Consider the following 144179-nt stretch of genomic DNA (forward strand, 5'->3'; position numbering starts at 1 on the left):
TGATCAAAGATTTGCTTCTATTCCGTTAAACAAGATGGGATACATCTATAACAGCATGCTGTCATATAGCAAAGCACTAAATAAGAAAAGTTGCTCTTCCCTTTGATATAGCAACATCTATAAGGTATAATTTAAAACTAACAAACTCCATATTTGGTAATACACATATGCAAGTAAGAATAATATAAGATAATATAATATACTAGCACAGCATTTTATAGGGAGAGACTACCAGCTAAGCGATAATTTGAGAAGAACATCTTGCCAAAATATAGAAACTAACATCTTAAGCATTCTTTCAAAACATTTTATAAACCTAAATTAATTTGTGTCTATGATAGTCCTCTATGTTTTTCATTTCCATCCATCTTGTATCCTATTACTAGATCCTCATATCAGGGGCCCAAATTAATTCATTTTAAACTAATATTACAGGTGGCGGGACAAGCAAGAGAAGTAGGACATGCTCAAATTTCTCCCATCATCGGTCTTATATAGAGGCTCATCTGATATGTCAGTTTGTTTATATATAGAGAACCATTTGTTTGTGAACAAAATGCAATGGAGGGGAGATGTATGAATAGACTTGTGTCACAAGCACAGAAAACTTAAAAATACAATTTGTTATGGTATGTCTGGTGTCATGTTAAAAGGAAATATATACCATATGTAACGCCACCTTAAAAGAATATCAAATGTGAAACAATGCCATGTGATTCTATAAATCACAGAAGGCCAACACTCAATAGAATTTGCCCTGTGTTTAATTGATAACAACATTCCTCTGAATACAGGACAAGGCACTTCCATGCACTTTGAAGCGAATAATAATATTTTTTAGAATTACTTACAAAACTTCACATAGGACGTAATTTATTAAGCGCTAAATGCCTCCTGTACCCTATGAACTATCGCCATTGCTCCCAGATTTCTTCCAAGGCACATGGGTTATTGTGCAAAATGGCAGCAAATGCAGAGGAGCAAACATTTCACAGGCAGAGGGGAGGAGTTGTGCACAGTAAATGCAGTCCTAATAAAGGACTGAGTAGGTGTTCTGATGGGCATCGTGTTGTGTAGCATTCCAGCAACTATATTTTCTTTTGTGGAGCAAGATTATTTTAATGAGATAGAGGCCACATTTTTATTGGGTATTCCTTTCCAAGCAGAGGATCGTGCGGACATTTCCAGTCCATATAAAGAATTCACTTTGTACCAGTTTAAAGCTGGTGGTTATATGTCTTGTCCTGTATTATTAATGGAATCCAATTTGTCCGTTCATGTTGCATTTTGGCAGAGAACCGCACCTCCATGTGCACATCTCACATATAGGTATGGCAGTCACATTGTCATAAAAAAACATTTTTCAACTTTGACACCAGCCATAAATCTATTGTACTATTTATGAAATGTAACAAATGAGAGTTGCAAACTTCTTGCTAATTACCGGGGAAAAAATATGATATAACGTATCACGTGGGAAATTGCCATGCACATGACACACAGCAGACTCCACCTTCTATTCAAAGAGGCAAGATCAACTTTAGGCTAAGTACACTCTCAAACCTTGTAACAGGACTCATTCACAATGTAACAAACCTCCATAGTTATGTCATTTATCTCTCACCATACCCTGAGGAGTGTAACAAATGCCATATGCCCAGGGGAAGGAGCGGAAACTATATTAACTGAGCTCTGCAAACTACTCATTCAGCCTATCTGCATGCTCTTGTACACCCCAACACTTCCAAAGTAGATAAGGCTACTGGTAGAGTGTCAGGAAATGGTTAGCTAGGTGTTCCAGGCTACTTTCTGATCTACTGCATGTTACCAGACTGGCTTGTTTGTAACTGTGCCTGATCTCAGCCCAGCTCTCCTGCAGTTTCATTAAGCTCTCTAGTCTGACTGACTGCCAGTGCTCCTAATAGTGTGATCTGCATTAATTCACTTTACTGACACTAACCTGCCAGATACTTCTTTGTGGAGTCTGCTCACAAACAGCCAAAGAAGTATACCTGACTTAGTTCTTCCTGTAGCTGGAAATATCACAGTTGTCTTCCCTGCATGCAGAGTACCCTTTACAGTGATTGTCTGTTTATGCCAGTGTTATGAACACGCTCCCAGTTTCCTTGACTTTGGGTGTTTACTGTATGAGGTTACACACAATTCCAGCACTCAAGTCTCTCTCTACCTATCACACAGGTTATAGACCTGTAATCACCCACAACAGTGCTCACACCCCCACACACTTCAGGTTTTCCACCACCTTTTGAATACAGACAATAGGACCCCGAGATACTGTCTCACACTGGCACACAAGGCTTCTGGCTACCCACAGGTTAGCAAGGCCCTCCCTAACAATCAAGGGTTAACTCATCACACCACCAGACTACATAACAAATGTAAATGCAAGCACACATTAGGCTTGTTAGTCAAATGTATAAACAAATCACACCGACATTCAAAGGGTTAACTTGCTCGAGCTATATTCTTCTTGACGGGCTAATGGATTCGTTAGAGTATCAAGGACGCCACTTATTAAATTTATAGATTTAATATACAAAGGTACAGGGCATTCAGATATAAAAGAAATAAATAATAATAAACAATTGACATAACATACACAAGCAAAACAGTTTACAATTAAAGGGATTACATTCAGAGTATAATTTACATGAGTTGTACAATCTGTGCCATGGGAAATTGGCTTGGAAGATGGACCGCTTATCAATGTGGATTGATATTCCCAAAAGACTGATAATTTGTTGCAACTGGTCTCAGCTTTTTAAAGACACCTTTACATCTTTCCCCACCTCCCAGGGGGTTGTGGTCTGTGACACTTTTTTCAATCACCATTTGCATGTTGCCTGATTTACTACCCTATTCTATTATGTGACCTTACTTTTCAGTGGAGCGTCACACAGACTCAATTTTATTATTAATAGATCCCATATGAATTTACCCATCTATTGATACCAAACAAGCCTAGGTACACGGTGTCAGTTTGAGCTTATACTCATTTACTCAACTTCTCTGTGTGGCAGAATTCTTATTTTGACATATGAGCTGCCATTCATCATGCTATTGAGGAATATGTGGATGATCACTACTTTTATTGATTTTACGGGTCATATTTTAAAACTGAATTATTCTTGTCTATACAAACTATAGCCAAGTCAGCACATGGTCTCTTTGAGCCAGACACAATGCTGAGCGGCCCCTAAAAGTCTATTCAAGTGTTAAAACTCCATCCTAGGCCAGCATATATTTCACCGCAGGGGCCTTTGAAGCCCCTAAAAGTCTATTCAAGTGTTAAAACTCCATCCTAGGCCAGCATATATTTCACCGCAGGGGCCTTTGAAGCTGCTACAGGTGACACTGCTATCTTCTAACACTGGGATGTGCAGAGCCACCGAATACACACAGACTCTCTGGCTTCACATTTTACACTTTAGTAGCTCAACTTATCAATGGATTCATTTGCTATCCCATATTTACACTGCAGTTATGATTTAGGCTTTATTCCCCACAATTATGTGATGGGTTAACCATTATAAATAACTGTAAGTTCTCTATGTTCACAACAGTCACTCTTTAGAAACTGCATCTGTGTGAAGGTATTTTACTCACATCAAGCAACATTGCAAGAGGATTTTGTCAATGAATCCTGCAGGCGCAGCATTAAATGATACAAACAAGCAAATTAATGGTATGGCTCAAGTAAATCAGGCCTTGCAGTCACAAGTACAGCGGTTCCATACTCGTGCAAGATTTTATACCTCCATCATCTCTTATCACAACCCTACCATATTGAAAGGGTCTAAAATATCTGATCAGTGCTCAGACTTGGGAAGAGACTTTCAAAAATGTCTTTCTTTGAGTCATAAGAACATATTGATTCCCCCTCCTGTTAGACTAGCTCTGCTAAAAGCTTTGTAATATTATAAGACTGCTGGAGGACACATAATACCTCCAAATTAATACTTTGTCAATTTTGGAGGCCTAAACTTCTTTCTGACGTTCGTGTGTTTGTGTCTAGCGGTGGTAGCTAGCATATCGATGCTGACTACTCCGACACTATTTACCCTGAATTCATGCACACTGCAGGTTCGGAAGGCGGTTCGAATGAGTTTTTTAATTAGAACCAAGCAATCAAATGAAATGACGATCGGTACTTTGGAACAACTATCATTTATTGTATTAGAATACACACTAATGCGATGTCAGGATAAAGGGTCGTTTATTGGGTGTTTGGTTTGATAATTGGCTGAAAAACCTCCAGTGTGTACCTAATCAAAGGAAAAATAGAAAGGAACTGCGCTCAACCCCAAAAATCGGCAAGAGCAGCGGTACTCAGGAATCCCTTCCTGTAAAGCAACCAATATACACACAATGTATTGCATTCAATCACCTAAAAATTACTGAATGCTTGGCATATATGTAGTTGTAATATTACATGAACAGTGCAAGGCAATATATCATGGGTTATAATGGGAACAAATGTTAAACAAGTTAAAGTAAACGGTGTAAAGTAAATGTATTGCGCTCAATACCACTTAGGAAAACAATCAAATACAAGTGGGAGTATAGTCTGGCATAAAAGAACAAACAATAAATCAACAGAAATTTAATATAAATATTGATCTCACAGATAAAAATAGTATAAATGACACCAGGGAATGGTGCATAGGGATTAATAAAACTAAAGTCCAGATAAACAAATGTCCAGATAAAATTACCACATAAAAAATAAATCCTACACCAGCAGGTTTAGATCCATTAATTGGATCATAAACTAAAAAACTACAATCCAGATATTCATAGAAATGTTTTCCACGATGGAGGTGAATACTAAAGCTAAACCAGATTAGCTGGAAGACTCACAAAAGTCCAGGTCACGGTGAGGTACCTGAATCGGGATGTGCAGATCCGGAGACCGCAATTTGGATGTTAGGCAGATAGATGGCTAGCGGTGGAGATCATACGGTGTACTAAAACTGGAAAGTACAGACGGAAAGACTGGTGAGCGTTCCAAAGTGGAACGCAAAAACCGGAAGTCTTGTGATGTCAGCGGAAGTAGGTGTCACCAACGCGTTTCATCTGCAGCGCAGATTTCTTCAGGGAATGTGAGAAGTGGGTAAAGTCATAATGGATTTCTATATATGTTGCATCTGTTGATTGAATAATTACCCAATAAAATGTAATAAAGACATCTTTCGCTAAGCCTCATTGTCTCAATAACATCTATCAAAGCACCACATCTATTATGCACTCAGATGGAATTGTACATTAACTGAGTCATGCATTGTACATATAATAATATCAGCGGTACCTGGCATAGTAGCTAAACAATTTAGTCTAGATAGAAAGTTTATGTAAACAAAAAACAAAATGGAAATGCAATTAACTAAATTGTGCATTTATACATGTAATAGGGCCAGCGATAACTAGCAAAAACCAGACTAGTGAACCCACTTAAATTGATAAATCAATTAAACAAATTATGTTTAATCTTATTACAATAAAAAGAACAATATTATAATCAAATGTCATACTGATTGTGGATATAGTGGTAGAAATAATGAAAATTTGAACATTATTAAAGGTTCTCATTACAAGTTTAAAACAAGCTGTGAGAGAAAATGGGAGAAATATGAGCCAAGTTCTTTAATTAAAGGGGGTACTCAATATTAATGTAGATATTAATGTAGATATAGAACTAATCACTGGGTGACCCAGATGGCCTAGAGTCAAATGTATCGAGATATTAAGATCTACAGACAGTAAAATCTACAATAGGACTAAGTGTTAGTATATCTAGGAGTGGAGTTGTCCTCAATATGAATAATTGTGATGAATAACGTTACCTAAACTAAACAAAAATGTGTATGGTACATTACATCATGGTATATAAGAGGTGACGCACCCTGCCACTAATTGTCCCCATATTGGGATTAATCTACTACATGTGTGCTACTGTACCAGATGTTCTAGGGAGGTCACCCATCCCGGTACTAGACCAGCTCCACTCTGCTTGGCTTCCAAGGTCGGTGGGGATTGGGCATTTTTGGGCTGCTTTTTGCTATTAAATCGCATTGTGCTTTGGAACCACACAATTGGAAATGGACAATCGTCATTGGATAGCGACTAGACAAACATAACAACTGGCCCAGCAAACATAGTTTAGGGTGCAATACAATTTTTTCTGCCCATGGACCCATTTAGTACAAAACAACTGTCATTAATTCACATTAATATACAAAGATTGATACATAATTGCGTAGACTGAACAAATACACAGGAATATATTTTTCTTTACTTATATACATACACGAAATACACAATATTCTACACTATTAAAGTAATTTCATTGTTTACAAATAAGCATTGTCTAAGCGATTTGTGTTTCCAAAGCACAATATGATTTATTTAGCAGATGTAAGTTAGCAGTTCAATACATAATTATAATACAGTACAGCCAATACCAAATAAATACATACATACCGCCGCGCCCTTCGCTGCGCAAAACTGCGCTCCGCTGGTACCAGCTTACAGTACTTCACTCCAGAATACTGTGGTCAGAGATGACTGAAGCCAGTGCCAGCACAGCTATATTATATACACTCAGTGTTATAGAGAGGACAATGCAGATGACATGGCTTGTTTGTATAGGTCCAGGTTTCAGGAGGGTCCAGTGTAAACAGGTCATAGGCTAGTTCCAAGGGTGAGGGTCAACATTCCAGATGATTCTCCCACCCAGAAACCAGTTTAAGCTAGTCTATTAACAATTCACAGTCAGTAACAGTTTAAACATTTATTCCCAAACATCGCTAACTAGAGTATGCAACGTGCAATCTCTTCGGCGAATGAACCGGACAACTGCTGATGAATAGGGGATAAAAATGATACTAAACATGATGTTTCCTGTAACCTGAACCTTAAATATCACTAAAGTGCACCTATAACCTTAAAATATGTATATCTATAAACTAAATACCATCTGCTCATAAAACATTGTGGAATGGAACCATTATTATATGAAATATATAAATAACTAAATATGAGAGTGCGAGTGTGTACGTGCGTATTTTACCGCGTGATCGCACCACGCCACGTGTTACGTGGCATACTGATCGGAATTGCACAGTAAAATATTAACCAATATACTTTTGTTCATCCAATTATACAACTTCGACAGTTCCACCCTTTGATAGTATAATAAACTATCACCTTAAATATTTTACATGCAGGATCTCAGTACGTTTCATTGCTCTGTAATGTAAGTCCCCCTTGGTGCATGACCACGCTGTCTGTAGATCTAAACAGGTTATCATAAGACAGAGTCTTGGGGCTAGATCTACTAAGCTGCGGGTTTGAAAAAGTGGGGATGTTGCCTATAGCAACCAATCAGATTCTAGCTGTCATTTTGTAGAGTGTACTAAATAAATGAAAGCTAGAATCTGATTGGTTGCTATAGGCAGCATCCCCATTTTTTCAAACCTGCAGCTTAGTAAATCTAGCCCTTAATCCTCAAAACAATTTTTACTTTTACTATTGACCGTATACCTCTGGAGCTTGGAGATAACCTTTTTGTACGCCCTTCAAGGGTACAATGAAACATGTAATACATTAGTTGGATGGGTACAGAGCACAATAGAACATGTATCAGTAATATAGAATATTCTACTACAGTTCTTTATGTCTAACAGGTTCATCCGTCCAACACATGTCTTTAAGCTCAGAATACATTTAAACACTTCATGTTCACCAATAACATCATAAACCTGAGTTACAATTTACATCCCAACAATATTAACATTTCCTTTCTTCAACACTTGTGGGGCGGGCTATTGTCTGTGCATTCTTCCCAGTCTCCCAATACTCAAGTTTCTTTGTACGTGAAACAGTGATCGGCTTGCCGAATATTGGGAGACTCAAGACTAAGGGACCTAGCTGTCTTAACTTTCCACTAGTGACCTCCCACCCCATAATTCGGGTACCTCAGGAATATTTAGTGGAAAAAGAACTAGTCCTACTCGATATAATCACTGAGGCACGTGAGAGCACATCCAGCACTTTGTTTGGTCTAAAACCTTACCCACCCAAGAATGATAATCATTCTCAAGGATGCCTGCTCATCGCTGGATGTACCTCTCTTCAACTATGAGGTCAATGTACTTACGGACGTAATACTCATCAGACAATAGCCCCTCGCACTTTCTCCAAGCTCCAAGGTTTCTAAATTTTCCTTTACCCCTGAATTGAATAGAGTAATTGGCTGTACTGATTGTGCTACCAACTTCTCCTTCATCCCCAGCTTCTCAATATCACTACCTGAAACAGCCTCTGTCACCTGTCCCCAATTGAAAGAATTGACTGTCCTGAAAAGAGAATGAGATGAGAGAAACACAGAAAAACTACCACTTAATGCTGGACAACTGTTTTAGTCTTTGGCTCAGGTGTTGCTAACTGCATTCAGGGCCTCCCAGGACAGATTCATGAGTGTAATTGGTAAGCTTCTCTGGGTGTTGACTCCTCTGCAGTGAATGGAATGGGTACTAGTGTCTCTCCGCTACCCTTAAGGATGCGATGCTGGTAGCCTACACTTGGTACCTGTCTGCCAATTAACCTAAGCCTAGGAAATTAATGTTCCACAACTTACTCTCCTGGTCCAACGTCCTGACAGTTAGTGTAACTTTTCAGGAGACAGTGTTTTGAACGTTCTTGGTTGCTGTCTCACTATTTACCTTTCCTCTCAAGGTCTAGACTAGTCTCTCAGTTACAAACTCATCACAAGAAAAGTCAAAACACTTCAAAAGTCAACAGGTTAGGAGGCAGCTCAGGAGTGATCTTGATAGTGGGGAGGACTAGTGGCCAAAGCTACCAGCCACTTCAATCAAGTTTCAACCCTCATTCTATTCAATTCGTTCTAACTAGTACCGTTACTTTCTGTTCACACTGGTTTGTGGCTAATCAAAAGTATGTAATTTTTTACCACTACTCATAAATTATACATTTATTATTTAATAAAATGAATACCCCTATCACCTATTATAACTCTAGGGCTATCACATTGAATAACAAAAGCTTTGAGTATGACACAGTAATATATTAGACACATTTCAATACCTTTACCCAGATATATTTCATTGGTACACCAGTTCATACTTGAGGATCCTGCAAGGTGGTAATTGGATGACGTGGATTTGTTTTACCTGGAGAAAACCCATCTGTAGGAGGGATATGGGATGGCTCTATTGGTATCATCTTCCTGACATTCTCTCAATCAAGACAGGACGTTGCCTTCCTACTAGCTTGAGAAGAAATGTCTGGTGCACCCCAATATACTCTTACCAGGTTGCACATATCTTCTGTACCCATCTGAGCCAGACCATGTGCTGCCTCCGCTAGGTCTGGAAGATACACTCTGGGAGCTACTGGTCTACCTTGTCCATCTCTCCAGGGTCCGCAGACTCCTAACCACATCTCTTCACCTTCCAGACAGTTTATTCTTCAGGTAACACAAATCTTCATATATTAACTAATATGTGTATGCGTGCATGTGTGTTCACATTTTAAAACAATACAACGAAAAACAAAACAAAACATAGATTTGTCAGCTGTCACATAAAACCTTGCTGTCTATTTGACAGCTATGTTCGCCCTGGTGTGACAGCCATGTATAGTCGTGTGTGTAAGTGTGGATTTTACTAGCAGCTACTTCAGTTGGTAACTGTGTCACTGTATCAAGTCCTCTATGTAATGTCCTACTCATGTGCTGGTATTGCTATAAAAATATTTTTTTTTTCAGTCACCTCAACTTTGCCCCCTAGACTAGAAAAATGCTGAAGACCAATGTATATCAATCGATTTTCCCTCTGCTAACTCACATGCCATTTTCAGTACCCTACGTTCAGCTACTTGGCTAAGTGAGAAGGGCAAAGGGGTCTATCTCTATAACACTTTCTTCAAATATAACAGTATCCAGTACATGTCTGTCTAACAGTGAAAAAATATAAAACATGAAAAATTTACATTTTCTAGGTTTTCACATTATGTCAGGTCTTGTGGCACAAATCCTACTTCAAAGTTCTACATCGAGATGCATATCTGTATAGCTACCCTCTAGCCTATCCATCCACCCTTTGTGCATAAATATAAAGGCACACTTTGCACAGGAGATTAAAAAAAAAAAAAAGCAGATATGCAATCTATAAAACATAAATCATATTCCCACAACAAAAACCTTCTTGCTTAAAATCAGCAGCTTCTATACACATAAAACCAAACCCCTAGCTGCTTCTGTGACTTCTGTCAATCTAGTGTTTGTATCCATGAGTCCGTCTGATGTCACAAATGTCTTAGCCCCATGAATGAGACTGTTTCTATGTCTTTTTGTATCTCTATACAAGAGAAGAGAGAGATACTAACAGGGATGAAAAGCATTAAAAATAGGAGAGCAACAAATAATAAGACTACAAGGTTTTGAATACAAGAATTTGAAAACAAACAGAAAGGCAGAAAAGGAGATTTTAAAGTAAACATGACAGCTGGATTGGACACCATGGGAAAATGTCTGTATTTTATTCCACTAATCCCCTTAGCTATTCGCTAAACTATGACCCCTCCCCATACTTAACCAGGGGGTCTTACGTCAACCGTGCAATCCAGTGTCGTCCGTCATTAGCTCATATGAAACTCGGTATCATCATAACTATATACCTTTGTGATGGACTTCCTGACTTATAATAGAGAAGGGAAAAATTAACTCTTTGTGACTTATACTTAATATCTCACAGGTGTTTCTATCTGAAATACATAAGCGACATTTTGCAGCAAAGTATGTACATACTTAATTTTTGAATAATGACTCTCAGCCAAACAAATTATCATGAGCCACTGCAGCCTAAAACAAAGAGTGTTCCAATGATCCATTGTTAATTTGTCTTTCAAGAGTAATTTTTTCACTTCTCTATCCCCCCCCTTAATCACTAAGTCTATATTTCTTTTGTTTACCCTTATCTGTGAGAAGAAATTACAAAATAGTTATCTTTAAACAACAAATGACACAAACATTTTCATTCCTTACCATCGACCAGCGATCAGGAAAGCAAACATAAGACAACATAAAACAAACAAGCACTAACAACAAAATATACTTTTAAATCAGTCTCTTTCTAAAACTGCACATTAATACTTACCACAGTTTAACATTTACCACGCCTGGTTGTAGGACTACAGGTATAGCCTGACTTCTTGAGTTGGCTATAGTTCTCCCTCAAAGTATTTGTTGCTATGAGGTGTGCAGTCAACTGTTGGGAAACCTCTGAGACTTGTGTGCGCCTTCTCTGTGAGTGTCTATGTGATTCCCCCTTAGGTGGCCCAAGTCTCTTTGCTTCCGCTCTTGTCATTGTACAGTCCCTTGCTTGGTGTCCTGTTTTATGGCATCTAAAACACTTCCTCAACTCATGTTGTTTCTTTTCCTCAAACCAGGTGTTATTATACTGTGGTTGTGTGTGCAGTCCCTCTAGTGCTGGGACACTTATCATCATTACCCATTCACTTAGTGTCTCTTTTTGTTTTTCTTATTTATTCTTCTATTGTGTCCTATAGCTGACTCCCTGAGAGCATTTACAGTGATTCCTTTCCAGTGTGGTAATGAAGTTTGCATCCTGCTTTTCATATTTTCCCTGAGGCCATCCATTAAGACTAAAACAGCAACCTCTCTGTAGTGTACATTATCTTTTATGTCTGGCACCCCAGTGTATTTGGCCATCGCTATCAGAGCCCTGGAAAAATAGTCTACTTCATTTTCACTATCCTGTTGTTTGATAGTGAAAATTTTGCTCCAGTCCACTACCACAGGAAAGTATAAGGCCAACTGAGAAATTATGCGGTTAATATTTTCATGGTTATCACCCTCTGTTGAGGATCTATCCTCCTCCAACATACAAGCCTTAATAAACTTTTGTATATCAGTATTGAGAGGAAGGCAGGTCTTCAACACTACTCGCCAATCGTTATTAGTTGGCTCGTACACATTACCATAATATCTAATAAACTTCTGACACTTGGCCAAATCTTTTCTAGGATCAGGGAAATCAGACATGATTGAAAACATTTCAGACCTAGTCCATGGATCATGCTTTGCTACACCATCTCTGTCCGCCTTCCCATTGGGAACTGTTGTTGTGCGGACAGGATGCAGACCTACCAAATCACTATATTCTGAACTAGTTGCTGGAATTGCTGTTGCAGTATAATGGATGTCTCCCCCTTTGTTAACCTTTTCATTATTCTCACTACTTTCAGCCGCTGCCCCTGCTGGTGGGACCTACGAGCCCCCAAATTATTAAAGAAATTTCATCGTTTTCCAATAAGCATTGTCTAAGCCAGGGTTGTCCAACGCCTGCAAATGTGGCCCAGAAGGAGTTTTGGTTGTGGCAAGGGGGCAGCGCTGTTAATGGGAAAAAAAAATCCTGCAAAAAAAAAAAAAAAGGAAAAGAAACTACTTACCTTGCGGTCACGCGGTTACGTCAGCTGGTACTCCGGCTCCCTCCCTTGTCTCCTCCTCCGTGCGGTGCTCGCAGTGAATGTCGGGCATGATGTCATCACGCCCAACATACATTGCGGAGCGCAGCACAGAGGAGACACCCGCGCGAGAAGAACAATCAGCAGCACAGAATTGGAGAAAAGAAGAGAAGAGGACAGGAGAACAAGCCGATTAAAAGGTAAGTTAAGGGGGATTTTTTGTATTATTTCAAGGGACAGTGACCAGTGAATAAAAGTCACCTGGTCCTGGAGCATCATGGACCTTATCTCCCTGCTACATACTTCTACTTGTTTTACTAATGGGGCATTATATATTATTCTCTTTGGCCCATTATAAGTTGTTATCCCTTAACTAACATAGTGGTGTAATTATCAAAACAGGTCACAATTTGGGGTCACAGTGGTGTATATGTCAGGTACCGCAGGCCTGGTCGGGGCACCCTGATATACAATGACTGGCTTAAATGCACTTTATTGATATTGCATCAAAACAATACAAAAAGTGATTATAGTATAATAATTAGAGAGGATTTTTTGAACAGGGCGATTGAAAGGTAAGTATAGGGGGATTTGAAAAAAAAGTGATATATATATATATATATATATATATCACTTTTTTTCTCATATATATATGTAAACTATGTTTTCTATGGTTTTTTGGATGATCAGCTATCGTTATTGTATCTTATGTTGGGCCCAAACCAACTCGTCGTCTTCCAATGTGGCCCAGGGAAGCTAAAAGGTTGGACACCCCTGGTCTAAGCGATTTGTGTTTCCAAAGCACAAGATGATTTATTTAGCAGATGCAAGTTAGCAGTTCAATACATAATTATAATACAGTACAGCCGATACCAAATAAATACATACATACTGCCGCGCCCTTCGCTGCGCAAAGCTGTCTGTGCGTGCGTATTTTACCGTGTGATCGCACGATGCCACGTGTTGCGTGGCATACTGATCGCAATCGCACGCTAAAACAATATTAACCAATATACTTTTGTTCATTAAATTATATGACTTCGACAACACATACAAATCAACAAGTACAATTGTCTCACATTTACAGGGATAGAAATACTTGCATGCAGACACATAATTGCACACATGCTCATTAACAACAATAGTCAAAATAAGTCTAGACAAAAGCTTTCCTAATAAACAACTTTTGGTATCCCTTGGTTATTGTTGAAGTATCTTTCTGTATTCAGAAAACAATCTTCGTCCTCGCAGAACAGGACTACAGAATCTAACTATAGCACATTACAATTTATTTCCCTACTTAATTTGCTTTTTAAACAAAAAAAAATAAAAAATGACTATTATTATATCTTGACATAGATATATAAACAAGTAAACAACTATAAAGATAGAAATGCACTGATTTACATACTAACATATGCACATGCTTTCAGGACAGCATGCATTTGTGCAGACATGGAGTTATATATACAGACACAAATTTGCATGCATACAGATATGCAATTATAAATAGTTATGAAAGCATTTATACATCTGTGCACATTGACAGAGATTCCTTCTTGCACCTACACTACAGCTTATATCATCATACCCTAATATTAAATAAATACCAGCACTTACCTTGATAATTACACCAGCACAGCATCTATTCATTATAACAGCCCTGTACCCAGGGCCGGATTAACCCGAGGTCTAACTGGGCTATAGCCCAGGGGCCTCGGGCATCCAGGGGGCCCTTCAAAGTCCGCAGCAGCATTATTGATCGGTCCGGCGATCAATGCTGCTGAGCACTGTCAGTCCAGTCCTCCGTCCCCGGCGCTCAGTACTCTGCTTACTGAGGAGATCTCGCGAGTGAACTCTCGCGAGATCTCCTCAGTAAGGAGCTTACAGCGCCCCGGGGACGGAGGACTGGACTGACAGGTAAGCGCTTGGGGGGGCCCTCACGGGGTACGGGGGCGGCTCACAATGGGGGCCTCACGGGGGAATGGAGGCGCCCTTAGCCCAGGGGCCTCCATTCCCTTAATCCGGCCCTGCCTGTACCCTGTGACATTTCCTCTAAGCATATAGCACCATGTGTCCCCAGTATTGCTCCACTGATTATGCCAGCCTTCCTAGCATTTTCCCATTGATTATACCATCATGTGCCCCTCAATATTGCAGCACTGGTTACTCTAGTGCTGTGGCCCTGATTATTACCCTCATTAAGACTCATTCCTGGAAATGCAAAAGTTCAGTTCAAATGATCTTTTGTGACAACACACAACTACTTTTGTAAAACTACATTGTTTGATTTTACAAGGGTGAAAGCCTGATCGGGTCTATCCAAACTTATATTAACCTGCCAAATGCAGAGTCACAGCATACTGCTTCTCCCTGTAGGTGTCATCACTTATTCTCAGTATATAAACATCAAAGTGACCGGCAGCAACCCAACAAACCTCTGGACATCTGCCACTGTGCTGTTCATACACTGCTTGACAAAGCAGTGACCGGCAGTGGTGCAGTATACCTCCATCTGTTAGGCTGTTCAAATGCTGCTTGTGCAATGTGTAAACAAAATGAAGACCAGCAGCGGCTCTGTATACCTCCATCCATTACTGTGCTCGTCATACATTGGTTGTGCAGATGGCGTGTAAACAAAGTGGTGACCAGTAACAGACAAGCATATGTTCCACCATCAGTTACTGTGCTCTTCATAGTCTGCTTGTAGAAACAGTGCATAAGCAACACAGTGACCACCAGAGGCCAAGCATACAGGTAATGGATAGCAAAATATAAACACCTGGTTAAATGAGGGACACCAAGCATATTGAAAGGTAGGGCTTCTATACAGGCATGATTCATGAGTTACTTAATCCGCAGCTTTGCTGCCTGTCTCTTAAGCATGCAATAGTGGTTGAGTAGGGGTCTAAGCTGTGAGAGATGGGCTTGGGAATGCACATGCTAGGGGCAGTAACTATCAATATACCTGTAATTATCAACTGCCTGGGGTCAGGTACTAGCACAGTGCATGTATCCATGAACATATATCCCCACCAACAGTTACCTTATGTATCATGTACCCTAGACCTCTTACCTTGTGAGCTTGTTTGGAAAGCGCCATCTTTACCTGCTCTTTCATGCCACTGTATGTCATCTGTTTGTATTTTGATACCCTTAAAGTACATTGATGCGTAAAATGTTGGCGCTTTATAAATAAAAGATAATGGGGAACACCAAACTTAATGCAACACAGGTCACTATGCACAAACATTATATGAATAGTGCAGAGACAGCAGCTGGAAGAACAGGAGGTGCACGGGAGAGACCTATTATGTTAGTTATATTTACTATGCAGAACTATCGATTCCCAGCAATTTGAAGGCATTTTCTTCAAACAGCAATTTTATTAAAGACAAAATCTCGATCAACAGTTTTATGCTCTTTGGAACAATGATCGGTCATCGTGATATTGGTCCAATCAGTTGTTCAATAATCTGCTGAAAACGCAGTAGTGTGTACCTAGCCTAAGCCTATGAAATCATGGACATATTCGCAATGAAGACAGATACTGACACCATTGTTGACAGTAACCTGCATTAGTGCTGTCTCCAAGGAAGTACATACTGCTGCATTTCCTATAGCGGCTATAGGAGGCACTGAACACTAAAACATCTTAACAATACCTTGCAACAAGGTGCTTAGCAAATGTAAATACAATGCCAAATATCAGAAAGGGTACAGAGACATCTTCATAATTTACGACTTACATTTTACAAATATCATTTTTAAAGTACAAGATCATTTTAAAAACAAAAATGTAAATAACTGTATATTTTTCTGTAACTTTTCCTCACTTTACTCAGAAATACGAGTCATACTCCATGTTTTGTGAAAAAAGTTGATCCAAACTATACCGTTTTAAAAGTGAATAAAACAAAATAATTTGAATTAATGATTGAGAAAAGACAGAGAACCTGGATTAGAATAAAAGCTCACACTGCATCTATATATAAATCCCCTCGCAAAATACTGTGCTTTTCTCATACATGTGAAAACGAAAGTGCAGCTAGCGTGTCTCTCCCAAGATGGCGCTGCAGCGCCTCCAATGTAAACCGGTAGAAACACGTAAGGAAAAAGCGTCCCTCAATTTGAAGTCTGTGCTTGTTGTTGCTATGGCGCGATGACGTAGATGTTGTGAGCCGCACGTGGTGCTGTAGGCGCAGACAGCTGGAAATGGAGGCGGCTGGAGAGCTGAGATGGTGAGACAGGGAGCTTGGTGAATGTCAGACATAGTGGCATAGGGTAATCTGTGAGAGTGGCCATTAAGACATGGTTGTCAACTGTCTCTAATTTCTAGGGACAGTCCCAAGTTTTAAAGATGTGTCCCTGGGCATGAACCTGTTGTTTTTGTTTTGTTTTTTGTAAATATAGACCAATGTTCAAACTGTTCCTTTTATTCTGTATATTAGATTCATTTCTCACTATGTATTCTTTTGGATTTATGTGCTAAATCTCAATGTGGATTATTAAAAACTGCAGATTTCACAAATGTAAAAGTGACATTATAACAAAGTTCAATAAAGGTGTAGTTATAGGAATTGCTTTGTTGCTTCAGTTCAGCAGCAAAGTGTCACAGGAATTTATCTTAAAATGTTAACTGTAATCTAGATCAATGTTTCTTAAACCTGCTCCTCAGGACCCCTAACAGTACATGTTTTCCATGTCGCCTTGCGTTGGCACAGGTGTAGTCATTACTGAGAGGCACATTGTAACAGATCCACAGGTGATAGAATTATTTCTCTTGTTACTTGGGAAAACATCCTGAGGCATGGCCGGATTAAGGGGGGGGCACGTGCCCCGGGCCCCCCTCTCTCCGAGGGCCCCCCGCCACCTGCAATACCCTCTCTGCTTACAGCTCACCCCCACCGCCCACATAACCCCCTCTGCTAACAGCAGCCGCGGTGCTGCTGACACAGAGTGGGCGCATGCGTCAGTGTGGACCCCACCGACCGCCGCATCTGACAGCTGTCAGTTGCGGCATTTGCTGTCAGACAGTAACTGTCAGCAGGCTGTCAGATGGTTGATACGGCGGCTGGCGGGGTCCACTCTGACGCATGCGCCCTCTCTGTGCATTTTACTATTAGAGATCCTCTGCTGCCGACTGGGTATTATTTAAAGAGTGTGTGGCATTACCATCGGAATCTTGACTTTTAATTACATTGTTACTACAAAATAATCCAATCCAGTTTGTCAGGCTTCAGGTAAGTAGTGTCCTATGCTTACCTGAAGCAACTTATACCTCCATACAAAATAATGTTATAAACTATTCACATTCCTCCTGTATAGCTGTATAGCTATGTACTGTTTGTATGAGACCGCAGTATGCACAGATGCCAACATATAGAGTGGGTAATTTTTTGGCTGGCTGCTATATACTGAAAGTAAATTAACATAATATTGGAAAGTTGTCTAGTGCTGGAGTTTAAAATCTGACTTATGCCTAGTCACACATGCACTATAAAATTAATAGCATGCAGATATGCAGTATGGATCTAAGCTGAATTGTATGCAGAGCCGCTGTATAGATCTAAGCTAAATAGTAGCAGACCTGCAGTATGAATCTAAGCTGAATAGTAGCTGACATGCAGTATGGACCTGAACTGAATAGTAGCTGACATCAGTATGGACCTGGACTGAATAGTAGCAGACATGCTGTATGGATCGATTTCTACAGTGTTCTATTTTTGTTACTTTTTTGCATAAAACATGTGGGGGTTTAATCGCTAGAACGGAAGACTCTAGGAGGTACATTTCCTAAACTACGGGTTTGAAAAAGTGGAGATGTTGCCTATAGCAACCAATCAGAAACTAGCTGTCATTTTGTAAAATGTACTAAGTAAATATACCCCTAGGATGGAAACTTACTAAAGAGCATTTTTGTTGCAGTATGCAACATACAGTATATTAACAAGCGGTTTGAGGGTAAAAATTCAAGCCACATGCGTGGTGTGGCTGTTTGCAAACACCTAAACCAAATGCAGTGTAAGAGAAACTGCCAGAAAAAAGGACAAATTTTTTAGGCACAGTTTTGATAAATGAAACAGCTCAAACAGCATGTTGTTTGAGCTACAGTATCTGACTTTTCAGAACAGAGAGGAGACATCACTTATTAATTATTGGGCGATAAATACTTATTAAGGAGGCAAAATTAATTTTCTACTTTTAGTAAGGGCAATACTTTATGATGGGGGCAACAATATATTTATATATATATGTATATATATATATATATATATATATATATACATACACACACATACATAGGTATATATATATATATATATATATATATATTTAAACATTTGGCAGGCTTTGATAATTACTGTAAAAATGATTAATAAAATAGAGGGTCCTGCATGATAGAGATATATATATATATATATATATATATATATATATATATATATATATATATATATATATATATATATATGTGTGTGTGTGTATGTAGTGGATGCAGAGGGGACCATAGTGTGTGGATGCAGGGGCACAGAGTGTGTGGAGATGAAGGAGGGCACAGAGTGTGGAGATGAAGGAGGGCACAGAGTGAGTTAGCTGTAAATTATTCTTTGACAGAAATATAATAGAAAAAAAAATATTAAAATATTATTTTCACTTGGATTCATGTGTATTATTTTTGGAAACAACTTACTAAGTATTTCTGTCCTGACCTAAATACTTATTACGTTATTTTGACCCAACTACTTATAAAACGGGACTGCTCGGTAATTATTTTGGAGGGGTGCCTTGAAAAAATTATGGAGACTCTTAAGGGTGCCGCAAACTGCAAAAGTTTGGGAACCACTGCCTTAATTTTAGATCTTAGGGGCCCCCCTGTCTTAAGTGCCCCGGGCCCCCCAAAGCCTTAATCCAGCTCTGTCCTGAGGACTGGATTTGAGAAGCACTGTGTTAGAGTATGGAGCAAGCGTGTTGTATGTGCCAGTTGTAATTGTTTATGGATAAGTTGTGTTTGTCAGTTCCATCCTTTTTTCCAATATAAAGGGGAAAGAAATCCCACGTTGGGCCACACCAAACTTAAATTGCACACAGCACAGCTGCAAAAGGAGGGTGGTTATTGCTATTCCCCACTGTAATAGACCTGGAACAAACACTAATAGCAGTGCTGGAGTGTGATATAGAAGTAGGTGTCAAAAAAATAAAAATGATATATAATGTATTAAAACAATTGTTAACCTCTATCAAAAAAGCCAAGGCAGAATACATACAACGGTCAAACCAGAAATGTAGTAAAATACATTTTATTAGTTCATCATAATTATATCAATCTATGCAATACACAAGAATCACATGTGGTACCAGCCAATAAATATAAAAATATTAAATAACTCGGTAAACAAAAATTGTATCACTGTAAGTTGGTCAGTAGAGATCGTCTTATATATTTATTAAACGGATGGGACCCTCAGAATACTGGGTAGTAAGAGATCAATGTCAATTGATATAAGGGAGCTCTCTCCTACTTCCACTTGTCTCTTATGAATTGAATAGTTCTCCAAATGGAATGACCAGCAAATATAGGAATAAACGTTACCTGGATTAGCAAGCCTGCATATGTACAGATGAGGTAAATACAGGGGAATGAATCAATGGACATTTACCACCACTCTGGTGTTTTCATCTCCTCGTGGTTCTCTGGCTGTAGCTGTACTCTGTGGTATGTTCCGCACTGAGTTAATATAAAATATAAAATAAAAAAAGGGTGACTCGTTTCGTCTCTTGAAATGAGACTATCAAAAAAGCCAAGGCATTCACTTTGGCTTTGAGAAAGAGTCTAACATTCGTTTTAATACATAACTTTTATTTTTTTGACACCTACTTTTATATCGCACTCCAGCGCTGCTATTTGTGTTTGTTTCCACAACTTTTTTGCAAACAATTTTCATATGTTGAGCAGTGCTCTAATCAATTTAATGAATAGCATTTTGTTTTCATCCTTTCACCTAGATTGAAAAGGGTCCCCCTTGTCCTGTGAGGTGCCACTGAACATCGACTTGATGGCCAGCTATTACACTACAGAAAATCTCTGCTCAGTTTTCAAAATAAGTAGAGATTTTAGTAAAAAATCTGATGCGATGTCTCTGTGCACTGCTCCGGAGACACATCCCGTCACCTGACCACCAGTCTTGGCAGATGTGGGCAATATCCTCCAACATTTTCCATTATTATTGCAAAGTATTACAGTGCCCCCTCCCAGCTGCTTCTTAATGGCACCCGGCTGGCAACATTTTCTGGGGAGAGCACTGTGATCACTGATTAGTTGCTGTGGCACACATTTTTAAACTAAATGCAATGGCTGTAAATGACTTTGTTGCAGGTAGAGATTTCCGTAGACTGATCTCTCATATGCATCACAGTCAATAAGTCCAGCTCATCAACGGTGCTTGGTAGACTTTGTTTTATTGTTGTTTTATATCTGACAATTTAGTGTATTTCTTATTGTAGTGAAAAATATAATTGTTTTCTTCATTTGTCCTTTAAGTAAAACTTTATAATGGGCATTAATTGTTTTGAAAATATTTTAGGTTACAGCTAGATACCATCTTACGTCTTAAGAGATGCTGTTTTTTGTTGTTTTTATTATTGAAGTGCATAAATTGTCAGTTTACAATGATTGAGTACAATATGAGACACAAGTAAATGTAAATAGCAGTACAATTCAAAAACTAGAGTTGCATATATTCAAGTGAAAGCAGTGTACCTTATATGTAATCTTTATATAAAAAGTTATTAGCAAAGGCTAGGTAACCTGAGACATTGCATGAATCGTAAATAAATGTATTTGTATTCCTGGTAATCAAAGCTATAAAAACCAGAGCTGAAATCATCATCAGCTATTTATATTGCGCCACTAACTCCTCAGTGTTGTACAGAGAACTCGCATCAGTCCCTGTCTGTACTATGCAACTTTGACTGCTGCTCTGACATTCTAGTGTTGATTTTGAGATAATAGTGAAGGTTTCAGGTGAAGGGCTATCTAGGATACAGTCCCTGTAATTAAACATCAGCAACAGCTATTTATATAGCGCCACTAATTCTGCAGCGCTGTACAGAGAACTAAAATCAGTCCCTGCCCCATTGGAGCTTACAGTCTAAATTCCCTAACATACATATGCAGACAGAGATTGACTAAGGTCAATTTAGTAGCAGCCAGTTAACTTACTAGTATGTTTTTGGAGTGTAGGAAGCCCACACAAACACGGGGAGAACATACAAAGTCTACACAGATAATGCCATGGTCAGAAATCAAACTCGTGACCCCTGTGCTAACCACTCATCCACCGTGCTGCCCAGAAACGATGTCTCAAACCATTCAGAAGAGACAGTGTGACATGGCATAGGGAGACCAACACGTTTGGCGGGGATTATAAAAATACATGAGTAGGTCTTGTATGTATAGGCGAGTATTCTACCATGCAGTGTGTCAAAAGCAGCTCCAGACCTTTTCCTTTGTGAAGGTGGGAAATATATGAATGAAGCTTTTGCCACATTTTTTTTTTAAAAAAAAATAATTTGTATGTATTTATTTTTGAAACAAGTCTATTCTGAAAACATGTTGAAGTTTTTCTCTAAACAAATAAAGAGGGGGAACATTCTGTATCCACATTTGGGGATTCTTTGTCTTGCAGCTACCAAAATAACAAATAAATAAATAAATAAAGAGACTTTTTTGCTGCCTTTCAACAAGATATGAAAATTATGTGTGAGCACTTGTAACCTAGAATTAATTGCATCTAATAAAGTATAAAATCTGAAGGCTAATGCTCTAAAGAGTAGCAAGGAGTTTGCCTAATGATTAGTAGAGTAGTGTACTAGGGTATATGTTGTTCTTTCAGGAGTGTAAGTTGCGGTAGGCTGCATGTCCTGGGATTTTGACGGGAAAACCATTTATAGGCCCTAACAGTCCGGTGGACGGAACTGACCAGGCTCATTATTGGTATAGACCCAGTCCTAATCTCTAACTTGATATTTATCGATAGATGTGAATGCCTTGTAGCCATGCCACATGGCTGACGATGTAAGAGCTCAAGACAGAGTAGGTATAAAAATGGTCCATCTTGGATACCCACCCCTCAGAAGTCAAAGGACACTAGAAATCAAGTAAATGATTATGTAGGTTGGGCTGATCTCCTAAATAAAGAATGAAATACAAACATAATTAGAATAGTGAGAGCTAACTAGATATAGTACACATAGGAATAATAGAAGACTCCAATATAGATTGTAATGAAATTATTGAATGAGAACTGAGCCAATAACAGAGAAGGATAATACTGAGAGACAAAATACAAGTAGAAGGGAAAGTGAGAAACAGAGTGATGACAACATGTGATATTTATAGTAATAAAGAAAAACTATATAGAGAATAGAAACAAGAAAACAACAAACATTAGAAAATTAGGAGAAATGTAGATAAATGAAAAGTAACAACTTAAATATATAATAAACAAAAATGTTTCAATTAAATTCTCAATTCTCCCAGTGATTTATATCAAGAAAGGGCATGTTTAAAATGACAAAATATTAAATATAACAGATTTCCAGATGTAATAACATCTGAAATGCACTATAACTTGAAGTGATTTATCTTTATTGATAGTAAAAGAGGGTAATAACTAATTGGAAAACCTGAAAAGGCAGGTTTGTAACATGAATGAGTGTATTTCATTGCAATACCTGCCAGACTTATGAGTTCTGAATTATATGTATTATAGCTGTGCATATTTATTTTCCTGTAACCTCAGTAACATTGCAATTTGACCTTTGTTTTCAGTAGCCCAGCATATCCGTGGTACGCATGAAAATTGATTCTAACATAAAAACACATACTACTTCTATTCTTTTGAGCTCTTCCAACTTCCAGAAAGTTAAATAGTGTGTAACTTTTGCTTTGGGGTACTCGTCTTTTAAAAGCAGCATTTTCATTTGTCAGAACAGTAGATATTATTGAAGTTGTCTGTCCTTTTGAAGCAGAAGATCTCAGTTTGGACTGTGATCTCTTATGGGACAATTACTGTAGTAGGATTTGTGCTCTCACAGTATTTATGCTGTGGGCGACATAAGTGATGTATACATACACATGCTTGATGCTTGCACTATTGGCAAACAATGAAGCAGAAAATTGTCTTGGGAGACTGAGAGGGAAGCCCTGCATTAGAGCTTATCATATAAAATTACACCGTACTGTCTTGTATTTGGAATTCCCACTGATATGCTTTCCCAGTAAAATACCACAGCTTAAATTGATACACGTGTCACTGACCATCTTTATAGTAAAAACAAGTTGTGTTCACTAATAGACCTTTCACACAGAGGCATGGACCCAGGAATAACCCAGGCCGTGTGTCTGTGTGAATGGGGTGACCCTGGTGGCGCCCAGGGTTTTTTTACGGGTTGAAGCGTCATAGCTGCTCTCTGAAAGGTGTTCTTGGGCAATTTGACCCGGGTTCAGTTAAAAGCAGCTCATTGAGGGGTCTGAACATGAAATGCAGACTCAGATCCAGTGTGAATGGTGGTAATGCAGCATATACCCAGGGTCAAAGTGCAGTGTGGTTGCAACAGTGTTCATTATCCTGTGTCTGACCCGGGATTTTGGTATGAAAGGGGTATTAGATATCCACTCATTCTTTCTCAGTGTGGTTTCCATATGAATGTTTACTATAATCACATGTGTTTGAGTTGTTCATATCAACCTCAAATGTATTTTCTTTTCTCCACAGGGATATTGAACCTTACAATGGCAGAAACAATTTTTTCACCCGAGAATCTTATGATAAATATTGCCTGGGTCCATCACTTGCTGAACTCTTACTACTCTCCAACAAGTACAGTCATTTTTCTTTTATTATGCTAAAGTTTTTAATTTAAGCCAAATAGTCAATTTGATATATTTGCTCTGATTTATTTAGAAATGTAATAAATACCCAATATATTGTTTCACATGTCTGTGCAGTTGCAATGGCTGTCTCACTTCCCCAATTTGCACATGCACACCTTAATCTAAAATAATGGTGTGTATACACATGCCACTTTCTGGGGTCAATGACCATGAAGAGTTTTATATTCTACATGTTCTCTAGCTGAACCCCTTCTTTGAGTCCCAGGGGGCTCTAGGAAAGGGGACCAGCACTGCTGCTCTTATACCCATGTGAGGAATCTATTTGAAGCAGTTCAAATAGTGTCCATCCTCTCTCACTCACTCATCCTGCAGAGTTCATGTGAGCCTTGCACGGAGATGCTGTGAGGATCTTCCGTCTCCTTTTCCTAGCACTTAGGAAAAGCTGCTCAGACACTGCTGGGCCCACTGATATACTACACCACTATGGGCAATATTTCACTCTTATTAACTTTAAACATTTAAAACATTTTTAACTACTTTCTAGATGGGTGCACCGTAACAAACGTTACATTTATATTTAACACAAGACGCCCTTGCATCAGACTTTAAATTAAAATAGTCCCACATCATGTGTGCAGATGGAACAGTGGTCCCTGCCACCTCGTGAAAATGCATAATTTCATCGGTAACATTCATTTGGGCCTCGGTGACATAACCGCTTCCTAGTGAATTGATAGGCTGCCTTCTGATGGCTTTTGAGTTAATCCATAAAATGACTGCCTCCAGTGAGTGTAGGTGACTGACGCACTTTAAGACAAGCTTGGTTTGATTACATTTTTTTTACAATTACAGTACACCCAAAGTCCTAGTCATAAGTTATTGCTTAGTTAGTGACATAAATATGGTAGCAATTTTATGGAAATTTGCCAATGCAAGTATAAATGTAAGCAATGTTCTCTGTGCTGAATAACTTATGATCACAAGTTTTGCTGAACAGTTACTGAAAAATAAAACTGAAACTGAGCTCTGCTTATAAAAAGGATGTGTTTAAAGCTGGCCGCGCACACACATCACAGGTCGTTTCAGGCAATCGACTGAGTGTGTGGCCCCAAATCAACTGCGATTGCCAACAGGATCATTATTGGGCATGGCGGAAAACGTGTTCAGGAGGATGATGCTATTGACCTGTGTATATGTTTATCTCCCATTTGCACGAACAGTCTGCAATAAGGCCAGAAGTGATAAAGCTACTGTTCAAACCAAGAACAAACAATCTCATGTACTTTGGGCTGCCTACATGTGTGGTTAGATTGATTCTGTCGCTTGACTTGGGTTACTGGCAGGATCAGCTTGTGTGTCGGCATCAAACGTTTAATATTAGTTTATTGTGACATATGTCCTGTAAAATATGTTCTTTGGCCCTTAAGGGTAGAAGGTATAATGTATGTATAGCTACTGAGATGTCATGTCTAGCTTGCAAGAGGGAGAACTTTTTTTTTTTTTCTTTTATTTTGCCACTTGGATTTTGATGTGTGATATGTACCATGATGTTACACAAACATGATGATTGAGTAAAGAAAAAGTCACTTGAATATATACATTACATATAGTTCTTCAAAGTTATGATTTTTGCTGCGTTGAAACAAATGTCACAATCATATTTTTACAGACATAGAGGGCCTAATTTATCTTCAAATGCAATGTGAGCGCTGCGTGAGTTTAAATCCCCCCCCCCCAAAAAAAAAATTGCACGTAAACTTGTACGCACGTACGTCTATATTCAAATATAAGCGGATCTTCCTTTTGCATCTGGGTATAAGTGTGCTCTGGCTATACATTATTTGCCATATGTAGACAGACAGAACACAATGCAGGCAACACACATGCATATGTGCAATATAAAGTCCCATCAGAATGCATGCATAATAAAAAGATTTTTATAAAAGAAATTACCAACTCTTAATACTATAATCATTAAAAAAAAACAACAACAATTTTTTACATTATATACATAAAAATCAGGATTTTCTCTTCCTTGCATACACATGTTCTGTGCTATCTAGTGGCATACTTACGTGTCAGTCAGCACTGTAGCTGGTGCAAATGATACAGTGAATAAACAGATTCATACAAAACGACCAGAGCTTGAATAGGACACATTGGCATTGGCACGCCCTTACTGTTAATTGCCTACGTTCACATGCCCCTTCCCTTGAATTGCATGCAATTGTGTTTATAGGTGTAAAGTCCGTTTCTAAACATGCGCAGAGCAAAGGGACATGAGCGCGAAGATAAATCGTGCTCAGAGTGCCTTGTTGTACGTGAAAAGGCACCTATATGTCGTCCTAGCCCATAGATGGGTGCACGGCTGCACCTTGCTTTTGTGAACTGCCCCTTAGAAAATGGGGATGTGTTTACTTTGCAGGAGTGCAGGACTTGATGATGCATTTGGAAAGAATAATAAAGTAATTTCAAGTCCTGTATACTACTACTTTAAGACCACAACATTTATTAATTTAGACTTTTTGACCCCCCCCCCGCCCCTCTTAAATTATTGTTTCTTAGAATCCTATTTATATCTTAAATGAATCGTGCACTGACAATACATTAAAGCTGGGTACACACTACACTGTTTTCATCCAATAATCGGCTCAAACAGCCGACATACGACCGCTAGTTCAAAAGTCGGGTCAGTGTGTGCAGTGACACGATGGTCGCCTCATTTGGTTGGTCGTACCGTTTAATATTTTCGTTCCAATCTCGTTTCCGCTGTGTAGTGTGTATAAACTTCCGACCTATCCACAACAGTGAGTATGAAATTACAGTCATTGCTCACGACAACATGGCTGTAAAAAGTCGCTAAAGGGACGTCCGCTCTTCCCTTTATCCGTTTATCGCATGTAAAATTGCTCGGCATAAAAAGTTGGTCGAAATTTCTGTAGTGTGTACCCAGCTTTAGTACTGTCTTTATTACGCAGCACTTTTGTGTTTAAATGTCTTAATTACATAAGTTTTTGGGTCATTCCATGTCGGTTCAACCAGTGTTGTCCACCACCCATCTCAGATTTCTACGAAATTTTTTTAGTTAAGAGATGATGTCAAAACAACTATTTCTGCCAAATATCTCGACTGTCAAATAAACTTTATCCAGTTTATTTGAAGTATCGTGGGTGTTTATTAAGGAATGGCCAAAAAATTTGGACCCCTAAGGTAACTCTTCCTCCCAAATCCAAACCAAATTACTTTATCTGCCTCATGTTTTCCGTTACAGCAAAAACGCATGTTTTTCGTATAGAATTAAAAAACGCTAGGTTCAATTGACATTAGGGATCACATTTTTGGGGGGGGTTTAAAAAAAGGTATAAATTACTACCACAAAAAAAATCAGCAGGTTACTCTCTCATAGTGGAGAAAAAAAATAATGAAGTTGATGTTTGATTACTGTTGTACCGCATACATAATTTACATATTGTTTAAAAACCATACCAAAAAAGTGAACTAAACTGTGGCAATAGGATAAAACTCCCATACAGGAAATTAAACAAACAGAAACTGATGGGAAGGGGATTCCCTTTAGAGAGACCAAAACTGTAACTTTCCAGAGAAAGAGAGAGGGAGACACAGAAAGAGTCAATCATGGCAGCTGCTCATTTATTAGGACTGCCATATTACTATCTACTCAAAAACCATTGGATTACATAGCTGGGACCACTTTACAGATGAAGAAAAATAACTTTATTCTGAGAACTGAAGTTTCAAATGCAGAACCAATGATCCTGAAACCTCAGTCTGCTACCATCATGAAAAGCTTCTGCTGCTAAGATATGAAGAATTTCAGAAAACATGCTGTAATCCTTTCTTGTCTCACAAAAAAGGAGCCAGAAATAGCTTAAAAGTTATGTCACTGAAGTGGACCAAAGAACATGGTGACTGTCAGCTTGTATATTTAAGGCAAGATGATTCTGACACTTCAAACTGTGTGAGTCTGTGCGTTATTAGCGATACCCATGACCATGTAGCTTTAACTGTGCATGCCTTCATTACGGTAGTTATGAAACACTTCGCGAAACTATTGTTAAAATTGGAGTATGTTTTCTACTTTAATGATGGTGCTAGTGCATAATACAAGAACTGCAAAAACTTTTTTAACTTATGCTTGCATAAGGATGACTTCAGCATTCAAGCAGAATGAATTTTTTTGCCACATCTCATGGGGAAGAGTCCATTTGATGGCATCAGCGTCGGCGGGTAGCCTGTCTAATGACCAATAGGCCCGGCCTAGTTGAAGCTCCGCCCCCTCCACTGTCAGGGAGGAGCTTACAGAGAAGACGTCACTTGCGATGGCGGCAGCGATACTTCAGTAACAAACGCTACCGCGCAGGTGCAGAGAGACGGCTCTCTGCACCTACGCGGTAGTGTTTTTCACTTTCAGCAGGGTAGTTCACCTTGCCGCGGCCGCCCAGAGGAGCAGGATGCCGGAGTTTTCCACAGACAGAGGAGACAGGTAAATGAGTGCCCGCTCCCAAGCCAGCCAGCCTTTTTTTTTTTTTTTTTTTGTATGGGAAGTAAGTAATTGAGCTCCTATGCAGCATCCATCCCTCACACTCTCACCCATGGGGGAGGCTGTGAATCTGCACTGTGTCCCCCAAGCAGAATTTGCTGTTGGGAGAGTTTTATTTTTGGTGAACAGATGCAAATCTGATTTATAGAAATGACATTAAAGTCCATAGCCCCTCCAATACACCCCAGATAATGCACTGAGCAGTTTCTCTCCTTTACTGTGTCCTGGTAACATTTAAAGCAAAGCTGTTATTTACTTAAAACTTTTCAATTTGCCATCTAAATGTTAATACCATTGAATGTTAATGACATGTATCAGGTATTTGTTGTAATGCTCATTCTCTTTAGATTTGACATTTTCTTCCATTAGTGTAACTCACTGTAGAGGAATCAAAGCTAATATATGACTATTTGCTGTGGTTTATGTCCACTATTTGTGTCAAGATTAAGTTCTAGCAGCTTTAGCACTCTATTGCTAAAATATTAATATTATTGTCCATCTTACTTACATATAACATCTTGGCACCTGCAAACACCTCGTGTGGAGAACTAAAAACAACTCTTTTTTTACCCCTTAAGGGTGTACACTCACTAGAGCCAAATGATAATCAGGCATGTCACGAAGTATCTAGATCTTCCTTTCTGATCCTGATATGAACCATCCGATTCCACTCGTCCGTTTATAAAAATGAAAAGAAAGAGCAATGCTCCATAGTGTAAAATCCTCAGACACTTTATTATAAACACATAAAAAACGAGGCCGTCATAAACAAATAACTCCTCACATATAATCTTCCTTAAAACAAGCTCCTACAGCGAGGATGGGTGGCCTCTTACCCCTTTCCGGAAATCAGTGAGCGTGATGTTATATCACTCAGCATGGAGTGTCCCGGGCGAAACCCCTGCGATAGCTGACTTCCAGAGTAGTAGAGTCTTCACACCATACGGATCCCCGTTGGAGCGTCTGACGTCACTCACTGCCGACGCGTTTCGATTCAGAAATCTTTATCCAGGCATAGAATCGAAACGCGTCGGCAGTGAGTGACGTCAGACGCTCCAACGGGGATCCGTATGGTGTGAAGACTCTACTCCTCTGGAAGTCAGCTATCGCAGGGGTTTCGCCCGGGACACTCCATGCTGAGTGATATAACATCACGCTCACTGATTTCCGGAAAGGGGTAAGAGGCCACCCATCCTCGCTGTAGGAGCTTGTTTTAAGGAAGATTACATGTGAGGAGTTATTTGTTTATGACGGCCTCGTTTTTATGTGTTTATTATAAAGTGTCTGAGGATTTTACACTATGGAGCATTGCTCTTTCTTTTCATTTTTAGAAACGGACGAGTGGAATTGGATGGTTCATATCAGGATCAGAAAGGAAGATCTAGATACTTCGTGACATGCCTGATTATCATTTGGCTCTAGTGAGTGTACACCCTTAAGGGGTAAAAAAAGAGTTGTTTTTAGTTCTCCACACGAGGTGTTTGCATTTTATTATCTGATCACAAGGGCATACAAGGAAAAACGATGTCTGTTGTGTTTTTTCTGCTGTAAAAATCATTTGTTCTAGTAAGTGTATACCCTTAAGGGGTTTTAGGAATACTTCTTTTTCACGAGGTGTCTTTATTATTATATCTACACACGGGCTTAAAAGGATAGTGCTATTCCTTTAAAAATTACATGGCAAAAACAGGTTGCACTATGTTTGTTTTATATTTGTTTTACATATCCCTTTGATGAGTGAATACAGAGAAGCACACTGAATAAAGAGGAGTGGATACACCAAGGATATGAAAATTACCAAAAACTGAAAATATATGGACATTGAATTCCATTTATAACAGTATCTGGATTGTTTACCAATAGCGCCATTTCTGTTCACAATTTTGTTTAGATTCTATGTTGTATAAGCATGTTGAGGGGACTGTGCACTGTGATTTGAAAGGCTGCAATTGGATAGATTGCGCGGAGTATCTGACTATTTTATTGTATCTTGGCACCTGCGCCTGGGATTTATTCTATTAACCAAATAGAATGCAAGACAATAAATATTTCAAATAGTGGAGGAAAGGATCCACAAGTCTTTATACTGTGCCTTATAAGCTCAATACATGATGGGCAATAATAACATATGAGGCGAGGGTTGGAGGTAACAAAATGATGCACTTATCATAAGTAACAGTCTTGGTGCATTAGGAGACTACAGGAGCTGGTACTGGAGTTTCTTCCAAACCACAAGTGTTTTGTTAATGGGTCCCATGCAGTTCCCTACCAGTTGTCCTTCATTGCCTGACCACACCCCCTTTACTGACCACACCCACTTTTACAGTTGGCCACACCCCAATGGAGTGGGCCTCTATCCCTGCATTCCCCCGGTGGGCCCTTCATGCCCCAGTCCGACACTGGATGGCATTGAAGGGACAGTTAAACATCTAGCCACACGCACCAGTCTGCAAGCAGTGGAAACCCATCACATCTTGTACCTTTGGGCCTGGGCAAATAAAAATGTACCCGTTTTTTTTACGTGTCACAAAACGAAATACAAGACTGCAAAACCAAGCTGCATAGCCGTCTAGGAACAGCAAACAATGTGGCAGGGACACGTTCTCATCACAGATTTCAGACTATTCGTAATGATGAGCTAGACATATATCGATTGTCATCAGACAACATAAAGACAGGAGGAACAAAGTTAGTGTCACAATGACCGCAGTCACAAAAAATGTGGACAAAAGTGATCTGCAACCTGGAACATACATAGCAGCAGTGTATTATAACATCTGGTACATTGGGTATATCATTCAATGTAATGAGGAGGAACAAGATGTGCTGATACACTTCATGAAACCAATCAACAAATGTGCTGTCCTGGACTTCAAGAGATAAGTGTTTTGTTCCGTTACACAGAGGACGTGAATAAAAGGAAGTGCCTACTGTCCAAGGAAGTACTGGAAAGCAGTATACACTTTCTGCTGACACTTTAAGGAAAATTAGACCGTTACAAGTTCCAAACAAGGGGAAAATAATGAGATTGTTGACTCAACTTCAGTTAAGGACTTAAGTTATGTTAAAGTTTTTAAATTTCATGGCTTCTTGTGTTAATTATGTATGCTGTACAACAGTAATCGAACATCGACGTCATTATTTTTTATTCTCCACTATGAAACAGAGCACCCTGCTGTTTTTTTGTGTGGTAGTAATGTATAACTTTTTTAAACATCCCCCGGAAAATGGGATCCCTAATGTCAATTGAACCTAGCATTTTTAATTATATTCAAAAAACGAGCATTTTTGCCATAACGCAAAACATGAGGCAGATAAAGTAATTTGGTTTGGATTCGGGAGGAAGAGTTACCTTAGGGGTCCAAATTTTTTGTCGATTCCTTAATAAACACCCGTGATACTTCAAATAAACTGGATAAAGAAGCCGCAATTAGTAAATTATTTAATAAATTGAAAAATCAATATTTAATCAACTAATTGTCAGACAGTCGAGATATTTGGCAGAAATAGTTCTTTAGACCTCCTCTCAACTAAAAAAAATGTTTTTTTGGGTGATCTGATGTGGAATGACCTTATTTGTTGTTATGCCTACCCACATTGAAAGCAGTTGAATGGTTCATAAATTGTCCCATTGAAAGTATAAGATGACTACTGATTGCTGGCAGCCTCTGAGACCTGTAAACCTAACAGGGAGAAAGAGATTCTGTGGCCATCTTGTAAGACGTCCCTTATATGCACCTTTTTTGCTCCCCTTGAATCTCATTTACCGTATATACTCGAGTATAAGTCGACCCGAATATAAGCCGAGGCACCTAATTTTACTACATAAAACTGGGAAAACTTATTGACTCGAGTATAAGCCTAGGGTGGAAAAGAACGCTAAATTAAAAACCTAAATGAAAATGATAGGTTCAATCTATGAAATCATTTCTAGCTAGAGGACAAGGAACATTCATAAATGATTATGAAATCATTGGGTACAAACTAACTTAAATAAAGAGAGAGAGAGAGAGAGAGAGACTGACTTTCAATGCATACTGTGCATATGATAGCAATATCTAGTGTCTCCAAACCTATGTAGCCGAACTGCATTATCTGCTTACCTGTCAGCCGCCGGGAGGGAACATCAGTATAGTGAGCTGCCGCTGCTGAGATCAGGACAGATGAATGGAGAAGGCAGTGTCCCAAAAGATGCCGCTATGCCGTTATTCCTGACTACAGGTGGAAGCGGACGTAGGGTGAGATTTTTTGTTACCTACCCGGCAGTGGAACGCATATGCGTTCCAACAACAGGAAGTTCGGCATTTGGAACGCAAGTTTGCGTTCCAAATGCCGAACTTCCTGTTGTTGGAACGCATATGCAGAAGTTGACAGCCAGGGACCGGACACCAGGTAAGTTCACCCGTGTATAAGCCGAGTGCCCTTTTTCAGCATACAAAAGTATGCTGAAAAACTCGGCTTATACACGAGTATATACGGTAATTATATTGTCCCTCAAAAAGGACTCCTTTTTTGTGTATGGGTACAATATGAGGCGTAGTAGTTGGTGTATTTTGTGTAAAAATGGGTGCAAACATTACAATTACATATGTGCTTAGGGGTAGTATTTTTACATCTTTGGAAATGTCCTTTTGTTCCATCATTGTTGTTATTTCCTAAAACTGTTCTATAACTGGAAGTCATTTGGATTCAGTTCATCTGTGCTGCTGTACCTCTGAGTCAGCATCTTTTTTTTCTCCACGATAATTTGATGCACCAGCTTCTGCCTCCATGACAGACATCCTCTCTTATCTGGAAGGACAGCTGTGAAGTGTCTTGTACTAAATGCTGCTGATGTCCTATCATCTGTTTATGGCTCAAGTGACTTCACGTTTTGCTTCCGTGTGCTGAAATAGGAAACCATAGTATATTTTTGATAAGCTGTATGTCATTGTAGAAACCATTCTATCCATTGCAATGGTTTCTATGTTTAATGTTTAGTTAAAATGTTACTAATGGCCTTTTTTGTGACATAGAATAGATATCGGTCATCGGCAGCACAGGCTCTTACAAAGAAAATACATTTTAGGCCATTCCAAGCAACTGAGAACCCTCTTCTCTCCAGGTTAAACATAAATCTAGATGTGTGACTGCACAAATACTGTAAACACTAGTCAGTGATGAAGAATCCTCTTACATTGTTACATATTAGCTGGCTCTTTTTCAAGCCAGAAGTTGAATCATCATAGCATTGGCAATCAATATTTTAATGCAGAACACATCAACTCATGAAAATCTGCAAGTTGCTAGGGCACTAAAACATCGCTGTAATACCCAGAAGTGTACGAGTTTCTGATGGGACTTTGCAGTGAATTGAGTTCTACCTATACTTTTTACATAGAGCGTAAGAAGAATAAATACTAAATGTTTTGGACATTCTGTTTTGATCCTAATGACATACCATTGAAATAAATGAACCTACTCTATCTAATATATATATATATCTACCCGATCTATCTCTACACTCTATCCGTCTCTTGATGGGCTACCAGTTTGACTGTGTGATTGAGAGAGGTTATCAGCACGGTGGCTTAGTGGTTAGCACTTCTGCCTCACAGCGCTGAGGTCATGAGTTCAATTCCCGACCATGGCCTTATCTGTGTAGAGTTTGTATTTTCTCCCTGTGTTTGTGTGGGTTTCCTCTGGGTGCTCCGGTTTCCTCCCACACTCCAAAAACATAGTAGGTTAATTGGCTGCTATCAAAATTGACCCCAGTCTCTCTCTCCATCTGTGTGTGTGTGTGTGTGTGTGTGTGTGTGTGTGTGTTAGGGAATTTAGACTGTAAGCTCCAATAGGGCAGGGACTGATGTGAATGAGTTCTCTATACATCACTGTAGAATCAGTGGTGCTATATAAATAAATGGTGATGATGATCTCTGTATCTCATGCTGATTACACATAGACTATTCTGAAGAATAAGAATGCATAAGTCAGTGGTATGCAACTGACTGATCTCAATTCGGTAGCATGCGTTATTTAACTGTTTGTTTTATACTGTTTCTGGTGATGAGCACAGTGCCTTCACAAATCATATGTAATAAGTTAGTCTGTAATATTTTTACAAGCCATTGATAGGTTCTCAAAGGTAATGTGTGTCCCTCTTGTGGGCTCTCTAAAATAACATTGTATTTACCATCAGTGATCTAGATCGACTCCAAGGTCCAGCTCACTATTAATGTTTATCTGCATTTCCCTTCCAGACCAGCTGCTGAAGAACCTACAAAGCTAGAGTCAAAGGCTCCTAGTCCTCAGCCTCCGCCTCCTGTCATTTCAGCCGCAAAGAGCATACCTTTTCCAGAACCTCGTGTCCCATACCCTCGTTGTTCCTCCCTCACAGCTCTGGAGCAGGATACCTATGTGAAACTGGTGATCAAATTCCTGAACAGTAAGAACACCAGTATGGACAACCTACAAATGAAGGAGTACAATCACTACCAGGTACTGCTACTCTGATCAGCCTGCAGAAACCACTTAAATCACTTAATGCCAAATCCAATGCAGGTTCTATTTGTAAATAAGATAACAATTAATTTGGTACTGTGAGCATACCAAGAACTAGGGCCAGAATATTCCAATGTATGTATCGGACATGGCAGACATACCTTTTGTTGAGCCATGTGTGATTTTTTTTTTTTTTTTTTAACTATTTATTTACTTACTGGAATATTAATATGTGGAGATCTTTGTTTTTAGTCTCAAGTTTTACCCTGACAATTGTCAAATTTGCCTAGTGCTTTTTTGGGTTGGGCAACAGAGACACAATCCGGCATTTAAGAAAAACGTTGCCTGCTAAACATATGCAGACAGCATTGAGAAAAAAATGTATTAATTGTCCTGTGCAACATTTATGCACAACGTTGCTTTGTGTGTGCTTGGGGTGTTGTCTTGGCTACATTCACAGTTCAAAATTTGTAGACAAGAATAATCTCGCCTCTGTGCTAAAGAAAAACAGCCTGAGACCTGAACTCCTAGCCTACCTAAAATATAGATTTTTTTTTTTTATTCTGTCATATTTTTTTGGAACCTATTCTCCTTATTGCAATACATGTATTTTTTTTCCATATAAATGATCTTGCTTTTTCCCACTTTATTTAGTTTTTGAAATCAAAGTTGAACAGTGAACATGCAGATTTCCAAAAATTTCTCCACAATGCAGCACGTAGCTGTGCTGAGGATTACAATGTGCTGTGTGCTGAGGCTGCACTGTACATCCAGGTTAGTATCCTATATGTGATCCACTGAATAGTCATAAATACGCAGGGGACAACATGTGATTATAACATAAAATGGAAATTTGCCCTAGTGAACAATTACTTTTGCCCCCATTGTAGTATTTGCCCCCATTGTAGTATGACGAGTGTCTAACTGCTTAAGAGCTGATCTGTTTGTTACCAGTGCACTGCACAAGCTTCCTTCCTTTATCTAAACCTTTCCTATACTGTAGAAGGGTGAAAAATTATTATAAAACGCTATGTAACAGGCTGCGTTTGAAAGTAATACAGACCATGATCAGAATAATAATGGCTAATGGGTAATATATAGGGGCTTACATTAGTATTTTACCTCCACTTTTGTTGTCATTGTGCTACCATATTGATCTCTTGTATTAGTGCTTTATCGCCTTTCCTCAATAAAGAAGACCTGCCACAATGTCACAAATTGTATTGCTTTGTTTTATGGTGTCTGATGCACTATTTAGTTCACAAAGCAAAAATTCTCTGTTTGCCCAGGAAAGCACAAAAGTCAGCACAATTTTTTAGTGCTATGCTTTCTTCAGGCTCTTCTTCATCCAGACCATTTACTTTAGGCTTGGCACTGGTGTTTTGTCTTTTGTTTTTTTTTTCATCCGGACCACATCGAAGAGGAACTGTGAGAGTGAACCTACTTCAGCCTGATGGCTCGGAAGGTAAAGGTCACCTGCACCGGTTTCCTCTATTCCTCACAGCTCTTCTGCTCCAATGTCTGAAGGAATCGGGCTTGGGGGAGAGCATAGCGCATAAACGGAGTTCCAAATTCAAAGCTTTTATCTGGGCGAACAGGGTAACTGGTTGTTTTTATTTTTGTGGCTTTTTTCTAACTAATTGGCGCACAAGGCCTTAAATTACATTTTCAAAAAAATAGCGCATAATAATTGTATGAGGAGGTGGAATGGCAGAACTTAGGAATTTATCACATTTTGCTTTATAGAAGAGACATAGGAACATGGCTTACACAAACACCAGCTGTTATGCATTTCATGCCCTAGGGTGCTTATTCCTATCAAATTAAGTGTATGAGGGACTGTCACGGCCAGCACTCGCCTGAGCCTACGTGACGTGTGTGTGACAAAGGGGTAATCAAAAACAACCACCTGGTTTGTCTAAAATGATTAAATTCACCCCATCTATGCTACATCCTAGGTTTGACTTACCATTTATGCCACACCAAGGTTTTTTGCTAAGAGCTGACTTTTTTTTTTTTTTTTCCCAGGAAGCCTTCGGTTCTGCCTTAAAACTAATCTGTCACAATTGACTTTAATCAGAGTTACCATAACCCACAATGTTCTCTCCTGTTTCAACTATCTAACGTTTGATCAAACTGTCGCGTGAATTTGTAAGAACAGAGACCTGAACTTATTAAATGTAATTTAATATGGAAAATAAATCCACAATGCTTAAGATCAAACAAATAACAAATGACCTACAAATATATATTGCAATGTAAAATAAAAAGTATAAAACACAGAATTGATACAATTCGTATGATCAAGTTTCTGTTGCTGAGAGAAGCAGAAAATTGGACACTCTTCAATATCGGATTGATTCCCCAAAAGTGAACAATTCCTTAGAGTAACACTAAAGTTTTTAAAACTGTTCCAGGGCCCACAGCCCCCTTCCTGTGATGTAAGAACTAGTCTGTATAAATGCAAATTAGGGTTCTGTGACTCTCGATGAAAACACCTTTCCATTCAGGATTTTTTTATCCTGTCCTAACTTCTCACCAGAATGGCTTGCAGATATGATTTTACCTCCACACAACAGGTCATACATTTCTCTTCACCTGCATACCACACATGTCTCCTGTAAGTATGATATTAGAGAAAATATAATAGGACATTTTTAATTTGTCATTAACATATAACCCAGCTGCCTGTCTCAGCAGTTGAAATGTTTGAGACATCCCAGGTGTGTGTTGCATATCACTGTTCTGAAGAGATTTCCAAAGGCTTCAGCTTTTGCGACCCGCCATAAATTGAATTGACGCTGGTGATCTGTAACCATTGGTCTGGGCTCACTTATCTACAAGCACTATCTGGGGGAGAACAGAGGAGTTTAACATAATCAAAGGGACACATTAATTCAGATGAAGTTTTAGCCCTTGGCTGTCCACAGTTGTTCTGAGCCATATCAAGCTATTACTAGAAATTAATTCACACACACATATTTTATTTGCAGTTTTATGTGCCTAGAATTTAGCTTGCACATGAAAGGGGCAGTGGGCATTTCATATTTAAAAGCCAGGTGAAATAATGCGACTCGAACAATAAATAATTTGTTATAAACACTACAGATTAACTGAATTGAAGTTCATGTGTCAATTCACAATATAGTGAACCTCTCTACAGATAAATTGTAATACATTTACAGGATATAAATTATGAGATATACAGGATGAGTGCATGGCCGTGGTATGCTGTGCAGGTGGTGCACTTCCAAATTCGTTTACTGGTATAGCTGGGTATGCCATGCATAGATTCCTTTCTCTGCCCTGCTTCTCTTGTGACCAGTATTGCCAAAACTATTGTTTTTTTACATTTCAATACCTCCATCCACCTCCACTGGAAACTATATCTTAGAGCTTTCTTTCATTTCTTATTTTCCCCTGTATACCTGCAGAAATGTAGGTTTCTCCTACCCAGTTTTTGAGCCACAGACTGAATTATAGTTGGGGGTGTTTTGGGCTCTAAGTACATGGCCCACAGTTGCCCCAAGACTTGAACACCGCCCACTGGGACTAGGGAATTTGTAATCGGTCACTGCATAAACTCCACAGTGCCCCAATGACATTATGATGTAAAGGGTAGCTAATTGTACAGGATATTGTCCAGGTACTGTAACGCTTTTATCCCTTTTTTGCATCTTTTAGGAAATGCTAAAGGCTTGCCAGGCGTGTGTGAAAGATTACCCTGAACTTTACACTGTCCATGAGATCACAAGTATTTCAGGAGGGAAGTTTATTCCTGATTTGTCCTTAAAGCTGGAGAAGTGTCTTCTTAAACTGGTAATAAACTTAACTTAATAACTTACCTTGCTGATCTGTACACATCATTACAGTAGAATTTCTGTCTCGGTACATATAAGTTAAATAAAAAAAATAGTTTTACCTTCAGGGGTCATAGACAGGTTGGGAAGAGTGAATTATTCATTTGGACTGAGAACTCCTTTTAAAAGAAATCCTCATATGTGGTCCTTGTTGATTTAATGTATTTTTATATGACAGATTATGCTTTATGTCTCATTATACTGTTTTTTTGTTTGTTCATTTATGGGTGTGGTCCCCTTTTTATATAATGTTCATCTCATATCACCCTCAACCCACCACCACGCCAATATTTTGTGTCGCTCCTGAATATTATATTAGTGAAAGTATCCCCTGAAATCCCTGCACTGTGTAAAATTTTGCTCACACCTGAACTGAGTTACCAGGGAGCAGTTCTTGCCAGTTATTTAGACCCCCATCCAAGGTGTGACCAAAGCAATTCTTCCAATCAGATGAAGGATTACTTATTACTTACTATATTTCTTCGAAATTACACAAAAATGCACATCGCCATCGGTTATTGTCAGCAGAATGGTGGCAGAAAGCTTTCTATGGATGCTGTTATGAGTGCTTTCTACACCCAGGGTGCAACACAACGTTTATCTCCTTATGCCTGCCCATTGCAAACAGTGTAATGTAAGTTTCTATCATCATCATCCTTTATTTATATAGCGCTACTAATTCTGCAGCGCTGTACAGAGAACTTGCATCAGTCCCTGCCCAATGGGGCTTATAGTCTAAATTCCCTAAAACATACATACATACATACATACATACATACATACATACAGACACACACACACACACCTGGAGGAAACCCACGCAAACACGGGGAGAACATACAAACTCTTCACAAGTTTCTATCCTTGGATATGCCTTACGAACGCCTAATATGCACCTATATCACTCTGAATTACACAAAGACTTTGCCTGTTAAGTCCATCTTTATTCATTTCGTTTTTGGCAGGGGAAAGGGAGGAAAGACTGAGCTCACAAATTGCTAATCAAAGAGTAGAGACACAAGGGCAGTGCATACAAACCAAAGTGGAACACCAGAGCAGGGATGGATGAAAGTAGAGCTATATAGGTTCTCTCCTCTGTTCACCTACCACAAACAGAACAGAGGAGAGATGAATTTTGTACACTTGTTTGTTTCAAAGTACAGGGGATGCATTACTTGTGGTAGCTTTTCAAAACTCTGGATTCATATTTTTATTGATTTTTTTTTTTTTTTTATTTTTTTTTTTTTTTTTTTATAGCCCATATAAGAGAAACATTTTTTCCATGCATTAGAGTCACTACATGATTGCAACTGTAGAAGCACCAAATATAACTGCTTACATGAGCCTGTGCATGGAGGAAACTTTTCCAGACATAGTAAATGTGACCTTGCTGATGTATTGATATTTTTAGGGGTATGCTCTAATGTATCTTCAACATTTCTTTTTCCCAGGGATCAGTTAAGTTTGTGAAGATCACATTTCCAACTGATGATCTTTCTCTTCCAACTTCGTATAAGAAGGTATCCCGCATGATGCCTCCAGTAAAAAAGGCTGCCCGTGTACATGCAGTAAGTTTGTGTCTGGTTCTTCTCTTTTTAGGAGTTGTTGAAAATAATCCAGTAAATTAATAAAACTGCTTTCTACTCCGAAACACTTAGCCAGATTCTGTGGGCTCCTTCACAGGAAATCGAAGTGATACAATATTTACACTTCTCTGTTCTATCCTAAAACTTGCTGTGATTTCCTGCATCTTGTTCTAGACACAGGAAATCTAACAGCAAGTCTAATTAAACCTTCCTGTGCCTTCAGGTGCTGGACCCTCACACATCAAAAGGTCTATTTAACATGAGATTTATATGGGTCCTTTCTTCAGACAGTTGCAGAATACACATTCCCAAAGAAAAGTTACAAAACCCCAAACAAGTAATTTCCCTACCAAAATACACAAAAGACTTCCTCAACAAAGGCTTATTGCATCAGGTATATACCTCCAGAAATAATGCATTTCCTCTAGCAAAGTTAAAATAAAAAACAAATTTCTTCCCCTGGTCTCAGAAATAATGATATTTCCTTTATCAAAATACACACAATATCAAAATTAAGCGCATTTGCAATTATATAAATAAGGGCCCTGTGCCATTACCCTTTAAATTTCCTTTGTTTGGGGTTTTGCGTACTGACCGTGCCTTCTGGCGCCTCTTGACCACCAGACACAAATGTACACCTGGTAAGAATAGTCACTGGAACGGCTTGCTTCTGGGTGTTGTATGTATTTCTTTCAGTCCCTCTTTGCTGTTTACTCTGGCTGGCTTTGATATAGGCTGTGGTGCTTTGCTCTCTTGGACCTCCAGGGGGCAGCACTTAAACAATGTTCATTTAGTACTTCCTGTGCTACCAGAAGGGGCTCCAGCACTGCTGCCTTCTGGTGCTGATGTTGAGAATCTGGTTGCAACTGCCTGGAGGATACCTTTAGTTCCCTTCTGACACATTTGCTCTTGCATGGTTCAGGCGAACCTTGCACAGAACTACTGTAGGGCTCCTGAGCGCTTCCTTCTCCCACTTCCATCACTCAAAAGTTTTGAAACTAGCAGAACCACCACTTAGACCAGATTTTTAGACCTATATATTTTTTTAAATTGTTATAACTTTTTCTAAATACATTTTTCTATTTTTAAAGCACACTTATTACATTATGTACAGGGCACACTGCCCCAACAATATGAATTACAATCATTCAATGCCCATAACATATAGGTAGGGGTACATCTGGCCACAGGTTGTAAAAGTAATCAAGCCAAGGTGAAGATGGCCTTCGCACATTACCACCAAATTATTACCACTTAATTCCTGATCATGATATAACCTTAGTGGGTATAATGTGTATAGCCTTTCTCTAACTTACCTGCAGCAGTTTTATTCTCACCCTCAGTGTCACTCCTGTTTCTCTGAGCAAAGCATTGCAATTCAGAAGTAGTAGGCAGGGTGCAAGTCAAAGTTCACCCTAAGACTAGGCAGTATATGTAATAGGCTTATTAGTGAATGTGCATTTGCTTACTAATCTTTTTGTATGTTTTTTCTTGTCAGAGTGTTAGCTCAGATCCAAACATTTCTAACCTGGCCTCAAAGTACTGCCCACAGGTTGTGCTTACTACCCAAGCCTTGTTTACTCTACTTAACAACCATGGACCAGACTACAGTGAACAATGGGAGATTCCTGTACGCGTGGAGACAAATAATGGCAGTGGTAAGGCTGTGAGCATTGAGCATTTGTCCTATAGATAAACAAATTTTAAATATAGAGATGAATTTACTTAATTAACAGATGTCTAGTTAATGCACATATCATTCCCCAATATTGTTTACATAAAAAAGCTGATCAGCTGCAGTGCATCTGAATACATATATAGATAGAAGTCTTGTGCAATTTCCTTCTCTACCTGAATGTTGCACTGACATATATGTCCTGTGTACACCTAATGCAGCCAACACCATGTTTTGTCTGTAGCACATCCAAACAGGGGAACAAGCATGACACAAGAAAGTACATGTGGTCACAGTTAACACACAAGCTCACATTGTCTAGTAACCATTTTACACCTCTACAAAAATTGGGGTTATAGTTAAATATTAACACTTTCGGTACTATGGCATAGCCTCTATCTGTTGTTACTATTCCTCTCAACAGTAAAAGGATTATTCCACAACATTCATCTTCTTCATCAGTTCATCATGATGCTCAGAGTTCTGGCTTGTTCAGTGCATCCGCATTCCTAGCCCCAGTTGGAGAATGTTGCCTTTCAGTAATGTGCTTGTCTTGTTAGGCCTTAAAAGTTAATACTTAATGTCAATGTGTTTAGTACTTGGGATCACTTTCAGTTTGTGACACCTATTATACAGCCTTGCTCACCTTTTAATAGTTGATGTAACTAAATTGCTTCTTACACTTGACACTAACATCTGCTGCACTTTCACTGTTCTGGTGACTAGGACTTCATCGGCGAACAAGGGGGTTTTGTATTCCCCTGAGTGCACTGAGACGCCCTTAATGTCTAGGGACAGTCGGATTTTCGCAGCCAGGGTCTGGTGCCATTGATGTCAAAGGTTTCTGAAAGAACACCATTCACCGAAACCCCTGGCCAAGGGTACTGAATAAAGAGCTTGTATCCCCTGCAGGAAGTTTCCCCCAAACCAGAACTGATACAGAGTATCCAGCATAAAAGGCCACCTAATTCTATCAAATGCTTTTTCTGTTTAGGGAATAAGCAAAAATGTTGGGGATTTTAGAGAGTTCATGATGGGGATGAGGCTGCCCATCCTCCTAGTATTGTCATAGGCCTGTACAAAGTCTACCTGGTGAGCGTGTACTAGATCAGGCTTTCCGCTAGGATCTTCACAGAGATTTTGAAATCTGTGTTCAGCTAAAAGGTCCTCCGTTGATTCAGCTTTCGGTGGGAGCTGTGATCAATATTATAAAGTTTACTATAAAATGTAAGGAATTTGCAGTAATTTGTTTTGAATATTTAATTAAATTTCCACTAGTGGACTTAACGTACAGCATGTTACTATGAAACAATTTTGTTCTCGGTCTAGAAGCCAAAATTCAGCTTTATACCCCTTTTTGTAATAGGACTGGTTCAGCCATTTGAAGGGAGTCTTCAGCTTTAGCCAACAGTAGCAAATTTAGTTTCCCTTTTGTCTGTAACCAACTTGTCATAATCTTTAACTCGCCCAGAAATTTTGTGTAACCTATCTAGAATTTTTATTTGTTCCTAGATCTCATGGGGTTTTAAATTTATTGTTTTCTTGTCATAATCAGAGGCTCTGATTAGATTACCTCGAATAACTGCTTTATGGGCACCACAGTGTAGCATGGGAGTGATTGTTGGGGTGGAGTTATTACAAATAGTTTGTGTAAATTTGCATCCGTAATTGAGGGTTAAGGATAATTTTGTCATTACAATGCCAGAGGCTGTAGCTGGGCCATATATTGACCATGTACTGGGAAATATGGAGATGTTCTGGCTGGAATAGTACTAAGAAAAATCACGTCTGTTCTAGTGTGATCGTGTTTGCAATGGGGCGAAAAAGGGGTACCCCTTTACATTGGGATCTTTCGCCCTCCAGGCATCAGAGAAAATGCTGGTTGAGAAGGAGCGGCTGAGCTTGTAGAATTTTTAGCAACAACTTTCTGAGAACTGAAGGTATTGGAGGAGGCTTGGGCCTTTCCAGATATCTATCTAGTGTGGCATTGAAGTCACTGACCATGATCACACTGCCTTTTCTATATAGCGACAGAATCTTCTCTAATTTGTAGAAGAAACAGGCTTGGTCAGTGTTTGGAGCATACACATTTAATAGAGTATAAGTGGATATCATTCAGTTCTACCAAAATAAAGTAACGTACCACTGGGTCATGAGTAATACTAAAGGCTTTGAAAGTTGGAACACTAGAAAACAAAATAGCTACCCCTTTCTTTTTACTGTTGGTGTCACAATCGTGGAAGGAAGATTTCTTGATCCGATCTCCGGATGGTGAAACCCCGCAAAGTGAGTTTCTTGGTGAATTTCTCATTTTTTCAGTAAACAAAACACGGTACAAAGATTTTATAGACAGTTCAGATCTTTTACATTAAATGTAATAGTTTAATATACATATGTATATGAGACTAAAGTTTGGCTGGAAATGACGAAGTATTTGTGCCAAGGCCCCTTGGAGGTTGCCTCATGGGTGCGAAACAGGCTGGCTTGGAGAAGGGAAAGACTGGGCCGTTAAAGGTTCTGGGGACTACTTTACAGGAGGGCAAGAAATGGGGTTTGCGAAATTTACAGCATGTTAAGGACATAAGGGACAGGAGAACTATATGAGTAGCCCGAAGGCTCGGACCCAGGGAGGGATGTGGCAGGAACATCTAGGTTGTCAGAGTCTGGTCTAAAGACCAGAAGGGTGTGTAGTTTCTTTTCCATGTATGAAGGTTGTGTTTTTAAGACATGGGAGTCTGGTTTGCGTCAAACCATCTTTTTGTGTGTAAATGTGAAGATCGGAGGAGTAAGGAGGAGCATTAGTGTGGTGGGGAGTGGGGGTTGGGTATGGTACAGTCAGTGTATTTACCAATGCAAACCACTAAATAACAGTAGGTGAATACAGGAGGAACTACTAGATTGCAAAATTATGGACTACCATAGTTCAGATAACTGAGCAGGAACTTGGACAAAGGGTTCTTGAAATTCTCAATGTGTTCAGAGAAATTGCCTGGACTCAGGCTTCTGCCTTGAAAACGGGGCAGTGCAACTAAACCAGTAGGGTAACCAGGACTAAGTTAGTAAGGACATACAAGTCTTTAACATTGAGGCTTGAGGAGATTCAAGTGTTTAAGGGTGATTGCCACACTCGCTTAGGGGCTCTGCGAGTCTGGCAATCAGATACTTGCCACCCTCTGTAAGAGGATTGTTAGACATGGTTGGAGGTTCTCTGGGTGTTCAGCTTCTTGTGCGTGAGAAGGGCCACATATGGAGATCGAAGTGCAATACATTGCCCTTGGATTGGACTAGACTGGACGGGAGAAGGGAAAGCCCCACATGCGTTTCATTTTTTTTTTTTACATGGAATTTGTGCTATTTCCCTCATTTCTCTGTATTTGAATAGGGTTTTCTTGGAACATTAGTAGCTTTGAACCTTCAGAAGTGTCCTCAGCGTGCGTCCTTGCTTCTTTAAGGATCTTCTCTTTCACCTTGTAATAATGTTGGCACGGGATCACTTGCTTTCAGTGGTTAGGCTCTTGTGGCCACGGTCGGAGGTCACATCAACTGTAACTGTTGGTACAAGCAGCCTGAAAGGCAAAGTAGGTAGTCCTTCAATTGATGGCCCTCAATTTTCTCTGGGATGTTGCGGATTGTAAGGTGTTTACTCTGCCACAGTTTTTGTCGGCGGCTTGTTTGTCAGCTAGCTGCTGAGGATCATTCCGCACTTAAACAAATTCCTGTTCTGTACTGTTGTAATTTTTATTGTCGAGTACTGTTTACAATATTGGTGGCTTCTGTAGAGAGGCCAGACATTGCCTTGACAATCTGCTTCATGTTTTTCCACTTCCAATAAAGCCGCAATGTCCGCTTTAGTATTTGAGTTGTGGGGTTTTCCATCTCTGATTCTGCATAAGACGAAGAGTGTCAGAGGGTCAGACTGGCCGAGTTTTTTTGTGGATGGATATGTTGACCCAAAGGAAGTAACTTTTACTAGGGTCTGTGAGTTAGATTTTATGCTTTTAGGTATTGTTACAAATTATAGAGAGAGTGACATTATAGGAACAATTAATGCTTCAAGAAGAGATGGTCCCCACACCGGACAGAAGAAAAAAAAAATTTTGCATCATATTTAAGAAGTCTCAGAGTTGCTGTTTAAATGACTAGTACAGAGCTTGTTTCCTAGCTATAATAGAGATTGAGAAATGGCTGGTCACTGCAGAATGACAGGTTGTGGTGCAATATCTGAAACGTCTGCTAGATGTCAATAGAGAGTTAGAAGAAACAGCCTAGAAAACATAGGACAGTCGTCTAAGTCAGGTATCCAATAAAATTTGTTCAAGGAGAACAGATATGCTCAGTTCTGATGTTTCAAAATTAACAGGTAGAGATCTTAAGTTTGAGGGACTCCATGTGTCTAAAAGCAGCTTCCTCCCAGTAAACTCCCCAAAACCTAGGACATTGAGGTTTGGTTCATTTAGACAGTCCTTTTGTGGGTGCTTCGTTGGCCGGGGCCAGACACACAGACCGAGAACTTCGGCCTCTGGAGGACAATCGTATAGAGGTAGGCTGGGACGGTCTCCCTCCCCTCCTCGTGGCTGCGGGAGTGGGTGGACTTCTGCTACTGTTCAGAGATAAGTGGGCAGCGTCCTCTGAAGACTGTTGGATTCGGGGGATCGTGACAAGAGGATGTATGATAGACCGATCAGGGCCGACTTCTCATTGGTTCTTTGCAGCCAGCTTACCCCGCTACCTTCGAAAGAAAGAGGCGATGCTTACATGTGTTGCCTGACTTCTTTCTGCCAGAATCATCCGCCAGGTTCCGGAACACCAAAAAGACAGGGGTTCTACTCCAATCTCTTTTTGGTCCCAAAGCCCGACGGCTCGTTCTGTCCTGTTCTAAATCTAAAGCAGTTAAACCGGCACCTACGGGTGGTCAGGTTTCAAATGGAATCCCTCAGGTCAGTCATCACTGGACTGGAACCAGATTAATTCATGACGTCTGTAGACATCAAGGATGCCTCCCTTCACATACCTATCTGGAAGGCTCATCAGGCCCTTTTCAGATTCACAGTAGGACTGTCTCACTACCAATTCAGAGCTCTCCAATTTGGTCTTTTGACAGCACCAGGAGTGTTGTACAAACATAATGGCAGCCTGTCTTCTTTCCAAAGGAGTGCAAATAGTGCCCTATCTGGACAATCTGCTCATAAAAGCCTCCTCAGCTCTCCTGCTGAATCAGCACCTGGTCCTCACGATCAGAACCTTGGAGACGAACGGATGGCTCATAAATCAAGAAAAGTCACAATTGATTTAGTGCCAGAAAATGACCTTTCTGGGACCAATCGTGGACACAAACAAACAAAAGGTTTTCCTTTCGGAGACCAAATCTCAATCCCCGAGGAACCTGACGGTTCGGGTTATGTCCTGCTGCAGACCGTCGATCCACTTGTGCATGCGCCTATTAGGAAAGATAGACTTTCGAGACCATTTCTTATGGTCTGCTGCACTCGTGCTGCTTCCAATGGGACCTCTTGAAGTGGTCAGGATCCCATATGAGATTAGAGGGACAACTGATAGAATTGTCACCAGAGGCAAAGGCTTCCCTCAGATGGTGGATAGTCTAGGACTATATGACAGTGGGAAGGTCCTTTACCCCATGGTCTTGGATTAATTAGTAATTGGTGCTTAATATGCTTCAAGGGCCTCCTTTTGAACCATTGCGCACTGCAGAATTAAGGTTCTTCACTATGAAAGTGGTATTTGTACTAGCTATTGCAGCAGCTCGTAGAGTTCTGAATTGGGTGCTCTCATGTCGTGAACCATACCTTATCTTCAACGATGATAGGGTGGTTCCCAGAACAGTTCATGCTTTCTTACCAAAGGTGGTGTCCAGCTGTCATGTGAACCAAGAAATAGTGGTTTCCGGTATTTAAGGGTGGCCCACAGTCTTCAGGGACAGGTTCCATAGAGTTTCTGGATGTGGTCAGGGCTCTAATAATTTGTCAGGAGGACATCAATGATTCGCCTCAAGGATTCTTTCTTTGTTTTGTTTGACTCCTCTAAACGAGGATGGCTGGCCTCTAAGCAATCGATTGCTAGGTGGCTTACTTCTACTGTTAAGCAGGCTTATGTCAGTGCTAACAGACATGTGCCAGATCGTATTGTAGTCCATTCTACCCGTTCAGTGGGGGCGTCCTGGGCCGCATGAAATGGGGCCTCAGCTGACCAGTTGTGCAGAGCAGCCACGTGTTCGTCGATCCACACTTTTTACCAAATTTTATCAATTCAATGTGTTTGCCACAGCATACGCTGCTTTTGGCAGTAGTGCTCTACGTGCCGAGCTGTCAGAGCTGTACCTCTCTTAAGGTGACTGCTTCGGAACATCCCCATGGTAGCAGTGTCCCACAGATAGGATTTTTATTCTTACGATAAATCTGTTTCTCTAATTCCATGTGGGGGACATTGCGTTCCCACTCTGCTGCGCTTCTGCTTTGTGGTCTCTGATTGGTTGACTCCCCTTCCTTGGAGCTTTATACTTGGCCTGGAGAGGCTACAGGGGGTTGCAGTGGGGAGGGGTTTGTCAGCTATGATGCATTAATAAAGTTAACCTGTTAAGTGCTAGCTCCACCTCCACACTCACAACCCCATGGTAGCAGTGTCCCCGAAATGGAATCGGAGAAACGGATTTATCGTAAGTATAAAAATCTCTTACCTTAAAGCTAGGTCACACAGTTCAGGCTTTCTGTACATGAGGAGTGATGGACATATCTGTGGGGCAAGAATATGGCTGTATTCCATGTACATATGCTATACATAATAGTAAAACTTATCTGTAAAACATCCAGACAAAGAACATGTCACAGGGCAAAAAAAATTGCACAGGGTCACAGTGCTATGTAAGCTTTAACACTTTTGATACTGTGGAATAATCTTTTAACACAGCATACTGTCTTATTGTTCTCTGAAATACCATCCACTGAAACTGAAGGTTGTGTTGTATGTCCTTGCTCTTTGGGTGAAGAAGACATTGTCTTTTTTTTTTTTTTTTTTTAGTGGATCAAACCTGGCCCGTTAATCTATAGTATACATGGTAATTGCAAATTGTTCAAACCTCTTCTATCCTTCCTAAAAGTTTTCATCCTTTAGGTCAGTGGTTCCTATTATTTATGTGTTTTGACACCATTGTTATTATATTATAATAAATATAGCTAGTATCAGGGATTGCATATATGTACTATGTATGTTTTAGACCAAACAGAATTAGAACAAATTTGTGTCTTTTGCAGTTGAACTATAGTTCATATATAATCTCCATTACACACATTCAACATATTTTAGATTTTTCATATTAGTCATGAATTCCTGTGACACATACAACCTGTTCTTGGGAATCAATGTCCTTGGTGGTAGAGGAATGGCTACAAGTATGTTTTTTAAATATACCCTGAAGGCTGAAACATAAAGAAAACTCACCCTGAAATGGTTATTAGTAATAATGGTTATTATAGTAATAATGTTTATTATAGCCAAGGTTCCTTGGACCCACCTCACAAGGTGTGAGATAACTTAACTTGTCCCATAATAAAACACTCAATGAGGGACATTTATTAAACTGCCCAAAAAAAATGTTTTAATGATTGTACATTATTTACGGAAGTTGTATATAGGACAATTTTTATATATGTTCTTCTGTTCTTATTTTCTTCACTCTAATTATACCACTGTTCTCTCTACTAATTTTCACCAGACAGCAGGTCTTCAAAAATTGTTTATTTGGATTCACCCCTTCCAAAGAAGTTGATAAACACACGAGAGAAAAACCAAATGTTTCATGAGGTTCTCTTGGACCAGTTCCTGGTGAAGAATTCTTTCATCCTTCTAAAATATTTGTCTCTTGACAAAGATGATAAAATGCACCTTGTGAGTATATTTTCTACAACATATATTGGAGAACTTCTATTGAAACAATATTTATAACCTGTACTGATATTTGATAAAGGTACACTCAAGTTTGAGAGATGTTTTGCAAAGATAAGAATGATTGTGTTAGTCTTTTAATAACAGGCACCACCCAAGTATGTCACATGACTGATTTGTGAGTGAGGTATAGGGATGGGAGTACACACATAATTGCAAAAGCTGTTTTTCAGAATTGTTCATGTGACACCACCGATACACACCTAAATATAAGGATCGCCTCATACAAGCAACTTGTTTTCATAAGTTATTACTCTCGAGAAGTAAACTTGTTGACATAAATACACCACATGGGGGCACTGTTCTTGTGTTTTTTCTGCAACTGCTATATAATTTGGAAGTTCTTACTTATTTTAATGCACATGTTATAGAACTGTTGTATAAACACAAAATACAGTTTTTAAATTTCATTTATTGAAGGAAAAACATTATACAACACCTATTTCACCCATTTGAAAAATTGCCCCAATAAACTTAATAGCTGGTTGTGCCATCTTTAGCAGCAACAGCTGCAACCAAACAACTCCTGTCGGGGATAACAGACTCTATCAGCTCCCTTTATATCTTATATTCAAACAGTTAAACAATATCGCCTCTATTTTGTCAGGTAGCTGCTCCTGACCACCTTTACCAGTCACGAAGCGCACTGCTCACTCTTGACTTGGAAGTGTTTACTGTATGGGGTTACACATGATTCCAGCACTTAGTCTTTCTCTCGCCTATCACACAGATTACAGATTTGCCGAATCGTCCCCAAACAGCACTCACAAGACCATGCCTACTTTGGTTCCACCACCAGCTATTGAATAAGGGCCATAGGACCCCAATCTCTTGTCCCACACTTCCATAATATGCGCCTTGTTACAAACAGCTTAGCAAGCATTAATCAGCAATCAAAGGGTTAACACTTAACACCTCCAATTTTGACCAACATTGGAGGGTTTTCAGGCATGAACTGCCCGTTTAAGGTCCTGAAACAGCATCTTAATTGGATTCAAGTCTAGACTTGGCCACTCACAAACCTTCATTTTGTGTCTTTTGAGCCATTCAGAGGTGGACTTGCTTTTGTGTTTGGGATCGTTGTCTTGTTAACCCAGTTGCGCTTGAGCTTCACATCACGGGCTAATGACTGGACATTGTTCTTCAGAATTTTGTAGTAGAGAGCAGAATGCATGATTCCGTTAAGTATGACAAGTTGCCTGAAGCAGCAAAACATCCCCACTCCATCAGTCTACCGCTACCATGCTTGACTATTAGTGTGATGAACTTCTTGTGGAATCCTGCTCATTTTATAATCATTTAATTATATAGCGCCAGAAAATTCTGTAGCACTTTACAATTGGGAACAAACACCGTAATATAAAAATACTGGATAATACAGATAGACATAGAAGTAAGATGGCCCTGTCTGCAAGCTTACAATCTGTGGAATGTAACGGCAGCCATATCTTCCAAAATGTCCACAGAACATTAGCTCAAAAGGCATGGGTGCCTTTTTTTGCCTTTTGGTTACTCTTGTTTAGCAGTGGTTTTCGCCTTGCAACTCTCCCATCGATACCATTTTTGCCCAGTCTGAATCTTATGGTGGAAATGTGAACGCTGACATTAACTGAAGTGAGCGACGCCTGCAGTTTCTAAGATGTTTGTGTGGGTTTTTTTGTGACTTCCTGGATAAGTTGTTGATGCGCTCTTGTTGGAATTTTGGTAGGCCAGTCAGGCCTGTGAAAATTCACCACTGTTCCAAGTGTTCTTCGTTTGGAGATAATCGCTCACTGTGGTTTGCTGGAGTCCCAGAGCCTTAGAAATGGCTCAATAGCTCTTTCCAGAATGATATATTTCAATAACTTTCTTTCTCATCTCTTCTGGAATTTCTTTTGATTGTGGCATACTGTGCTGCTTGTTGAGACCTTTTAGCCAACTACACATTGCTGGGAAGGTTCTATTTGAGTGATGTTTAGATTCAACAGGGCTGGCAGTAATCAACTCTGATTTGTGTCTAGTCTAATTGATCCCAATTATCAATTTTATTTGGTTGAATGGGTAACTAAGAGGGCAATTACTGTTTAATACAGGGCCAATTGGTGTTGGATACATTTTTTTTTAATTTCCTTCTGTATATGAAATGACTATTTTCCCTTGTCTACTTGTCTTGCCCTAAGGGTCTCGCTAGGGCTACTTCCTCACTGGAACATCCCATTAGCTCCCCCACAGGAAAACAGGCAAGCGCCACATTCCTAAACCAATATAGGCCTTTGTTTGTTTTTTGGTTTTTTGATCTCTCTTCCAAGGAGGATGGGAGTTAGTTCACGAGTCTGATCAGAAGGGCACCTGTAGTGTAGTGGATGCCTCCTGTATACAGTGTGAATGGCTTAGTCCTGACTATTGACAGATTATAGGCTTGACCTCTTTCTAGAGTACAAAAGAAACACTGTCTTCTCAACTTGACAATTTCCGGGAAAAACTTTTTTTACCCTAACTATCTAAAGATTGTATTAATTGTGTATTTCTCCCAGAGTAGCTCCTAGCCCACCTCTCTAGAACCACTACTATATCGGGGAGCAGCCTCACTAAAGTCCGTACTTGTACAAAGTGTAATTTTCTCCTTGCATCTGCACATACAGCAGCAGGCATTTTGTTTAGGCTTATCAGGTCACTGGACTGGGTATCCATGGCCTTCAGATAAGGACGAAACAATTGGTCACTGCTCTCTCTGAGATTAGCCTTATCTATGTGGAGTTTGTATGTTCTCCCCGTGTTTGCGTGGGTTTCCTCCAGGTGCTCTGGTTTCCTCCAGCACTCCAAAAACATACTAGTAGAAATGGATAAAGGCAGTTTGGTTGCTGTCTGTATCAGACCCCCTCTCCACTAGTAGTAAAATAGAAAACAATTCAGCCGGTACAGACTGTAGAATATAAATAGAAATGGACAAAGGCAGTTTGGTGTCAGTCTGTATCAGACCCCCCCCCCTCCACTTGTAGTTAAATTGCAAAAAAACAAACAGCCTGCATAGGTTGTACAATATAAAATGAAATTGACAAAGGTAGTTTGGTGGCTGTCAGCCCCCCCCCCCCCCCCCCCTCCCCCTGTAGTTAAATATAAAAAATTCAGCCGGTATAGACTGTACAATATAAATAGAAATGGACAAAGGCAGTTTGGTGTCAGTCTGTGTATGACACCCTACCATTATCGTGAAATTGACAAAACAGCAGCCTTTCAAGACTGTACGTGATCTAGAAATGCCCCAAGTCCCTTTCCTATTTGGGGTAGATTGCACCCTACACTTATACTTTTTTTTTTTTTTGGGTGTGTTTTTTTCCCTGATTTAAAAAGACTATGTACTTTTTACATAGGCTTTACCAGATGACGTACAGGGAAGACTACCATAAGGACTGGTGCCAGCACCTGCTTGCTGATCCTGCTCATATGTGGACTGCTTTGAATCCATTTTAATGAGCCCAAATCACTTGTAGTGCAACATATTAAATAGATAGTGCTGCTACATGAGACTTTCTGCAGCCAGAAAAATTGTGGTTTCACACTGGGGAATATGGGACACCCCAAAGCACTTGTAGGGCAAAATATTCAATAGATAATGCTGCTAGATAATACTTTCTGCAGCCAGAAAATAGTTTATGCAGTAAGGAATGACACCCCAAACTGTTGGTAATGTTTGCAAAAAATGCCTCCTCTGCTATAACAATTGCTAGAATAATTGCAAGAATAATGTATAGAATAATTGCGCTCTCCCTGCTCTAATGCTACCTGCGACCTAACCCTGCTCTCTCCCTCTGTCAAATTGCGATGGATTGCTGTGGAGGCGGGTATTTATGGATTTCAAATAGCGTGAGATCCGATGACGTCACAATGACGTTTTGCCTCGATTTTCGAATCCGAATTGGCGTCGGAGCTCGGCTCGGTACGCGGATAGGTGAAGTTCGGGCCGGTTCGGATCTCTGGGAACCGAGCCCGCCCATCTCTACGCTCTTAGTAACTACCGTACTAATTCATAATTAGGGAAGGGTAGGTAAAGTGCTAAATCTTTGCTGGCCACTCTGAGGGCAGCTCTGGGGTCAGTCTTCTACACTACTACTATGCTTATATATTATATCCCACTAACTGTGTGATAGTGTGACTGGAAGGATATGTAATATGTCACTTTGAAGCCAACATGTGCTGCTTTGTTACATAGTCCTAAATGAATTGTTGCATTTTATTTAACGCTTCTGTTCTAAAAATCAAAAACCTGGCAAAACCAAATATTATTTTAGAAACAACAGCACAAACCAATGTATGCATATCTTAACAAAACTGATTAATTAACATTATATTTAGGTGCACTGAGCCACAACATCAAATCGGCAATTTAGTTTTTATATTTGAAGGGCAAGTTAGACAGTGGAAGCAAGCTACTGATTGGTTTATGTAGTTTAGAGCAAATTTTCCACATAATTACATTCTTAATAAATTCGGTCTAATAACCAAAGTAGTGTAATACAGAGGTATACATGATATAAAAAAAAAAAAAAGAATGGATCTTGTAAATAAGGATTTTACTAAATTGCATTAATATTTTGGGAAGTCTAAATTATTTTTTAAGGTTATGAATATTTGAATTTTAACTGTATTGTTATTGCCATTTGTATAATAAATAATTTGTGTGTGATATTTCATTTTATTATTTTATTCAAACTACATTTGTATGTTCTACCTGCAACATAACTATCTACTACTTATTGTATAGAATTTCACATGCTTTAACAAATGAATTTACATATGATTACTACAATGTATGATTTGCAAGTATATTTCTCATTTCAATTTACAAAGTTATTTTTCATTTAAATAAAATGGTAATGTTTGTTTTGCCAACTCGCTTATTGAGTGCTAATGCAAATAGTGTTACATCTGCCTTTGTTTTAAAGTAATTTATGTGTTTATTTTGCCTTCATGAGCTTAGGCAAATTTTAAAGCAGCCATAAAAAACTTTCTTATGAATAATTGTAGACAGATAATACATTTTTGTGCTATTTCTTTCTTTGGCATCTTGCATTCTTGATCCATATTACAAGTATTTACTCACAATCAACATGCCCTTGTCCTGTACATTGATAGTCAGTGATGTTTGGTGTAGGTAAATACTTGAGATTTACTTTGTTTTTGATAGGTCTCTGCCTCACAGATGTCCATTTTTCTGGTACTCCTGTACTTGGGAGAATGTTATGTAATAAAGCCCTATTTAGTTGCTAATATCTAACCAGATTAATAATCACCCTCAATATTTTGTAGTTTTTTGTCATCTTTGACTTTTTTTACTTTCAGACTGAAAATGAGGTTGCGAATAGGAGAGTGATCAGTGACAGCAATGAAGTGGATTTTGACAATGATGTGACGGAACTGGAAACATTTGGATCCATTGAAAGTAATACAAAATCATTTTCTGCAGAATCTGATTCCAAGTCTCCAGAGCCCGTGTCCCATTCCCTTAAAACTTTCTTGCAAGACAAACTGATGATGGAGAAACAGATTAACAACAGAAACCCAGCTGAGTTAGGTAATAGAGGATCATCTATGCTAAAATCTTTGTGTAATGTCCAGTCTCTATGTTCCAATACAGATGATGCTTCTTATTTTAAAGGTTTTGATTCTGATGAAATAAATAAGAAAAAGGAAGAGAACATTGGAGAGACGTCGAATCTGAGCTCTGATACAGAGATTGAGATGGAAACAAGCTCCAAATCAATGACTAACCAAGACACCACCACTGAGAATGACTCGGGTGATGAAAGACTTGTGATTGATATTGATTGTAAAAAGAGCAAGTACTGCAATGAGATGATCAACCCTGCAGTGGCCAGTGCTCCCATTCCCTCACAGCAGCTGCCCAGAAAATCTACCAGGAAGATTTCCAAAGATGCTGATCCAGTGGGACAGATTCTGAAAATGCAAAAACAACTTCTGAAACCCGCAACAAAGAAGGTGGAACAGACTAGCGTAACAAACCCAGAGAGAAATGAACAGCCATCACCAAACACAACCTATATCCAGCAAACTACACCCTTGGTGTCTAATACATTCCAGGATACACAGAGGGTTGATAACAAAAAATGTAAGTGCCACTACCTAATTGCTTGCTTACTTTCCTTTCACAGTCTTTCAATTTACCACTTCATTGACACTATATTAGCAGACAGGCCTTTCTTACTTTGATTTTTTGACTTTTGTTGTCATTCAAATGCTTGTTTACTTTCATACCTGCTTTTTTTTTAATTATCCTCCAGGAGGTAGCAGAGAAAGATTGGGTGACCACTGCAATGGGGGGCATGACATGTAGATTGACGTAATTTGGCGCAAAGCTGCGAATGCTCCAGCACGTCATAGGGGACTGGGGCAAAGTTAGACAATTCACAGCAATTTGCATCACTGAGGCAGGCCCAGTGTCCCGCTCCCATTTCACTAGGAAGTGTCCAGGACAGGGGAAGGTGGCCTGCTCTCCTGGGAGTTTGGGAGAACTACCCAAAATTCGGGAGTCTCCTGGACATTCTGGGACAGTAGGCAAGTATTACTAAAAATAATGCTGAATGTAGATCAGTACTCTCACTTTCACTATTTTCTTTAGCCTTGCTGCGTAGTGATCTCCTGGCCTTCATAGAGGATGAAACTGCTTACACAGTGGCGCCTAATGAGAACTGTACGTATAAACTCTTCAGTCTGGATGACGTTCTCCTGCTAATTAAGAGCACTATTCAAACAGCAAGAACCCGCTCATTGAAAAAAATATCCAAAAAGGTTGGTTGTCTATTCATAAGTGTTCTAATATTGTTGTTTAAATATGATCTGCTGCACTCGTAGAACAATGCTTTTGATTATACTGCACATACCTGCAGACCTGCTTCCAACACATTTATTATCTCCTGTTCTTTTATGTGTTTTTATTAATTTTCTTCAGAGAGATGTTTGGTAAAGTATTTTTTAATACTATATATTGTTTTTTTTAATCCTCATATATAGGAATATTGCAAAACTCTTGTGTTAACACTCTTGTTTTCACTAAAGAGCAGGGGAGTATGGAATGTACATATTTTAATTGGTTGGGAAACATTTTATATTCCTGTTTTTTTTGTGATTTTATTTTTTGTTATGATTTTAAGGTCTCAAAATGCACAGTACATAGACAAGATTAATCTGGTCACAAATCCCAAATATTAAAATTCTTTACACACTGTAAGACATGAGCGAAGTAAACACTAAAACAGGATTATATGGCCTGAGCTAGCAACTTGATATATATGGTGTCATTATTTAAAAAGTTTATACTGGAGTTAGGGCAATAAGAAGAGAAGAGAAAGAGGGAAGGGAAAAAGGAAAGAGAGGGAGGAAATAGGGAATCCGCTTGAATAGAAAGTCAACATATTCCACAGATTGCAGCTCTCTAAGAAGCCAGTGAAAAATTTAAAATTGGTAAAATAAAAGAGCAACTTTTTTTTTACATTAAACACATAAATATGCTTGCAATGTGTACTGTGCGTTTTTATAGTCTCTTACTTGCATACACATGTTCTGTGCTAGCCAGTGGCAAGCATATATATATAACTTGTAAATCAACAACTATCCCGTGTCAGTCATCACTATCAGTCGGCATTTACACCTGCCCTGCAGTTGGTGCATATGATATATCTGACAATAACCATACTTGCAAGAAACCAAGGACTTAAACCTGCCACATTTGCATCGAAACACCCTTGCTGTACGTGGGCTATGTTAGTCCGCTACTTACCTCCCTCCCTCCGCCTGTAAAGTCATAGGCAGTCATTAGTTTAATATGCTTTCGCATCATGAACTGCATGCAAATGCGTTTATTGATGTAAGGTCTGTTTGTGAGCATGCACAAAGCTATTTAACGCAAGATACGCTACGCAAATGGATGTACGGTCAAACATGAATCAGGCCACTTGGGTGATGTAAGCCGAGGACTTGGCAGGCTACTCGGGGGAACGGAGTCTGAACCACAGTTATTCATTCATTTCACTTTAGTTAGTTAACTGTTGTTATCTTATCCTGTCAGTTCTCTTGTAGAACCTGTTGAAAGATAGGACAGCAAAGCACAACAGCATAGAGTTTGTGGAGCTTTAACAGCTCAATTTGAAAGTCTTTATTGACCAAGAAGGATCTATGTGCTATACAAGGATAAATAGAACAGGAACTCGTTTCAGGATCCATACTTGTCTCAGGCAGAGTGGATTCTGCAGGGAATTTAGAATACTGCTGAAGTCTATGGATGAGAAAGCAACTACAACAGAGGCTCATAAATCCGTTTATGGAGATTGCAGTAAGAAGGGTAGCATTTTCCAGTACATCAAGTTGTGAATGTACTTATGTGTAAGGAATGGACACAGGTGGATAATTGTCAGTCTGATTGAAAGAGATTAGAATGTATGTATCCAAGGATTCCCTGAGTTATCCCATGAATAGAATGATGGAGAGTTGTTTTAAGCTTCATTGTTCATCTGGAAGCACTTTGAAATCAGGCATGATCATGACCTCCATGGCCAGGGCTTAGATTTTGGGGAGAGACATTTTATACAGATGTTCAAGAGAAAGTGAGCTGACAATACATGTTGAAAAGCATTGACAGGCAGGATTTTTATGTGAATCATCTTTTGACATGATTTATTTTTCAGCAAGGTCGATGGTATCGGCAGCACTGGCTAGGCGAGGCTTCTGTTTGCACCCTTGAGCAGCAATTGCTCAGTCAAAAAACTATATAACCAATCTTCCATTTGAAGGCTCCCTTCTCTTTGGGGACAAATTGGACAGTAAATCTAACAGCTTGCCATAATATCTTGGGTCAGTATATCTCTATTCTTCTTATTCTCATCAGCACTTCAAATAAGTGAGACGTTATTTGCCGGGGAGACAATACACCAGCCAGAATATTCCTGCTACACTAAAACAGACCTTTTGGACATTGACTTGTGGAGGACAAATCTCAGTACTCCACAATGACTATGGCCAGAATCAGTCCCCATAGCACCAGTAGTAGGCAGAATAACACAATATGAAGAAACATGGACCCACCCTACCTCAGAAAATGGGTGTTGGACATTGTAAGGAATGGGTACAAGACCATTTCATCAGCATCCCATTCACATTTCTACAGTCAGTGGTGACTTGAAGGATATATCTATTGCTGGGGTTTGGTTGGATTGGGGACACAAGTGGAAGTGGGGCTTATGAATTAACCCCTGGCTGATTTTGTTTTTGTTTCTTTTAAACTATTTGTGCTATGGATTATGAAAATCACTTTGCCATTACTGTGACTCGCAGCCCAACTAAAGTTGGTCAGTTAAGTCCCAGCCAGATCTCCAAACTGACATCAGAAGTCTTGGATGTCTTGCCCATTGCAACCTCTGAATGTAAGTATGCCTGAGGCTGACACGCAAGGGAACCTGGCGGTTGTGTACTGGGCAGTGCTTAGCCGTGCTAAAGGCACAGACCATTCCTTAACAGGCTTATGCAGATGAGCAAACCAACCCATTATTGAAGGTCAAGAGTCTTAGGTAGCATGGGAAAATAATTTGCTCATAGCATCCCAGTAGCTGACCATCTAGGGGTTAGTGAAACCAGAACCCATTTATTGTGCAGCTTTTACTGGCCAGGCCTGTCCCAGGAAGTGCTTAAATGCCGTACCATTTGAGGTGTGAAGCACCTAATAAAGCCCCATTAATGTCTAGGTCTATCATCGGGAAGCCTTTCAGACAAGTAGTCATGGATATTGTAGGTTGTCTTCCAAAACAGAGCTACTCCAGAAAGCGTTTGACTCTAACAATAGTTGATTATGCAACGCGGTACACAGAAGCAATTTTCTCTGACATCCGCTGTCACAGAACATATAGCCTGGGCTCTAATAGACATTTTCATCTGGTTATGGTTCCTGCAAAAGGTTGACCGTAACCAAGGAATTCAGTTCCAGGGTGAGCTAATGCAAGAAATGTGGGAAAACCTAGGTCTTACTCCAATTTATGCAACATCGTACCACCCCCAGGCAAACAGATTTTTCCCTATTTGAGTTGCTATATGGTTGTAGGCTACTGGAAAGGTACATTCCAAGAGCACCACTTGAGTAAGTAGCCAAATTGCGCTACAGACTCAAGAGACTCATGACCCTCACCAGAGCTAACTTGGAGGTAGAGAAAGCTCACCAGCGACAGCAGTATGACAGGCATATGAGACCCTTCAAATTAGCCATAGAATAACGGGTTATGGTGGTGCTACCCACCTGGAAGTATAAATTGCAAGCCACGTGAGCTGGCCCGTTCAAAGTAATACAGAAACATGGGGAGGTGGATTATGTTATGGGTTTAGCCTCTGTTGTCAACAGCTTAAAATCATGTCACCCGCTCGATAAGAGTTTTTGCTATATGCTGTCCTCCTGCGGACGACCCCAAAACTGATAATATCCTTGATTTGATGGCGAAGAAAAACGTAAGGATGGCGGCTATACAGTTGGGGAATCGCTTGCAGCTGCAACAGATGAGAAGTGTTGGAGACTCAGCGACTCCAATTTGCTGCAAAGCCAGGTTGTACTCATTTAGTCTCTCATCATGTCATTAACTGAGATGCACGGCCAGTTCGGCACTCCGTATATTGGGTACCCCAGGAAATTCTCACCATGATACGGGCAGAGCTAAATGATATTCTAGCCATGGACGTCATTGTCCCATCCCACAGCCTCTGGATTTCCGGGGTAGTCTTGGTGCCCAAAGGACGGTTCCACACAATTTTGTATAGACTACAGGCTATTGAATGAGGCAGCAGTGACTGAAGTACATTACATGCCTAGAATACATGAGGTCTTGGACAGGTTGGTAGCTGCTCACTATGTGACCACTTTAGATCTTAACAAAGGGGACTGGCAAATTCTCCTTACAAAAGAGGCGCAGGATTCATCATGCCGTTTGGGCAATTTAAATTCAAAGTAGTGCTCTTCAAAATGAAGAATGCCCCAGCCACCCTCCAACGGGCAGTGGATGACCGGCTGGATAGGATTGGGAGGATCATTTTAGTAAATGTCGCTCAGGTGCTTAGTTGCATTAAAGATGCTAGTCTGACCATAAGACCTGATCAATGCCTAGTGGTAATGACTGACATACAGTACCTGGATCAAAGGTTGGGTGGAGACAAGGTGTGGCCAGAGCCGGACAAGGTAGACTTCATTTTGTCCTGGCTTCGAACCAGAAACAGGAGCAAGTTTTTCTCGATACTGTGGTGTAATATCGCAAGTTTCTGCCCCACTAAAGTACCATGAACATGAACGAGGGGGCATGATGGGAGACAAGAAGAGAGGTGCGTGGAGGAGAGGAAGAGATACAGGGGTGTAGAAACAGGAGAGTGTGGAGAGAAAAAAATGAGCAACTAGTAGTAAATCTCATTAGAATGAACAAATTAAGTAATAATTAAATGCAGGCAAAAACAAATGAGCACTATATGAAGTATGTAGATAGGCAGAGAAGAAAGAGTAGATTAAAACAAATATTGAAAGATGTCGGATACAGGTTAGTCCGGGGGTAAATGACCACAGGAGTCTAAAGGTACATGTGAGTCAGGAGGGTAGGTGTCTACAGGAGAAAGGAGTATGGCTGATTCCAGGGGACCAAGTGAAACAAGCTGGGAGAAGACAGGTGAGTTCAGGAGGCCAAGGTATGGGGACCCAACCCCCCTCCATGCAAGGACCTCTGTAGAACTTTGAGTTGGACCCGGGGTCGTTTACCAGACCAAATGAAGTTAGAGACGTGGAACATAAGGGGGGACACGGATGGTAGGGTCTGGAAAAAGTAAAGCAACCAGGGGAGGATATTCATCTTTGCAGTGTTAATAGAGCTGATCCATGAAATATAAAGACGCAGCCTTGTGGCAAGGTCTAGTTTTATTTGGGCAAGGATGCAAGGGAATTTTTCTTGGAAAAGATGATGGTAGTGTTTAGTAATAAAAACTCCAAGGTATTTGATTTTTTTTTTGGGAGGTGCCAATGGAATGGGAATAAGCGCTCAAATAGCGACTTGTCTGGTGATGAAATGTAAAAGTCCAGTACCTCTGTCTCAGCCAAGAAAGAGGTAGGAAGACAGATGGGTGGCCAAAAGACATCAGGACGTCATCTGCGTAGAGCGCAATCTTGTGGGTGGAGTGGGCCACTTGAATACTCGCTATAGCCAGGTTGGCTCAGATCCTGGCAGAACGTCGTCAGATGCTGTTCAAGCACATTGGTGAACTTTTTGTAATATTGTGGAATGAATCCCTCAGGGCCTGGCGCAGACGGCGCCTTTAAGGCTTTGATGGCCGTGAGAACCGCATGTAGGACGATATTGAGGTAGATCGCTGGAGCAGTAATCTTAGGAAGAGAAGTGGATATGAGAGAGTCCTCCATAGTGGGTGCTAAGCAGTCTACATGGAGGTGGGGAGGGGGGGGGGGGTACGGGTAGGTTATAACGAGAGGAATAACAATCCTGGAACTCGCAGACTATTGCCGAGGGATCATAGGTGACGGCACATGAGGGGATTGCCAGATTTTTTCAATATGGCTCAAGGCCATTTTATTGTATGCGTGTTATTCTTAAATGTGGGTTGTTAGTGACGTAGAGGGTAGCAGAACACTATCGCAGCCATCTTACTCCCTAGGACCAAACAACATGACGACCAGCCTTTAACAAGGAACAATACCAGGCCTCTGGGCGAGACACGCGTGGGTTAAATGGCTAGTATATGCCTGTATAATTACATTATGCTTATCATGTTTCACCAAGTGTCATTGTTTCACCAGTAACAAACTTGGTGCCAACCTCTCCACAGGGAATTAACCACCTAGGGAATAGGTCTTATCTTATCACTTGTCGACCTATCATAGCCTTCCTGCCACCACTTGTTCACACTCATTTAACCCCACCACTATAGGAATATTGAGGGGGGTATAACTTGTAATTGGGGAATGTAAAGGGTGCTTGTTACTTGATGCCCAGAAACTGTGCTTCTGTCCCAGGTATAATCTGTGACTGAGAATTTATAGGATTCCATTTTCTTTGTGACTCTGCATATCTGCCAAAAGCAGAAAGGCATTGTGCTGGTCCTACCTTGCAGTAGAGGAGTTGTTATAAGGCTGAGCGGCCTGGATCCTTAAAGATTCAACGGAAGACCCACCAATGCTGTTCTTAGTTCGGTGGGGATATTGGCATCCATGTGGAGAACTGTATATCTGCATAACCTGTTCTATCGGTTCTAAAATAGAGTTGTGTTTTGGTTGCAACAGTCTGCATAGTTGAATTCCACAAACATACTAGGGCTCGCTGCCCTCACAATCCTAAACCAACAAGACTGTTGTAGTCTTCAGACATCGCTAGAGATGTACCAGAAGCAGAACCATGATGATGGAAGTACCAAAAATCATGTCTTGGGCAGAGAAAAATGTGAAATAACTCTCAGCATTGCATGTAGCAGGCAAACAGAACATAATAACTGATTACCCCACAGTAATACGCATACATCCAGGGGGGTGCACTCTGCATCTGGAAGGAAAATTCGGGCTTCCTTAATTGGACATTATAACAACAAGCAAAAGTACCAAGCAAAAAAGGTACCCAGTTTCTTCTATCTCAAAACATTCCACCTCCTACCCTCCTTATGCATTCATTGCTCGCATTCTACAAAAAAAAATCAGAAAAGAGAAGGCAGAAGTGATTGGAAACCATAGTCGGCATGACCAAAACGCAAAAATTGCAATGTCCCCTGAGAGCATCTCACAGGCTAACAAGGGCCTCAGCCTTTTTGGCCACATCTTCTGCACCAGAACAGCTACCTTTAATGGCATGGAAATTGAGAGTGCGCACTGCTCAGTCATAAGGGAGTCGTAGAAAGTCATCATCCCAGTTTTACAAGCAAGAAAGAAGAACACTTTAATAATCCATAACAAAATTTAGAAGATTGTATCTGCAGCAAATGATGTGACTATATTCAATCCAGCTGCAGCAACTGTTACACAGATCCTTGAATTCTTTCAGCATGGTTTCAGCAAAGTTCTTGCCTTATCTACACTCAAGTACAAGTTTCCACATTAAGTGTCTGCATTTGTTGAATTTGGTAAGGGCAATTTCCATATGTTTATCTAGGACATAAGGATTTAGATGCACAGAATGTCTGTGTTTCCTACAGGGCCTCAAAAAGGATGTGCCCCTTCTAAACAGAACATTTCCAGATGGATCAGAGAAGTAATTGTACAGGCATACTAGAGGAATGGGAGTAATATCACCAAGATACTGAGAAACCCACTCAACATGGACAGTAGCAACATCTTGGGCAACAAGGGCTCAGGCTTCAGCCACAGAGGTTTGCAAAACAGCTGGATGAGCATCTATCCATTCTTTCACCAATCATCTTCTGGATGTCCTATCCTCTGACTTTGTTTGGTAAACATGTACTCAACACAGCACGGTGGCTAAGTGGTTAGCACTTCTGCCTCACAGCGCTGGGGTGATGAGTTCAATTCCCGACAATGGCCTTATCTGTGTGGAGTTTGTATCTTCTCCCTGTGTTTGCGTGGGTTTCCTCCGGGTGCTCCGGTTTCCTCCCACACTCCAAAAACATACTAGTAGGTTTATTGGCTGCTATCAAAATTGACCCTAGTCTCTCTGTCTCTCTGTCTGTATGTTAGGGAATTTAGAATGTAAGCTTCAATGGGGCAGGGACCGATGTGAATGAGTTCTCTGTACAGCGCTGCGGAATCAGTGGCGCTATATAAATAAATGATGATGATGATGATTAACACAGCTCCTGAATAAATTCATGATTATGTAACATATGTGGCTGGTTTGTTTTTTTTGTGGCCCTCCCTACTGTATTGTTTGGGTACATCTCATTGTAATGGTGCCATGGAGGATGGAAGAGGAAAAATGTAAATTATGGTTACCTTTCATTTGTGTTCCTCAAAGATAATCCTCTTTTCCTCCAAAGATAATCACTCAAAAAAGCAGGAGAAGTGGAGCTGCCTTTTATACGGTCTACTTAACCTGGAAAGCGAACCCCTACCCATTATAAGGGCTGCCATTACCTATTTTGAGAAAATTTAATTTGCAGGAACCATAATTTGAGTTTATATAGCTGATATCTCTGGCTGTCAATGATTTTTAGGAAGAATCCGCCTCATAAAGAGACCACCAGTGCACATAAGCACTTTCTCAGTGTCTAGGGCCATTATTGAAGAGGAATATTTGGAGCTATTAAATGAATGAAGTTGATTGCTCTGCTGAACCCGCCTAGGCCAGGAGCAGAAGACTGCTTCACTGCACGACTGACCAGCAGTCCTTTCCTCTGCGATATAAGTCAAGAAATGAATATCATCGGGAGACAATTTGGGAATATTAAGGTTGAAAGATGTGTGTCTGTGTAGGGTTGCTTGGCAGGATTTCTATAAAGTTTAGTGCCAAAATCTTCAGATATTTTTTTGGGGTCATATCAATTGTCCCTGTTTATCTCTTATACCTGTTTATACATTATGCATGCACTTATGTGTAAGCTTACTTGCTGTAATTGGACAGGTTGCACCAGAAGATGGTATACCACAACGTTATGAAATTATAGTTCAATAATAGTCTAATATTGGTCCAAATAAATACCTTATTTCAAGTATGTGAATCTAATTTCTAGCTGCACCTTCCTGAAGAACGAAATGTCAACACCACACAGGATAAATTGCATATAAGCTTAGTCAAGGAGGAGGGCGCTTTTCAGATGTTTCTTCTAGTGGCAATCCTTCCTCTTTGACTGACTAAGCTTATTTGTTAAAAGTTTATTATTCTCGTAAAAGTTCTGTTGGAGCCACTTAAGTAACTTAGCAGCTTTTTTGGACGGGATCGAATTGTGCTCCCCTTTAGCAATCAAAATCTCAACTGTAGGTGAGAAGACAAAGTGGCAGTGAATCGTCAAGCCCCCCCAAGATAACTATTTTGGGGAAAAGTTAGTGAGATCAATTAAAATTGCCAAATGATCTTTCAAAGCAAATGGGATAAAGTCAACAATCGATACACTTGTAGCCAAAGAACAGGAATAAATAGAAAATCTTTTTGAGAGTATATGCGAAAAATAATTTATAATGTCACATCTACTGGCACTCCTTGCTCCTGGTTTGTTTGTTTTTTTTAAATAAGAGGAAAAGCCTGTCGGACCTGTGTTTTAAGTGTTTTCTCTGTTTGGTACAATGTTGATAGTAGCTTTCTCACTACAGGTACCTTATACATGAGGACCTGTGTATCCTGTGTTTAGTCACTTATTTATCTTCCCATTTTAGCAGATACCTTGTTTTCTGCTCACCAAGGTGGATTACCAGACTTGTTATGGTGTGGAGTCACTAACAGAGAGTGAGAGCTGCCGCTTGTGGACTGAATCTCTTCTTCACTCTAACTGTCTACAGTATGTTGGTGAGTAAAGTCTTCCATCACCATAAACCATTCATTGCCATAGAGTGCCTGTAACTTGTTCTTCATATCATTGGTTAGTTAGGAATATGTATGTGTATATTTACATATGCTGTGACCAGTCTCCCTATCATTTTATATTTAATACTATGAGCATAAAATGTTGGGGTACTATAGTGAATGAGTAATATATAGTCCTTTTTATTCAACAGTGTACATGATATTCCTAATGCTAATTCTCTGAGCACTTCTTAGTTGAGAACAGAACATGTACTGTGGTTTTTATGTCTGGGTCTCTTTGGGTTGCAGTTGCAAATGTGAAGGTTGTCTCACATTGCATCTATTTAGGCAAAATTAGCAGCCTGTTCTATGTCATGTGAACCAAATGCTTGTATGTCATGCAACTTATCCAGCATTTCTCCATTGATGAGTGTAGGAGCAAGCTGACCCACGGCAGATAACTGAAATAGCTAGGAATGCATAGAAGATTAATGTTGTGTGGTAATCCAGTAGAATGCTATAGAAAGGATCAAGGCAAGAGTTAAGAGAAACACAATATCGGGTATAATAAAGGGAACTTGCAGCATGGTGCATACGTGATGGACTTATTTGCAGTATTAGAGGAAATTGCTGTTATGTGTCTGGACAGTGTATTGAGTGACACATGTTTGTTTAGCATGCATGCTGCCCTGCAGTGCAAATATTCCCTGCAAGGTTTGGGAAAAATGGGATTGGTGAAGGACATGCCTAAATATCCTGGTTTACTTACAATGTGCATAAGAAATGTGTGAACAAAGCAGTCTGAGTCAGTGTAGAGTGCACTCATCCTGTATGATTACTACATTTCCTCTTTGGAAAGAAATGAATGTTTTGTTTTTGCAGTTGCTATGACAAAGACACTCCTTGTCACAAAAAAACTCTGTGGCTTTTTTACATTTGGGTGTTCTATTACTGGTAACATTTGCTGCATGTTTAATACACTTAGCAATTACAAGATGAAGTACCTAATGAGATGAGGAGAAAATGTGTAATCTCCAGGGAAGTGAATTTGTTTGAAAGATAATAAAGTATGATACATGTTCAGAAACAACTGCCATGCAAGATTTAAATGTAGCTGCTAAAAAATGTAAAAGCAGATATGGTGAAAGGTTAAGATTCTGCTTGAACCAGTGCTGTTACCCATACAAGTGACTGTGAAAGGGCCTGTCCCACATATACTGTAACAGAACCCTTGTGACGTGGCATCATGACTTGTCAGGGTTTAGACGTGCATAAATAGCTAGGTAGAGCGGTCTTGTAGGTTTGTAGGCAGCCCTGTGCTTTGTCATCATACTTCTGGCAGAAGTACGGTTCCTTCCTTCCAGCACTGGCGCTGACTCAAGCAGGCGGCAGTTTGCAGCTGTGTAGGATATACCCCTGGTATCCACAGCTGTGCCGTAACTGTTTATCTTCTGAAACAGAAAATAGTGGAAAGCAGAACGCATATACAGTAGCTCAGCTAATGTCACCTCAGTGAACTTTACTCATTTGAACTGTGTGATTTTTGCTAGCCTCTGAATGTAGCTGTCACTACGGAAGCCATCGTGCCATGTGTCACCTCCTGTCATACAGCAGATCCATTGCCCTTCCGACCACAAAATATGACCGCAATGTGTGCGATACTGCCTTATACAGATGAATATCTTGGTAATACAGAACTGCATCCATTAACGTCACTATGTACTACATCTGTATGTATACACGTTTTGTTCTCTACCTGCTTTTCTTTATCTAAAACCATTTTTTGAGAATGGGACTTAACATGCACGGTTTCTCTGGTACATAGTTCTGATTATGTTTGTAATCATTGGCATTAAAGTACATCTGTAGGGAACATGAGCTGATTACAGGATGAAATGATCATTTTGATTTTTTTTGCAGTTATTATTTTTATTTATTTCAAATCAGTTTTTGATAATAGTTGTGATTATACTAATGCTGTTGACATTTTCATGAGTTTGTTTTACTGCCCCGATTTTTGAATGTCTTTTTTCTTTATGTATTTAAGGATTGAAGTCGTCTTTGCCACAATATTATTGTGTTTCTTGCACAATATTATTGTCGTCATTGTTTCTAAAACGTTATCTGCATCTGTTTTGCTGATAATCACTGAACCTTTGTAATGAATGTAACACTTTCACCAAATATTAGTAAGTGATCGTTCTAAATGCAGAATCTAAAATTCTAGTTTGTATGTGTGATATTTTATTAATAAGAACGATATTATATATATTATATATGTTAGATCTAAAATTCTGACCCAAGTCTGCCTGTGGTGTCAAGTATATCTGGAAGCGCTTCAATCAGCTGGAGAGAATTGACACAGACCAAGTTCTGTATACAAGGAATATTCTCTAGTTTATTGATACAAAGATACAGGTTTTTATAGGCTACTGAATAAATGAATCCTACGTCATATGCATACAATAGTTTATACCACTAGTTTATGAGAAGCGCTACTGATTAACTTTCTCACGTATTCTTGAGGTGTTTACTTTTCTCCCCCTTCTAAGGACAGATGAGCCTATTATTTCTTATCTCAAGGGGACTTGGAGATATGCTATGTGCAACACCAAGGATACAGTTCCCATACTACCAGCTGGATATGAAGCTCATTATTGTTTTCATAACTGGTTACCTTCTTCAGGTGTTCCCTATTAGTTCAACTTCAAGGCCATAGGCTCACATATTGCAAAACTGCAAGTTAACAGAAAAATGAATAATCTCTTCTAGCAAATAATATTTCTATACAAGTTACAATAAAATGGCTGAACAAAGGCCTTATGAGGCCTTAACAAAAAATCATATTTAACATTTCCCATCTTTTATTCAATTTTCGACCCTTTCTCCTCCTACCTACCTAATCCTATCTATAGAACCACATTCTTAATAAGCAGGTACTTATACACATGTAGGAGGCCACATGCATAGAGTTGGTCCCCTTAGGAATCTGTCAACTCATCCCCCACTAATAAGCCTGTGATCCTCCCTGTCCTAACTTGATTTATGAGGAGATGCATTTTGGCAAATGTCCATGTCTAGAAAAGATGGTTTCTTAGAAGATGGTTTCTTAAAAGATGGTTTCTTAGTAGGTAGTTAATGAGTCTATAGTAGTTCTGCAGGCCTTGCATGTCCTTTGTTCAATCTTTAGTAGTTTCTTGTTGCAAACTCTGCAGTTCTTTGGCTTTGCTAGTCCAAATAATTCATGACACTCATAGTCTGGTCAGGTTTCAGAAGTAATTTCTGTGATCATCAGAGGTTCGGGATTTTCAGTGGTTCCCTTTTTGGAGAGACAACAATCAAGTGTCAGTAACTTCTTAATCAGCCATATATTTAGTTTCATTATCACCTATACGATCAACAGGATTGCAAAACCATTTGCTACTAATGCCAATATTTCCAATATCCAACATGAATCATTACTGACAACTTTACCAATGAGGTTATGCATCTGCACAAAGACATTTTCAGAGTTTACTCTACTATGAGTGCAAATTGTTGAGCACTCCTTCCCATATGTTTCTCACAGTGGCATAGGCAATATGTCACTTAACTGTCTGTTTCATACTGGGTTAGGGAGGCCTTAATCCCTACTTCAGTCACAATTATTCTGGCAAGACATATCAATACAATGAGACAGTCATTTCTATTTATCAGAACAAGACTCCCCTGATTTGAAGACTTTGCAGTGTTATGCGTGAATCCAGGTGTCTCTTTCCTGTACTTTCACTGCCATGGGAGTCGTCAACAGGACTTGATAAGGACCCTTGTATCTGGGTTCAAGACTTCTCCTGATGTGCTTTCTCACGACCACCCAGCCCCCCAGGGTGCAGTTTATGGGTACCTGTATCAAAATTAAGGTTTGCAATGGAGGAGAATATTTGACCATGTATTTCAGTTAGTTGTTTCTATAATAAGGCAACATAATTCAACAAATCACTATATACATGGTGTAGTTGCTATGGAAAATAACAGCCTGTTCTGTTTGCTGTGCCAAACAATATCTCATATGGTGTTAAACCTGTGTCTTTCCTAGCAGTATTTTTTACTGAGTGCAGGTAAACATGAGATCCATGGCAGACCTGTTTCAGCCATTATTTTCTGCATTTTCAATTTCAGTGTACCATTAAGGCGCTCCATACATCCTGAACTTTGGGATCTGTAGGGGGTGTGATAGTTTCTGGAATCCTTGCCCCGTAAAGTGTATCCCTCTGTCACTTACAATGACCTCTGGTACACCATATCATCAGATTACCTCATTCGCAATTTTCTTGGCTAATGCTTTAGCATTTGCTTTTCTATACAGCCATGTCTCCAGCCAGTGACTAAAGAAGTTGACACAGACAAGCACATTCTCAAAGCCCGAGCATTTGGGAAGTTATAAAGTCTATCTGTATCCTCTTATAGGGATATTATGTCTGGGGTGTGCTTTTCCATAGGACAGACTTACTCGGGTTACTTTGTGCACAGACTAGGCATTCTGCCACTAACGACTGTGCTGCTTGGGCGAACCCTGGTACTATCCATAAGCTGCTAGTGAGTACAACCATAGCATCTTTTCCCAGATGCACTTTCTCGTGTGCTATATTGGCCATAATGGGATAAACTACCTTTGGCAGACACAAACGCTGACCTTTACACCACTCCTTGCACTTCTAGTGCTCCATGTATTGCCCAAGTCTTTTTCTTATTTTCTGTTGCTTGTCTTTCCATAAGTTGGAGTGTGCTCTGGTCAAACAGGGGTCAGGGGGTCACCATGTAAATAGACTCCCCTTGGGGTACTGGGGCTATGGCGGCTTCTCGTGCGGCCTGGTCTATTTCACTTAGCTTCGGGGGTAGTATCTCTGTGTGTGTCTTCATCTTCATCACTGTTTGGAGGACAGCTGGAATGCAGTGAACAGTGCCCTGGTATGTTCATCATATTGACTGGTTTGCTTGCTGAACCCATAAGGTCCCTACTTTTCCATACAGGGCCATAATCATGCGCAATTACAAATGCATAACTTGAATCAGTGTAAATATTTACTCTTTGTCCTTTTGCATATATGCATGCAAGTGTCAGGGCCTTTAGTTCAGCTTCTTTTGCTGATGTGACTCGGTAGAGTCTGTTGAATCACTATTTCTGTGTGTGTGGTTACAGCACACCCTGTATAAGGGACAGGATTTATGTAATAGTGTGAACCATCTACAAAAAGAGTGATGTCTGCATCTGGTAATGGTTTATCTTTAATGTGAGATAAAACCAGAGATTCTTGTTTCATTAGTTCTATGCAATCATGTTCAGAAAAATTTTGTTTGCATTTTTTTTTTCCTTTCTTTCTGTTCAAGCTGGAATGGAATTCCCCCAAATCCCTAGGGTAACCCCAATATATACAGGTACTTCTCCCATCTTTTGAAACTTGCTGCAATAAGGCAGCAGGATTCAACATTGTGCACTGCTTAAGTGTAACGTTACTGGGAGTAAGCAGTGCTACTTCATTAGGATAGGCTTCAGTAAGGAGCATGTGGAATCCAAGGAAAAGGTTCTTGGTTTCTGAGTTCCACAAAGTTTACACTCATTAGATGGAGTGTACAGTACAACGGTTAAGACAGATGTGGTAACTTTAATTCTTCTGGAAGAGAAACACTTAGCTTAAATAACCTGTTAATAAGCCACATCATCAGTTCTATTAGTGTATATAATAATGTGTTGGGCCACAATACTCACAAACACATTCCTGCATTGGGTGTAAACCCCTGTAGTCATGGGTTGCTCTTTTCTTTATTTGGTTGGGTTAAACTTTCATATTAGAATTTTCTAATTATGTATAATGATCTATACATTACTATGGGCCTGAGTCTGGTTCTTCCAAACTTGGCTTTCCTTTCTAGTCTAGTACACATCTACAGCGCACAGCAAAGGAAAATAACGTGCAATCTATATTCCTCCTGCTAATATCAATGAACTCCCCTCTCTGGTCTCCCTTGGACCTTTAAAAAACTTAAAATACAGTTTACTCAGATTCCCCTTGTCTGAAGGTCTTAACATATATCTGTGAACATGAGAGGCTCTGGGGCCTCTTGTGCTTCCTTTTTTTTTTTTTTTTTGTCTTCTAATAAAAAGGAATGGGAGGAAGAAAATACACAGTGCGCTCGGCAAGTGTTATATGTCACTCATTTCACAATAGGAGGGAATGTCCTTTGTGCTGTATATCTTCATACTTAGTAAATCTGGCCGGTAACAAATGTTTTGCTTGTGCTTGGTTTCTGTCACAACGTACGATACCGTTAAGGTAACTGGGTGTCCTAGCACAATATCTATACTCTTTTCAAGCACTAAAGCAGAGTAGTATGCAAGTGACCTTAGCTTGCGACCATGTATTTGTGTCAGTACTCCTTGTACATGTGCACTGACTTCATAACAAAATAATGTGAAAGGCTTGTCATAATCTGGCAAAGCCAGTGCTGGCGCTGAAGTTATTTCAGCTTAAAATTGGTTAAACATTTGGTTCTGCTCAGAGGAGAGTATAAATGGCTTGTAATGATCCAGAAGTGCTAATGCAGGAGCACATACAATTGCTCTTAAAGTCTTAAATCTTTTTCATTTCTGTAAAAATATAGAATTCCCATCAATGCATTACCATACCCACAATAAAAAGAATTATTTACAGTATATGACAATTATAGCACAGTAAATAAGGGCAGTAAATGTCTTTACAAACACTGATTTACTCAAAACTGTAATGAGGATACAAATAAAAACCTTTTGCTTTCTGCACATACAGAAAAACCACCTAGTTCATGCATTTGCTATGCGAATAGCACATAAACTCTAATATCTCTTTCCAAAACAAGGTAATCATTACTCAGAAGAGTTTACGTTATTTAAATCCTTCATTAGTTTATACTTATGTTTGTTGTGGTGCAAAGATGGTGCATTGGAAGTTAAATCAATGCAATCTGGATTGACTAATGGGTCTTTGCAGCTGGAGACCTGTTAATAAAAAAAACTTTTGCATAGAGATTAACATTTATTTACTAGGAATTACTGTAACTGTAACATGCGTGTATACTGTTATCAGGTAACCAGTGAACAGCTGCTAAAAGCTTAACTGTGACGCTATGCGTTCCATGCCTTGATTTCCTCAAAGGGGCAGTCCTTAATTTCACAAATAGAGAATGTCAAAGTGACGAGACCTGGGCGAGTGTTCAAAGCCACTCCTTTCTTATCATCTCTTAGTACAGCCCTTTTAAATGACACTAATTAAATTTCCGGGTTTAGAAACATTCAATCTGGAATCTTGGTTCCAAGTATTCAACCATTTTAAAAGCAGCACTGTCTCATAAATCAGAGTACTCTCGTTAGACACAATACATTGTGTCTGTAAATCATTCAACATTTTCTCAACAAAATCTCTCTCCCGTGACCAAATATTCACACATATTTCTAGATTCTGTGATTTTCGTGTTCAAAGTAAAAATATATTCACTTAAGTCTCGCTCACAGACGACATTTTATCTCGTAACATTTCTTTAAAGGCATAACAAACCCTCCTGATTTCTGAGAACATTCATCAGCGCCATTTTAACACAGATAAAAACAGATTTTAATGTCTGCATGTAAGCTCACTCCCACAATTCTCAACTTCATTAAAGAGAAAGCTATTTTTCTCAACTTCTTTTGTATCTCTTTAAATGCTTATCAATTAAGCAATGAATGTACAACTTTTTCAACCTTGAAACATGTCTCTTAAAAAAAAACAAAAAACGGACAAGACAGACAAACATTATGATTTAAACTAAATCACACATCTCCCTTACACAGCACTAAGACAGAGAACAAACAGCGTGAATTATCACGGATCTCCATCACACGCAGTAAGACGGAGACAAAACTCACATACAGAGAAAGAAAACTTAACTGACATCTTCCAGCCTACTGCTGTGGAACTACAAGTCCCAGCATTACACTAAATACAAGTTAGCTTCAACATGTTATCATCAATCAGCACTCCGGACACATTTTTTCAATTTTACATACATTTATAATATACAACCTACTTGATTCATTATTCAGCTTCCGATGCATTTAGCATATCCACATATATTTCGACTTTTCAGATCTCTTAACTTTCCTGTGCCACCTCAAACAATCTCTTGGGGTTTGATCTCAATACCCCTTTGTTCTTGTCACATTACCACTTGCAACACCTTTGTTTCTCCATCCACACATATCTTTGGCTATCCCCGCTTTCTTGAAAAATTCCCTGCAGACCTTCTACTCCCCCATTTCCTTAAGTCTTTGTGCATCATATCTATGAGGGAGCTGCTGTCATTTGTTTACTATCTATATTACTCGTATTGACAGTATTCTGTTGAGTCCAAATCGGGACTCTTATCTAGTTTCTGTGGGTTGTCCTTGCACTGGACGTCCCATTCTGTGGACTCCTTGTACTGGATGTCCGTGCTAAATAGCTTCTTTGACAGTATCTGGGACGAAGGTCTTTTGGAAATCTCTCTTACACAATTTGGGCAGATTACAGAATCTCCCTTCTTTGATATACCTTTGGGGATGGTGTCTAAAATGTTCACTCAATGTTCAAAACAATAACTCTCTAAATCCCTCTATTCCATTACATGCTTCTTTGATCAATGTCTTATGTGACTTTTATGCTTTATACATCATACATAGGTACAAACACATGCACTCAAAATTCAATCATCTTTCAAAAATCTAATCAACAATACAATTACAGTAAACAAATTGGGTTAATACTGTATTATATTAATCAGATGATACTTGAGACTCACAAATTCGCGTGTCAGGTGCCTCAGACAGACATGAGGTGACCCAGACTAGGAAGACCAACGAGTAGAAATCTACTGACCGCGGATGTTGGGGTTCAATGTGCTGGGAAACCTCCGTTGTCTGTCTTGTAGCCTGCTGGACAGCGAATCTCTGTGGCGACCTCCAAGTTGTTAGATCTAAAATTCTGACCCAAGTCTGCCTGTGGTGTCAAGTATATCTGGAAGCGCTTCAATCAGCTGGAGAGAATTGACACAGACCAAGTTCTGTATACAAGGAATATTCTCTAGTTTATTGATACAAAGATACAGGTTTTTATAGGCTACTGAATAAATGAATCCTACGTCATATGCATACAATAGTTTATACCACTAGTTTATGAGAAGCGCTACTGATTAACTTTCTCACGTATTCTTGAGGTGTTTACTTTTCTCCCCCTTCTAAGGACAGATGAGCCTATTATTTCTTATCTCAAGGGGACTTGGAGATATGCTATGTGCAACACCAAGGATACAGTTCCCATACTACCAGCTGGATATGAAGCTCATTATTGTTTTCATAACTGGTTACCTTCTTCAGGTGTTCCCTATTAGTTCAACTTCAAGGCCATAGGCTCACATATTGCAAAACTGCAAGTTAACAGAAAAATGAATAATCTCTTCTAGCAAATAATATTTCTATACAAGTTACAATAAAATGGCTGAACAAAGGCCTTATGAGGCCTTAACAAAAAATCATATTTAACATATATATATATATATATATATATATATATATATATATATATATATATATATATATATTTTTTTTCAGTTTGAAATGTATCTCCATAAAAATTACTGTCCTATAATTTACTTCTAGGGAGGGGTGAAGTGTTAGTTTGCGCTTAGATTAGATTGAAAACTTCTGTCCAAAACGTTTGAATCATTGGGCATTTCCAAAAAAACATGCCATTTAATGTAGACTAACAAATTTAATTCACCAGTTCTGTATTCAACCAACAGAGCTTTGCTTAAAATGACTGCATGTAGCAGGCCCAAAGGCTCCACCTAGGAAGAGTGGCCATCTTAGGAAAAGTGTTTCCTTGGTGGTAATTGAGCATTAAATGTACAGTTTATTGTTTTTACAAAAAATGTACTGGGTAGACTCTTTTTAAATTTTTCTTTTCTCATCATGAAGGTCACGTTGATGCCTTAACATCTAAGTTCTTTATGCTAGAAGAAGTTACTGCTGAAAAGTTGAAGGAAAAAATCAGTATTTTCAAGTAAGTATCATTACACTGGTTATTAACGCATTCTATTGTCATGTGACACAGCCCAGCCTCGGTATCTTGTAGAGAAAGTTTTATTACAGGGAAATGACAATTAGTAAATTATAGTAAATCTTCAGTTTCATATAAATGTCATTGGCAAAAATATTTCATTGCTGTTGTAATGTATGATTTTATACATTTTTATTGTTTGTTGATCTCATTTGAAGTGAAGGACTTTTTTTTTTTTTTTTTTTTTGCACCAATATCGGATGAAGTTATAGATATCCATGCACTAGATCAAGTAATAATAAATCCAGTGCAGTCAGCAGTTACATTTATTATAAATATGCTAGCGCTATATAAATTAATGATAGATTCGTATCACTAGAGATCACATTGAGTACCTAAAATACCTGATAATTAATCATGATAACTAATGCATATGGAGAAGTCGCCAAGACTTCAAAAACCAGAAAGGATAATAGGTAAATTGCTGCTGCTCTGTGATTTAATACATATAGACATGATCACCAATGATCTCCTACAGTAACTGAGGAGATTATTTTATATTTTGCAATAAATGCAAATATGTTAATTATCACTTGTCAACTATTATATAGTTGCTTTTTTCATCAATGCAGTGTTTTTCTACTATAATTATATCATCATTGTCTATTTGTAAGACCGCAAAGAAAACAGCGCTGTACAGTTAGTACAAATCTTACATATTCAATCGCACATAAAAGTAGACAGGGTAGTATTTGGTGGGGTATGATAGGCTATAATGAAGCGGGTGGGTTTTGAGAGCGTATGACCACATTCTGTCCTGACCTTCAATCTTTCGAGTGTGGTAGGGAGTTCCATAAGTGGGCAACAGCACGGGAGAAGTTTTATTGGTGGGAGTTAGAGGTTCTTACCAGTGAGAAGGAAAGAGGAAAGGCGTAGTTCAGAGGCAGATTGCAGAAGACGAGCGAGTGCATCTCGTGATGAAGTCATACATGTATGAAGAGGAGGAGGTAGTGAGGGCTTTGAATGTTAGAAGCCTGAATTGAATTCTGGATTAAGTCGGGAGCCAGTGTAGGGATTTGCCGAGTGGTGCAGCAGATGTGGATGGTGAAAGAGGAAATTAGGATGGATTGTTGAGTGGAAAGATAGGTGAGCGGAAGGCCAGGTAGTAGGGGATTGCAGATGTGAAGGCGTGAGATAATGACAGAATGAAAAAATGTTTTCTGAATGCCATGCATGAGAAAGCAGCATATTCTGGCAATGTTTCATATGAAAAGACAACAACACAACAGAATGGATTTGCGGAGTATATTACATTCATCTCCCACATCCAATCTTCCTTACAATTTTGAAATATGTGAGTGTTGGGTGTTTTTTTTTCAGTAATGACCATTGGTGGTCTGTGTAATTATCTATATGTGCATCTTTTTGCAGCCAGAAAGGGATTGCCTGTGTTAAAACGTTGTCATTTTCAATATTGTTAGTGTAGTCCTGTGACATACGTTGGATGATGATGATTTAATTTATATAGCGCTTTTCTCCCAATAGGACTCGTAGCACTTTACATTTGCAGATTAAAAAACCATGATACAAAATAAACATTTGAAGGATTAACAAAGTAAAGAAAAGAGAGCTAAGTATTTGTTTTAGAAAATAAGGGACTTTAATGAAATACTTGAGTAAACCGGCAAATGTAGTCTATATTTGAAGATTTCTACAGTCAAAGCTAAAAGCTCAAGTCCCAAATTCAGTATGGGAGGTTGTATAATTGTCCTTTATCTGCAGATTGAAGTGAGCGTGTGTGTATATAGAGTAAAGACAACTGACACTACATTGCCTGATGTCTGACAATATTTTCACATAGGCACTAAGTAAGTGAGCTCTGAGTGCATTGGACAGGGAATTACATAACTGATTGTAATACCAGACATTCACGCTTCTTTACATTGTGACAGAGATGGAGTTCAGTAAGGTAGTGTAATGGAAGTGTAGTAATAAATAATATGCAATAATGGCAACAAATACAACTATTGATAATACAATTTAATTGGTAAATGTAATTTAAAGGCACTGTAAGCTTTAAAACAACATTTCTCATATCTAGTACATGGTTATGTATATACTAGACATCATTTGTTGTGCAGGCTGAGATCAGACTCTTCAGTTGGATTGCTACCTCTATTTCTGCTCTGTCATATTTACTGTACTTTCCAGACTGGGCTGAGCCCTCAAAGGTGTAATACACACACAATGGTGCTATAGGAATATCACTTCTCAATATGTTTGACATGAGAGCTCTGGGAGATAATAAAGGGGTTATTGCAAAGAAAAGCAATGGCATCTCTAATGGTGAGCCCTGGGAGCAGACTTACTAGCACCATCGCACAAATGAAACTTCTCTAGAAGAAACTGTTATGTATCCATCCGTTAATATATACTTTAGACACATAAAAAGGGAAGATAAAAATGAGTGGGCTTAAGACCCTTTTAAATAGCATTATAAATGTAATATACCCATGTTATCTTGGAGAGTGCACGTTATTATGTTCTATCACTTGCCATGTTCATCTGTGAATGTTGTCTTGTTTTAATTCCTCATGCTTTTAGTTGGTCTTTATGAACAAATTATGCTGTTTGTGTGGGCCCTGTCCAAAATATGATGGTGTTTACTCCAGCATAATAACAAATGGGCAGGTGTGACGTCATGGGCTGACCCTTACATAGTAGGATAGTGTGTGCAGTCTGTTTTTTAAAAAATCTGATCGGTTCTGTCTTTCAGGTCTCTCAATTGTATTTTAGACATTCACATGAGATTTAATTTCCTATTCCAACGTACTTCTATAAATCCTTGAAACATGCTTTGGCTTAATGTTACCATTTTCTCTTTCACTGACCATCATCATCATCATCATCATCATTTATTTATATAGCGCCACTAATTCCGCAGCGCTGTACAGAGAACTCATTCACATCAGTCCCTGCCCCATTGGAGCTTACAGTCTAAATTCCCTAATATATACACACACTCACACAAAGACAGACAGAGAGGGAGACAGACAGAGACTAGGGTCAATTTTTTTTTTTTTTATTGCAGCCAATTAACCTACCAGTATGTTTTTGGAGTGTGGGAGGAAACCGGAGCACCCGGAGGAAACCCACGCAAACACAGGGAGAACATACAAACTCCACACAGATAAGGCCATGGTCGGGAATCGAACTTATGACCCCAGTGCTGTGAGGCAGACGTGCTAACCACTAGGCCACTGTGCTGCCACATGGGGACCATGGGGTATAACAGGTGGACCTAGAGCTAGGACACTTCAATAGTTTAAAACTATTGTGTAGCACCTTCCCTATATATAGCCCCTTTCATGTGGAGCGAAGTTCAGTTCAATTTTAGTGTCTTTGGAGTAGGGTGTCTTTTAAATAGGGCTCCTGCTCTATGTTTTTAGATGTTTTTTTATTTTCATGTTTTATAAAAGGCTAAACTCAAGGATGCTTTCCAGGATGTGCATAGGCTGTTGACTGTCTGCACTCGAGGTCCTTGGGTTGAGGTGTGCAGCTCGTGTACTTCCCTCACCTCTGCCATCGTGCAACCCTCTGTCCTTTGAGCACAGCGAGAATAGTGTTCTGCACGCTTCGCTAGCCTCCCCTTTTGCAAAACATGCAGTTTTTCTTAGTAAGAGAACGACTCGTAAGGGGAGGGTAGGCTCAGACAGATCTCCATCACGGAGAGCACAGCTGAGCAAGAGACAGAACAGTAAGTATGCAGAAGGAACAGGAAGCGCTGTCGGGACCTACCCTGTGTGTTTTAAAAAAGACAGGCTTCCTCAGCAAAGGTGCAGCTGTTCAGAACTTCTCATTTCTTACTCTCCTGCTGGTTCCCCATCTGTTTGATTTGAAACAAAATAGGCTTTAACACTGTTTGTTTACTTTTCTCTCACTGTCTATAGGTATACTTGTTTCAGAATGTATATATCTAGTTAAGTGACCTGTTTAAAAAAAAATCTGAATGTTTCTGTGTTTTTATTATTTTACCACTATTGACAGAGAAAGGGACTTCCTAGACTATGGGGTCTGCAGGGAAAGTCTGCAACATTATGCTTGTGCCAATGTTTGTGGACAGTCTGACCCAGATGCTGTGTGTGCGAGTGCAGCATGTGAGACGGAGTTCCGTGTTCAACGTTCTGCTGCCCTGGAGGAGCCAGTTTTGGTTAGGTCACTAGCAACTTTCCTAGCCAAACTCACTCTTTACCTCAGACCAAATAGGTAGGAGAGTCTTTTCCTTCACAAAATGCACAAATTCCACCTTCACAGCCTGTACCGACCACTAGTGTGGTTTTCCAGGCAGAGGCTGCTCTGGTGTTATCATTAGCCAAGTCTGCACAAGGCTTCTTCTTCATTGCGCCCCCATAGGAGGCATAGAGGTAAAAGTCATATTCCTAAAGCTGTTTTACCTATTCTCTCTGATTGAGATCTTTCTTCATATGAAAGAGAGTTGCTCCTTGAGTCTGAGGGGGAAGACACTTATAGTCTAGAGGATATCTCTAGTCTAGTCTTTCTGACTCTTCTCTTTTTACCTCCTCAGTTTTCTGAAATGATTTCTGAGCCTTGGTAGAAAACTGATTAAACTTCCCTGGCATCTGGATTTTATTTTTTTATTTTTTCTAAACTCCTTTACCACCTACCATTGGAAGAGTCTGTTAAATGGGAGAACTCTCCAACAATATATTCTCCTATTACTTTCTTATCTAAAGCCACTGCTTTACTGATGTGGGCAAAAAAATTGTTTTTATTCAATCTGCATATGTTGCAGCAGAAAGTTTACCCTGACCAATTATGTCTACGAGCCTGGGTAAACAAGGCTGTTCTGAAGTGGGCAGAGCAGTTTGCTACCAGTCTTCATCAAAATAGACCCCAAGCTGATATGTTAGTATTGGCTGAACATATTCAGGATTTTTTAGTCCAGCTTCTTTGGATGTGACTTATGAGGCATCCAAACTCTATGGACTTATAATTGCGACCAGGCGTTCTTTGTTGGGATCCCGGCGGGCGGATGCAGAATCCAAACAAACTCTTGACTTGTTACCATGTGAAGGTATTGCTTTGTTGTGCTGGCGTAGCCAGAGATGGTTCCCGTGGCGTCTCGCCTGAATTTCAAGGTTCCTCTGTTCTATGCATGGTACAGGCACTACAGGGCGGGGTACATGGATGCCATGACGACTCCGTGGAGGTTTCACTTGGTGTATCTGTTTCCACCGATCCAAATGCTTCTGCGGGTATTAAAGAAACTAAAAAGGGTGTCACAGTGCTTAGGCTGAACATTTGTGCCTGGCAGCTACGTGGTCGTCTGTCCACACCTTTCTTAATTTTTACAGGTTACAGGGCTTTGCATCTCAAGATGCTTTCTATGGGCACAAGCTCTTGCGTAGCTGTTTGAGCGCAATCCCAGTTTTGGGATGTCCCCATGGTCACATTGTTCTCCAATTGCAGGAAAGAGAAAATAGGATTATTTGTTTACCTCAAAATCCAGTTCTCTGAGTCCATTGTAGAACACTCCCTTAGCTCTGTTTGATTCTATGGGGCATATTCAAGTAGGTTCCGTGATCGTGGTAACGCACGGAGTGCGTATTACCAAAGGTAATATGGTAGCGCAACAATGCAGAAAATCATTGTTATTGCGGTGCCACAGATTACCATCGCTCCCCATTTCATACCGCAATCCCAGGACCTAATTGAATATGCCCCTATATATTTCATTGAGGCTTTTCTTTTGTTGTTCCTAGTTAGTCCCTCCTTCTCTGTTGGGCTTTAGTATAAAACTGAAGTTAGCACCGGTTGTAAGGGGATATATATAAGGGGGAGATGCTGCACACTGTTAACTATTAAAGTGCTCTAGCTCCAGGTCCACCTGCTACACCACGTGGTCACAGTATCCCCCCCCCCCCCACTTCCCCCCAACAATGGACTCAGAGAAACGGATCTTCTGGAGAGTCAAAAAAAAATCTATTTTTGCTAAAGTACACTAATTTTACTTGACAGTATGGTGCATGATTGCATGGTCAATTGCATAGCCTAGTTTTATGTTTGGACAGTTTACAAGACATGTCATAGTAATTTGACATGTTTTATTGCTTTTTCAATGAATATATAGCCTGTATAAAGATATATTACATTTTGTTTTCTAAACATTGATTTAGGCGTATGCACTCAGGTGATGCCACTCAAGACTTTATTCATGAATAAATGAATTTCATTTCAAGTAAAAGACAGTAACAAATATAAAAAATGCTCAAAGTAGCCACTGCTATATGTGTAATGATGTCCTGTTTTCTATCTGTATAGGCCTGCTAACTGCCTGAATACACTTCATCATATCCTGAAGTGGGTAACTGGGTGAGTCTGAAATGTAAATGTTCGTTTTTTTTTGTTTTTTTTCTTTATTATTATATATCATACAAATATAACATCATTCCAGTATCTCCCAGGACCAGAGGCCCCAGGGTATTTTGGCGGTGTCACCAATATATTTAACTTGGAATACACTTTGTCCTAAGTTTCACCCTTTGTGATTCATTGTCAAGGAGGCAGCACTACAGTTTCAAAGCAGAGAAGACATTTCCTGGAAATTTAGAAATCAATGTTTATCAAGTCGTGGATTTCATTACAGCCTCACTGACATTACATACTTGCTGAGCACTTTCTTATTGATTTTTGTCTACAGAGCCATTTTGCAAATTGCTTTATAATGGAAGCCATCAACGTTAGCAAGATAACAAGGGAATGTGTACTTTGCAGACGGATACATATATCCATGCAAACAAGACAGGTGACTGTCATACAGGTTGGCAGAGAATGGTGACTCATACAGGAAGTTTGTCACCATGAATATATTCACAATTTGTTTTTTGATACATTCCTGTAGTAGCGAAATCTAACACTATATTTTACAAGAGAAGGATACATGGTGAGAAGGTGTGGTGTTACTTGTACTGCTTGCAAATGTATTCAGTACTCTCATAAGTAACTTTTGCATATTATAAAAAGTCTACGTCTTGTATATTAACCACCCTTCAGTGTTTGTTTGGGATCCCTCCCTTGAGAACACCAACCATACCTGATTTCATCCACCAACATGTTATTAGACAGGCTGTCCCAATCATTTTCACACTCATGTGTGAAACATGTGACAGAGCTCAAATGTTTTGACGCCTGCCCACCAACATTTTTATTTTGAAGACAAAAGCTGTATAAAACGTTATAATATATATTTTAAGAATTTTCAGGGACTGTATGGGAGCTCTTCTGCATGGCAATCCATGCATACACAGGAAATTTGGAGGATTGTACCAGAAATTTACAGAAGGGTTCCCATTATTTTGAAACACTCTTTGGAGCTGTACAATTTGGATGAAATTTATTGGTCTTTAGCTGCCTGCACACTAAAAAATATATTGGTGGTTAGATAAATAGTCTATTTAACAATCAAATTGCTATTGGCGTGAAGGGGTCTGATGAATTATATACCCCTGAAAAATTATAGAAAAATGTTTTCGTCCTCCAATCCTTGTTCATGGCAGAATTGTGGCCACATTGGAATTTTTCTGCCCATCTGATGGACTTACCTATGCGTTATCCCGTTCTGGAATAGTGTACATTCTATTATCAACTCATTATCTGAAGTACCAATTCCTAAAGAGCCTTGGACATATGTGCTCTCCCGCAAGATGTGACTAATCATACTAATAAACTGGTTTCTCACATTCTTACAGCTGCTCAAACTCAAATAGAAAACTGGGAAGAAACGGGAACCTCCCTGCTTCTCTGTGTTAAAGAACTTTCGCATTTAGCATGCATGGAAAGCATTACATACTATCTACATGACAAGCATCCATAACCCAATGCTCTGTGGGCCCCATAGTACTTTAGAGATCTGGTCGAGGTCCAGCTTGGGTAGCAATACCTCCTTGAATCTCAAATATGTAAACCACATAGGGATTATGCTTGTTGTGGTCTCTTGTTCCTCTTTGAGATCAACTGGGATTTCTCTTTCATCCATCTGGGGGACACTCCTTAACCATGGGGTTGAGTCGGGGGGAGGAGGCTGGCACCCAAAGAGTTATCTTTTTTTAGCTGACAGCATATCACCCCTGCCAATTCCCACATACCTCAGTTTGATTACAAAAGCCATTAGGAAGATAGGCCAATCAACCAAGACAACACCACTCAACAGAGGGGGGAGTGGAGACAAAACAACGAAAAGACGAGGGGGATCGGAGTGTCCCCCAGATGGACTCAGAGAAAAAGATTTATCGTAAGTATAAATCCCGTTTTCTCTTTCATCCATCTGGGGGACACTCCTTAACCATGGGGACTTACAAAATCAATCCCTCTGAAGGGTGGGACCGCTCTGATCTCCTTGCACGCAGAACACTACGGCCAAAGGCGGCGTCCCCAGACGCAAATATATTAAATTGGTAGAATTTCGTAAAGGTATGGACCGAGGACCAGCTGGCTGCTCTGCACAGCTGGTCCGCCGTGGCTCCATTACGAGCCGCCCAAGACGCCCCAACCGACCGGGTAGAATGGGCAACAATACGTTTCGGCACAGGGAGATTAATACTTTGGACATAAGCCTCCCTGATAGTCAGGGTAAGCCATCTGGCAATAGTTTGCTTAGATGCTGGCCATCCCCGTTTGGAAAAGTCAAACAACACAATTAGAGACTCTGTCTTACGTATCTTTGCAGATCTCTTAACATATATACGTAATGCCCTCACTACGTCCAAATATTTATTTGTCTTTGTTCTTCTGTTTGGTTCTTGTCCAGCAACCACCAGCTGAGGACCTACCTCTTTTACTGGTACCTCGAGCACGGGAATGCTCCTCTGGGATGGGACCCTGCCCAGGGTAAGGTCGCAAAAGATGTCACCATCTTTCCCAGCAGCTTCAAAGACCTGGCTACTGACAGCCTCTTGTCTGACAGGATCCTGCCTGTCCACTCCATCTAGGACCTCAACTTGTCCTGTGGAGACAACCTTCTGCTGCGTACCAAGTCCCTCACTAGTCTCAAGAAACTCATTCTTAGACCAGGGATTCTCTGTGACCCTTTCAGACTCTAGAAGTTCGGTCATAGACTGATCAACTCGTCTAGCCTTAGCACCCTGAATGGGTGTGACTAAAACCTTTTCCCTTATTGGAAATTCTAAGCCTGTATAGCTTCGTCTGAACGAAGCAAATCGACAGCCCTGAGCTCTTTCTGATTTGACAGAAGTAGGCGAGGTAATTTTTTCCAAAACCTGAGGTGAGCTGGTCCCATGAATTCTATCACGATATGGTAGTCATGCCGCTGGTCTATCCGCCAGCTTGGCGGAAGAAGCTCTCCGCGCCACAGGGGCAAAGGATGACCTTCCCCTACGGGACTGTCTCCTGGATTCCACGGCCCCTGGATCGGTAGTCTGGCCTCTGCCAGACCCGCCCCCGTAAGGAGGCTGTCTGAAAGAACTAAACCTAGGCCTAGCCCTAGGTCTTGGAGTATTTACAGGCAAGGACGTCTTCTTGCCCCCTGAAGCCTGTAAAATCCAAGAGTCTAATTCTGGACCAAATAACATCCCACCCGTATACGGGATGGATTCTAATGATCGTTTAGACTCTGAATCCGCATTCCAAGCCCTTAACCATAACGCCCTTCTAGCTACTACAGCTGTAGCTGAAATAGACGAAGCTATGGAGGCCGAATTATGGGCCGCTTCATATACATAGCCTGCTGCCTCCCTTAGCTGCATGGCCAGAGGCAGTAAATCTGAATCCTGCAAGGCAGACTCTAACTGCCCTGCCCAGACTTCCATGGCCCTAGCTACCCAGGTAGGGGACAATGCTGGCCTGAGGCTTATACCGGCGGCCGAGAAGATCGACTTAAGCAGGGATTCTAATTTCTTGTCAGTCGCGTCCTGTAAGGTCGCTGACCCGGGTACAGGTAGTGTAGTCTGACGAACCAATCTCGCCACAGGTGTATCTACCTTTGCCACCTGTTCCCAACGGGTCATATCCTCCTCCTGAAGGGGATACAATACACCAAACTTCCTTGGCATAGAGAACCTTTTATCTGGATATTTCCAAGAGGCCTCTACAATATCCCTCAACTCAACTGAGGGAGGGAACCTGACCACCTGCTTAGAAGCCTTCTTAAAGAGGGAGCGGTCCAAAGACTTCGTCTCCTCTACTTCAGCAAACCCCAGGGTCTGACGAACTGCTCTTACCAGATCGTCCATACCCTGGTGCCTAGAGTTTCCTTCTGACTCTATAATGGACACATCTGAATCGTCCAACAATTCCCCCTCCTCCTCTGAGGAATTCTCAGAGTCTGACACTGACCACAGCGCTTTAGCTGTTTGTATACGTCTTTTAACACTACGCTTGTGTCTGGGGTTCTCCAGTAGATGGGTAAGCCGGTCCAGGCTTTTAGCCATCGCTGACCAACCCACCTCTCCCATCTGGGAAACCCCCGGGAGGGCTGGGGAGGGAAATACACCGACACCTGGGGAAAATGACTCATCTGTCATTCCTACTGTTATACCCTGAGAAACCACAGATGTAGCTGGGATCTCAACTGGTTTAGATAACAGATTTACAAGGGTATTAACTCCCTGTGTTAAGGCAGCCGCCCACTCAGGAGGATCTACCGGTATGGTGGAGGTGTCTATAGGCTGTTTCACAGGAGCCACAGTGCAGGCTGCACAGAGCCCCCCCTGATCCAGCTGTTCACTTGTTAGTTTAACATTACATTTTGAACAGACATTATGTTTGGTACGTGTTGTTTTGCTTTTATCTGCCATCACAAGATAAGAAAAACTAAATCACGTTTCAAAATTCACAAACACTTCTCCAATTTATCAGAAAATACAGATTAGGTTATATTAACTTAACATATAGTATTTCTGATTTAAATAAGACAGGCTTGGAGAACTTTATAGTTTTCTCATAAACAACAGTTCTCTCAACACATCATTGTCTTATAATATACATGTCTACACATGCACACACATACACACAGAAGAAAATAAAAGTGATACTCAGCGGGGAAGATATGTGTCAACAGTGCACTTCTCTTCAAATGACTGCTGCAACTGTCCTCCTTTTGAAGCTTGGCGCCAAAAAGGGATCTTCCACGTGCTCACTCAGTGGGGGAGGGGAAGAGGTGTTTCTCAACACATTCCCCTACCACTGGAATCTCCTTCTGTGTCTCTGCTAACAGTGATTTCCCCAATCTACTTAGGTGAAATCCTGTTGCTTTATCTTTCTCACATTTTGCTACCACACCGCAAAATACAGGTACATATTTATCTATGAACCAGTCAAAAGATAGTATTTCTGTTCCTTTTCCTCTATATAGAGAGTATAAGGTATAATTTTTTTAGTCAAGCTGAAAGGCTGCAGCAGGTTTTTCAGTAATGACTGCAATTAGCACAGAACACCTGGGCCCATTTAGAATTACATTTGGAACAGACAATATGTTTGGCACGCCCAAACACTTCCACAACCTTTATCAGAAAATACAGACTAGGTTATTTAACATATAGTATTTCTGATTAAATAAGACAGGTTTGGAGAACTTTATAGTTTTCCTTAAACACAGTTCTCTCAACACCTCATAGTCTTCTAATACACATGCATATACAGAAGAAACAAAGTGATACTTAGCGTGGAAGATATGTGTCAACAGTGCACTTCTCTTCAAATGACTGCTACAACTGTCCTCCTTTTGAAGCTTGGCGCCAAAAAAGGGATCTTCCACGTGCTCACTCAGCAGGGGGAGGGGAAGCGGTGTTCCTCAAACACATTCCCCTTCCACTGGCTCTCCTTCTGTGTTGTTTACCTTAACAGCGTTTTGCCCTTTCTCTTATATTAGGGGAAAACGTGTTAGAATGTGTTCCCCGCTAGCGCTACTCAAAGCGCGCCATCCTCAAGAATTCACTGCCATCCCCATGGGAGGAGGAACTTGGTATACTCCAGCTGGCTTCCGGGGAACCTCAGCAGTAAAGGCGCTCTCTGCCTAATGGCAGCGCCCGTCCTGCATCAGTGGGGAGAGTCTCTTGCCGACTGCTTCCCGCTGTGAGAAGCGCTTCTTACCTCTCTGTCAGCGGGGCCGCCCCCCGACAGGCGCTTCTCCCACGAGTCAGCTCCGTTTGCACGGAGCCTCTCGCCACTGTCAAAAGAAAAAAATTGCAAAAGAAAAGGAAAAAACCTATAACCAGTGAACCCTGTTCACTGTCTCTCTTGGAGCTCTTCAGGTGCAACCTTCTTCCAAGGGCACCCGATTCAAACTGAGGTATGTGGGAATTGGCAGGGGTGATATGCTGTCAGCTAAAAAAAGATAACTCTTTGGGTGCCAGACTCCTCCCCCCGACTCAACCCCATGGTTATGGAGTGTCCCCCAGATGGACTCGGAGAAAAAGATTTATCGTAAGTATAAATCCCGTTTTACACTTTCCTGCTGTGTAACTTCTCTGTAATAATTTGTTATTAGAATCATTTATATAATTTTGCTTTGAAATGTACCTGTCACTACTCACCCACCCCCCCCCCCACCCCAATTCCCCCTCCCTCTCAGCTGTACATACTTGAGGAAACAATACAATTTGCTGTTGTGACATGTTTGATGTCATTTTGAATGCAAACGTTTCTTCCATAAACACAAACTTTAAAAAAAAAAAAAAGAGGTCCTATTAGTTTTCAGAGCATATTTTTTGTTACATTGTCTTTGTTTAAAAAAAAAAAAACTTGGATTGTTTTTATGCCTACATAGTGTAGAACTGCATTTTTGCTGTTGGTTTGACTGTGCCAGGTAAATAATTATTGGGCCAACATGCAGAAGAGGTATAAAAGAAAAGTCCATGAAACTATTAGGGGCTCAATTTAATTTTCAAGAATAAACTGCAAATATGGCTCGGTTTTTTGAACAATTCAGATGTGATTTTTCTTTTGCTTGCTTTTCCACCAGGATCATTTTATAATTCTCCATTATTTATTTCTTTGTACAGTCGCTTACTTATGATAAGATGTAGCTTTAGTTGTGGGCCCCAGTGGTGCTCTAAGAAGTGTTTTGAACCCAGTTACCTGTGAATCAGATTATTAATGTGCGTTGCTTTTTTTCGCTCAGCCTACAGGATGGTTCTTATCTCCTGAGCCATATGTCTGGGGACTCCTCAGTCTGCCTCTATAAAAGTGTCACAGAGAACAAAAGAGGGACCTATAACCTGCATGATGCCCACATTAATCCTCCTAAGAGACCCTCCTTTGTCTCTGTACCCTGGGTGCCTTTGAATCCCAATCTACTGTTGAACTATCACATCAAGCATGGCCGCCCACCTTGCACTTTCCCACCTGCACCGGAAAAGAACATTGGGAGGACTAGGGTAAGTATAAGTAATACTGAACTGTGAGCATGATATATTCACTGCAGAAGCACAATACAGTGCACCAAGCATAAGATTATTCAATTTGTGGATTACTGTAAATTGTTGAGTACATTCCTGACACTGGGGGCAGACATTATCCACAGGCTCATGTGTAGGAGGTGTAGTTTCCTATGTCTGTTCTCTTGGGAAAGCTAGATGTGCCTGGCACTTAAACGGAATGTTAAGGAGAAGAATTTCAAATGTAAGATTTTGTTTCATGTTTATGAATAATGCATAGATTTTTATTCAACTTAATTCTATGAAATTTGTTTTATGCAAAGTGTGGTCTGAGTTAAAACAAACACATTTACATGTTGTGGTGCATTGAGAGAAGGGTGCTGCCATGCCATAACATGATTTCTTCATCGCATTATATTTCACGCGTGCAGATATATTCTGATATTGGCATATTTATTTAGTAATGTATCTGTATTTAATATTTTGGGATACATTTAGCAACTTTTCTTTTTCCTTATTTTGTTTTAAAGTCTCCTTTATTAATATGCTTTTACAAAGTTAGACAAAAATAGAAAAGAAAATCAGGGCATACAGCAGGCAATGGAACAAAATGATATTACAGGACAAGTGCATGAGTACATTCCAAGAAAAAATCATAACAAACATCTTAGAAAGCATTGTTTTATACTATGTGGTGCCAGACCATAATAAAAATATTAAATCAATAGTAAACAATTAAACTGTGCCTATATGTTAGTGTCTGCTTAGTTGGGCTATATATAAATATCTGCCTTCTGCATAGTTAGCAGTGATTAAGGTTTTAAGTCCATAGAAATCCAAGCCGTAAGAAAGATTACAGGTACACTGATTGAAACTGTAGTAACCCTTGAATGTGTATATATAAATGCAGCTTCCACTATGTGGAATTGCCAATCTACACCAAAATATACAGAAAGAAGATAAAGAAGGAAACGCAGACGATTTATTCACCAAACATTGATTTTGCCAGGACACAATGCATATAAAAATCACGTTCTCAAGGTTAATTTATTATAAACTTATTAAACAATACTTAAATTATTAGGTGTCATGTGCAAGCTAATTTCTAGCAACATAAAACTGCAAATGTGTTTTGTGAATTAATTCCTAGTACTAGCTTGATGCAGGTGCTTGATGCATCTTGATGCAGGTGCTTGATGCATCTCAGAGGAGATGTGTACAGCCAGGGGTTAAAACCTTAAACTGAATCTGAATCAATGTGTCCCTTTGATTATGTTAAACTCCTCTGTTATCCCCCAGATGGTGCTTGGAGGTAAGTGAGCCCAGTCCCATGGTTATAGATGCCTGCCCCCGGGGCCAATTCAATTTATGGCAGGTGTTGCAAAGGTTGATGCCTTTTGAAAATGTATTTTCTCTTTCATCCAGTCTGGGGGACACTGCTTACCATTACCTACCAGTTGGCACCTAGCTAGTTAACTTTAGCATTGCTGACAGACCACCTCCCCTCTACAATCCCCCTGCCTCTTCCTCTTCTGTTTTTTCTAGGTGCCCAAGGAGTTGGGTAGGTTTTTATTAACAGCTAATTGTTTCATTTTATTTTGACTTTTTATTAACTTTAATTTATTAACTTTTATTTTTAAGCAATAGTTAGGTTTTAGGGCAGAGCTGGGAGTGTGTTCTATTATAGAGAGCACACTCCCAGAAAGGATGCAGCAATGACCAGGCTCTGTCAGAGGGAGCAGACTGGTCTCAATGGCAGAGCATAAGCGGTCAGATCGCAGAGTGACAAGCGGTCTCCCGGACCGCTGTCACTCTCGGAGGCTCCCCCGATAACCTGCGCTGCCACTGCAGAAATAGAGCGCCGGTTATCGGAATACCTTGCCGGCGGCCATGCTGACGTCATCGGTCCGCGGAGGAACAGAAGGAAGGAGGAGAAATCGGGGGCCATACTAAGATCCCCCCTCAGAAAAAAAGCAGGGGGCATCGGGGTATCTAACGCTGCAGGAGACCTCTTTTTTTAAAGGGTCTCCATAACTCTGCCAAGAGGATAAGTTCCTTTTTTTTAAAAAAAAAAAAAAAGACAGACAAGAATGCCGGAAGAGGGGGAACTAGTACAGAGAGCTCCCCTGCTCTTCAGCACAAGTGGTACAGTCCGGTCTTCTGGCGCCAGAGACGCCTGGGAAGGAATTTATCTTGGAGGGAGCAGGCACCAGGACACTGCTGTTGGACTTCTCTCCTGTGTGGCCCTTTTGGCTAAGTACCAAAACATTTCTTTAACCATTTACAAGCAAACTGTATTTTGTGGTTTAAAGAGGGAGGCTAGTAAGGGTTATATCGTGGTTCTCTTACTTGCACAAATATCACACTGTCTGTTACACACGTACAAGTACAACTTTTATTACAGATTAGTTGATTACTTGTTGCTTGCTCTATCTCTCTCAATCTCTTTATCTAGTGTGTTTGGTGTGCCTTCCTTTGTAAAATGTCAGATAAAGGAAAAGGCCCTATGGCTAAATATTTTACATGTTCTAGATGTAAGGTTAAATTACCATGTGGGCAGAAGGACCCGTTGGCGCTCTGCTCTGACTGCGAAAGAGGGGCCCCCTCTGCGCAAACCCAACCCATTCCAGCCCCACTGACGGAGGAACCGGCCTGGGTGGCTTCCCTGACACAGTCTGTTTCCTCTTTAGCACAGATTATCTCTCAATCTACTCAGTTACTGACAAGTGTGGCAGCCTCTGCGGTGTCTAATAATGCTGTTACACCCTTGGGGCTTCCTGCTGCCACAGTTTCTACTGGAACGGCTAAAGCAGGACCTTCTTCTTTGCTTACGGACCAGCCCCCTGTTCCCACAGAACCTGCATGGTCCTCAGCATTTATAAAGGGTTTGGACAGACTTAACCAGTTACTTGAATCCACAGACTTGCCCCCTGCTAAAAGAAAGCGGCTTAGATCCGCTAATCCTTTTATGGTCCTTTCAGATTCTGAGGGTTTTTCAGAGGAGGAAGGGGAAACAAATTTTGATCCTGACCAGGTTTAACCTTTGGAATAGGAAGAAAACACTAAATATCAGTTTATTGATGATTTGGTTTTAGCAGTGAGACAGGCGTTGGACCTCCCAGAAATGGAGGATCCTAGTTCTAGAGACAGAAGTCTTTTTAAGAAGGCCAAAAGGAAGGTTATCCGGTTTCCCCCTTCTGTAGAACTCAGAGATATTGCAGAGGGAGCCTGGAAACAGCCTGATAAAAGGTTCTGTTCCAAGGAGATTCTCTTCCCTGTATCCATTGCAGGAGGAGGACGTGGCTCGCTGGGAGGGAATCCCTAAAGTAGATACTCCAGTAGCCCGTTTGGCCCGACACACTCTCCTACCAGTCCCGGGCTCAGCAACTCTGCAAGATGCCACTGACCGCAGAGTGGAATCTCAGTTAAAATCTATTTTTGTAGCAGCGGGTTCTTGCTTTAGACCCACATTTGTTTCAGCTTGGGTTGCTAAAGCCATGGAAGCATGGACAGAACAACTGGCAGAGGCCTAACAGGACTCAGAATTACTTCTGCTAGCTTTACATTTGAAAGAAGCATCGGGGTACCTTTTATGAGGCGGCTCAGAGCACAGCGTCTGTGTCCTCTATTCAAGCTGCGTCAATTTCAGCAAGAAGAATGTTATGGCTGAAATCCTGGGAAGGGGATTCAGAATCTAAAAAATCCATTGAAACCATTCCCTTTTCAGCAGCAGGTTTGTTCGGCCCGGAATTAGATACTATGATTTCCCAGACAACGGGGGGCAAAAGCACTTCTTTGCCGGTACACTCAAGTAGGGGCCGGGCCCCACGGTTTAGCTCCTTTCGTCAGCCCTTTCGGGGGACCTCCTTGCCTAGGGGACAGTCATTTAGAGGTAGACAACCAAATGCTCGAGGCTCCTCTGTCAGAGGCAGGTCCTCGTTTGCAGCTAGGCGCCAGGCCTCCAAAACTCAGGAGAAGCCTGCGTCCTGACTGCCACTCTATTCTCCAGGAGATGGCGCTGTCTCTCTTTCAGGAACAGTGGGCAGCGTCATCCCAAGACCCTTGGATTCGGGGAATTATATCAAGGGGGGTACATGATAGACCTGCTGGGTCCGGTACCACATCATTTCTTTGTAACCCCGCTACCCCGAGATCCACAAAGAAGACGGGCAATACAGGCCTGTGTAGCCTCTCTTCTTTCGCAAAGAGTCATTTGCAGGGTCCCAGACAACCAGAAAGGAAAGGGATTTTATTCAAATCTTTTTCTGGTCAAGAAACTGGACGGGTCCTTTCGACCCATTTTAAACCTAAAGAACCTCAATGTGCACTTACGAGTGGATAAATTTCGGATGGAGTCCCTGAAGTCGGTAATAAACGGCTTAGAGAAAGATCAGTTTATGGCTTCCATAGACATAAAGGACGCATACCTCCACGTTCCCATTTGGAGCGATCATCAGTTTCTCCTAAGATTCACAGTGGGGGCCTCCCACTATCAGTTTCGGGCTCTTCCCTTTGGCCTCTCCACAGCTCCAAGGGTCTTCATGAAGATCATGTCGGTGATGGCAGCGTGTCTTCACTTAAAGGGATTTCAGGTCGTGCCCTATTTAGACGATCTGCTCATCAAATCCTCCTCAGAGATTTGCCTACATCAGCACTTATCCCTCACCATAGCGGTTCTCGAGAGCCATGGGTGGCTGATACACTTAAAGACATCCCAGGTGATTCCGTGCCAACGCATGGTCTTCCTAGGGCTAATCGTGGACACCAGTCAGCAGACGGTGTTCCTGCCTGCGGAGAAGATCAGTTCAATTCCGAGTATAACATCTCGGGTCTTGTCCTCTCCCAGTCCCTCAATTCATTTGTGCATGCGGCTGCTTGGAAAGATGGTGGCCTCCTTCGAGACGATCCCCTTCGGTCGGGCTCATTCTCGATGCTTCCAGTGGGATCTGTTGACAAAATGGTCAGGATCCCACCTACGTTTGGATCTCCAGAGGATCTCACGGTCTCCGGGGGCGAGAGAATCACTTCAGCGGTGACTGAATCAGGATCACATGTCGGTGGGCAGGTCTTTTGCTCCATGGTCATGGATCATAGCCACAACAGACGCCAGCCTGAGAGGTTGGGGGGGCGGTAGTCCTGCATCTCCGGCTCCAGGGGCTTTGGTCAGTTCAGGAATCAGCCTTATCAATCAACAAGTTGGAAATTAAGGCAATTCTTTTAGCTCTTCGGGGCCCAAACTCTCCTTCAGGGCCACCCGGTCAGAGTTCAGTCCGACAATGCCACGGCTGTGGCATATGTCAACAGACACGGAGGAACCAGGAGTGTAGCTGCAATGCGAGTTGCAGCTCAGATTTTTCTTTGGTCAGAACAGTATGTTCCAGCAATCTCTGCAGTGTTTATTCCAGGAATAAAGAATTGGGAGGCCGATTACCTCAGTCGCAATGCGATGATGCAAGGGGAGTGGTCCCTCCATCCGGAAGTATTTCAGTCTCTAGTTCAGAGGTGGGGTCTTCCGGATATAGATCTCATGGCCTCCAGACACAACAAAAAGGTTCACAGGTTTTGCGCAAGGGCAAGAGACCCCGTAGCGGTGGATGTAATGACCATGTCATGGGATTTCAGGTTGGGATATCCGTTTCCCCCGATTCCCATGCCTCCTCAAGTACTCAGACGAGTGAGGCAAGGCGGTCTGCCGGTAATTTTAATAGCCCCCTCATGGCCACGTCGAGTGTGGTACGCGAACATAATCTCCATGGTGGTAGGATAAGGATATCTCTTCCGTCGCGAGACGACCTTCTTCTACAAGGTCCCTTTCGTCACAGTAACTTACCTCAGCTCAGTTTAATGGCATGGCTGTTGAAGCCAGGCTCTGGAAGGCTAGGGGTTTCTCCCCCAGTGTAGTAAACACTATGCTGCGAGCTCGAAAACCGGTTTCGGCTCGCATCTATCATCGTATTTGGCGAGCCTATATCAGATGGTGCGAAAATAAGTCCTGTCACACCCAGGGCCGGATTAAGGGAATGGAGGCCCCTGGGCTAAGGGCGCCTCCATTCCCCCGTGAGGCCCCCAATGTGAGCCACCCGCCGCCCCCCCCCCCCCCCCAAGCGCTTACCTGTCAGTTCAGTCCTCCGTCCCCGGCCCGCTGTAAGCTGCTTACTGAGGAGATCTCGCGAGAGTTCACTCGCGAGATCTCCTCAGTAAACAGATTACTGAGCGCCGGGAACGGAGGACTGAACGGACTGTGCTCAGCAGCATTGATCGGGCTGGGGGCGCCCCCTGCCCCCGGACCGATCAATAATGCTGCTGAAAACTTTGAAGGGCCCCCTGGATGCCTGAGGCCCCTGGGCTATAGCCCAGTTAGACCTCGGGTTAATCCGGCCCTGGTCACACCTCTTCTTTTCGTGTCCCTCGCTTATTGGCTTTTCTTCAGGATGGGCTGGAAGCAGGGCTCCGTTTAGGTTCATTAAGAGTTCAGGTATCAGCGCTTTGTTTTCTTTCAACTGAAGTTAACGGATTTGCCAGACGTCAAGACTTTTCTTCAGGGAGACTTACATATTCAGCCTCCCTACGTTCCGCCTACAGCACCATGGGATCTTAACCTGGTACTGGATATGCTTAAAGGGCCTCCTTTTGAGCCATTACTTGCGGCAGATTTTAGGTGTCTGACCTGGAAGGTCGTCTTTCTTTTAGCGATTGGATCTGCACGTAGGGTTTTAGAATTGGGAGCTCTGTCTTGCCGGGAACCGTATCTGGTTTTTCTCTCGGACAAAGCGGTATTAAGAACTCTCCCTTCTTTTGTTCCAAAAGTAGTTTCGGCTTTACATTTGAACCAGGAAATTGTGGTTCCGGTCTTGTCATTGACTTCTCATTCTGATCTACAGTCTATGGAAAAGTTAGACGTGGTTAGGGCTCTCCGTATTTATGTCAAAAGAACTTCTCAGGTTAGACGTACAGATTCTCTGTTTGTCCTTTATGATTCTAACAAAAGAGGCTGGCCAGCCTCAAAACAGTCCATTGCAAGATGGATTACGGCAACCATTAAGCAGGCTTACATAAGGGCTAACCGTCCTGTGCCAGAGAGACTTACGGCCCATTCCACCAGATCGGTAGGGGCGTCGTGGGCAGCGAGAAATGGGGCTTCTGCGGACCAGCTTTGCAGGGCAGCCACCTGGTCTTTTGTCCAGACCTTTACCAAATTCTATCAGTTTAATGTATTCACATCTGCGGATGCAACTTTTGCTCGTAGTGCTCTACGAGCGGGGCTTTCAGAGCGGTCCCACCCTTAGGGGGCTGCTTTAGAACGTCCCCATGGTAAGCAGTGTCCCCCAGACTGGATGCAAGAGAAATGAGGATTTTTGTACTTGCGTTAACTCCGTTTCGCTGATTCCATCTGGTGGACACTGCGATTCCTCCCTTCTGCTTTTCCTCTGTGTGCTCTTGGTTGATTGGCCTTTTCTCCTTGGGGCTTTTTAATTAACTGAAGAGGAAGAGGCAGGGGGATTGTAGAGGGGAGGGGTCTGTCAGCAGTGCTAAAGTTAACTAGCTAGGTGCCAACTCCCGTGCTCCCCTCCACAACCCATGGTAAGCCGTGTCCCCCAGACGGAATCAGAGAAACGGATTTAACGTAAGTACAAAAATCCTCTTTTTAAGGATAGTGATATACAACACACATCTGGGATGTCTCAGACACTTCGACTGCTGATCCAGGCAGCTGTGTTAAAAGTTAATGACAAGTTAGGACACAAGAAAATATCATATAATATTTTCTTCAATATCATACTTACAGGAGGCATGTGTGGTATGCAGATGAAGGGAAAACTTGTGACCTGTTGTGTGGAGGTAAAATCGCATTGGTAAGCCATTCTTGTGAGAAGTTAGGACAGGAAAAATAAAAACCTGATTAGAAAAGGTATTTTCAACAGTAGTCGTGAAACCCTAATTTGCATTTACACAGACCTTCTAGTTCTGATATCAGAGGAAGTGGTTTGTGTGCCCTGCAGCAGTTTTAAAAACTGTAGTGTTACTATAAGGAATTGTTCACTTTTGTGGAGTCAATCTGATCTTGAAGAGTGTCCCATTTTCTGCTTCTCTGAGCAAAAGAAACTTGATTATACGTGAGTTTTATCAATTCAGTGTCTATTCTTTTTTATTTTACAAGAAACCATTGCATTATACCTTTTATATGTGATTTCCATATTAAATTGTACTTAAGTTCAGATCTCTGTTCTTATGAATTCACGCAACAGTTTTGTCAAAACGCTACATAGTTGAAACGGGAGAATATTGTGTGTTATAGTAACTGATTAAAGTCAGTTGTAATAGATTTGTTTTAAGGGAGAAGTAAAGGCTTCCTGAATAAAAGTGTCAGTTCTTCAGAAAAAAAAAACGTGGTGGTGGCATAATTGGAAAGGCAAAGCTAGTGTGTGGCATAGATAGGGAAGGATTTAATCATTTTAGACAGACCAGGTGGTGGTGGTTGATTTAACCCTTTTTCACACACGCACGTCACACAGGCTCAGGTGAGTGCTGGAGTTGACATTAGGCATACCCATAAATCTGGCCATCCAGTAACTGCTGATGAATTGTGCTTGGCCCCCATGGAATCCAGTCAATGAACCCAAGCTCAGTACCCACAGGTGTGGGCAAATTGTAAAGTTATCCTGTAACCGGGGGTAAGCAGCAGTGCCAAATGTTATCCCATTTTATATATTCTACAATGGAATTATGATATACAGTATAATTAATATAATATAATTGTAATAATGTAATATATAAAATTATACTCTAGCACAGTTCTGATCATAGTAGTATGCATCATTTTAAATGTGTTAAGCTTTTGGATTTGCTGTGAATTGGCCACAGTGGATGTTATAGGGATCAGTGATCTTTGACCACTGCAGTTTTGGGTAGTTTGTAAGTGGATTATTTATGTTAAGTATACTGCAGCCAAAAGCTCAGTTATGAATCTGTTATTGCACAGATTTGGAGTTAGATCTCCCCCTAACAGAGATCATCTTGCTGCTGGTACGGTGACCAAGCTATCACTAAAAATCTCTGTATTAATTAGAGGTACACAGGTAGGTTAGGCAGGACATTTCTTCTTTGTATCTCAATGATGTAGGGTAAGTATATCACTGGCACCTTAAATATGGTGACAAAAATAGATAATTGGCAAAAGTTTAAACGTAGAGCAGAAAGGGCCCATTAGTGTATTTGTAGGTTCCCCTCCATATCCCACGTTTCTCATAGAAAGAATTGAATGACTCCTATTTACTGGAACATCCGGATGGCTGTGAAATTCAAGACTTTTTGTAGTTATGAAAAAGCAATACAGGGAATACCCCCTACCTGCTTTCTGCACCCTTTGATCTCATTTAAATAATGCCATCCAACAAAGTCTTCATTTTGCACGTGGGTACGTAAGTAAGACACCTTAATGTGCCTAGCCTCTACTCAGCAACAAATGCCATCAATCTGCCCCGCTAAATCCATTGGACGGTACATCATTTTGCACATGTACACACGCTGCCATCTTGACCCACAATCTGTGAGCTTCCTTGTAACAACATATGCTTTTACACAAACTGGCATGTGGCATCACAAAATTGCATTTGCATTGCTGTTGCCCATATGCAATCCCACTCCTATCATGAGATGAGTTGAGAACCTGATCTCTGTTAGCCCTAGAATGATGCAGCCTGAGACAGGTTTTTCATCTCTTACCCTGCATGCCTCTCCTTCCCCAGTATCTATATACCCCTGAACAGCCATCATTGCTTTCCTAATGACAGCAGTAGGAAACTCGTGGTGACACGCATCACTGTGTTGCTTCCTCCTACAACCACTGTGTGATCGCAAGACTGGAGGTGATACCTGGAAGGGACTATACTCGTCAGTCACTGTTTGGTAGCAGATACAAGCAATGCCACTTTCCTCAGTTATGAAGGTCCTGAGGGAGGTAGTGTGACAAAGCCAAAGAGGTTACTAGAGCACTGATGCCACTGTAGCCAACTGTGTATATAGAGCTACTATTTAGAAATTATCTATAAATCCAGTTTGCAAACCGAAAATGTGTGCTTGTTACATGTGGGTATGGAAGGATTAATCAAAACAAAACCCCTGGTCTGTTAAAAATGCTAAAATCCCCCAAATTATATCTCACACTCAGTATTACCCAAACTCTGGGTGTAATAAGATTTATTCCAATAGCTGTCACTTGGGAATTTCTCATTTACTCCCTGACTTAGCTGAAACTGCAGCAAAACCCAATTTTACTCCAAACAATTATCTGCCTTATGTGTAGCTTTTATATTAACAAAAAAAAACAAAATACAAGCCCATCTAATGCATGAATTCATTAAGACAGAACGTTTATAAATGGAGTTTAATATGACAAACAAAAGAACAGTGCTTATTGAATAAAAAGGATGATCGCAAATACAAGCACAGAAATATAAATGCAAAACAGTTTTCTTAAAATAAAACCTGAATTAAAACAGAAATCGAAAACTACTCTCGGGTACTTCTCAGGTAATCTAGAAGGTGGTCATATGTCCCCAGAACTGACAACTTATAATGTCATTCCAGCACATTTTCTTTTCAACCCAAACCTGCTGTTCTTAGGACATCACACAGGAGGTGTGCTGGTATACTAATCTGTAGTTTTGCCCTTTTGTTCAAAACACTTCTAGTAGTAAGTTCTATACATATTGTAATGTTAATATTTTATGTATACTGCCTATAGATAATTGGTCTGTCCTTGGAGGGTCCACAGCTAGTCCTTTTGTAGTCAAAACATCATTGACATGCTGATGTCCTATGAGTAAATAATCCAAGCTAGGTCACCAAATCCAGGCCTCTAACATAGCATCGGCAGCAGCTATTTATATAGCGCCACTAATTCCACAACGCTGTACAGAGAACACGCACACATCCCTGCCCCATTGGAGCTTACAGTCTAAATTTCCCCACACACACGAGGGTCAATTTGATAGCAGCCAATTAACCTACTAAAATGTTTTTGGAAACCGGAGGAAACCCACGCAAACATGGGGAGAACATACAAACTCCTCACAGATAAGGCCATGGTCGTAAATTGAACTCATGATCCCAGTGCTGTGAGGCAGAAGTGCTATATATAAAATGGTTACTTAGTGATGTCACATGTTATAAAAAACAACTCCTATCCTTGTTGGGGGGATTTTGAGCACATTAATATGTTGTTTTATTAATTAGGCCACAGTCTCTTCTGCCATTTTAGGTTGTTGTACACACACTTAATTCTGATAATTCTTTGTACAAAATGCCCCCCAAAATGTGTTTGCCCACATACCTCTAGTTAGTGCCCTTCTTATTCATAAATTCATTATATATTGTTTAGATTGCTACTACTTCCAATGTTTCAACTCCATATTGGCTACATTGATTAAAATGCTAAATGTGTTGAAAATACACAGTTCCATAAAATGTGTCCGTTTCTTATGCAGTTATAGCAATGATTTTTAGGTAACGGGAAAATATAATTACATCTAAATGAAACTGCACAAAAACTAGGTAACCAAATACTTCTGATTTAAGTTTTTATGAACTTCACTAAAATTATTAAATCCTAAAGCTATGTTTATTTTTTAATGAAAGCCCCTACATGGTGGCTTCAGTTTAGAAGATACAGATACTATTAGATCGGTGTACTGGCTGGCACATATAAGCTTCCTCTGGTCGCCAGTGGAAACCTGGCAGAAGGAGAATGTACAGACTTTAAGACTTTTGATATTGAGCTATCTGTGGCACTTGGTCTTGTTCAATGCTGACCTCAGCGCAGCTGATAAAGTTACTATGACCGTTAAGGGCGATTGTTCCTGTTTGGCCTACAGCAGGTCAAGCTCACTGGTTTTTGTTTGCTTGTTTTTTGTTTGATTTTTAATCTGAAGGAAAATCATCATCATCATCATCATTTATTTATATAGCGCCACTAATTCCGCAGCGCTGTACAGAGAACCCATTCACATCAGTCCCTGACCCACTGGAGCTTACAGTCTAAATTCCCTAATATAGACACACACTCACAGAGAGAGACAGACAGAGAGAGAGACTAGTGTCAATTTTGATAGCAGCCAATTAACCTACCTGTATGTTTTTGGAGTGTGGGAGGAAACCGGAGCACCCGGAGGAAACCCACGCAAACACGGGGAGAACATACAAACTCCACACAGATAAGGCCATGGTCGGGAATCGAACTCATGACCCCAGTGCTGTGAGGCAGAAGTGCTAACCACTAGGAAATTGCAGGTACCTATTGCCAGTATTAAAGTACAAGCAGATATCAAGAAACGTTTCCATTTGAATATGGGTATAAGTATGCTTTCCGGTATTTGCTGTATGCAGACAGATTGAGCACACTGCAGAAAACGCAAAATGCATATGTGTCCTATTAGAATGCATGGAAAAAAATATTAAATACATTAGCGCCTATTAATATTATAATAATAAAAAATTAAATATTTTAAATTTTTTTTTGTTAGTGTCTACTGTTCATAAAATGCATTTTTACTGTTGCTCTTACTGGCATACACATGTTCTGGCATGCATACGCATCCGTCGCCACTATCATTCGGCGCTTATACCTTCCCTGTGTTTGGTACAAGTGACACAGCTAAAAACACATACTTAAGAGATTGCCAGATCTTGAAACGTATGTGTTGTTTGAATTCGAGCTTGAATTGCATGCACTTGTTTGTGTTCACTGGCTTAGTTTGTTTCTGAGCAAGCACAGAATTTTTTGCAAAATATGGCACGTAACAGGACTTGCTTCTGGAGGTGAATTTAAGAACCGTTATGTGAATTGATGCACGGTTAAATGTTTTGATCAAAATATGAACTAGTACCTCATGTTTTCATTTTACTAGATACACACAGATATGCATTGTTAAGGATAAGTTCTGACTGTCTCTTTTTTTTGTTTTGTATACATATATGGGCATTTATATTTCCACGTAGCTGGTACCACATACAATATGGGATATACCGAGCGCGGGCTTGTTTTTTCTTTCAGTGGCTCCCATGCTTGGCAATTGCTGGTTGGTAAAGTCAGCTGGGAGTTGTAGTTTAACAAAGTATCCAAAGTGCATACTTCTGATTTTATAAGGTCTCTTATACTTTTATATATCTTTTATATTTGTTTTGTATGTAGAAAGGGCATTACTACTGTGGTATCTTTGTTCTCAACAAGTCACGTCAGTTTTCTTTTTCTGAAGTTTGCTACATTTTGATCATATGTGCAGCCTAAATCTATACAATGCTGAGTACACCCCTGTGAGCCAATAATTATTGTGAAATTTTCAGTTCATGATTCCTGACAAATCAAATCTTGGAACAGTTTTGCTTAAACCATGCAATCATCATCCTCATCGTTTATATAGTGCCAACATATTCCGCAGCGCTTTACAAGTGGGGACAAAAAATATAGTAAACTAATAAACAAACTGGGTAAAACAGACAGAGGTGAGAAGGCCTCAAGCTTACAATCTATGCAATGAATTAACTCTTCCAAGTGCCTCATTTCTGCCTGCTGTGTAACATTTTCTACATAATGTCTTCATATGTATTTCATTAACCTTTCCTTAATAGGTTTCCACTTCCATTGTACTTGTCACTGTGTTTTTCTTTTACAAGACTGGCAGGGAAGTCTTTTTTGTTGTCCTCATGCTGTGATTGGTTTAGTTGTTGCTAGGATAAGCTGAAGGCTCTCTCCCTGGTCTGAGGAGGGAGTTGCACTCATGTGGAGAATGGAGTTTGATGTCATTCTTGGATCACAAGCAACAGGCAGCCTGATTATTGCTACAGTTAACATAACTGCTGAACTCTGCCAATTTACAAACAGTCCATAGTGTACTAGCAAATGTGTGCTGGATCCTCTAATGTGAACTCGTTTTGCCACAAGGGACATGTTACAACCTCTGATATGTGAATTTAGGTTGCGGTCACATTTTTTGAGATTACACAAGAGGAGAAAAAAAATACTTTTTTTTTTTTAAAGACTCTGATTTTTATATTTGGATTCACTTCTTTATATAGTCTAAATCGTGACCTTTATTCTGGGAGTATCCCTCTTCAGTTGCTGCATGTAAAACAAATAAAAAACTGTATGCTCTTCTCTCTGACAGCCAGCTATATTGTGCAGTGTTCCTTTCCTGAATTTTGTCGTCTTACACTTGTCTTCAACTTTTTGTTTGTTGCAGAGCCAAAAGTGCATTGTACCGTAGCATTACTGTTTGTGAAATGTAGAAATGAGTGCAATAGATCTCCTGAAGTCCCTTGCATTTCCTCTGTGTAATATGGAATCTACTCTGCACTCTAGATGGTGGTCATCTGCCACATCCTTTACATACATCCTCACATTGTGAAATAAGTATTGATTAGTAGGTGTTTATACCTATTGCTACTCAAATTTCAACTCCTCCTTCATGACTATATTATGTATTGACTTAAAACTTTTCCTGTGATCTCATTAGGACAGTGCAGAGTTAGAACTGTATCACAGGAACAGAACAAGATCATTTCGGAGGATGGACGCTCAGTGTATGGAGGCTATTGTGTGCTCTAGTCATTGTTTGTAGTGGCTCTCTAGTAACCACATTATACAAGTATTTTCACAGCTCCTCATTAAATTACTCTTATTCACAGTATAAAGGACCAAGCAGATGATTATTCAGCGGGACATTGTTTTCTTTTTACACCATAACCTTACAGGAGTCTTCAGGTTTGCAGCATGTCAGTGGTTTTGTGTGAGAAACTAACAGACTGGATGTAGTGTGTTTTACCAGGCATAATATTTGATATAAGTTGTGATCATGAGGGAAAATTGTCCCAAAACACATCAGACTTCCTGCCAGTAATCTTATTGAAGGTCAATGTGGGCAGTACAAAAGCAGAAATAAAAGGGCAAATATATTCCACTCTACTGCATAGCAAATGTAGATACAACATGAAATACCTCAAGTTCTGTGAAGATGTTTTTTTTTTTTTTACATAAATAGGTTTGAATTATATTAGTAGTTCTTTTTATATGAAGGCAAGTTGTATTTAGATCTAGTAGTCTTTTAATGTGTTTTGTATTTTCTAGCACTCTTAGGGTAACACAATAAGGTCACACATTGTATGGGAGGTTTGTGCTGTATTTCTGGGTGTGTATGCCTTTGGCATGAATAAGCCGCTGTTGTGAGTACAAGTTTATGCATATATAAGTAGTCAGCCAATGTCTCGGAACAGTTTTCCAACTTTAAATGTTGTGAACTGATAAATATTTCTTTGTGAAAATCAAAGCAAAATATTAGTTCGCTCAGCCCAGTGGTATTACAGCTTTTTATACCAACAAAGTTACAACATAAGAATATAACAAAGAAATAAACATATGTGCAGTACGTAAATATACTTCTGAAGGTGTGTGCTAAATTCCAGTTACTCGGTAGTAGCTAATAGTAACTCCTGTTTTTGCAAATATTTAATGTATTTTTTTAAACATACATGATGGCATTGTGTGGTATAAATTCAATCATTATAGAAAAGTAGATATATTTTCAGTGCGTCTCTTGTTTTTATGCACCTAAATATTTGTTTAATAACATGAAGCAAATAGAGTGAACGTTGTAACTTATTTGTCAGTCTGGAGCTGTGCATGTTAAATTATTAAAAGTTAATACATGGTTACTATGGGTTTGCAAACCAGACTGCTGCTGTTTAAGTACCCTTATAGATATAAATACAGTGGTACACTCGCACAATGCATTGTGTTTCAGTCCATGTACAATTACTGGGGGGGGGGAGAGAGAGCCTTGACAAATTATTTTTCTATTAACTTTTTCACTGCCAGCAGAGCACGTACTTCTGGCTGTGCACTCTTACCTGTGCATTCAAAATTATTTTGCAGGATGCAGTTGAGGCTTGGTATATAAAACTCTGCAGATTATATCTGATACATACGCCGATCAGCCACAACATTAAAATCACCTGCCTAATATTGTGTGGGTCGCATTCATGCTGCCAAAACGGCTCTGACCCGTCAAGGCATAAACTCCACAAGACCTCTTAAGGTGTCCTGTGGTATCGCGCACTAAGATGTTAGCATCAGATCTTTTAAGTCTTCTAAGTTGTGTAGTGTGGTGGGGCCTTTATGGCTCAGACTTTTTTTGCCAGCACATCTCACAGATGCTCGATCGGATTGAGATCTGAGAAATTTGGTGGCCAAGTCAACACCTTGAACTCTGTCATGTTCCTCAAAAAATTCCTGAATATATTTTGCGGTGTGGCAGGGCATATCATCCTGCTAAAAAAGGCCACTGCCATCGGAATATCGTTGCCATGGAGGAGTGTACTTGGTCTGCTACAATCATCATCATCATCATTTATTTATACAGCGCCAGCAAATTCCGTAGCGCTTTACAATTGGGAACAAACATTAATAAGACAATACTGGGTAATACATACAAACAGAGAGGTAAGAGAACCCTGCTCGAAAGCTTACGATTTAGGTAGGTGGTATGTATCAAAGTAACATCCACCTGAATGCCAGACCCAAGGTTTGCCAGCAGAACATTGACCAAAGCATCATATTGCCTCCGCCGGCTTGCTTTCTTTCATTAGAGCATCCTGGTGCCATCTCTTACCCAGGTGAACAATGTACATGCACCCGGCAGTCCACATGATGTAAAAGTAAATGTGATTTATCAGACCAGGTCACCTTCCATTGCTCCATGGTCTAGTTCTGTCGCTCACGTGCCATTGTAGGCACTTTCAAGCCTTGGACAGGGGTCAGCATGAGCACTCTGCTGCGTAGCTACAGATTAGTCAAACTGTTATGCACCGTGTGTTCTGATACCTTTCTATCATAGCCGGCATTAACTCTTTAAACAATCTGTGTTACAGTAGCTCTTCTGTGGGATTGGACCAGATGGGCTAGCCTTCGCTCCCCACGTGCATTAATGAGCCTTAATTGCCCATGATCCTGTCGCCATTTCACCGGTTGTCTTTCCTTGGACCACTTTTGGGAGGTACTAACCACTGCATACAGGAAAAACCACACAAGACCTGCTGTTTTGGAGATGCTCTAACACCGGTTGTCATCACAATTTGGCCCTTGTCAAAGTCGCTAAGGTCTTACACTTGCACATTTTATCCTGCTTCCAACACAACAATTTCAGGAACTGACTGTTCACTTGCTGCCTAATATATCCCACCCCTTGATAGGTGCCACTGTAACAAGATAATCAATGTTCCTCATTTCACTTGTCAGTGGTTTTAATGCTGTAGTTGATCGGTGTATAATCTAAGGTATTTTAGTAGAGGGTCTGTATCAGTTTGTGTCTGAACCCATTTAGTTTAATCTATTTTCAATTAACTTATGTTTGCTATATTATGTTATATAATTTGAATATTTATATAGTATTATAATTTATCTCGTATAACAAATTATTATGTTATATGTTAGCACTTTATTATATATAATAATATCCATGAAGGTACATTTAGTCAGCCTGAGAATCTGGGAAATTCCCTCATCACACACTCTCCTGTTCTCAGTCTTTGATGTAACTAGAATTTAAAGTGGAGAAAGCATTTGCTTGGCTAAACATTCACTCTTTGTGGAAATAAACTGACAAGTAGTGAGCAAGGGCTGGGATGGTGCGAGAGCAAAGCTCTTGGCTCCCCATGTCTGTATTAGGTTATGGGAAAGGTGTGGAGTTTTACTCAGGTGGGCACTGATGCAAGTCTCTGCCTGTTTCTGGAGGATAAAACAACCTTTCCCTGACACACCTGAGTTAGTAGGAGCAGAAGCTCCTGTGTATATGTAGAAAGTTATATTTCTTCACTCATAAGACAAACCTTCCTGTACACTTTCTATATCGTGATGACCTGCCTTCTGTGGTTGCTGCTACCTTGATATTTTATTTGTGATGGATTGTAAGGCACAAGCAGAAATTTATGTGTGCGCTTGGAGAACCAAATATGTGAATTGTTTTGTTTGATGTAGTGTTAATGTTTATAGTAGTAGGAGTTTATTCAGTTGCTCAAAGTGAAAGTTGCCCTATTTTAAAATGTTTATCGTCTAAGATAAAGGTATACTTTTACATATGAAGAAATTGACTAGAAATCTCGCTCCCTGGCTGACTTCCTCCACTTTAAATTCATACCTCTTCTTTCTCCTCTCCCTCGCTAAACAATCCTTCTTTAAGTCCCTCATTTCTTCTCAGTCCTCCAATCCCCGCCGCCTCTTTGCCACCTTCAGCTCCCTCCTCTTCCCCCCCCCCTCCGTCCCGCCTTCCATCTCCGCTTCTGACTTCGACACTTTCTTCTCTTCCAAAATTGAGCCCATCAGACTGAACATCTCCTCCTCCCCTTCTCGCACCACCCTCATCGCTTCACCTCACCCCATCAACCAACTCTGGTGCTCCTTCAGCCCTACAACCGGTGAAGAAGTTCACTCCCTTATTCTTTCCTCTCCACCCTCTACCTGCCCTCTCGATCCCATCCCCTCCCACCTCCTTCGCTCTCTCCAACGGCCTGCTCTTACCTAGCACACCTTTTCAACCTATCACTCTCCTCTGGTGTAGTACCCTCCTCTTTTAAACATGCTCTTATCTCTCCTATCCTCAAAAAACCCAATCTTGACCCCCACCTCTCTTGCTAATTATCGCCCTATCTCTCTTCTCCCCTATGCGTCCAAATTACTTGAGCGGATTGTCTGCAGCCGCCTAACCAGGCACCTCGCGGACAATTCCCTCCTTGACCCTCTCCAATCTGGCTACTGCCCCCTCCATTCTACCGAAACTGCCCTGGCCAAGGCTACTTATGATCTCCTATCAGCCAAATCCAAGGGTCACTTCTCCGTACTCAACCCCTTTTGACCTCTCTGCAGCCTTTGACACCGTGAACCACCCCCTCCTGCTGCAAACTCTTCTCTGTCTCTGCCTCTCTGGTTCTGTCCATGCCTGGTTCGCCTCATACCTCGCTAATCGCTCCTTCTCTGTATCCACGTCTGGTTCTTCCTCCTCCCCCTACCCTCTCCCCGTAGGAGTCCCGCAGGGCTCTGTTCTTGGCCCTCTACTCTTTTCGCTCTACACTTCCTCCCTTGGTGCTCTCATCTCCTCCTTCAGTCTTCAGTATCAACTTTATGCTGACGACATTCAACTCTATGTCTCCTCTCCTGATCTTTCCTCCACCCTCCTCGCTCGGGTATCCGACTTCCTCTCCGCCATCTCCTCCTGGATGTCTGAGCGCTTTCTCAAAATCAATATCTCTAAAGCTGAACTCATTGTCTTTCCTCCCCCCAGACTCCCATCCCACCATGACCTCTCTATTGTCGCCAATAACACCACCATCTCCTCTGTCACCCAACTTCGCTGCCTGGGTGTCACCCTCGACTCCTCTCTCTCTTTTACCCCCCACATTCATTCCCTTGCCCAAGCCTGTCGCTTCCAACTACGCAACATCGCCCGCATCCGTCCCTTTCTCTCTCAGGATGCTGCCAAGACTATCATCCATGCACTCATCATCTCCCGCCTGGATTACTGCAACCTCCTCCTCTCTGGCCTCCCCCACTCACATCTCTCCCCCACTCCCGTCTCTCCCCCCTCCGCTCTATACTCAATGCGGCCGCAATACTCATCTTCCTCTCACGCCGCTCCTCCTCTGCCTCCCCTCTCTGCCTTGCCTTACACTGGCTCCCCTTCCCCTACAGAATCCTTTTCAAACTCCCCACCACCACTTACAAGGCTCTCTCCAACTCTACTGCCCCTTATATCTCTAACCTCCTCTGCCAATGACCGCCGCCTCTCCTCCACTCTTATCACCTCTTCCCACTCCAGAATCCAAGACTTTTCCTGTGCAGCCCCCCTTAACTGGAACGTCCTCCCTCATTCCATCCGTCTCTCTCCTACTCTGTGCTCCTTCAAACGTGCACTCAAAACTCGCCTCTTACTCAAAGCCTACCAACCATCTACTTAACCCCCATCTTCTCCCTTTAGCTCGTCCTCCCTTCTCTCCTCTTGTGCCTGGTCTGTTTACCCTCCCTTAGGATGTAAGCTTTGTATGAGCAGGGCCCTCTTCCCTCCTGTCTCCTTACCCGTTCTTCCGCTCCGTCTTTACTGCAAATGACTGGCCGGAGTTTCTGAAGTATTGGTACTTTTTGTTCATTGTTCTGTATGGTTTCACCCTGTATAGTCTACTGTTAGTACTGTGTGCGGCGCTGCGGATACCTTGTGGCGCCTAACAAATAAATGATGATGATAATAATAATAATTTTTTTTTACATATTTGTAAATAACGGTGGACGCTTTGCTCGATACAGACATGGAGAAAACTAAACCTATCCAATGTGACATGACTTCTGTAATAGTAATGCATAATCTATTAATGGGCATTACAATTAGCTGCTTATAAATGGGCAGTGCTGTTACTACTGGCAATTTACTTGGCACAATTGCTGCTAGAATACTGTATTATACTGCATTAGTAATTTGTGGCTTAGTAATGCAGTAAAAATATTGCTCTTTATTGTTACGGTTACAAATTATTGGGCTTTCCTGTTACTGGTATTACTATTGCTTGTGTCTTATTTGCTGCACATTAATACTACTGCTATATTATTGGGTAAGACTGGTTTATTACACTCCACTACTATCACTAGGCTTATTGCTGGTGATTACTGCTACATGTGGCATATTGTACATTACTACTACAGACGGCATATTTGGACTTAAGTTCACATAAATACTGTAGGTTGCATATTATAGGGCGTCACTTTTACTATGGTACATATCAGTAGGCATTGGTTCCATTGGTGACTTATTGATGGATATTAGAGTAAGCATTACAGCTCTTACATTTTCCATACTGCCACTTCTAAATTTCAATTTCGACCACTGTACTGAATAGACTTCTCGAAGTGACCGCACCAGTTGGATGCTAAGGCTGGAGTCACTAGCAACTGTGGAGTCTCTATAGTGGTGCTTACTGGAGATGGTGGCTATACCGTGGTACTGCTTTGTATTTGCAAATACATATTATATACATGTGTGTATGTATGTATGTATGTGTGTATGTATGTATGTATATATATATATATATATATATATATATATATATATATATATATATATATATATATATATATATATATAATGTGTGTGTGTGTGTTTGGATGGGGAGATATATATCCATAACCTCTCTATTGTCGTCGACAACACCACCATCTCCTCTGTCACCCAACTCTGCTGTCTGGGTGTCACACTCGACTCCTCTCCCTCTTTTGCCCCCCATATTCACTCCCTTGCCCAAGCCTGTCGCTTCCAACTACGCAACATCGCCCGCATCCGTCCCTTTCTCTCTCAGGATGCTGCCAAGACTATCATCCATGCACTCATCATCTCCCGCCTGGATTACTGCAACCTCCTCCTCTCTGGCCTCCCCCACTCACATCTCTCCCCCCTCCGCTCTGTACGCAATGCGGCCGCAAGACTCATCTTCCTCTCACGCCGTTCCTCCTCTGCCTCCCCTCTCTGCCTTGCCTTACACTGGCTCCCCTTCCCCTACAGAATCTCTTTCAAACTCCCCACCACCACTTACAAGTTTCTCTCCAACTCTACTACCCCTTATATCTCTCTAACCTCCTCTGCCAATGACCGCCGCCTGTGCAATTTATTGCTATCATGTCTATTGTGACTCCGTTCACTATGTGATTTTATGTGTTTACCACGTTTATCCCTGTTGTCAATTGTTGCATGGGTCTGGCTAGACCACGTTCTTCTGTTGTGTACCATTAAACACCTGTTTACAATCCACTGTTCTAGCGCTGAGGTACTTTCCACAATCCCCTCTCTGCCTTGCCTTACACTGGCTTCTCTTCCCCTACAGCATCCTTTTCAAACTCCTCACCGCCACTTACAAGGCTCTCTCCCACTCTACAGCCCCCTACATCTCTAACCTCCTCTCCATTCACACTCCTGCCCGCTGCCTGCACTCAGCCAATGATTGACGCCTCTCCTCCACTCTTATCACCTCTTCCCACTTCAGAATCCAAGACTTTTCCAGTGCTGCCCCCCTTCACTGGAATGACCTCCCTCGTTCTATCCGCCTCTCTCCTACTCTGTGCTCTTTCAAGCGTGCATTGAAAACCCACCTCTTCCTTAAAGCCTACCAACCATCCGCATAACCCCTTCATCTCCTCCACTTGCTCTCTCCCTTGCCTCATGGCTCCCCTTGTGCCTGTTCTGTTTTCCCTCCCTTAGGATGTAAGCTCACTTGAGCAGGGCCCTCTTCCCTCCTGTCTCCTCACCTGTTCTTCTGCTCCGTGTTTATTGCTTTAACCTGCCTGGAGTTCCTGAAGTACTGGGATTTCTGTTTATTGTTTTGTACTCTTTCACCCTGTATAGTGTACTGTTTGTATGGTGTACGGCGCTGCGGAAATCTTGTGGCGCTTAACAAATAAAGGATGATGATAATATATATATATGATCTGACATTGTAATAAAAATAAGCCATTCCAGGAGTGTTTTTATTTTTATAAATGGCAGCCAGCAGTGGTATGTATTGGTATATATGTGTGTGTTTATGTATAAAATATATATAATCTATATATTGTACTTATTTTTACAGGTAAATCATCCAATAAAAGCCCCTTCCCATGAAAAGTCCACAGATTTGCAAGCTACGAATGTGACCACAAAGTTGCCAGGGAAGAAGAAAGGGAGGAACCGATTATTGAGGTTGAAAAAAAAACAGAAAATGTGGAAAGCACAAGCTGCTTTGCAGAGGAAGACATGAATCTGTTAAAGAAGGAAATGCAGTGTGTAAATGCAGATGGTGGGTTCTCACTTTTAGTCTATGCCAGCCCTTATCTAAGCTGAGGCTATAGAGATGTAAACTAGATATTAGATGGTAGCTTCTCTCACTGTCCTGTCTCCCACACATTAAGTTAGGAGTGTGTAATGGCTTTCATCAGATTCTCACTATCTTTTTACAGGAACAAAAGTTTGCACTGGCCAAGTAGGACTTCATGCAAGAAGGAAACTGACTATGATCCTGGAAGAACAGGTTCACCTCACAAACAGGAAAGGACACTGGAGGTCATTGATCAGTTTGTCATTCCCCGCAGGTTTCTGGTGATTGCTGGTGCTGTCTCCACACAGAAGTCAGAAAACCACAGTCGATTGTCATTTTCAAATTAATATAAAAATAAAATGTATTGCTGTTGCTCAAATAATAAAGTCAAATACAATTAGAGTGGAAATGGAAATGACAGGACAGAGCATGAACATTGTGAGCCTTCTAATATTTAATAATAGTTCACAATTATGATACATATACTGTTTAAATACATGCCTTATATTAATAATAGTGATCAAGCAGGAGTCTGCCTAACATATTTCTCCTACATCTACATTCACCATGCTATTTGCTTTCAGTGAGATGGTGTATTTTTATATTGTATTTTTTTTTGTTCTATAGCCAAGTTTTATATATATATTATAAATGCAGGTGCTTTATGCATTAATGGTGGATTAGGAAACTGCTTCTCCCACCCTGCAAAATACATTGAGTAATTGACACTTTATAATCAACAATGGTTGTAGCACCCAATTAACATCCCATCCCATCCCATACTTCCTTTCAACAGTTTTAAATATATGCATGGGTAGAAAGCAAGGGACAATCACTCTATATGAATGGAAATTCTGGTAATATTAGACGAGAAAAGTTACACTCGTGAAATACATTAAAAAATAGACTATTCATTCTATATGTGGTAGCAATGTTTCCAGACCTCTAGCGTCTCAAGGATTTAAAAAAAAAAAAAAAAAAGACCCTAGTGGTCTCGAGTTGTCGCTACTACATATGGAATAATATATATAATATTGTAATGTATTACAATCCTAGATGCAGGAGCACTCCTTGTAATATTTGAAAATTAGGGTGTGTGGACAATCCCCCCTTGAATTTGTGTGTGTATTATCGGCTATTTATATAGCGCCACTAATTCCGCAGCGCTGTACAGAGATCTCGCTTTACATATTCTGTGCCTCCTAGTGCAATACTTATGTGTACTGCAAATAAGAGCATCAACAGCTGTCTCGGCTCCAAGTATTCAGGCACATTGGTTGGTTAAATGAATGGAAGGGAGAAAAAAAACAAACTAATGGTTCGATACGGTTTTCTCACATCATTCGTGCACAAACCACTCATAAAGTGTCTTTTATACCAGAAAACTTTCTTTCACAGAAATGTATCAATATAACCATAATGCTTCACCATGAAAAATATCTTCAAGTGAAAAGTAAGATCCAGCTAATCAATCCAGTATTATAACAAATCAACCGCGAGACACAGATAAATGTATCTATGTAACGGCATTCATATAATAAAGTGTATATCTTCTTTTTTTTTTTTTTATCGGTTCCTTTATATTCAATTTTTTCTGGTGTATTCCAAATCACTCATTATAAGCCACAAAAATATATAATACGAACATAGTGTAATACCTTTAAAAACATTCATTAAACAAACAGAAATAGTGCATGTACATCAAAGCATATGGAAACAAAAACTGATAGAATGTCCTTCTGATATCTTGTGAAGCGATGCGAGAAAATTTATCACATATTTTTCAACATCAAAATAGGATAGGAGAATAGGGCACCAGAGGTAACACCAAAGCATTTGTTAAAAGGTTTAGACTTCCTCAGGCAGCTGGAGGTGGGCACAGGGTATTTTTTGGCCTTTATTATTTTATTCTTTGACTTTTCTGTGTACAATTATAGGAACAGCCTTCATAATCCCCTATAGCAGTGTTGGCTAACCTGTGACACTCCAGGTGTTGTGAAACTACAAGTCCCAGCATGCTTTGCCAATATATAGCAGCTTATTGCTGGAAGGGTTTGCTGGCTTGTAATTTCACAACACCTGGAGTGTCACAGGTTAGCCAACACTGACCTACAACATAATAGAGGGGTCATTCTACATCAGGTCATCCCCCCAATAAAAAGGAAATGTACACCACCTATCTCAGATTTTTATAGTTTTGTTTATAAGAGGATGTCCAGGGTACCATTTCTACCAAATATCTCGACTGTCTGGCCATTAGTTTCCGAAATATTGATTTTTCAATTAATTAAACTATTTACTAATTGCGGTGTATTTATTCCAGTTTATTTTACGTATCACAGGTATTTATTAGGGAATCACCATGAAATTTGGACCCCCCAAGGTAACTTTTCTTCCCATATCCAAACAAAATGACTGTATCTGCCTTATATTTTGAGTTACAGCAAAGATGCAAGCTTTTGGAGCGGAATTAAAAATGCTAGGTTAAATCAACATTGGATGCTCCAATTTTTTTTTAGGTGCTTAACAAAGGTATACATTACTAGCACAAAAATATCAGCATGGTACTCTGTTTCATAGTGGAGTAAAAAAATAATAATAATTAAGTTGACGTTTGGTTACTGTTATGCCACATACATCATTTACACAAGAAACCATGCTCTGTTACAAACCATATCAAAAAAGTGAACAAAGCTGAGGCAATGGGGTAACTAACCCTCCTATACAGGAACTGAAACTTAACAGTAACTGATGGGAAGTGGATTTCCTTTAAAAACTGAAACTTTCCAGAGAGAGGGAGACAGACAGACAGTCAATCATGGTAGCTGCTCTTCCAAAGTGCACATTTGGTAGTCTTTTAAATACTGACTGCCATATTACTATCTACTTAATAAACACTGGATTACATTACTGGGACCACTTTACAAATGAAGAAAAAGAACTTTAGATTCTGAGCTGAAGTTTCAAATGCAACCAGTGATTCTGGAACCTCAGTCTGCTACCATCATGAAAAGGTACTGCTGTTATCTATGAACAATTTCAGAAAACAAGCTTTTTCTGGCTCGTTTTTTGTGAGACAAAGGATTACTGCATAAGAGTTGTGTCACTGAAGTGGGCCAATGAACAGGGTGTAACTTTAACTGTAACTTAACTTTTTAGTCAAGACTTTTTAGTAGAAGTCGTTGAATCCCTGATGTTTAACTGAACTTGCAGGAATAGATGATCTGAATGAGTATAAGTATTGCAAAGCTTGGATGTACACCAGTGAAATTACATGGGATAAAGAGAAGACATTGGGAGGCATATGTTTAAGGAAAGAGCAAGTACAGCCATTCAAGAGAAGCTTACTCGATAATTGTCTCTTCCAAACACATCATTAGAATTGCCCCAGAAAGTAAGCAAATTTTCAGGTTGTGATGATTTACAGAGTCTGATATATGAATTAATAAAAGCAAAAGTGTGAAGAGGCGCCACGACAAGAAGTAATAAAAATATTAACTGGCACCAAACAGCTGGACAATTAAGCAGACTGCAAAAGAATTTAATGTCACAGAAAACATGGTAAAATAATCAAGAAAAGGCTATCTTCTCCAGTTGTGGACCCTCCAATTTTACCGCTATATAGGATCAACATGGTTCCATTTTTCAACCAGGTATCCTTCAAGGATGCATTGGACAAGATGTTAGAGACAGTGTACCTTACCTCAGGACAAGGTTTGTTCTTCCCAGGAGCTTATTTTCCCACTTCTAACTGCCCCACGCACTGTCATCGGGTACTGACTGAGGGTGGCTGGCACAATGGCTTTGACCCTGGAAGAATTGCCATATGTACAATTTCACATGCACTTCTGCGTTTAGGGAATGTGTCTGTCAGGCATCTAAGGAGGAGTACTATTTATCTGTCTCAGCTGCTACTTGCCTGTCAGGGGTGGTAGATGCATCTCACATCTGATAGTGGAGAAACCCTTCTCAGTGACAGTCTCCTGTTTTGGGGGGTGGTTTTTTTACTTTACCGCATGCTAGGTATGTTGCCTGGCCATGAGCTTCCATCAAGGATTGGGCAGTCAAGGTTCAGACAGACAAAACCACATAATGTTTTATCTGAACCACCAGGGGGGTGCTCACATTACCCAGGTCATGAGGGAAACATCTTGCTTCCAGTAGTGGATTTAGTCATTTGTACCTACAATATGAGCAACCTATATGCTAGGGGTGGATCGCTAGACTCCCTTGGGACCTTATGACAATCTGGCAGCCTCTAGTAGAAAATACCTATTTGGCATTGCAGCTAAATCACAAACTTTCTCCTCTATTATGCCAGGACTGGCACAGATGGTTCTTGTCTGTAGATTGGTCGATCTTTTAATTAGCCACCACCACTTTAGCTTGGACCTTCATTCTTGGGGTCTCTTCTTTTGATAGGGCCTAACAGAACTTTCTTTAAAAGAATTAGTGCCTTGCTGACCCCCAAAAGTCAGACCATGCTGTGGGCACAGAAGCTGCCAGTCCCTATCATCATGGGGTTTGGGAATTATACCTGGCATGGTGCAAGAAACTGAGGTTCATTTCACACCTCTTGTTTGATTTCCCCCTGTTGGACCCAACTGACGTCTCAAGGTGCGCATGTCGCTGCCTTCTTTTTTTTTTCTTTTTTTCTTTTTTTTTTCTTCAGTGCCAGCTTGTGCTGCTTCCATATGTTGGTGTATTTAAAATAAATGGGCCAGGTCTGGTCACCCTTTCATTCTCATTTATTTAAGCATGGCCTAAAACTGGTTCTGAAGGGCCTGCAGGGTGCTCTATTTTGGGGCCCTTTTATTCCAATGTGATTTTCACATCAACTAGGAGCTGTCCCCTCGTAAACAGCGCTTTGCAGGTTGGAAGTGGTAAATGCATCTCTCTCTACAGTTTTGTTGTTTGGCACATTCTATTTATCCTTTACAAGGGAAATAGGAAGCGATGTTGTGCCTCCTCCCAGTCTCCTGCTGGATCAGAACAACAATCCATCAGGTCTTTTCTGTAGTGCTGGGGACTGAGACTGGGACTGGTTCTCCCTGAGATGATTGTACACTTGACCAGTAGGATTTTGAGTAGTAAGTTATGAGACGTTTGCATACCAAGCCATCATGCAGACTGTTTAAAAATTTTGGACATGCCGCCTCTGTGAATGCCACCATTTGTAGGAAGGTCCTCCAGTTTGCACTTCATTCTTAGGCAATCCTCCCCTCCGAGGAAGGATGGCTTGAGACATCTCACTGTTTCTGTCCTACTGCTGAATTAGAAAAGGGTACTGTCATAGTTACCGTTAAATCACCTTTTCTTAGGCTATAGACAAACTCAACCAAGAATGCATGCTCTCTATTCTACTCTGCTCTTTTTCTTGTCTACGTATTAGGCTAGTAATACTGAGGATGAACAGAGGCACAGTGAAATTATGAGGAAGAGAATGAGACTGTCCAATTTTTTCCCGGTGCCCTTCCTCCTAGGATGAAAAGAACCCACTATCTGCATTCCTCTACATGCTTTGAGAAGGGAATTTAACAGCAAGCACAAAAGTCTTATTTTTATATTGTTGGGGTTTTTTTTGTAACTGGCAAGAATAGGGTGAAAAAAAAAATATCTTCTACCATTTATTTATTTTTTTGCCATTATTCAATGAAAAACAGGGGCATCCCTTTTCATTATTTTTTTCCCTTAGTTACAATACTGCACTTGATCTAATAGTATTTTAGTTGGTGGAGATACCATCATGTGGCACAGAGACACACTAATTAGCTTTGCTACCTTGCATCGCTGGAGCCATTATTTATACTCCTGGGCACTAGCTGGGTGGAGTTTGCATGTTTTAACAGCCACCCAACATTGTATGAAGAAGTGCTCAGGGATTTCCTCTTCTCATATGTTGCTGACAGTTCAGGTGCATTAATAGTGATGCACAATCTCTATCACCATTAATCAGGAATCTGTTTACTGAACAGTCCTTTTATGTTTAGGAGCAAATAAATAAAAAACAGCTTCTAGCATTGTAGAATTGTTATTACATTTTGTAAATATAACACAAATGGTTCTGTCCAGTCCTGCTGATGGTTTATGTGTACACATGTATATAGTTGTTTGTGTGTCTCTTACTATATGTTGTCCATTATGTGGGTTAACCTCTTAGAAAGTTCCAGATGTGGCATGAAAAAATAAAAATACTGCCTATACTACTGATAAACTAATGCATGACAAAATCAAACTATCATACCGAAAATGTCGCAGCAGATTTTTCCGCTGGGGGTAATTAGCCAAGTAAAATGCTGGCCAGAGCTCAAAGAGCTGCCTCTTTTATTCACTCCGTCAAAGACAATAAGAGTAATAAACTTCATGAAGCTGAAAGCATCACCTCAGCCTTTTGCTCATACTGCTCCAAACTGTATAATTTGCTGGAAGATGTAGGCCCTGTTGATGATGTCACCAAACAGCTGACCATTAGCACATACTTGCCTAAGGTCAAATTTCCAAGACTTTTATTACAAGACAGCCTTCCTAGAGAAACCGTTCACCCTTATGGAACCGGAGGATGCAATCTCCTCTACCCCACAGATAAAAATTTGGTGTCTGATCGCTTCATGATTAGTTATTATATTAAAAAATAAACTTGCTCACACTATTAATAGAGGCATGTAACAATTCGGTCTTGGACCAAGATTCTTTCTCGAACCAGTCACTAGAGGCGCATATCACCGCTATCCTCAAGGAGGGCAAAGACCCTGCTCTTTGCCTCCTTTACCGCCTTCTCTCCCTCTGTAATATCAATGTAAATTTGTTCGCAAAATTGTTGGCACACAGGCTCAAACTCTTTTTACCGAAACTTGTGCACAGCAAACAGGTGGGATTCATGCCAGTTCATGGAGCTTGAGACAACACAAAGGCCTTTGACGATGTTGATTGTGGTTTTCTTGCTCTGATCCTGGTTCATTTGAGAATGGGTCTAACCTGCTCCTAAAAGATTTGATTTTATATATATATATATATATATTTTCCCTTCTGCTAAAATTAAGATAAGCGGTTCCCTTTTCGCACCATTTAGCATTAAGAATAGTACCGGGAACGGATGCCAACTCCCAGCTCATTTTTGTCCAATACGGAAGCTCTTGTACTGGCAATTAGCATAAGCCCTGAAATAACGGAAATCAGAACAATCAGACATATTGCAATATAACCCTTCTCCTTCCCAGCACCCCCCCCCCCCTTCCCTGTTTTTCCCACCACTAGTTCTGTTTCCATGTTTTGTTTTGCACTCTTTCACTAGTTCATTGTTATGAATAATAACTCCATGAGCTTTACATAGTAGGGTTTCTACAATTACATATTTTCATTGCCTCCTTGGCTTCTGCATTTTGTGCTGTACCTGAATACAGTCTTTTTTTTTTTTTTTTTGCTATGACCAACTGTAATGTTCTGTTTCGAAAATCAATACAGAATGGTTAAATAAAAAAATATTGTTGCCTCTCTGGCTAATTTCTACCAGACACAACTGCTGTGCCTGGGGCAGAGAAGTAGAGTACATCATACTACATTGTTTGATCACCAGCACTTTTCTTTTCCTTCTTTTAGATATTTCGCCCTATTAAATTGGTTGTTGCCATTTTTAAAGATACTAATAAAAGTTATATTTTAGTAATTACCAGACGTTCCTCCTAGTAGAATATTCTACAACATTATTACTGAGTTATTGTGCACCAAATTTTTAACAAACTTTCTTTCATTCCTTTTGTACATTGTATTCAAGTTTTTGGTAGCACGCTGATAAGGTCTTATATAGAAACCACTAGACAGTTGTGGTATTATAACATGTTACTTCAGGGAATATGACTCCTCTATGACACCTCTCTGTTTACTTCTATAAGTAGAGTATTTCAGCAGCTAGGTTGACACAACAAGAACCTCAATGCGATAGGCAGTGCTCAGTTTTTGGATACCACACATGCCCTGAAGTGAGTCAACAAATTTTGTCCACATTAACAAAATATCCACACATTGAGTGATTACAGTACTGGTATGAACACTAAGTGCCTCAGCTCTGTTGGTCAATGACCTAAGACTAGAATATAGTTACAATACCAAGTAGATGGATGGAGTGATCTTACTAAACTTAAATGTGTAAATTGGGAAATGCCCTACAAATGGGGGTGCAGGTAGTGACAAGGTATATAACTTTATTCTTGTCCATAACAACCTGCAAGATACTTGTAGATTGCTTAAGCTGGTTTCAGATTTGACTAACATCGCTGAATCATTATTTGATTTGTCATCTTCTGACAACAATGACAGGTCCCAGCTGCTTTGTCCAAGCTCTGTCCAAGTTCCAATGTGGCCTCCAAAGTATGCAGCCAAATTGAAGTGATTGTTCTTTATGTGGCCAGCATTAAGCTACGTACACACTGGCGTTTACAATGTGTTTTTATTATCGCTAAAACAAAGTAAACAGTGAACTGTTACTGCTATCTATTGGTACCAATGACTAGGGAAGTAAAGAATGTAGGTATAAGGTTTGATTAAAATAATTACTGGTTACATTATAGGGAATGCAATTGGAAACATTTAAAACAAAAAAGTGGTTAGCCTTTAATAGTGGTTTAATTGACATGTAGCAAACACTTTAAAATTCTGTTGGTCGTAAAGAGATTAGTATAAGTCTTTCTGTTGGCCCAGGCTTGTACCTTTCACTATTACTATGTGGTAAATTCAGTCCTAAAGGAAAGGGGTTAACTGCTTCAACAGGGCAGCGTAATTCTTTCAAACTAAAATGGTTAATCATACATCTCTAGCATTCCCTGAATGATTGCCAGATCTCTTTCTCCACTGTAAAACAAGGTTTTGTGAAGAGGTTAGAAGTATGTTTTGAGATCAAATTCCATGGATTCTATTGCCCCACCCCTTGATATCCCCATTACTCACAGTGAAGGTATTTATGCTGATTTGGTACCAGTAAGAAAAAACACACACACACACACGCTCTGTTGATTTCACTATGTAGCGCATATGTGCCAAGTATCTCCAGCCTGCTGGGAATAAGAAGGTGATTGGTTGTGAGTGGAACCATTGACCTGCCCAGCCACAATGAACAAACTAAGTACAGTTCCGTAGATTTAGGTCTGAGAATTTAGTTCTTGCCTCCTGTATATGGTGGGTAGAAAGGCAGCTCTTCTCCATGCTACATACATCTATTTATGTATCTTACCTTCTGAATCCAAGCCCACTGCAAGTAAAGCACACATAAGACAATGTTCTAATGCCGTCTACCCTGTAATAACTGATGTTAATCTTTATCGTAGCTTGTATATTTACTGTCTGAGCTACTATCACTTCTGCATAATAGTTATCACCAAAGGAGCAATGTACAAGGGTTTGTTAAGTATTGATGTGTAGAACAGCAATATTCTCCTGTAAGTGACACTTTCTTTTTTATGCTGCTTTTCAGTATTGCCTTTGTTTTAAAAAGGTGTAGATAAATGGAATAAGGGCTGTTGTTTGCGGCAAAAAGTTCAAGTGAAAACACATACTGTATGTATTCGATACATACAGTATTCTTGAAGTTTATATGTGCTTGGCGCCTTTGCATGTGTTTGCGAATGTGTCCTTTCGCAAACACAGCAACAGCTCTAGACATTTTGTGCTGGTTCCGACTATTAACAGGGAAACACACAGGGCCTGATTCATTAAGGAACTTAAATTAAGAAGTTTCTTATTTAAGTCTCCTGTACAAAACCATGTTACAATGCAAGGGATGAAAATTAGTTTTCTGTTTTGCACATAAGTTAAATACTGTTTTTTCATGTAGCACACAAATACTTGATAGCTTATTTGTACACTAAAATTTAAGGTTGATATTTGTGTGCTACATGAAAACACAGGCAGTATTTAACTCATGTGCAAAACGGAAAACTAATTCTCACCCCTTGCATTGTAACATGGTTTTGTCCAGGAGACTTAAATAAGAAGTTTCTCAAGTTAAGTTCCTTAATGAATCAGACCCACAGAGTGGAAGTCATAAAAGAACCATATACAGGCTGGTTAGTGAGGGTCTGAGGCCTCAATGGATGGTTGGAGGCGCGAAAACAGAATCCACCCCATTCCCCTCCCTGTGTTTGCCAAATCCATGCTGAGCTGGGACTCTTGCAAACACCTCTGGACTGTGGTTACTGCATCAATGAGGAATATTGGGACTCCTTGCGTAATCCTAGGAACCCTACCCATTAAAGAAACATAGCATTAAAAAAAGTAAGTAAATATAATTTTAAATAAAACACTCTCTGATACCCTTGTCACTATATTATAAAAAATGTAATAATAATCTATATTTATACTTTTGTTTGTAATCCAATTGGAAATGTCCTTAATTTGTTATCAAAGAGAAGTCAAAGCCAGATCATGTTCTTTAATCCAATGGGTAATCCATGTGAGGTTATGTATTCCCTTGGAAAGAAAAAGGGAAAAACCTCTAAAATGACACAAGCTGCTCTGTTCAGAGGCTTGCCAAAAATGATGGAAGAAGAAATTGACCAGACTCCTCTAGGCCACTAAGGCAGTCACACAAGCCTCTTGTGATTGGTTGGAGGTGAGGGGCAGTACTGCTTTCATCACACATCAATTTAGGTTAAATTTCTAAAAGCAGCTCCATTAATTTCTATGAACGATTTATTTCAATGGGGTTTCTACATACAAGAGCACAATCCTATTAAAATGACTGAGCAATATACATGAATGTGAAAAATATAGCACAAACTGGTTAAACCGCTTGTTTTAACCACTATAGTGGTTATGTATACAGTACTGTCCAATAGAAATCAACGGATTTATTTCAAGCACAGTGACATTCTTTGAAAGCACTGAAATGGAACAAGCAGTGTCCAAAAGTAAACACAATCAAATACATGCAAGTATTAATGCAAAGAGGTAAGAATATGTAGAACACAATGGGTTTTATTTTTACATACATTTGCATGAATCTGATATGCGTTAAAGTTGAGTTGGTCACAGTATTTGAACTCTATTGGGTAACTGGCTTAAAACAGACAGTGTTTCACAGGGGCTAGTAGCTTCAAAGTTCTTTTATTTTAGTTTAGGGGCACTATAGAGTTTATTTTTTTCTTTAAATTTCTATAATTTTAGTGAATAAAAATCTTGAACATAGGAAACTCTACAGACAGTTCAGACATTGCAAGTAAAAAAAAACAACAGCTTTTTTGCATAAGGCTTTTTACTAGATATTGGAACATGGCTGCAGGGATTGAACCCATAAGAAACGATTTATTAACCACATGATTATAAGCTTGCGAGCAGGCCCTTCTCACCTCTTTGTCTGTTTTACCCAGTTTGTTTATTAGTTTCTTATGTTTGTCCCCAATTGTAAAGCGCTACGGAATATGTTGGCGCTATATAAATAAATGATGATGATGATGATTATCTACAATTACTCTCAAGACAAATTGCATGAACTGTATGTGCCACATGCAACTTTTAGACTTTGTAGCCGTTCCCATATGGATCCATTGGTTACATATCATTCAATCATGATTAATTGCACAACTAAAAATCATTCGTGCAGCCCAAGATGTAGCAGATTACTTTTCGTTCATCACTGGCATACAATCTCTTGGAAAATTAATTTTTCAGCTTACCTGACTCCAAACCACTTGAGTGTGTCTCTTCAAAATGCCTGGAGGACATCTGTCACACATCGGGATCTTAGCTGCACTTACCTCACCCGCTGCTGTCATATCACGGCTACCTGGGTCCCTTCTGGTCGTCTGCAGCATTCCAGTCCTCTACACCACCGTTTGTAAACAAACACATACTGTTTGTTCTGATGCATGGGCGTGGCCATCTTGGATGCAGTCAGGTGATTTTTCCAGATCAACCAGATTCAATAGCTGTGATCACATGAACTGTACAGCCAATAGTTGTTTGTGACACACTATTTAAACCTGCTGCTGTGATCTGTTCATTGCCAAAACAACACACTTCTCTCCAGAGAATAGTTCTTGGCTCCAGTGTTCCTGTCAACATTTCCAAGTGCTCTGTTTCTGCCAGCATTTCCAAGTGCTCTGTTCCTGTCAGCATTTCTAGACAGCTCATTTCCCTGCTATATTCTACATTCAGCAAGAACATGAGCAGGAAGATCATCCAGGCTGCTAGGTTATGTTCCAGTCCTGCTCCAGCTAGTCCCAAGGGTCCCGAATCGGATCAAGAAATACAGACGACCGTGACAGCATCCCACTGACATGAAGGACAGTGGGAAGTTCCTATATGGAAGTAGCAGGGGCGATTTAGGGGAAGGCGACGATTTAGGCCCGTCCCCTTTCCGACATCTAAGGCTGCCGACGGCTGCACACTATGTGCAGGTCCGCTCGGCAGTGACAGTGTGCTGTCCGGAAACTTGGAATAAAACTTCTTAAGAAGAGCTGGAGCGTTGAGATCTTCTGCTTTGATCCATGACCGCTCCTCGGGACCAAAGCCCTTCCAATGAACGAGGAAACGAAGAACTCCTCGCGAAATTTTTGCATCCAATATGTGAGTAATCTCAAAGTCCTCCTCTTGATGAATTTGAACTGGCCGAGGTGCTGAAGGAGGGACCGAGAAACGGTTGATGATAAGAGGTTTGAGCAAAGACACATGGAAGGCATTGGAAATACGAAGGTTCTTAGGTAGTAGAAGTTTGAAACAAACTGGATTTATCACTTGAATGATCCTATACGGACCAATAAAACGAGGAGCGAACTTCAAAGATGGAACCTTCAAACGAATATTTTTGGTTGATAACCAAACACGATCTCCGATTTTCAGTGGTGGAATAGCCCGTCTCTTTTTATCTGCAAAAGACTTATATCTGGCAGATGTTTTCTTTAAACAGGTTTTGACCTGAGACCAAATATTTTTGAAGGTCTGACAAACAGTCTCTACAGCAGGAACTTGGGTGGGAGGGAGGGCAGGAAATTCCGGAAAAGACGGATGGTGACCGTAAACCACAAAGAATGGAGTTTTAGAAGATGACTCATGATACATGTTGTTATAAGCGAATTCAGCCCATGGAAGTAACTCTACCCAGTTGTCTTGGTTGGCTGAAGAGAACATCCTTATAAAAGTCTCAAGATCTTGATTGACCCTTTCGGTTTGTCCGTTAGATTGAGGATGGTAGGAGGATGAGAGTGATAATCGGATACCCAAGGTCTTACAGAGGGCCCGCCAGAATCTGGAAACGAATTGTACTCCTCTATCTGAAACAATCTCGGAAGGACATCCATGAATACGGAAGATTTCTTTGATGAAATAATCAGCCAGAGTAGATGAAGAAGGTAAACCGGTCAAAGGAACGAAATGTGCCATCTTCGAAAATCTGTCCACCACTACCCAAATAGTATTACAGTTTTTACTAGGAGCAAGATCAGTAACAAAGTCCATACTAATATGGGTCCACGGCTTGAAAGGAATGGGTAGTGGTTGAAGCAAACCCGCTGGAGTTCTGCGGGGAGTCTTAAACTGGGAACACAAATCACACGCAGCCACAAAATCTTTGACATCTTTCCTCATAGAAGGCCACCAGTAACTTCGAGAAAGAATTTCAAAGGTCTTGCGTTCACCAGAGTGTCCAGAAAAACGAGAAGAGTGAAACCACGAAAGGATTTTCTTCCTAAGAGCAGGAGGCACGAGGGTTCTCCCAAATGGTAGCACCTTAGTGGAAGAAGCAGCCAGAGAAACACATTTGGGGTCTAATATAGAGTGGTTGGGACCATCTTCAACGTCTGAGGACGTCACAAAAGCTCGAGATAGGGCGTCTGCTTTTTTATTTTTTGCAGCTGGTTTGAAGGTTATGATTAGTTCAAAACGAGAAAAGAAAAGAGACCATCTTGCTTGACGAGGATTCAAACATTGAGCAGACTGTAAATATGACAAATTTTTATGATCAGTAAAAATTGTCACAGGATGACGAGCTCCCTCCAACAAATATCTCCATTCCTCTAATGCTACTTTTATAGCCAGCAACTCCTTGTCCCCGATGGTATAATTCTTCTCCGCAGGCAGAAGACCCCGAGAGTAAAAGGCACAAGGATGGAATTTTTGTTGCTCCGATCTTTGGGAGAGAATGGCTCCTAAACCAACATTAGAGGCATCTACCTCTAGGAAGAACGGAAGCGTCACATCAGGCTGTCGAAGAACAGGAGCAGAGGAGAAGGACACTTTGAGAAACTGGAAGGCTTGAAGAGCCTCAGAGGACCATTGTTTAGTATTGACCCCTTTACGAGTTAGGGCCACAATAGGAGATGCAATCGAGGAAAAATCTTGAATGAAGCGTCTATAGTAATTGGCAAAAACTAAAAAACGCTGAATTGCACGAAGAGTAGTTGGCTGAGGCCAATGTAACACAGCATTCACCTTTTCTGGATCCATCTGAAGACCAACTCCGGAGACAATATATCCCAGAAATGGAATCTGGGGCAACTCGAATGAACATTTTTCTAACTTGCAGAATAATGAATTTTTCCGGAGTCTGGAAAGGACCTCTGCCACATGTTGATGATGAGAAGGCAGGTCCTGCGAAAAGATCAATATGTCGTCCAGATAGACGACGACACAAACATATAACAAGTCCCGGAAGATCTCATTAATGAAACCCTGGAAAACAGCGGGGGCATTACATAACCCGAAGGGCATTACTAAATATTCATAATGCCCGTCTCTGGTGTTAAAAGCTGTCTTCCATTCGTCACCGGACCTGATTCGAATTAAATTGTAGGCACCACGAAGATCCAACTTGGTAAAGATCCGGGCTCCCTTGATACGATCAAATAACTCAGTAATTAATGGAATGGGATACCGATTTTTAATAGTTATGGCGTTAAGTCCATGGAAATCTATGCAGGGGCGTAATGACCCATCCTTCTTTTTTACGAAGAAAAACCCTGTGTCACGGGCACTAGGAGTCTTTACCCAGGGATCACCAGATGATGAGCTTACCAGAGCAGTATAGATGGTAATATGGTACTCTGGTAGCGGGGTGATCACGGAACAGGAGACAGCAGATGATAGAGATGCTCATGAAAGTCTATGACTAGCAGCACTGGTAATATATATGTGGAAGTATACGAGGAACTGAATGGACAAAGGAACGTGAGGGTAGTCAGTGGTCTGCGGTAGCAAGTTGTACCACTGCTATGGTGAGGAGGAATGTCCAACAGCAACGAGGAGGTGATGAGAGTCAGCGGTCTGCGTTTAGCAAGTTGTACCGCTGTCTGGGTGAAGGAATGGAATCCAAGTGGAGGTATCCGGGGAGTCAGTGGTCTGCGTTAGCAAGTTGTACCACTGCTATGTGAGAGGATACTGGAACAGGTGACACAGGAAACAGGGATCAGTGGTCTGCCTCTAGCAAGTTGTACCACTGAATATATATGTGAGGAGGAGCACGGGGAGAGACTGCAATACAGAGGATACACGGGCACCTTGAACTTGATCCACAATGACATGCACAATATAGTAATGACTGAACAGCACTGCAATAATACAAAGTCACAGAAACTATCCGGGCAAAAGATAACACAGTCAATGATGGCAATAGTCTCAGCGGATAGTAAACTCCAGAGGAGAACAACTCAGTCCAGCAAGATATGCAATACACCAGCACAGTCAATGAGAAGTATGCATACCGTGGTTCAGGAGCAGGCTGTCAGACAGGAGTGCAGAGATACCTGAACGGTTGGAGGCCGGCAGGATGCGAAGTCCCTGGAGGGTGAAGCGGTAATCAAGTAGGTGCAGCGCACAGGTAGGTAGACCAGCAGGGAAAGCAACAAATACTCAGGAAGCAGTAGTATGTAGAACTGGACTCCTGGAGGACCCTGAAGAGTAGCGATGGTCTAGCCGAGATGAAAGCAGCGAGGCGTAGATCCGATGCAGACTGGCGAGTAGACACCGGCAGGAACACTGAGAAGCACGGAGAGCGGATCAGCTGCTGCAGACAAGTAGAACTGAGGAATAGCAGCCAGCAGGACTCTGCAGGTACACGGAGGCAGCGGGTAGAAACCAGCAGGTGCAGTCACGATGAAACACGGGAGAGTAGAGCTGAGCTGGAACAGTTGAGCACGGAGAGCAGCGGATAGGAATCAGCTGTTGCAGTCTCGAGGAAACACGGGAGAGTTGAGGTGAGTTGAAGACTATAGTGCACGGAGGCAGCGGATAGGAATCAGCTAAACAGTCACAATGAAACACAGGAGGGTTGAAGTGAGCTGAAGACTGTAGTGCACGGAGGCAGCGGATAGGAATCAGCTAAACAGTCACGATGAAACACAGGCGGGTTGAAGTGAGCAGAAGACTGTAGTGCACAGAGGCAGCGGATAGGAATCAGCTAAACAGTCACGATGAAACACAGGAGGGTTGGAGTGATCTGGAAACCACAGGAGAGTTGAAGTGGTTTGGAAACCACAGGAATCAGCAGCGCTGAATACACGAGGAAACACAGGAACACCTTCAGAGGCTCATGGGGAATGAGACTCCAAGATCAGGCAACGAGGTATGGAACTCAGGTGCTTTAAATAGGGAGTGTTGCCTGATCAGCCAATTAACTAAAAGGAACAGGTACTGAAGGTTTGAAAGGGCTGCGCTTGCGCAGACCCTCAGGATGGTGGACGGCCACGGTTCCTAAACGCACGGGAAGAAGCACTCACAGTCTGGTGAGTGACACCCTGCTCCAGCGGGAGAGGTAGAAGGTCGAATAAATCCTCGCTGGAGATTATCTTGGATGTATTCAGATGTAGCTTGAGTTTCAGGTAACGAAAGTGGATACACACGTCCCCTGGGAGGAGTCTTGCCAGGTTGAAGATCAATCGGACAGTCCCACGAACGATGAGGAGGAAGACGTTCAGACTGAGTTTTATCAAATACATCGGCAAAAGAAGCATACTGAGGAGGAAGTCCCGGTGAACAAGGTGAAATGGAGGATTGCTGTATTTTGAGAGGAACGACTTGAGAGAGGCAACGATGATGACATTCAGGCCCCCAAGACGTAACTTGAGGGGTGTGCCAGTCAGTCTGAGGAGAGTGACGTTGAAGCCATGGAAGGCCTAATACAATAGGACTGGTAGTAACAGGAAGAATTAAAAATGAAATTTCTTCCTGGTGTAATACACCAATTTGAAGGGTTACTGGAGACGTACTCTGGGTGATGAGACCATTAATAATGCGTGATCCATCGATAGCAGTCACAGTAATAGGTATTTTCAAAGTAATCACTGGTAGGGACCATTGATTCACGAGGGATTTAGAAATAAAATTTCCTGCAGCTCCAGAGTCAATAAGTGCTTGGGACTTAAAGGATTTGGTAGCAAAGGAAACTGTAACATCAAAAGCACAAACTTTTAATTTCGTAGAGCATGGAGAGGACTCCAGGGACCCTAACTTCACCTCTCCAGAATTGGTTAGGGCCTGGCATTTCCTGATTTTTTAGGGCATGAATTGAGCATATGAGTAGAATCAGCACAATAGATACAAAGTCTATTTTTTACTCTTCGGTCCCTCTCCTCTAAAGTTAATTTGGAGCGACCTATCTCCATGGGTATCACCGGAGATGAAACTGGGCGAACTTGAGGGCTTGAGCGAAGAGGTGCTTTAAATGAAGTTGTTTTTTCAGCTCTCTTTCACGAAATCTCATGTCTACACGGTGGCAAAGAGAAATCAAATCTTCTAGAGAAGTAGGTAATTCTTGAGTAGTCAGTGCATCTTTAATTTTATCAGAAAGCCCCTGCCAGAAGGCGGCAATTAACGCTTCAGTGTTCCACTGAAGTTCAGAGGCTAATATCCGAAATTGAATGACGTACTGGCCTACAGTACGAGAACCCTGACGTAGACGGAGGATGCTGGATGCAGCGGAAATAACACGACCAGGTTCATCAAATACACTTCAAAACGTGGAAATTTGGCACTATCTTGTAATAATGGATCATTTCTTTCCCACAGAGGGGAAGCCCATGCGAGAGCTTGTCCGGAAAACAAGGAAATGAGATAGGCCACTCTGGAATGATGAGTAGAGAAATTGTGAGGTTGAAGCTCAAAATGAACTGAGCATTGATTTAGAAAATCCCTGCATGTTTTAGGGTCTCCATCATATTTTGACGGAGTAGGCGGGTGTAGCGTGGAAGCAGTAGACACCTGGGATGGCACTGGGGAAACGGAGGAAGGCACAGGAGCATCAACAGTAGCTGTGATATTTTGCACAGATGTTCTTTGGGAGGCTAACGCCTGGCAACATTGCAGCAAATGTTGTTGGCGAACATCCTGTTGTTCAATACGGGTAACCAGATACTGCAGCATCTCTTTAGCTGTAGGTTCCGCACCTGGGTCTGTCATGGCCTGATCTTACTGTCACGGGCACTAGGAGTCTTTGCCCAGGATATCACCAGATGATGGACTTACCAGAGTAATATAGTTGGTAATATGGTTCTCTGGTAGCAGGGTGACAACGGAACAGGAGAAACAGCAGATGGTGAGTCAGCGGTCTGCGTTTAGCAAGTTGTACCGCTGTCTGGGTGAAGGAATGGAATCTAAGTGGAGGTATCCGGGGAGTCAGTGGTCTGCGTTAGCAAGTTGTACCACTGCTATGTGAGAGGATACTGGAACAGGTGACACAGGAAACAGGGATCAGTGGTCTGCCTCTAGCAAGTTGTACCACTGAATATATATGTGAGGAGGAGCACGGGGAGAGACTGCAATACAGAGGATACACGGGCACCTTGAACTTGATCCACAATGACATGCACAATATAGTAATGACTGAACAGCACTGCAATAATACAAAGTCACAGAAACTATCCGGGCAAAAGATAACACAGTCAATGATGGCAATAGTCTCAGCGGATAGTAAACTCCAGAGGAGAACAACTCAGTCCAGCAAGATATGCAATACACCAGCACAGTCAATGAGAAGTATGCATACCGTGGTTCAGGAGCAGGCTGTCAGACAGGAGTGCAGAGATACCTGAACGGTTGGAGGCCGGCAGGATGCGAAGTCCCTGGAGGGTGAAGCGGTAATCAAGTAGGTGCAGCGCACAGGTAGGTAGACCAGCAGGGAAAGCAACAAATACTCAGGAAGCAGTAGTATGTAGAACTGGACTCCTGGAGGACCCTGAAGAGTAGCGATGGTCTAGCCGAGATGAAAGCAGCGAGGCGTAGATCCGATGCAGACTGGCGAGTAGACACCGGCAGGAACACTGAGAAGCACGGAGAGCGGATCAGCTGCTGCAGACAAGTAGAACTGAGGAATAGCAGCCAGCAGGACTCTGCAGGTACACGGAGGCAGCGGGTAGAAACCAGCAGGTGCAGTCACGATGAAACACGGGAGAGTAGAGCTGAGCTGGAACAGTTGAGCACGGAGAGCAGCGGATAGGAATCAGCTGTTGCAGTCTCGAGGAAACACGGGAGAGTTGAGGTGAGTTGAAGACTATAGTGCACGGAGGCAGCGGATAGGAATCAGCTAAACAGTCACAATGAAACACAGGAGGGTTGAAGTGAGCTGAAGACTGTAGTGCACGGAGGCAGCGGATAGGAATCAGCTAAACAGTCACGATGAAACACAGGCGGGTTGAAGTGAGCAGAAGACTGTAGTGCACAGAGGCAGCGGATAGGAATCAGCTAAACAGTCACGATGAAACACAGGAGGGTTGGAGTGATCTGGAAACCACAGGAGAGTTGAAGTGGTTTGGAAACCACAGGAATCAGCAGCGCTGAATACACGAGGAAACACAGGAACACCTTCAGAGGCTCATGGGGAATGAGACTCCAAGATCAGGCAACGAGGTATGGAACTCAGGTGCTTTAAATAGGGAGTGTTGCCTGATCAGCCAATTAACTAAAAGGAACAGGTACTGAAGGTTTGAAAGGGCTGCGCTTGCGCAGACCCTCAGGATGGTGGACGGCCACGGTTCCTAAACGCACGGGAAGAAGCACTCACAGTCTGGTGAGTGACACCCTGCTCCAGCGGGAGAGGTAGAAGGTCGAATAAATCCTCGCTGGAGATTATCTTGGATGTATTCAGATGTAGCTTGAGTTTCAGGTAACGAAAGTGGATACACACGTCCCCTGGGAGGAGTCTTGCCAGGTTGAAGATCAATCGGACAGTCCCACGAACGATGAGGAGGAAGACGTTCAGACTGAGTTTTATCAAATACATCGGCAAAAGAAGCATACTGAGGAGGAAGTCCCGGTGAACAAGGTGAAATGGAGGATTGCTGTATTTTGAGAGGAACGACTTGAGAGAGGCAACGATGATGACATTCAGGCCCCCAAGACGTAACTTGAGGGGTGTGCCAGTCAGTCTGAGGAGAGTGACGTTGAAGCCATGGAAGGCCTAATACAATAGGACTGGTAGTAACAGGAAGAATTAAAAATGAAATTTCTTCCTGGTGTAATACACCAATTTGAAGGGTTACTGGAGACGTACTCTGGGTGATGAGACCATTAATAATGCGTGATCCATCGATAGCAGTCACAGTAATAGGTATTTTCAAAGTAATCACTGGTAGGGACCATTGATTCACGAGGGATTTAGAAATAAAATTTCCTGCAGCTCCAGAGTCAATAAGTGCTTGGGACTTAAAGGATTTGGTAGCAAAGGAAACTGTAACATCAAAAGCACAAACTTTTAATTTCGTAGAGCATGGAGAGGACTCCAGGGACCCTAACTTCACCTCTCCAGAATTGGTTAGGGCCTGGCATTTCCTGATTTTTTAGGGCATGAATTGAGCATATGAGTAGAATCAGCACAATAGATACAAAGTCTATTTTTTACTCTTCGGTCCCTCTCCTCTAAAGTTAATTTGGAGCGACCTATCTCCATGGGTATCACCGGAGATGAAACTGGGCGAACTTGAGGGCTTGAGCGAAGAGGTGCTTTAAATGAAGTTGTTTTTTCAGCTCTCTTTCACGAAATCTCATGTCTACACGGTGGCAAAGAGAAATCAAATCTTCTAGAGAAGTAGGTAATTCTTGAGTAGTCAGTGCATCTTTAATTTTATCAGAAAGCCCCTGCCAGAAGGCGGCAATTAACGCTTCAGTGTTCCACTGAAGTTCAGAGGCTAATATCCGAAATTGAATGACGTACTGGCCTACAGTACGAGAACCCTGACGTAGACGGAGGATGCTGGATGCAGCGGAAATAACACGACCAGGTTCATCAAATACACTTCAAAACGTGGAAATTTGGCACTATCTTGTAATAATGGATCATTTCTTTCCCACAGAGGGGAAGCCCATGCGAGAGCTTGTCCGGAAAACAAGGAAATGAGATAGGCCACTCTGGAACGATGAGTAGAGAAATTGTGAGGTTGAAGCTCAAAATGAACTGAGCATTGATTTAGAAAATCCCTGCATGTTTTAGGGTCTCCATCATATTTTGACGGAGTAGGCGGGTGTAGCGTGGAAGCAGTAGACACCTGGGATGGCACTGGGGAAACGGAGGAAGGCACAGGAGCATCAACAGTAGCTGTGATATTTTGCACAGATGTTCTTTGGGAGGCTAACGCCTGGCAACATTGCAGCAAATGTTGTTGGCGAACATCCTGTTGTTCAATACGGGTAACCAGATACTGCAGCATCTCTTTAGCTGTAGGTTCCGCACCTGGGTCTGTCATGGCCTGATCTTACTGTCACGGGCACTAGGAGTCTTTGCCCAGGATATCACCAGATGATGGACTTACCAGAGTAATATAGTTGGTAATATGGTTCTCTGGTAGCAGGGTGACAACGGAACAGGAGAAACAGCAGATGGTGAGAGAATGCTCGAGGAAAGTCTATGACTAGCAGCAACTGGTAATGAGTAGATGAATGTACACGAGGAACCAGATGGACAAGGAAACGTGAGGAAAGTCAGTGGTCTGCGTATAGCAAGTTGTACCACTGCTATAGTGAGGAGGAATGTCCAGGAGTAGCGAGGAGGTAGTGAGAGTCATCGGTCTGCCTATAGCAAGTTGTACCACTGTCTATAGTGAAGGAATGGAATCCAGGTGAAAGTAGGTAACGGGGAAGTCAGTGGTCTGCGTATAGCAAGTTGTACCACTGCTTATGTGAGAGGATACTTGAAACTGGTGTCACAGGGAACAGGAGTCAGTGGTCTGCGTCAGCAAGTTGTACCACTGCTATATATATGTGAGTGGGGGAAAGGGAAGATGAATGTAAAGCAGAGTATACACGGGGCACACAGAACTTGATCCCATGATGATATCCACAATACAACGATAACTGACAAGCACTGCTTGAAGTATACAAAGTCACAATAGCTATCCAGGCAATAGGAAACAAAGTCAATGGTAACAATAGCTTTAGTGGATAGGAGGCTCCGGAGGAGAACACAACTCAGTCCAGATGGGTATGCAATACAAAAGCAAAGTCAATGGAAAGTATGCATACTGCAGTTCAGGAGAGCAGGCTGTCAGAGAGACGTGCAGGGATACCTGAACGGCTGAAGGCCGGCAGGAGGAGAGACCACTGGAGGGTGGAAGAGGTAATCAGGTTGGTGCAGCGCACGGCAGGTAATCCAGAATCAACGAAGCAATACTCAGGAAGCAGTAGTAAATGGAACTGGAAACATGAAGAATACGGGAGTGTTGAGGCTGTCTGGTATCCAGTAGTAGTGGTGGAGGCAGCAGAGAGAAGGCACGCTGAACACGGGAGAGTAGGGGCGGTCTGGAACCCTGTAGTAGTAATGGAGGCAGCGGAGAGCTGACACTATAAACACAGGAGCGTTGAGACGATCAGGAACTCTGTAGTAGTAACGGAGGCAGCGGAGAGCTGGCACGATAAACCCAGGAGAGTTGAAACGATCAGGAACTCTGTAGTAGTAACGGAGGCAGCGGATAGGAATCAGCTGAGTGCAGGCACGATGAACACAGGAGAGTTGAAACGAACAGGAGTCCGGTAGTAATAGCAGATAGGAATCAGCTGAGTGCAGGCACGATGAACACAGGAGAGTTGAAGTGGTCTGGAAACCACAATAGCAGTAAACAGGAATCAGCAGGAGCTGAATACACAAGGAACACAGGAACACTTTCAGAGGCTCATGGGGAATGAGACTCCAAGATCAGGCAACCAGGTAATGATCACAGGTGGTTTAAATAGGGAGGGTTGCCTGATCATCCAATCAATTAAAAGCAACAGGTACTGAAGGTTTGATAAGGGCTGCGCATGCGCAGACCCTCAGGATGGCGGACGGCCACGGTTCCTGAACACACGGGAAATGGCACTCATAGACCGGTGAGTGACACTCTCCCTGATGGTCGACCATCCCCCAGTGTCCAAGGAAACCCACAAGTCCCTTTCCCAAGCCCCTCATGAGTTTCCAATGCATTTTTTTTTGGGCTCCGACGTGAAATAGAGCAAATGTCTGGAGAGGTCATATGTGTGTACAATTGGGATTTCATGCTTGTCTTGAGATATATTTATATTTTTAATATTACACAGCGCTGTACAGAGAACATGTAGCCATTCACATCAGTCCATGTCCCTTTGGAGCTTACAGTCTAAATTCCCTACCACAAACACATAGCCATGCAAACACTGGAAGAATATACAAACTTCAGACCGATAGAGATCAGCTCAAGTTCAAACTCATGATCCCTGGGCTGTGAGGCAGCAATGCCAACCACTGTGCCACCGTGTTGCTCTCATGCATATGTGTATGTATATATTGTCATATACATACTACATGGCCAAAATTATGCGGACATGTAGTGTATGTGTGTGTGTGTGTATGTATGTATATATATATATATATATATATATATATATATGTATGTGTGTATATATATATATATATATATATATATATATATATATACACATAATCAGGGCCGGACTGGCACTTCTGGCATTTGCCAAAAGGGCCGATGGCTGCGTGGGCCGGTCCGGCTCCTGGCGCTGCCGGGTCCTGCCGCTTTAAGTTTTGTGCGGCCACGCGACATGACGTCATGCGGGACCGCGCAGGAAACCTTACAATGTGCGGTTCAGTCATTCAGGGCGGAGAGTCCATTCCAGCAGGTTTATAAGGTAAGTGTTTTCTTTTACTTTTAATATTTTAATTCCTTTCGGGTGATAGGGAAAATGACGCAGGGGGGACAGGGACAGTAACTGGAGGGGGAAGTGAACATGGCTGTGGGGGGAGGGGAAGAGAGAACATGGCTGCAGGGGGGGAGAGAGAACATGGCTGCAGAGGGGGGGGGAAAAGAGAGAACATGGCTGCAGGGGGGGGAAGAGAGAACATGGCTGCAGGGGGGAAAGAGAACATGGCTGCAAGGGGGGGGGGGAAGAGAGAACATGGCTGCAGGGGGGGAGAGAGAAAATGGCTGCAGAGGGGGGGTGAAAGAGAGAACATGGCTGCAGGGGGGGGAAGAGAGAACATGGCTGCAGGGGGGAAAGAGAACATGGCTGCAAGGGGGGGAAGAGAGAACATGGCTGCGGGGGGGGAAGAGAACATGGCTGCAGGAAGGGGAAGAGAGAACATGGCTGCGGGGGGGGGGGGGGTGAGAGAACATGGCTGCAGAGGGGGGGTGAGAGAACATGGCTGCAGGGGGGAAAAGAGAGAACATGGCTGCAGGGGGGGAGAGAACATGGCTGCAGGGGGGGGGAAGAGAGAACATGGCTGCGGGGGGGAAGAGAACATGGCTGCAGGGGGGGGAAGAGAGAACATGGCTGCGGGGGGGGGGGGGTGAGAGAACATGGCTGCAGAGGGGGGGTGAGAGAACATGGCTGCAGGGGGGAAAAGAGAGAACATGGCTGCAGGGGGGGAGAGAACATGGCTGCAGGGGGGGGGAAGAGAGAACATGGCTGCGGGGGGGAAGAGAACATGGCTGCAGGGGGGGGGAGAGAGAACATGGCTGCGGGGGGGAAGAGAACATGGCTGCAGGGGGGGGATGAGAGAACATGGCTGCAGGAAGGGGAAGAGAGAACATGGCTGCGGGGGGGGGTGAGAGAACATGGCTGCAGGGGGGAAAAGAGAGAACATGGCTGCAGGGGGGGAGAGAACATGGCTGCAGGGGGGGGGAAAGAGAGAACATGGCTGCAGGGGAGGGGGAAGAGAGAACATGGCTGCAGGGGGAAGTAAGTGAAAATATACATTAATAGAGTGTGTTTGCGCTATGTTAATAGAGTGTGTGGGTGTGTGATATGTCAAAAGAGTGTGTGTGGGTGTGTGATATGTTAATATAGCGTCTGTGTAATATGTCAATATAGCGTGTGTGTGTGTGATATGTCAATAGCGTGTGTGTGATATGTCAATAGCGTGTGTGTGTGTGTGTGATATCTCAATATAGCATGTGTGTGATATGTCAATATAGCGTGTGTGTGTGATATGTCAATATAGCGTGTGTGTGTGTGATATGTCAATATAGCGTGTGTGTGATATGTCAATATAACATGTGTGTGTGTGATATGTCAATATAGCGTGTGTGTGTGTGTGTGTGTGTGTGATATGTCAATATAGCGTGTGTGTGTTTGATATGTTAATATAGTGTGTGTGGCCGCAGTTTTGTAATTAGGTGTGTGTGTGGCCGCAGTATATTAATATGGTGTGTGAGGGAAGGATCTTAATATAGTGTGGGAGGTAGACTATTTAATGGTGGAGTGTAGGTAGGGGCTAATTATTTAAGGTGAGGTGAAGAAACCTTTAATTTAATGCTGGGGTGGTTTAGAGCTATCAATTGAATATGGGGCTGATTTTGGGGACGAGGGCTATTTATTAAATGTGTATATGAATTATTTATCTCCATGGATGGTTGTGGAAAATGGCTATATTTATTAAACTTTATTGCTATTTAATTTATTGCTGGGACTGTTTGGAGGGAGGGAAATATGTTTTGAGTAAATGGGTATACTGTTAATTTAATGTTGAGGCTGATTGGAGGGAAATAGGTCTACTTATTAAATGTGAACATTATTATTGTTGGAAATTGAGGGAGGCCTAATTATAAAACATGAGTGCTACTGATTTAACACCAGGGCTGGTTGTAGCTTTCTAAATCTCATGTACCCATTTCTTTCAAAATAGGGCCTCCAATATTCCAGGATCAAGACAAGCAGGAACTGAGCTAAAGAAGCCAGCTGCTACAAGTGGTGAAAGAAACAAGACAGGTAGGAGAGAGCAGGACATTCTGCCAACTGTCCTGAATCTGATGGGACGGCCCTGAATTTGGGTGGCTGTCTCGCTTAGTCAGGATTTGGTCTGACTGCAAGGACAGTTTGGAGGTATGTCCCGCTTCACAACGTACTGCTTGTGAAGGCAGAGCTGTGTGCATCTAACAGTAGTGCACACAGTATTGCCTGTATATTTGTCTAAACTGATAACCATGTTACGTAATAGGGGCCCTGTTGTCTTAAATACCCTTGGTCCACCAAGCCTTAATCCAGCTCTGGTTAGGGGAAGGGACACAGCCTGCAGAGCAAGCCGAGGAGCTCTAAGTATCACAAGATTTGGTTATCTCGTGAGGCAAAGAGTTTCCCTGCTCACTCTACAGGAAGTTCCCACCTTGATGGGTGTCGGCAGCACCAGAAGCATAGATAAGTACAGTGGGCTGGGGGTGTCATAATGTGGCTTGGAGGGCATGATAACTGTAATGTTTTATTATAATATATGTATCAATACTCCATGTTGACCACACCCCAGCACAATGCGGTCACTCCCTTTTTGGCGCCACCGCGCAGTGGCGGCACACAGTTTATTTGCTACTCATCTATGGATTTTGGCACCAAAAATTCCCAAATTTCCCTTGCTGGTCCTGTACATACCATTAGCTGATACTGGTAAGCTCTATGCTACAAATAGAGAGTCAAGCTGCACGTAATACATATGTATTGCATGGGACACTCTATAACAGTGACCTTTGCAAAAAGTACTGTAATATCATCATCTGGAATAGAGGTGGGCCTATGTGCTTTAAATGCCAGGGCTGATTTGTAGTCCCAGTCCGGCCCTGTATATATATATATATATATATATATATATATATACATATATACACACACACATCACAAGAAAGGCACTCACGTTTGTAGGTATTTCTCAAGCCTGGGTGAAGAAACTCCAGAGACATGGATGTAATTAGGAGGCACTCACAGGACTTTTCCAAATTATAAAGTCACGTTTCTGGCTTCACACAGACCTTTATCAAGATCAAGATTTATCTTGCTAAAGGGCTGTGTGAAGGCAAAAACGTTGACTTCTTTTTTTTATGGAATAAAAGACTTTATCATTTGGAAAAGTTTTGAAGTGTTGAAATGAGATGCGGCTAAGAAATTATTCAGGGCGAAGATCTCCAAATGGCCTTTGCTTACTGGAACCGGACACAAAACTGGCTTTGTTTAATTAATTTTTAGTATGTGCCTAATTCATAATTGCACCAACAACACGCCACTTGACTATATCAGAATATTGATTCTGACACAATGTACAACATAATGTTTTCTAAAGTGACTCTCAGAGGGGTTTATTTATTAATGTTGAATTATCACCACAAATGTCCTGTAATTCATAGCAAACAATCGGATGTTAGCTTATTATATAAACTGTGCTGGAAAATTATTACAGCTAAAATGTTATATGTTTTAGCACATTTGTGCTCCTATATTATTTCTAAATAAGCTCATTATTAATGAATGGTTTTACCATATTACCACAATCTCCTGAGGTATTACTCAGCAGAGAGGAACAATTGTATTAATCAGTGCCATAATATGAGAAACAACAACTTCTGCATAAAATATACACCATAAAGTTACATGGCCCCTGTGTGACCAGTGAGCGATCAGTTCCATTGTCATAGTTTCTGGTGGATTTATTTGGTTACTCTGATCTCTACATAATGTTATCAGTGTGTTTAAGCTAAGCACAGCATGTAAGTGTTTATAGAGTTTGTCTCTGGTTTTCAAAACAATAATAAAGGTCATGCCTGCCAGTAAATAGGAGGTTTTTCTGACTTGTGGGCTTTTTCAGATCAATTGGTGGAATTCTCCTAAACAGGGTGACCGTGAGCAAGTCCTTAACTGCAAATAACCTTGTTTACAAAGAAAAAGGAGAGGATGCTGTGGAAAGGCCAGCGAACTGTGGACGCTAAGTGCCCACTGAAAAACATATATATATATATATATATATATATATATATATATATATATATATATATATATATAGATAGATAGATAGATAATTAAAACTAACTGTTTAATACTGTATAGGCAATTGGTGCCCCCAAAACAGCTCTGACCCATTGAGGCATGGACTCCGCATGACCTCTGGAGGTGTCCTGTGGTATCTGGCACCAAGACATTAGCAGCAGATCTATTTTCATGTACCTCAAACCATTCCTGAACAATTTTTGCACTGTTGCAGGGCATATTATCCTGCTGAAAGTGGATACTGGTATCAGGGAATACCATTGCCATGATGGGGTGAACTTGGACTGCAACAATGTTTAGGTAGCTGGTATGTGTCCAAGTAACATCCACATGAATGTCAGAACCCAAGGTTTCCCAGCAGTACAGTGCCCAGAGCATCACACTGCCTCTGCCAGCTTGTATTCCTCCCATAGTGTATCCTGGTGTAATCTCTTCCCCAGATAAGTGATGCACGCGCTCGGCAGTCCACATGATGTAAAAAAAAAACAGTGATTAATCAGACCAGGCCACCTTCTTCCATCGCTCCATGGTCCAGTGCTGGCGCTCAAGTGCCCATTTTAGATGCTTTTGGTGAACAGGGGTCACCATGGGCACTTTGACGGCCCCATGCGCAGCAAGCAACACCTTTCTGTCAAAGCCATCATTAACTTTTTCAGCAATTTGTGTTACAGCAGCTCTTCTGTGGGATTGGACCAGACAGTCTATCCTTCATTTCCCACTCGCATCAATGAGCCTTGGCCACGCATGACTCTGTTGCCGGTTTACCAGCTTTCCTTCTTTGGACCACTTTTATTATCAATAACCACTGCATACCTGGAACATCCCAAAAGACCTGCCGTTATGAGAATGCTGTGACCAGTTGTCTAGTCATCACAACTTGGCCCTTGTCAAAGTCGCTCAGATCCTCACACTTCCCCATTTTTCCTGCGTCCAACATATCAATTTCGAGAACTGACTGTTCACTTGATATATATATATATATAACAAAACAAATAGGGAGGGGCGCCACATAGTATAAAACTGTATATACTAAAAGCTATACAGAAGATGTGCCATGAGCAAGAAACTCAATCATCCATATGAGTGAAAGAAGGAGACATTTCTATAACACTCAAACAACAAAGGTGAATATAAGCAGATGGAGAACACTGGAGCTCCTGCACCTCACCAATATAGAATGTACGTCCTAGATAAAAGTTCTTTGAAGCTTATCTGTATATATGATGATGATTCTTCACATAGGATACACTCTATTTTCACCCTTCAGATGTACACAGGGCAGGATTCATATACAGTGCTTCTGGAGTCCAGAAATGGTACTCAGTAGTAGCCAGATTATGTAGACGGAAAAAGACTCATATAGTATAATACTGTATAGCACCAAATTTATTACATACAGAATGCAGAATTGCACTTACATGAATAAAAATAATACATGCTTATCTGGGTATCTTTAAAAGGGGGAGAGAGACCATCACAAAGGGAGCTTCATATAGGCAAATCAGCTATTTCCAATTGCTCCGGTATATATCACTACTGGTAAAATATATGGTCACAGATTCCCTCTTTAACGCAATGTCCTTTACGCGTTTCGTCTTAAAAAAGACTTCCTCAGGAGGTAAGGTATATATATATATATGTATGTACAGTGCTTTTTTTTTGTAAGAAAAATGGTTCCGGAACTCACCTTTTTCTGTCCCATCATTTTTCTGCAGCCCTCTCTTTCTGCCCCCCTCGTTTTTCTGTAGTGCTTTCTTTTTGCCCCCCTCGTTTTTCTGTAGTCCTATCTGCCCCCCTCATTTTTCTGCAGCCCTCTCTTTCTGCCCCCTCATTTTTCTGTAGTCCTCTCTTTCTGCCCCCTCATTTTTCTGTAGCCCTCTCTTAATTTAGAAGTGGCGGTTTGAAAATGGACTTTGATGGCCTTACAATTAAAGCAGTCAGAGAAGTGGCGGTATGGCATACCACCGTATACTGGCCGACTTCGACCACTTTGTTTATCAACATTTTTGGTCTCTTGTTAAGGCTTATGTGGGTGGGACTTATGGTGACGAAGTTAAGTTATGTTTTGGTTCACCTAATCTACAATATCTAACAATGCTACTTTACATTTGTTTGAAAAAGGGAGATACAGGCTGGAATTTCCTCTTATGTGAGTGCCTACCCCAGAACTAACCTTAGGATGAGACCTTTTGGACACGGACTAACAGATAACTAAAAATTATTTAATCACCCAGAAAAATATTTTCTCACCCAACCATTCAACTGGTCTCTAAAATCTCACAACCCGTTAAGAACCTCTCAATCCAAAACAATATCCAACATTACAAATTACTATTCACATGCTTAGCAACCGGGAACTAGTACATGTAACATGTGATCATGCTTCCTGGCATGAGGGGACCAGTAGACACAGTGTCCTCTGGGTCACTGACCTCTCCACGATATAGCAGTTTATTGGAATATAATACCTACATTTACACCCTTGTGTGAAAGCCTAGAAGCAAAGCTTGTAGTGTTATTTTAGTAGTTTAAACATATATAATAGATCATACATATTTTCACATGACAATTTCCCTCTTATTTTTCATCTCCTTTTGTGCATTGTGTTCTCTGTATGGTTGTACTCCAGCAT

General features: G+C 41.0%; 1 protein-coding gene and 1 long non-coding RNA gene across 7 annotated transcripts; one reads left to right on the forward strand and one right to left on the reverse strand.

The window, feature by feature from the left end:
* The first annotated feature begins 16663 nt into the window (after positions 1–16663).
* On the forward strand, positions 16664–113768 carry ICE2 (interactor of little elongation complex ELL subunit 2). 5 transcript variants are annotated; one of them, XM_075208268.1, is made up of 17 exons: positions 16664–16769; positions 24309–24413; positions 35228–35465; positions 36123–36242; positions 39153–39287; positions 40780–40896; positions 42413–42572; positions 50316–50488; positions 55865–56096; positions 56181–56651; positions 57162–57331; positions 66873–67002; positions 77003–77087; positions 83427–83477; positions 90241–90496; positions 113144–113350; positions 113511–113768. In XM_075208268.1, the coding sequence occupies exons 1-16, from the start codon at positions 16744–16746 to the stop codon at positions 113309–113311; spliced, it is 2637 nt and encodes an 878-aa protein (XP_075064369.1). In that variant the 5' UTR covers positions 16664–16743; the 3' UTR covers positions 113312–113350; positions 113511–113768. The 5 variants fall into 5 exon arrangements, with proteins under 5 accessions (XP_075064369.1, XP_075064370.1, XP_075064371.1 ...); XM_075208269.1 differs by having other exon boundaries at positions 66876–67002; XM_075208270.1 differs by lacking the exon at positions 113511–113768 and adding an exon at positions 98283–98349 and having other exon boundaries at positions 113144–113227.
* On the reverse strand, positions 69371–76572 carry LOC142152045 (uncharacterized). Of its 2 annotated transcripts, none has more exons than XR_012691289.1 (2): positions 75079–76572; positions 69371–70882 (listed from the first exon to the last, which is right to left on the reverse strand). It is a non-coding gene; the product is annotated as an uncharacterized LOC142152045 (long non-coding RNA). The 2 variants fall into 2 exon arrangements; XR_012691288.1 differs by lacking the exon at positions 69371–70882 and adding an exon at positions 71427–74011.
* Positions 113769–144179: the final 30411 nt, after the last annotated feature.

Source organism: Mixophyes fleayi, chromosome 4 (genome assembly GCF_038048845.1).
Source record: "Mixophyes fleayi isolate aMixFle1 chromosome 4, aMixFle1.hap1, whole genome shotgun sequence".
Lineage (NCBI taxonomy): Eukaryota > Metazoa > Chordata > Amphibia > Anura > Limnodynastidae > Mixophyes > Mixophyes fleayi.

Coding starts and splice junctions, on each gene's coding strand:
- ICE2 (XM_075208268.1), top strand. CDS start 16,744: ATGGAGGCGGCTGGAGAGCTGAGATG. Junction 24,414..35,227: donor CTCTTACTACTCTCCAACAA/GTACAGTCATTT, acceptor TTTCCCTTCCAG/ACCAGCTGCTGAAGAACCTA. Junction 57,332..66,872: donor TGAAAAAAATATCCAAAAAG/GTTGGTTGTCTA, acceptor TTCCCATTTTAG/CAGATACCTTGTTTTCTGCT.